The 142,786-nt window shown below is 39.4% G+C and overlaps 4 protein-coding genes and 1 long non-coding RNA gene across 8 annotated transcripts; 4 read left to right on the top strand and 1 right to left on the bottom strand.

The window, feature by feature from the left end:
* Positions 1–20,267: 20,267 nt before the first annotated feature.
* LOC145437772 (uncharacterized) lies at positions 20,268–23,604 on the top strand. 2 transcript variants are annotated; one of them, XR_013914733.1, is made up of 7 exons: positions 20,268–21,061; positions 21,127–21,356; positions 21,418–21,492; positions 21,550–21,733; positions 22,048–22,190; positions 22,546–22,640; positions 23,458–23,604. It is a non-coding gene; the product is annotated as an uncharacterized LOC145437772 (long non-coding RNA). The 2 variants fall into 2 exon arrangements; XR_013914732.1 differs by having other exon boundaries at positions 20,276–21,067.
* Positions 23,605–30,788: 7,184 nt separating this feature from the next.
* LOC145437769 (polyamine-transporter SLC45A4-like) lies at positions 30,789–46,912 on the top strand. Its single transcript, XM_080315067.1, has 13 exons — positions 30,789–32,188; positions 32,776–32,925; positions 33,397–33,585; positions 34,772–34,954; positions 36,361–36,512; positions 37,238–37,283; positions 38,547–38,636; positions 39,536–39,748; positions 42,158–42,553; positions 42,865–43,034; positions 43,409–43,508; positions 44,721–44,932; positions 45,300–46,912. Exons 1-13 carry the CDS (start codon positions 32,125–32,127, stop codon positions 45,573–45,575), a joined length of 2,241 nt encoding a protein of 746 aa, XP_080171193.1. The 5' UTR covers positions 30,789–32,124; the 3' UTR covers positions 45,576–46,912.
* A 968-nt stretch (positions 46,913–47,880) lies between these two features.
* Positions 47,881–60,738, top strand: LOC145437771 (Golgi resident protein GCP60-like). The gene is made up of 11 exons (XM_080315068.1): positions 47,881–48,270; positions 49,294–49,441; positions 50,150–50,290; positions 50,884–51,021; positions 52,966–53,053; positions 53,899–53,982; positions 54,388–54,472; positions 54,531–54,677; positions 55,593–55,745; positions 58,187–58,293; positions 59,124–60,738. The coding sequence occupies exons 1-11, from the start codon at positions 48,066–48,068 to the stop codon at positions 59,238–59,240; spliced, it is 1,413 nt and encodes a 470-aa protein (XP_080171194.1). The 5' UTR covers positions 47,881–48,065; the 3' UTR covers positions 59,241–60,738.
* A 20,871-nt stretch (positions 60,739–81,609) lies between these two features.
* On the top strand, positions 81,610–124,355 carry LOC145437768 (protein dead ringer homolog). Its single transcript, XM_080315066.1, has 15 exons — positions 81,610–81,787; positions 98,715–98,919; positions 99,226–99,362; positions 99,536–99,663; positions 100,747–100,996; positions 101,058–101,162; positions 101,719–101,874; positions 111,907–111,979; positions 119,734–120,031; positions 120,566–120,672; positions 120,951–121,093; positions 121,348–121,490; positions 122,395–122,486; positions 122,708–122,802; positions 123,112–124,355. The coding sequence occupies exons 1-15, from the start codon at positions 81,764–81,766 to the stop codon at positions 123,169–123,171; spliced, it is 2,016 nt and encodes a 671-aa protein (XP_080171192.1). The 5' UTR covers positions 81,610–81,763; the 3' UTR covers positions 123,172–124,355.
* Positions 124,356–127,136: 2,781 nt separating this feature from the next.
* On the bottom strand, positions 127,137–142,022 carry LOC145437767 (uncharacterized). Of its 3 annotated transcripts, none has more exons than XM_080315065.1 (11): positions 141,786–142,022; positions 138,963–139,075; positions 138,184–138,293; positions 137,857–137,919; positions 135,947–136,052; positions 134,800–134,930; positions 133,068–133,921; positions 132,078–132,131; positions 131,893–132,018; positions 131,423–131,524; positions 127,137–128,023 (listed from the first exon to the last, which is right to left on the bottom strand). In XM_080315065.1, the coding sequence occupies exons 1-11, from the start codon at positions 141,921–141,923 to the stop codon at positions 127,892–127,894; spliced, it is 1,929 nt and encodes a 642-aa protein (XP_080171191.1). In that variant the 5' UTR covers positions 141,924–142,022; the 3' UTR covers positions 127,137–127,891. The 3 variants fall into 3 exon arrangements, with proteins under 3 accessions (XP_080171191.1, XP_080171189.1, XP_080171190.1); XM_080315063.1 differs by having other exon boundaries at positions 134,800–134,970; positions 135,963–136,052; XM_080315064.1 differs by having other exon boundaries at positions 132,078–132,128; positions 134,800–134,970; positions 135,963–136,052.
* Positions 142,023–142,786: the final 764 nt, after the last annotated feature.

The following is a 142,786-nucleotide window of genomic DNA, read 5'->3' as shown; positions in this document are numbered from 1 at the left end:
ATCGAACCGAGTTTTAGCCAATTCTACCGTCTAGTTCGAGTCGAATTTCATCTCTACTTTTCAGAGAAATTGCGCGAGTATCATCACCTGGCAAACGTCTTTCGCAAAATTACACGTATAGCTCTCGGATTAAAGACGCCGATATTTCTATCATAGACAAGTGCTCCACTTTTAACCACGTTCAGGAGTCGAAGCTTGTCTCAAAGCATAATCGAACCGAATTTTAGCCAATTCTACCGTCTAGTTCGAGTCGAATTTCATCTCTACTTTTCAGAGAAATTGCGCGAGTATCATCACTCCGCCAATGTTTGTCGAAAATTAGCACATGGCCGTCTGATTCAAGATGTCACCATTTAAATTATCGATACGGCATCAAAACGTAGACACGTACACGAGTCGAAGCTTGTCCTGAATCATGTTCGAACTAAGTTTCATCGAATTCTACCGTCTTGTTCCGGTTGAAATTAGAGTGTAGTTTCAAAAGAATCCGTGCGATTATCACCTGGCCAACGTCTTTCGCAAAATTACACGTATAGCTCTTGGATTAAAGACGCCGATATTTCTATTATAGACAAGTGCTCCACTTTTAACCACGTACAGGAGTCGAGTCTTGTCCCAAAGCATAATCGAACCGAGTTTTAGCCAATTCTACCGTCTAGTTCGAGTCGAATTTCATCTCTACTTTTCAGAGAAATTGCGCGAGTATCATCACCTGGCAAACGTCTTTAGCAAAATTACACGTATAGCTCTCGGATTAAAGACGCCGATATTTCTATTATAGACAAGTGCTCCACTTTTAACCACGTACAGGAGTCGAGTCTTGTCCCAAAGCATAATCGAACCTAGTTTTAGCCAATTCTACCGTCTAGTTCGAGTCGAATTTCATCTCTACTTTTCAGAGAAATTGCGCGAGTATCATCACCTGGCCAACGTCTTTCGCAAAATTACACGTATAGCTCTCGGATTAAAGACGCCGATATTTCTATTATAGACAAGTGCTCCACTTTTAACCACGTACAGGAGTCGAGGCTTGTCCCAAAGCATAATCGAACCGAGTTTTAGCCAATTTTACCGTCTAGTTCGAGTCGAATTTCATCTCTACTTTTCAGATAAATTGCGCGAGTATCATCACCTGGCCAACGTCTTTCGCAAAATTACACGTATAGCTCTCGGATTAAAGACGCCGATATTTCTATCATAGACAAGTGCTCCACTTTTAACCACGTTCAGGAGTCGAGGCTTGTCCCAAAGCATAATCGAACCGAGTTTTAGCCAATTTTACTGTCTAGTTCGAGTCGAATTTCATCTCTACTTTTCAGAGAAATTGCGCGAGTATCATCACCTGGCCAACGTCTTTCGCAAAATTACACGTATAGCTCTCGGATTAAAGACGCCGATATTTCTATTATAGACAAGTGCTCCACTTTTAACCACGTACAGGAGTCGAGGCTTGTCCCAAAGCATAATCGAACCGAGTTTTAGCCAATTCTACCGTCTAGTTCGAGTCGAATTTCATCTCTACTTTTCAGAGAAATTGCGCGAGTATCATCACCTGGCAAACGTCTTTAGCAAAATTACACGTATAGCTCTCGGATTAAAGACGCCGATATTTCTATTATAGACAAGTGCTCCACTTTTAACCACGTACAGGAGTCGAGTCTTGTCCCAAAGCATAATCGAACCTAGTTTTAGCCAATTCTACCGTCTAGTTCGAGTCGAATTTCATCTCTACTTTTCAGAGAAATTGCGCGAGTATCATCACCTGGCCAACGTCTTTCGCAAAATTACACGTATAGCTCTCGGATTAAAGACGCCGATATTTCTATTATAGACAAGTGCTCCACTTTTAACCACGTACATGAGTCGAGGCTTGTCCCAAAGCATAATCGAACCGAGTTTTAGCCAATTCTACCGTCTAGTTCGAGTCGAATTTCATCTCTACTTTTCAGAGAAATTGCGCGAGTATCATCACCTGGCCAACGTCTTTCGCAAAATTACACGTATAGCTCTCGGATTAAAGACGCCGATATTTCTATCATATACAAGTGCTCCACTTTTAACCACGTTCAGGAGTCGAGGCTTGTCCCAAAGCATAACCGAACCGAGTTTTAGCCAATTCTAACGTCTAGTTCGAGTCGAATTTCATCTCTACTTTTCAGAGAAATTGCGCGAGTATCATCACCTGGCCAACGTCTTTCGCAAAGTTACACGTATAGCTCTCGGATTAAAGACGCCGATATTTCTATCATAGACAAGTGCTCCACTTTTAACCACGTTCAGGAGTCGAAGCTTGTCTCAAAGCATATTCGAACCGAATTTTAGCCAATTCTACCGTCTAGTTCGAGTCGAATTTCATCTCTACTTTTCAGAGAAATTGCGCGAGTATCATCACTCCGCCAATGTTTGTCGAAAATTAGCACATGGCCGTCTGATTCAAGATGTCACCATTTAAATTATCGATACGGCATCAAAACGTAGACACGTACACGAGTCGAAGCTTGTCCTGAATCATGTTCGAACTAAGTTTCATCGAATTCTACCGTCTTGTTCCGGTTGAAATTAGAGTGTAGTTTCAAAAGAATCCGTGCGATTATCACCTGGCCAACGTCTTTCGCAAAATTACACGTATAGCTCTTGGATTAAAGACGCCGATATTTCTATTATAGACAAGTGCTCCACTTTTAACCACGTACAGGAGTCGAGTCTTGTCCCAAAGCATAATCGAACCGAGTTTTAGCCAATTCTACCGTCTAGTTCGAGTCGAATTTCATCTCTACTTTTCAGAGAAATTGCGCGAGTATCATCACCTGGCAAACGTCTTTAGCAAAATTACACGTATAGCTCTCGGATTAAAGACGCCGATATTTCTATTATAGACAAGTGCTCCACTTTTAACCACGTACAGGAGTCGAGTCTTGTCCCAAAGCATAATCGAACCTAGTTTTAGCCAATTCTACCGTCTAGTTCGAGTCGAATTTCATCTCTACTTTTCAGAGAAATTGCGCGAGTATCATCACCTGGCCAACGTCTTTCGCAAAATTACACGTATAGCTCTCGGATTAAAGACGCCGATATTTCTATTATAGACAAGTGCTCCACTTTTAACCACGTACATGAGTCGAGGCTTGTCCCAAAGCATAATCGAACCGAGTTTTAGCCAATTCTACCGTCTAGTTCGAGTCGAATTTCATCTCTACTTTTCAGAGAAATTGCGCGAGTATCATCACCTGGCCAACGTCTTTCGCAAAATTACACGTATAGCTCTCGGATTAAAGACGCCGATATTTCTATCATATACAAGTGCTCCACTTTTAACCACGTTCAGGAGTCGAGGCTTGTCCCAAAGCATAACCGAACCGAGTTTTAGCCAATTCTAACGTCTAGTTCGAGTCGAATTTCATCTCTACTTTTCAGAGAAATTGCGCGAGTATCATCACCTGGCCAACGTCTTTCGCAAAGTTACACGTATAGCTCTCGGATTAAAGACGCCGATATTTCTATCATAGACAAGTGCTCCACTTTTAACCACGTTCAGGAGTCGAAGCTTGTCTCAAAGCATAATCGAACCGAGTTTTAGCCAATTCTACCGTCTAGTTCGAGTCGAATTTCATCTCTACTTTTCAGAGAAATTGCGCGAGTATCATCACTCCGCCAATGTTTGTCGAAAATTAGCACATGGCCGTCTGATTTAAGATGTCACCATTTAAATTATCGATACGGCATCAAAACGTAGACACGTACACGAGTCGAAGCTTGTCCTGAATCATGTTCGAACTAAGTTTCATCGAATTCTACCGTCTTGTTCCGGTTGAAATTAGAGTGTAGTTTCAAAAGAATCCGTGCGATTATCACCTGGCCAACGTCTTTCGCAAAATTACACGTATAGCTCTTGGATTAAAGACGCCGATATTTCTATTATAGACAAGTGCTCCACTTTTAACCACGTACAGGAGTCGAGTCTTGTCCCAAAGCATAATCGAACCGAGTTTTAGCCAATTCTACCGTCTAGTTCGAGTCGAATTTCATCTCTACTTTTCAGAGAAATTGCGCGAGTATCACCACTCCGCCAATGTTTGTCGAAAATTAGCACATGGCCGTCTGATTTAAGATGTCACCATTTAAATTATCGATACGGCATCAAAACGTAGACACGTACACGAGTCGAAGCTTGTCCTGAATCATGTTCGAACTAAGTTTCATCGAATTCTACCGTCTTGTTCCGGTTGAAATTAGAGTGTAGTTTCAAAAGAATCCGTGCGATTATCACCTGGCCAACGTCTTTCGCAAAATTACACGTATAGCTCTCGGATTAAAGACGCCGATATTTCTATTATATAAAAGTGCTCCACTTTTAACCACGTACTGGAGTCGAGGCTTGTCCCAAAGCATAACCGAACGAGTTTTAGCCAATTCTAACGTCTAGTTCGAGTAGAATTTCATCTCTACTTTTCAGAGAAATTGCGCGAGTATCATCACCTGACCAACGTCTTTCGCAAAATTACACGTATAGCTCTCGGATTAAAGACGCCGATATTTCTATCATAGACAAGTGCTCCACTTTTAACACGTTCAGGAGTCGAGGCCTGTCCCAAAGCATGATCGAACCGAGTTTTAGCCAATTCTACCGTCTAGTTCGAGTCGAATTTCATCTCTACTTTTCAGAGAAATTGCGCGAGTATCATCACCTGGCCAACGTCTTTCGCAAAATTACACGTATAGCTCTCGGATTAAAGACGCCGATATTTCTATTATAGACAAGTGCTCCAATTTTAACCACGTACAGGATTCGAGGCTTGTCCAAAAGCATAATCGAACCGAGTTTTAGCCAATTCTAACGTCTAGTTCGAGTCGAATTTCATCTCTATTTTTCAGAGAAATTGCGCGAGTATCATCACCTGGCCAACGTCTTTCGCAAAGTTACACGTATAGCTCTCGGATTAAAGACGCCGATATTTCTATCATAGACAAGTGCTACACTTTTAACCACGTTCAGGAGTCGAAGCTTGTCTCAAAGCATAATCGAACCGAGTTTTAGCCAATTCTACCGTCTAGTTCGAGTCGAATTTCATCTCTACTTTTCAGAGAAATTGCGCGAGTATCATCACTCCGCCAATGTTTGTCGAAAATTAGCACATGGCCGTCTGATTTAAGATGTCACCATTTAAATTATCGATACGGCATCAAAACGTAGACACGTACACGAGTCGAAGCTTGTCCTGAATCATGTTCGAACTAAGTTTCATCGAATTCTACCGTCTTGTTCCGGTTGAAATTAGAGTGTAGTTTCAAAAGAATCCGTGCGATTATCACCTGGCCAACGTCTTTCGCAAAATTACACGTATAGCTCTCGGAATAAAGACGCCGATATTTCTATTATAGACAAGTGCTCCACTTTTAACCACGTACAGGAGTCGAGTCTTGTCCCAAAGCATAATCGAACCGAGTTTTAGCCAATTCTACCGTCTAGTTCGAGTCGAATTTCATCTCTACTTTTCAGAGAAATTGCGCGAGTATTACCACTCCGCCAATGTTTGTCGAAAATTAGCACATGGCCGTCTGATTTAAGATGTCACCATTTAAATTATCGATACGGCATCAAAACGTAGACACGTACACGAGTCGAAGCTTGTCCTGAATCATGTTCGAACTAAGTTTCATCGAATTCTACCGTCTTGTTCCGGTTGAAATTAGAGTGTAGTTTCAAAAGAATCCGTGCGATTATCACCTGGCCAACGTCTTTCGCAAAACTACAAGTATAGCTCTTGGATTAAAGACGCCGATATTTCTATTATAGACAAGTGCTCCACTTTTAACCACGTACAGGAGTCGAGTCTTGTCCCAAAGCATAATCGAACCTAGTTTTAGCCAATTCTACCGTCTAGTTCGAGTCGAATTTCATCTCTACTTTTCAGAGAAATTGCGCGATTATCATCACCTGGCCAACGTCTTTCGCAAAATCACACGTATAGCTCTCGGATTAAAGACGCCGATATTTCTATTATAGACAAGTGCTCCACTTTTAACCACGTACAGGAGTCGAGGCTTGTCCCAAAGCATAATCGAACCAAGTTTTCGCCAATTCTACCGTCTGGTTCGAGTCGAATTTCATCTCTACTTTTCAGAGAAATAGCGCGAGTATCATCACCTGGCCAACGTCTTTCGCAAAATTACACGTATAGCTCTCGGAATAAAGACGCCGATATTTCTATTATATAGAAGTGCTCCACTTTTAACCACGTACAGGAGTCGAGTCTTGTCCCAAAGCATAATCGTACCTAGTTTTAGCCAATTCTACCGTCTAGTTCGAGTCGAATTTCATCTCTACTTTTCAGAGAAATTGCGCGAGTATCATCACCTGGCCAACGTCTTTCGCAAAATTACACGTATAGCTCTCGTATTAAAGACGCCGATATTTCTATCATAGACAAGTGCTCCACTTTTAACCACGTTCAGGAGTCGAGGCTTGTCCCAAAGCATAATCGAACCGAGTTTTAGCCAATTCTACCGTCTAGTTCGAGTCGAATTTCATCTCTACTTTTCAGAGAAAAAGCGCGAGTATCATCACCTGGCCAACGTCTTTCGCAAAATTACACGTATAGCTCTCGGAATAAAGACGCCGATATTTCTATTATATAGAAGTGCTCCACTTTTAACCACGTACAGGAGTCGAGTCTTGTCCCAAAGCATAATCGTACCTAGTTTTAGCCAATTCTACCGTCTAGTTCGAGTCGAATTTCATCTCTACTTTTCAGAGAAATTGCGCGAGTATCATCACCTGGCCAACGTCTTTCGCAAAATTACACGTATAGCTCTCGTATTAAAGACGCCGATATTTCTATTATAGACAAGTGCTCCACTTTTAACCACGTGCAGGAGTCGAGGCTTGTCCCAAAGCATAATCGAACCGAGTTTTCGCCAATTCTACCGTCTAGTTCGAGTCGAATTTCATCTCTACTTTTCAGAGAAAAAGCGCGAGTATCATCACCTGGCCAACGTCTTTCGCAAAATTACACGTATAGCTCTCGGATTAAAGACGCCGATATTTCTATCATAGACAAGTGCTCCACTTTTAACACGTTCAGGAGTCGAGGCCTGTCCCAAAGCATAATCGAACCGAGTTTTAGCCAATTCTACCGTCTAGTTCGAGTCGAATTTCATCTCTACTTTTCAGAGAAATTGCGCGAGTATCATCACCTGGCCAACGTCTTTCGCAAAATTACACGTATAGCTCTCGGATTAAAGACGCCGATATTTCTATTATAGACAAGTGCTCCACTTTTAACCACGTACAGGATTCGAGGCTTGTCCCAAAGCATAATCGAACCGAGTTTTAGCCAATTCTACCGTCTAGTTCGAGTCGAATTTCATCTCTACTTTTCAGAGAAATTGCGCGAGTATCATCCCCTGGCCAACGTCTTTCGCAAAATTACACGTATAGCTCTCGGATTAAAGACGCCGATATTTCTATTATAGACAAGTGCTCCACTTTTAACCACGTACAGGATTCGAGGCTTGTCCCAAAGCATAATCGAACTGAGTTTTAGCCAATTCTACCGTCTAGTTCGAGTCGAATTTCATCTCTACTTTTCAGAGAAATTGCGCGAGTATCATCACCTGGCCAACGTCTTTCGCAAAGTTACACGTATAGCTCTCGGATTAAAGACGCCGATATTTCTATCATAGACAAGTGCTCCACTTTTAACCACGTTCAGGAGTCGAAGTTTGTCTCAAAGCATAATCGAACCGAGTTTTAGCCAATTCTACCGTCTAGTTCGAGTCGAATTTCATCTCTACTTTTCAGAGAAATTGCGCGAGTATCATCACTCCGCCAATGTTTGTCGAAAATTAGCACATGGCCGTCTGATTTAAGATGTCACCATTTAAATTATCGATACGGCATCAAAACGTAGACACGTACACGAGTCGAAGCTTGTCCTGAATCATGTTCGAACTAAGTTTCATCGAATTCTACCGTCTTGTTCCGGTTGAAATTAGAGTGTAGTTTCAAAAGAATCCGTGCGATTATCACCTGGCCAACGTCTTTCGCAAAATTACACGTATAGCTCTCGGAATAAAGACGCCGATATTTCTATTATAGACAAGTGCTCCACTTTTAACCACGTACAGGAGTCGAGTCTTGTCCCAAAGCATAATCGAACCGAGTTTTAGCCAATTCTACCGTCTAGTTCGAGTCGAATTTCATCTCTACTTTTCAGAGAAATTGCGCGAGTATTACCACTCCGCCAATGTTTGTCGAAAATTAGCACATGGCCGTCTGATTTAAGATGTCACCATTTAAATTATCGATACGGCATCAAAACGTAGACACGTACACGAGTCGAAGCTTGTCCTGAATCATGTTCGAACTAAGTTTCATCGAATTCTACCGTCTTGTTCCGGTTGAAATTAGAGTGTAGTTTCAAAAGAATCCGTGCGATTATCACCTGGCCAACGTCTTTCGCAAAATTACACGTATAGCTCTCGGATTAAAGACGCCGATATTTCTATTATATAAAAGTGCTCCACTTTTAATCACGTACTGGAGTCGAGGCTTGTCCCAAAGCATAACCGAACGACTTTAGCCAATTCTAACGTCTAGTTCGAGTAGAATTTCATCTCTACTTTTCAGAGAAATTGCGCGAGTATCATCACCTGACCAACGTCTATCGCAAAATTACACGTATAGCTCTCGGATTAAAGACGCCGATATTTCTATCATAGACAAGTGCTCCACTTTTAACACGTTCAGGAGTCGAGGCCTGTCCCAAAGCATAATCGAACCGAGTTTTCGCCAATTCTACCGTCTAGTTCGAGTCGAATTTCATCTCTACTTTTCAGAGAAATTGCGCGAGTATTACCACTCCGCCAATGTTTGTCGAAAATTAGCACATGGCCGTCTGATTTAAGATGTCACCATTTAAATTATCGATACGGCATCAAAACGTAGACACGTACACGAGTCGAAGCTTGTCCTGAATCATGTTCGAACTAAGTTTCATCGAATTCTACCGTCTTGTTCCGGTTGAAATTAGAGTGTAGTTTCAAAAGAATCCGTGCGATTATCACCTGGCCAACGTCTTTCGCAAAATTACACGTATAGCTCTCGGATTAAAGACGCCGATATTTCTATTATATAAAAGTGCTCCACTTTTAATCACGTACTGGAGTCGAGACTTGTCCCAAAGCATAACCGAACGAGTTTTAGCCAATTCTAACGTCTAGTTCGAGTAGAATTTCATCTCTACTTTTCAGAGAAATAGCGCGAGTATCATCACCTGGCCAACGTCTTTCGCAAAATTACACGTATAGCTCTCGGATTAAAGACGCCGATATTTCTATTATATAGAAGTGCTCCACTTTTAACCACGTACAGGAGTCGAGTCTTGTCCCAAAGCATAATCGTACCTAGTTTTAGCCAATTCTACCGTCTAGTTCGAGTCGAATTTCATCTCTACTTTTCAGAGAAATTGCGCGAGTATCATCACCTGACCAACGTCTTTCGCAAAATTACACGTATAGCTCTCGGATTAAAGACGCCGATATTTCTATCATAGACAAGTGCTCCACTTTTAACCACGTTCAGGAGTCGAGGCTTGTCCCAAAGCATAATCGAACCGAGTTTTAGCCAATTCTACCGTATAGTTCGAGTCGAATTTCATCTCTACTTTTCAGAGAAATTGCGCGAGTATCATCACCTGGCCAACGTCTTTCGCAAAATTACACGTATAGCTCTCGGATTAAAGACGCTGATATTTCTATTATAGACAAGTGCTCCACTTTTAATCACGTACAGGATTCGAGGCTTGTCCCAAAGCATAATCGAACCGAGTTTTAGCCAATTCTACCGTCTAGTTCGAGTCGAATTTCATCTCTACTTTTCAGAGAAATTGCGCGAGTATCATCACCTGGCCAACGTCTTTCGCAAAATTACACGTATAGCTCTCGGATTAAAGACGCCGATATTTCTATTATAGACAAGTGCTCCACTTTTAACCACGTACAGGAGTCGAGGCTTGTCCCAAAGCATAATCGAACCGAGTTGCAGCCAATTCTACCGTCTAGTTCGAGTCGAATTTCATCTCTACTTTTCAGAGAAATTGCGCGAGTATCATCACTCCGCCAATGTTTGTCGAAAATTTGCACATGGCCGTCTAATTTAAGATGTCACCATTTAAATTATCGATACGGCATCAAAACGTAGACACGTACACGAGTCGAAGCTTGTCCTGAATCATGTTCCAACTAAGTTTCATCGATTTCTAATGTCTTGTTCCGGTTGAAATTAGAGTGTAGTTTCAAAAGAATCCGTGCGATTATCACCTGGCCAACGTCTTTCGCAAAATTACACGTATAGCTCTTGGATTAGAGACGCCGATATTTCTATTATAGACAAGTGCTCCACTTTTAACCACGTACAGGAGTCGAGTCTTGTCCCAAAGCATAATCGAACCTAGTTTTAGCCAATTCTACCGTCTAGTTCGAGTCGAATTTCATCTCTACTTTTCAGAGAAATTGCGCGAGTATCATCACCTGGCCAACGTCTTTCGCAAAATTACACGTATAGCTCTCGGATTAAAGACGCCGATATTTCTATTATAGACAAGTGCTCCACTTTTAACCACGTGCAGGAGTCGAGGCTTGTCCCAAAGCATAATCGAACCGAGTTTTCGCCAATTCTACCGTCTAGTTCGAGTCGAATTTCATCTCTACTTTTCAGAGAAATAGCGCGAGTATCATCACCTGGCCAACGTCTTTCGCAAAATTACACGTATAGCTCTCGGATTAAAGACGCCGATATTTCTATTATATACAAGTGCTCCACTTTTAACCACTTACAGGAGTCGAGTCTTGTCCCAAAGCATAATCGAACTTTGTTTTAGCCAATTCTACCGTCTAGTTCGAGTCGAATTTCATCTCTACTTTTCAGAGAAATTGCGCGAGTATCATCACCTGACCAACGTTTTTCGCAAAATTACACGTATAGTTCTCGGATTAAAGACGCCGATATTTCTATCATAGACAAGTGCTCCACTTTTAACCACGTTCAGGAGTCGAGGCTTGTCCCAAAGCATAATCGAACCGAGTTTTAGCCAATTCTACCGTCTAGTTCGAGTCGAATTTCATCTCTACTTTTCAGAGAAATTGCGCGAGTATCATTACCTGGCCAACGTCTTTCGCAAAATTACACGTATAGCTCTCGGATTAAAGACGCCGATATTACTATTATAGACAAGTGCTCCACTTTTAACCACGTACAGGAGTCGAGTCTTGTCCCAAAGCATAATCGAACCTAGTTTTAGCCAATTCTACCGTCTAGTTCGAGTCGAATTTCATCTCTACTTTTCAGAGAAATTGCGCGAGTATCATCACCTGGCCAACGTCTTTCGCAAAATTACACGTATAGCTCTCGGATTAAAGACGCCGATATTTCTATTATAGACAAGTGCTCCACTTTTAACCACGTGCAGGAGTCGAGGCTTGTCCCAAAGCATAATCGAACCGAGTTTTCGCCAATTCTACCGTCTAGTTCGAGTCGAATTTCATCTCTACTTTTCAGAGAAATTGCGCGAGTATCATCACCTGGCCAACGTCTTTCGCAAAATTACACGTATAGCTCTCGGATTAAAGACGCCGATATTTCTATTATATACAAGTGCTCCACTTTTAACCACGTACAGGAGTCGAGTCTTGTCCCAAAGCATAATCGAACTTAGTTTTAGCCAATTCTACCGTCTAGTTCGAGTCGAATTTCATCTCTACTTTTCAGAGAAATTGCGCGAGTATCATCACCTGACCAACGTCTTTCGCAAAATTACACGTATAGCTCTCGGATTAAAGACGCCGATATTTCTATCATAGACAACTGCTCCACTTTTAACCACGTTCAGGAGTCGAGGCTTGTCCCAAAGCATAATCGAACCGAGTTTTAGCCAATTCTACCGTCTAGTTCGAGTCGAATTTCATCTCTACTTTTCAGAGAAATTGCGCGAGTATCATTACCTGGCCAACGTCTTTCGCAAAATTACACGTATAGCTCTCGGATTAAAGACGCCGATATTACTATTATAGACAAGTGCTCCACTTTTAACCACGTACAGGAGTCGAGTCTTGTCCCAAAGCATAATCGAACCTAGTTTTAGCCAATTCTACCGTCTAGTTCGAGTCGAATTTCATCTCTACTTTTCAGAGAAATTGCGCGAGTATCATCATCTGGCCAACGTCTTTCGCAAAATTACACGTATAGCTCTCGGATTAAAGACGCCGATATTTCTATTATAGACAAGTGCTCCACTTTTAACCACGTACAGGAGTCGAGTCTTGTCCCAACGCATAATCGAACCTAGTTTTAGCCAATTCTACCGTCTAGTTCGAGTCGAATTTCATCTCTACTTTTCAGAGAAATTGCGCGAGTATCATCATCTGGCCAACGTCTTTCGCAAAATTACACGTATAGCTCTCGGATTAAAGACGCCGATATTTCTATTATAGACAAGTGCTCCACTTTTAACCACGTACAGGAGTCGAGTCTTGTCCCAAAGCATAATCCAACCGAGTTTTAGCCAATTCTACCGTCTAGTTCGAGTCGAATTTCATCTCTACTTTTCAGAGAAATTGCGCGAGTATCATCACTCCGCCAATGTTTGTCGAAAATTAGCACATGGCCGTCTGATTTAAGATGTCACCATTTAAATTATCGATACGGCATCAAAAGGTAGACACGTACACGAGTCGAAGCTTGTCCTGAATCATGTTCGAACTAAGTTTCATCGAATTCTACCGTCTTGTTCCGGTTGAAATTAGAGTGTAGTTTCAAAAGAATCCGTGCGATTATCACCTGGCCAACGTCTTTCGCAAAATTACACGTATAGCTCTCGGATTAAAGACGCCGATATTTCTATCATAGACAAGTGCTCCACTTTTAATCACATTCAGGAGTCGAGGCTTGTCCCGAAGCATAATAGAATTAAGTTTAGTCGAATTCTACCGTCTTTTTCAGGTCAAAATTCGGGTCTACTTATATATGAAATTGTTGCTGGTTCGAGTCTTGGCCCCGCCATGTTTCTATGTGTCGGATGTTTTTCTGGGCACCTTGTCGCCGAAACCGCTGTAAATACATCGCCTAGAAAATCCTAGAGGAAGAGAGAGCCGAACTCTAGAACGATGTCATTATCAAATACCAAAAAAAGGACGTAAAAAAGGCGGAAAGACCTTACAAAGATTATTGTGCGGGCCGCAAGTGACCCAAATGTTCATAATTGTTTATAGACAAACAATGTCTTTTGGAATATTACGCGTGTAGCTCTCCGATAAAAGACGCTGATATTTCTATCCTAGACAAATGGCGCGAGTTGGGGAGCCAGCTAGAAGACTCTTTTGTGTGTCTACCGTTCACTCATCAGATCTATTATGGACTCTGGATTGCCTGCATACTTCCTGGTGCCAGTAATATATCTTAAAAAGATTCAATCCATCCAGAGCCCTTCGAATCTGTTCTACTGCGATGACAAGAGGATAATTAGTGCATGATCCGCAATTTTTCTGAAAAGTAGAGATGAAATTCGACTCGAACTAGACGGTAGAATTGGCTAAAACTCGGTTCGATTATAACTTGGGACAAGCCTCGACTACTGAACGTCGTTAAAAGTGGAGCACTTGTCTATGATAGAAATATCGGCTTCTTTTATCCTGGAGCTATACATGTAATTTTGCCAAAGACGTAGGCCCGGTGATAATCGCACGGATTCTGTTGAAACTACACTTTAATTTCAACCGGAACAAGACGGTAAAATTCGATGAAACTTAGTTTGAACATGATTCAGGACAAGCTTCGACTGGTGAACGTGTCTACGTTTTGATGCCGTATCGATAATTGAAATGGTGACATCTTAAATCAGACGGCCATGTGCTATTTTTCGACAAACATTGGCGGAGTGATGATACTCGCGCAATTTCTCTAAAAAGTAGAGATAAAATTCGACTCGAATTAGACGATAGAATTGGCTAAAACTCGGTTCGATTATGCTTTTGGACAAGCCTCGACTCCTGAACGTGGTTAAAAGTGGAGCACTTGTCTATGATTGAAATATCGGCGTCTTTAATCCGAGAGCTATACGTGTAATTTTGCGAAAGACGTTGGCAACTGGCAAGGTGATAATCGCACGGATTCTTTTGAAACTACACTCTAATTTTAACCGGAACAAGACGGTAAAATTCGATGAAACTTAGTTCGAACATGCTTCAGGACAAGCTTCGACTCGTGAACGTGTCTACATTTTGATGCCGTATCGAGAATTGAAATGGTGACATCTTAAATCAGACGGCCATGTGCTATTTTTCGACAAATATTGGTTAGGTGATGATACTCGCGCAATGTCTCTTAAAAGTAGTGATGAAATTCGACTCGAACTTGACGGTAGAATTCGCTGAAATTCGGTTCCATTATAATTTGGGACAAGTTTCGACTACAGACCGTTTCTGCGTTTTGATGCGGTAGCGATAATTGAAATGGTATCATCGTCTTGCGTATTGTATTTGGTTGAAATGATACCTGCGATAAATCATAGTTGTCTGTTTTGGACACGTTTTCTGCGACAGATCTTCATAAAATTTGGTATTGACAGAGTTCTATATACGTTTTATCATGTGTCAGTGTCCAAATCCGGATACCATATCCGGATACGCCATTGTTTTATCAGTATGGTGATACAACCGTTCATGTTGTTACAAGTGACATTTAGTAGGTACCCTTCGATTTGTGGGATGGAATTTTGTGTGATAACTTCACTCTGGTTTTCGGCGCGCAGGTTTCAAATCGTCAGACAAAAGACAGAAGCGCTCTGATAATGGCGGCTTGTAGTGCAGATATCGTTGTCGTTTTGGTTTTAGTTGCGTTCAGGGAAATCGCAGTTAATTGAGGCTAATCCAAGCATAGAAGAATACCGAAAACTGCTCTGTGCAAGGTAATTTATATATACCAGAGTGAAGTTATCACACAAAATTCTATCACACAAATCGAAGACTACCTACTAAATGTGACATATAACAACATGAACGGTTGTATCACCAAAATGATGGAACAATGGCGTATCCGGATATTGTATCCGGATTTGGACACTGACACATAATAAAACGTATATACAACTCTGTCCATACCAAATTTTATGCGGATCTGTCGCGTAAAACATGTCCAAAACAGACAACTATGATTTATTGCAAGTATTATTTCAACCAAATACAATACGCAAGAAGACGTTCAGGAGTCGAGGCTTGTCCCAAAGCAGTTTTAGCCAATTCTACCGTCTAGTTCGAGTCGAATTTCATCTCTACTTTTCAGAGAAATTGCACGAGTATCATCACCTGGCCAACGTCTTTCGCAAAATTACACGTATAGCTCTCGGATTAAAGACGCCGATATTTCTATCATAGACAAGTGTTCCACTTTTAACCACGTTCAGGAGTCGAAGCTTGTCCCAAAGCATAATCGAACCGAGTTTTAGCCAATTCTACCGTCTAGTTCAAGTCGAATTTCATCTCTACTTTTCAGAGAAATTGCACGAGTATCATCACCTGGCCAACGTCTTTCGCAAAATTACACGTATAGCTCTCGGATTAAAGACGCCGATATTTCTATCATAGACAAGTGTTCCACTTTTAACCACGTTCAGGAGTCGAAGCTTGTCCCAAAGCATAATCGAACCGAGTTTTAGCCAATTCTACCGTCTAGTTCGAGTCGAATTTCATCTCTACTTTTCAGAGAAATTGCACGAGTATCATCACCTGGCCAACGTCTTTCGCAAAATTACACGTATAGCTCTCGGATTAAAGACGCCGATATTTCTATCATAGACAAGTGTTCCACTTTTAACCACGTTCAGGAGTCGAAGCTTGTCCCAAAGCATAATCGAACCTAGTTTTAGCCAATTCTACCGTCTAGTTCGAGTCGAATTTCATCTCTACTTTTCAGAGAAATTGCACGAGTATCATCACCTGGCCAACGTCTTTCGCAAAATTACACGTATAGCTCTCGGATTAAAGACGCCGATATTTCTATCATAGACAAGTGTTCCACTTTTAACCACGTTCAGGAGTCGAGGCTTGTCCCAAAGCATAATCGAACCGAGTTTTAGCCAATTCTACCGTCTAGTTCGAGTCGAATTTCCTAGACGAAGCTTGTATAGCACCTTCATCTTGCCAAATATTTAAGCTGTAGCAAATGTCTCGAGAGTCCAAAACAACGACCACTTATAGAAAACATTACCACATATTGACGGATCGCCAACAAATCGCGAACTCTCACATCGCTATTGACCTTGCTGTTCAGGTTGACATTACTGCTGTAGGCATACTGAAGAGCCGTTAGTAGTGAAAGAAATGAACGAGTTCTCGCACGAAGGAGTCAGACTACATGACAAAGAAATACTGATGTAGCCATCGCGCCAGGAATTCTACTATCTCCAGACCCACTCGATGTAAACATGACTTTTCGCTACCCTCCATCCTGGATATGACAATAATAAAATCTCACAAGGCATTATAAGGAAGACACAGACGTATATTGTTTTCTCAGACATAAAATGTTACAGAAATTGGCGATATAACTGATTATCTCCATTACTGCCAAGTAACACAATGTATCATATCAGTGAATATAAACATATAGCAGTCTCCCTTTGCAGGAAAGCAGAAGCAAACATATAGACTATTGTAACACTGTCAGTTATGGCAACATGCTTGTAATAGCAGCATATGGATTCAATGAACACTAACAGTGGCACAATATATCAATGCACTATTCCAACTGTACACATACGTACTGTACATGCAAGGCTGTGGCATCTGTATGTTTGTACCAGCATCATAAACAGGGGCAGACAGTGGTTGAGAGCCGCAATAGAATTTCAAAGAAAAGAACATGTGAACTCAGCAACAATAACCGGAATTACCAAAGGTCATGTAGTGGACACAGACTCTTCAACAGAAGAGAGCTAACAAAGGACATATTATCATGCACATGATTCCAGTTCAGCACAAAGTCCCAACAGGCTGTGAATACAGTGAATCGATACAACTCAAACATATGCTTCTGGGAGCTTCGGTGCAAATAGCTAGTCAACAAAACTGCAAAATATTATTCAAAGACATGGTGCGATTGGATGTTAAGTGAATAACGCTACTAGGTGATTTGGTGCAAAGAGTCAACAAAACTGCAAAATACTACTCAAATATGCCTGGCATCGAGGGGAGGCAGAGTTGTCAAAGACATGGTGCGATTGGATGTTGGGTGAATAACAGTACTAGATGACTCTGTGCAGAGGAGTATATATAAAGATATGGTGTGATTGGATGTTGGGTGAAAAACGCTACTAGGTGATTTGGTGTAAAGAGTCAACGAAACCGCAAAATATTATTCAAATATGATGAGGTGATTGGTGACGAGCCTGCTCCACCCCTTGCAAGCCGTTTTGAAATGATCCGGACCCGTGCGCCTAGATTATGCCGAATTGATCAATGCCGTAATATTCTGCTTTCTCCAACTGAGTGGCTAAATAGCGACACCATAGATCATTTCATGTCAATGATGAATACACAATTTCCCGAAGTAGATGGATTGACGTCTTGCGGGTATTATAGTCGGGACCGTGCGGGACCGGTTTACGCCCCAGCACAGGAATCAAAATTTATCCAAATAGTTAATATAAATAACAATCATTGGGTCACCGTTTCGAATATGTTTTGTGAAGATGGCCAGATATGCGTGTATGATTCCGCCTACAATTCTTCGGCATATAACGATGAAACTATATGTTCGATCGGAATGCTGTGTAGACCGCGTTCGAGCACTCTCAGCATACTATTTCCAAGGGTCCAACAGCAAAGTAATAGTAGTGATTGCGGTGTCTTCGCTATAGCCAATGCCATAAGCCTGTGTTTTGGGTTCAATCCAGAAACGGTGGTGTATGAGCAGCAACTTCGGCAGAAGTGCCTCACAATGATTGAAAGAGATCATGTCGATTTACTGGATTTCTTTGTCGTGGATCCAACACCAATCCCCTTCTCAGCTATAAACCTGCCAGTATTTTGTATATGCAAGTTGCCTTATGCCCATTCCCAACCTGAAATGGTAAAATGTGATGCATGTGACACATGGTATCATGGTGAATGCCATCCTCAACCGATTCCGAATGGTGTTTGGAGTGAACCATCTTTTCTATGGTTTTGTTCTGAATGTGAAAAATCCAGTACTTCCTAAATATAATGTTTCGGTATTGTTGACTGCTATTCATATTCGGAAAGCAATCCTTTCATTTTCTGTGCAATAAAAATACAATTTTCAATCGTCGTGTGCATTATGCTGTGCTATTTTTCGACAAACATTGGCGAGGTGATGATACTCGCGCTATTTCTCTGAAAAGTAGAGATGAAATTCGACTCAAACTAGACGGTAGAATTGGCTAAAACTCGGTTCGATTATGCTTTGGGACAAGCTTCGACTCCTGAACGTGGTTAAAAGTGGAACACTTGTCTATGATAGAAATATCGGCGTCTTTAATCCGAGAGCTATACGTGTAATTTTGCGAAAGACGTTGGCCAGGTGATGATACTCGTGCAATTTCTCTGAAAAGTAGAGATGAAATTCGACTCGAACTAGACGGTAGAATTGGCTAAAACTCGGTTCGATTATGCTTTGGGACAAGCTTCGACTCCTGAACGTGGTTAAAAGTGGAACACTTGTCTATGATAGAAATATCGGCGTCTTTAATCCGAGAGCTATACGTGTAATTTTGCGAAAGACGTTGGCCAGGTGATGATACTCGTGCAATTTCTCTGAAAAGTAGAGATGAAATTCGACTCGAACTAGACGGTAGAATTGGCTAAAACTCGGTTCGATTATGCTTTGGGACAAGCTTCGACTCCTGAAGGTGGTTAAAAGTGGAACACTTGTCTATGATAGAAATATCGGCGTCTTTAATCCGAGAGCTATACGTGTAATTTTGCGAAAGACGTTGGCCAGGTGATGATACTCGTGCAATTTCTCTGAAAAGTAGAGATGAAATTCGACTTGAACTAGACGGTAGAATTGGCTAAAACTCGGTTCGATTATGCTTTGGGACAAGCTTCGACTCCTGAACGTGGTTAAAAGTGGAACACTTGTCTATGATAGAAATATCGGCGTCTTTAATCCGAGAGCTATACGTGTAATTTTGCGAAAGACGTTGGCCAGGTGATGATACTCGTGCAATTTCTCTGAAAAGTAGAGATGAAATTCGACTCGAACTAGACGGTAGAATTGGCTAAAACTCGGTTCGATTATGCTTTGGGACAAGCTTCGACTCCTGAACGTGGTTAAAAGTGAAACACTTGTCTATGATAGAAATATCGGCGTCTTTAATCCGAGAGCTATACGTGTAATTTTGCGAAAGACGTTGGCCAGGTGATGATACTCGTGCAATTTCTCTGAAAAGTAGAGATGAAATTCGACTCGAATTAGACGGTAGAATTGGCTAAAACTCGGTTCGATTATGCTTTGGGACAAGCTTCGACTCCTGAACGTGGTTAAAAGTGGAACACTTGTCTATGATAGAAATATCGGCGTCTTTAATCCGAGAGCTATACGTGTAATTTTGCGAAAGACGTTGGCCAGGTGATGATACTCGTGCAATTTCTCTGAAAAGTAGAGATGAAATTCGACTCGAACTAGACGGTAGAATTGGCTAAAACTCGGTTCGATTATGCTTTGGGACAAGCTTCGACTCCTGAACGTGGTTAAAAGTGGAACACTTGTCTATGATAGAAATATCGGCGTCTTTAATCCGAGAGCTATACGTGTAATTTTGCGAAAGACGTTGGCCAGGTGATGATACTCGTGCAATTTCTCTGAAAAGTAGAGATGAAATTCGACTCGAACTAGACGGTAGAATTGGCTAAAACTGCTTTGGGACAAGCCTCGACTCCTGAACGTCTTCTTGCGTATTGTATTTGGATGAAATAATACTTGCAATAAATCATAGTTGTCTGTTTTGGACATGTTTTACGCGACAGATCCGCATAAAATTTGGTATGGACAGAGTTGTATATACGTTTTATCATGTGTCAGTGTCCAAATCCGGATACAATATCCGGATACGCCATTGTTTCATCATTTTGGTGATACAACCGTTCATGTTGTTATATGTCACATTTAGTAGGTACCCTTCGATTTGTGTGATAGAATTTTGTGTGATAACTTCACTCTGGTTTTATATATAGGCTATGCTTCTTATATAATCATAGTTAAGGACTTGTCTTGAGGTAATACGATATAACTTCATAGAACTAGTCTAGTCTTTCTGGTAATATGGTGTCCATATCATAACTGGGCGGCTATATCTGAATATAATTCTTTGATTCATATCAAACCAACTAATAAACTATAGAACTTGTGGGGCTAATCATGAGCACATTTCCTGGATATCAACTTACTCCAACCTTACTTTAAGGATTTGCTGTAAATGAATATAGGTCATTAGGTGGGTATTAGTCGATCAATAAATCGAGCAATCATTTGCTGTTGTGCTTTTTGTTGAACAAGAACAATCGGTTGCTGTTGCTGTAATACATAAAAGCTGGAAAACCGATGTAGAAGTGATCTCATTGATTCAGACTGTAGCTTATATCTTATGAATTGTGAATTGTGTGAAATTGTTTGTATCTATAATAGTATTGCATGGCTGGTGGTTGCGTAAGAATGCAAATTGCACGGTAAGGCTAAGAATAGAAAGCAACCATAATATGATGATCGCAATCGGTCTCTGTATAAAAGATACATATGAAATGCTCATCCAGTAAGTTATAAACTCAGAATTAGTATATTGTTTTCCAAGTGGGCCTACCTTTGCCATCTACATTATCCATATGTTTTAGATGTATTGAAGGTAGCTTTTAGTGATATAATAAACGCTGCGGAGACTATCGTGGCTTGCTCACGTCTTTGTCATTGTCTGGACTGAAAATGAAGCGCAGCGGCCAAAACGAAAACGTCAGCTGAACAAACAATTTTTGAATAATTCGGCGTCAACTGATGGTCAAGGTATACCCTTTTATTCCGTGAAATATGGTACATATATGTAAAACGTTTATAATTTGTAGATGATGTTTTTCCTGCACTGCAAGGAAGAAACATAATCCAAGTATTCAGATACAAGACATGCCAATTTCAAGAACGCGGTCATCTTATGATTCTAGCAATGAAAGTGTGGCAAGCAGGAGTGATATCAATGATGCTCGCAATGCAAGTTTGCCATCATTAAGCGAAAAGAGTGTTCAAGAATGGCATGATCCCAACATTGAATGTAACGGCCAGAGATCTAAGTCCTGCAGTAAGTTCCTAGCACTTTGATGCGTTCTGGAATTTGAGAATAAAGTCTCTCTGTTTTTCAGATGCTCCTTCATTTAAAATCATCGTTGAACTACAAAATTTTGACCATCAACAATGTGGCCTGTCATAAAGTAATGGTAAGTTTATCACATATGATGGTCAATCCAACTTTCTTGTAATCGAATCCTTTTTAGCTTGTGCATCAAAGACATAAAGTTGCAGAAAAACCAGATGATGGATTTCCTCAGACATCATATCGACAATGACTCCAAAAGACCTCAATCGAGTGCCCCAATTTTACTGGAAGATATAATTGAAGATCCCTGTGAAACCTTGTCACAGCTGGAACACCTTTGAACAACGGCAAAGTCTGAACTGGTATGTTTTTGTTTCTCATTCGAACAAAGCGATTGACAGTCTAAATCAGGGGTGTCCGCCGACACCAAGGAATCATTTTCAGACACAACAGGGGTCCTTTTCGAAATAAGTTCTATAATCAGAAATTGAATTGCCCATGTGATTTATTGCGAAATCGCAAAGTCAACCAAGCCTTTGATTAGCGTGACCATGAAATTTATGGTGTCGATGGTTTTATCTAGAATGCCCATAAATGTTATTGTTAATTCTGGTGCAAACCATTCATGCAAGGCAGTACCATCTGTATTGTGTACCACTAATATAATGTTTTACAGGTAGCCGCTTTAATGGGAATCCGGGGTGTACAATTGCCGGAAACTGTCGGAAATATGATGACCCGCATAGCTGTAAAGAAAGTAGGAAAAACCAGTCTTAAGGGTCAAAACAACAAGAGTGACACTTGAAAAGACTATTAGACGTAAGTTAACAACGGTTATTGACGGGAATTAAACGTAATCAACGTAAAAAAAAGTTGAGCCCTAGCCGCAATTTTTCAACATTTTAATCGTTTGACGTCATATTTGGTAATACGAATACTGATGTCGTGATTTGCTAAGTTACCTACTTTAGTACTCTAGTTGTTAATGAGTTTTAGCAGAAAATATTCAGCTGCAATTGAATATATTATTGCAATATGAATATATTATTCAATAGTATATTGGAATTCTTTACCTCCAAGAGTCTCTTATATCAATGAAACTTGTTCGTTGTCTGATGTATAATATACCATGACTGGACAGTGGACATCTTCATCTAGTTATATCTCTTTTTAGGAGCATGCAGATCGGCTCATCCTGACCTCGAGATCCCAGATAAAAGAACTAAAGATCAGGTTGCAAGATCTCTAACTGTTGCTGGATCTTGCAAGGTAATTTTGTTGTTAAGTTAAGCCTGTGTGGTGTGACAGTTGTGTCTTTGATAATATTATTGAACTCTAAGTGAATTGTTGTTACCGCTCTTCTTCAGAACATTGTATATCAGTGGTCCCCCAACTTTACAAGAAAATTTACGAGACAGACCTTTACAATTTCCCTCCGCGGGTCGCATTTGTCTCGCATGGGGAGATTAAAATTTAATTTGAATAACTCTACTTTGTGTTGATTTACAAAATAATTTTAAGCAACTTCGATTTTAGTTTAGACAATACCCTGTCTAAAGATTTTTATACTCAAGGAATTTAAATTTATGGATCGTGTGAATTTCTGGAAGGTACTACGCAGTCATAAAAATTGTCTCGCAGACCACAGTTTGGGAACCACTGCATATATTTGCTGTGTCGTGCATGGAAGGAGCGATCAATATCACATCAGCCTCTCACAGGCAACGATTACCATATTAACAATAAAATAATAATGTGGAGAACAATCTTCACCCCGTGCCCAAACTATAGGTTTTGAAATCCGTTTCCAGCAGCAGCCACTTCATGACGCCAATAGCATGAAAATCATCTCTATAATGACAGGCGTTATTGAACAGGTTCTGGTGTCTCATCTTGACAGCGTAACTGCGTTGATTATATTTTCAGTGTGAAAGTAAAGGTCATGTTGCTTTTGAAAGAGGACTTCAAGTCTTTTGGTGAATGTGACTTAGACCACCATCCCACTTTACTCACAACCAAACACAGAACAACTTTTATTCTACAGTGATAATAATCAATTGTACTAATCTACTCGTTTATGTTATAGGGTGGCGATAAAGAAGATAACAGGAACAAGGCTGTCATCACAGAGTCTGACAATTCCGACAACGATTTCGAACTCATGCTTAGGCAGCAATATTTGCTGAAGTGATTGCGCAGTTCTGTGCTGATTTAATACACGAACAAAGCCATGCATGATTTGTAAAATTATCAGTCAGTCTTCCTTGATAAGGGCATTGCAGGATGTGGCAGGTCCAGGTACCTAACTAGGGTCAGGGGTCACCTAGGGTCAGGGGTCATCTAGGGTCAAGCAAGATATGATGACAATGTCATACAGGTATCATTGAAGATATCCTATATATGTGCAAATGTGTCGACAGATTTATATAAACAATACATATGACTAGATATATTTTCAAGTAGTTGAGACATATACACAATATATATGCAATATATTCTGTGTTTGCTGGGAAGGCTGATTTTTTGATGAACAAGGAGTGTTTCGTTGCTATCAAAGCATTACGCTCCAACCCTGAAATTCATATCACGAGTTATATTGGTATGCAGCCTTGTCTTGTTAATGTTCAATTGTTCATGGTCGAAAATGTTTGCTCAAAAATATATATTTAACCCGAACAGAACAAGTCGTTTCATGACAGTCTCTGGTTGGAAAACTTGGATCCATGCTCTGGAGCATAATATTTGTCTATACGTTTAGATTAGGATTTCACTTTGACGGTAGAATCTCTCTGCGGGTCGATCAAAATGCCGTCACGGGCCGATTCCGACCCGCGGTCCGTATGTTGCCCGTCCCTGCGCTAGATGCTGGACGTGATATGTTCATTAAATATGTGTTTCTTCATTTTGGTGCCATAAATGTTGCGATCACACCAAAAGTATCGTCGGAAGCGTTATACGTAAATATTGCATTAGCTTCCATCTATCTTTGCGGAAATGGTTTTCGGCACTCCTCGTTCATATCAAAACGAAGACGCGGATTTTCAAGACACGACCACGTACTTCAAGAAGTACAGCAGCAAAATTAGCTTTGAAATAATAAAAGTCCACTAATTTCTACATAAATAGTATGATGTAATCTTCAAGAAAAATCACTATTTTGCTGTTTATCACAAGCCTACAGTTCATATTTGCACAAGACAGATGAAGGTTGCACCATAATAGAGCTACAATTGAGCTAAAACTTTAGGGGGTCCGCGCGGGTCCGTGACGGTCAAAAGGGGTCCACGAAGCCAAAAAGGTTGAGAACCACTGGCCTAGCAGGATAGCTGCGGACACCATTTTTCGAGTCTTTGGTATGACCCGGCCGGGGATCGAACCCACGACCTACCGCTCGAGAAGCCGGACGCATAACCATTACACTCTCTTAAAAGAGGAGGTATGGTAATCCCACTAAAATGTCAATGTCTCAATCCCAAGTTGGATGCTTATCGGTTAATTAAAGAAACAAAACATAAAATTTTAGATTTATTTAGAAGTTAGGAACGTATTTTTTTGCATAGTGTCGCGGAGAGAGTAAATTGTGTATTTTGGGCGTATGTCACAATGGTGCACGTGTTTTACGCAACTATTTAAAAGTAGCAACTCGTTTCGGACAAGTTGTATGCGAAAGCTACGGTGACTTACTTTTAATCAAACTTTCCGACAGTGTAATTAAGTGTCACATCGCAGTATAATAGAGGCTACAGCAAACAGCAAGGTAGCCTTGGTTTCAAAAGATATCGAATAATCACAACCTAAACAGGACTTCGCCAGCTTTGCCTTGCATAAACTTCATTAGGCTATAATTAACCAACCACATACAAATATCTTATATCAAAAAGACTTCATTAAATGAAGTTTCCAATATTACATTGAGTTGCATTGTATTGAATTTAGGGTTAAATTTCATTTTTGAAGGCTTACCTGTTCGCAACATTTGTTTTGAAGTTTAACCGGTCCGCGAGATCAAGTTGAAAACCACTATACTGTACTATACTATGTAGTTAAACAGCTTGGATTTGTCAAAACTACACATACTCTTTGCACTTTCAAAAGTAAAAACTATAGTTTTGGGACAAGTTTACATCACTTCAGAACAACAAGAAGAATACGATTTTCGCTGTGATTTCGGTATATATAGATTGGTGTGCGTCTATAAATGGTAAAGAATGAGTATTGAACAGAATTTTAGGTGGGGCAATGCCCCAGTTGCCCTATAGGACGAGCCGCCATTGACCGGGGACAATTGTAACACTTTTTGGATTTTCCAACATTACGTGTTGTTCTCATGGAAATTTCATTTCCAACGTTTTATATAAGGAAGCCAACAACTCGATAGTTTATATAGAAACTAAAATGGAACTCAATCAACACTCAATCGTGGAAATTTTGGGTTGCGAAAATCGCCGCTCAAATGTTACAATCGCCCCGTACCCAGGGGCAATTGTACCACCCAAGGTGGGCAATTATAACAGTGTTATTTATAAGTGAAAACAAACAAAATGAACAACGAAAACGGGACCACAACTTGTATTATTGCATCAAACTAAACAAATAGAAGTTTGAACGCTTCCAGACTACGCCCCATAGCATTTTGGCATTTAAATACAATATCACCCTTCGTGCCTTCTTCATGAGCTCAAAGTGTACAAGAACCAAATTCATTCAATCATCTCCCTACACATATTAGGCATCTTTTACCAAGGTGCTGTTGTTCAGCGTGCACAATGGGTTGGGTATTGGGTCACCTGCGAAGGGGCGAAACCGACCTGGCCAAAATATTTTGGTTGAATGCGTCAAAGAATGAGGATTCAGCCATGGGCAAGTTCTTAAGTGACCATTGAAGGTCGACACACCAAAAGTCGATCAACATGAGAAAGGGTGGTAGAATCACGGAAATAACCGAACCGCAAGATTCACATCACCACTGCTGTATGGCCATTCCGACAGATGATCATGTTAGAATTGGTATGAGAAGGTATTACCTGTTCTGGTATTGAACTTCTGACTGTTTCAAGATTCATCTGCAGTAGATAAATGGCTATACCAACATATGAACAAAGATATTCAGCATTGAAAAGATGTTGTAACGGGGCAAAAGTAACAGAGTGTTACGTTTGCCCCTGACACGCTCGACCATGATTAGTGTCTCAGTATGGTACCTATCCAGCGATGCAAGTCCTAGTTTTTGTATCATCAAGGTAGACTGTGGTAACATTGTTCCAGCTACATATATTACGATGTAACCACTTGAGGTATTATTCGTCTGAAAAAATTATTCCAGATCAGAAAATATTTACTCAAGTGTCCGAAATTTCGTTTTTTTTCAAATTATTTCGGAGTGTCGCGTCGTATCTCAACGTAACTTCACGTATGTTAGGAGAGATAACTACCACATGCGCAGTGCGCACACGAAATATCAAGGCGATTTATCCACCCTACTAGCGGTGAGGTCGATTGTTACATTTGCCCCTAGTTACATTTGTCCCCGGTCTCCCCTACACCTCTCATCCCCGCGGTTGTATAGAGATTAGAGAAACATAAATTCTCTACAATTAATGTACATGAGGCGAATAACGTTACACTGCATTATAAAAGCGCGGTGGTTGATAAACGCTGCATTTGGTAAGCATGCACGTTTTTCCATCATGACACATAAATATTAAAATTTGTGTTGCCGAACATTGCAACAGTACCAGTGCCAGAAAATTCTCACGCACCTCAGTCTGAAAATCCCTGCCATAATGATATTAGTTTGTTTAGCCTACCGATTGGGTACATCAACCATTTCAGGAAGTCAACTAGTAACTTCACTGAATGAAACTCCGAACAGCAATATTTCGTGAAAAGGTAATAACAAACACTGAATGACCGCTATTTTTGGTGAACTCCGTTAGTTTAATCATCGAGTATCATCGCGTAATACACGGAACCGATTTATATCCGAGAACATTGGCTGCAAAATATTCACACTTGGCTCAAATAATGAGATATAGAGCAACCGGACTTCTTTCAAACGGTATAGGTACATATTTGCACCTAAAATTACGCAGATAATGTGATATTCAAGTTATATTAGGGATAACCTATGTCCTCTTTTAAGAGGTTTGGTCATCCTTTTTCAAGAAATGTAAATGTCCTCCGAGGACGCCTAAATGTCCTCTTTTTCCGCAATTTGTCCTCTCTCTATAGCTTTGAGAGTTGAACGACTGCGTACAAAAACAACTAAACATGTCCTAATAGAGGAGAAAACTGGTTTTCGACGGGATTGCATGGAATTTACACAGTAAACAAGACGTATAAGAATATCATTGTTACCACATTTACAAAAGTACGATTTAAAACCATGTTTAGATTATGACTAGGGCGATTTTTTTTTTATCTAGAAAAAGGAAAATTTTAACCTAAACATCAAAATTTTGACTCTTTTTACTTAAACAAACTGAATTTTGACCAAATTTCGACCTAACGTATGCAAATTAGGTGTTTTCACACATTAATTGTACCACTTATCTTCATTTCTGGTTGGAACTGGCTGTCCTAACGAAGTAGTTTAGCCTGAAAAAACGTTTATGGCTTAGAAACAGGCAAATTTTTACACGAAAAAACTAATATTATAACAAAGTCTGGCCCTATGAAGAATCCAGTACTTACAATACGTATTATGGGTAAAATAATTAAAATTTGTTGTAGTAAAACGAGAAATACTTTCTTACATTCTCGGGTAGAGAGTGCATGTCCTTACTAAGAAGCTTGCCAAAAATGGAGAAAGAACGTTCAACAGCAGCAGTTGTTAACTGACAACACTCAAGTTGTGCGTACACTGCTGGTGAAACACCGTGTTTCTTCATTCTGACAATGTTGTCTACATCACAGGGCTGTAACCGAGTCACTAAGTTTCGAGTCACAAGTCAATCTCACTTTTATAGTTTTGTCTCGAGTCAAGTCGAGCCATTTTCAATTCACCACCGAGTCAAGTCCGAGTCCAAGTCATGGATTAGAGTATCGAGCCCGAGTCCAAGTCATTGTGTTGACTGTTCAGTTCCCAGTTAATGTCATGTCAAATCCACTTTTTGCAACGCTGATCGGCGATATCGAATGCTTCGCATTAATAATACACTAATTTTCCTCACTTTTAACAGTATCTGGTAGCATTGTCAAGTACCAGTACTGATAGACCTAATAATACCAGTGTGATAACCAGAGGTGGTCAAAGTAGTCACCGTCGCTACTCAAGTAGAAATAGAAGTAACTCCGGAATTTCTACTCAAGTAGAAGTAGGAGTGGTGGTTCACAAGTAAGGAAGTAGGTATTCTACGCTTATTTTTGCCTACAAAACTGAAAACTGTCAAGTATAAGTAGAAGTAGTCTAAAACCATAGCTACTTAAAAAGAAGTGTGAGTAGGCAAAATCTACTTCAATTACTTCAAAAAGTAGATGTACTTCGTTACTGACCACCTCTGGTGATAACTTTACTATTCTTCGAAATTACAATGAAATGCCTGTCTTGGTAGAACCAGTCTCGAGTCATATGACTTGGTCCGAGTCATGCGCAATGACTCGAGTACAAGTCGAGTCAATACACAACTTGGCTCGAGTCAAGTCGAGTCACCAAAAAAATCTCGACTCGAGTCATTACAACCCTGCTATATCACAGTTTTCATCATGCGCTTCGTAATGTAAGAATGATGCAATGCCCAAGAAGTCTTTCTTCAGTTAGGATATTGCGGTACGTTGACCATAACACCATGTCTACCTATTTGTTTTATTTGTCCGTTTATTAATCACAATAAATGAGCAGACAATTGGAAGTTTACAACGGTAAGCCTATTGTAGCCGTTCCCTCGCTCATCTAACACTGTAGCAGAAGAGGATGACTATTCCTTTCAGGTTCTTCCCTGGATACACAGACAGCACCGATTGGAGCGGATATATCATGTATTCACCAAAACGCACAGGGCACAAGCCCCTGCACGCGTCACGCTCTCGACAACACAACTCAGAAGGCCCTTTTCCCTTGCTGATTGCCTGAGTGGTCTTGCCGCGCCTATGTCATAGGTCAGGCTGTTACACTATAAAGCAGTGGTTCTCAACCTTTTTGTCTTCGCGGACCCCTTTCGGACCATCACAGACCCCCGCGGACCCCCAAAGTTTTAGTTCAAATATAGCTCAATTATCGTGCAATCGTCATGTGTCTTGTGCGAATGATAACTGCTAATAAACCAATGATGATGAACTGTAGGCTTAGTGATGAACAGCAAAAAAAATAGTTTTCTTGAAAATAAGATCATAGTATTAAAGTATGAATTGGTTTGACTTCTATCATTTCAAAGTGAATTCTGCAACTGCATTTCTTGAAATACGTGGCCGTGTCTCGGAAATCCACGCCTTCGATTTAATATAAACGAGCTAAGGGCCAAAATCTATTTCCACAAATATGGGTGGTTGGCGAATAAAATAATAACGCGTGATGCTGCCGACAACACGTTTGGGTATGATCGCAACAAATATGGCAGTAAAATTTGCAAACATGCCTGATCATTTCTATCAAGCAGCTTATCTTGAAGTTATTATAGAAAAATGGTTATGTATATATCACAGGAGAAAATGAATTTTTATATTCATTTCGCCGACACCGTGATTGACCTTTCTCATCCAACTTTCCCCCCCCACAATCCCCACCAAAACATCTCTAGACAGCAAGCTGTTTGTATCCGTAGGCTATTGGCAATTTAGAAATTAAAATGAGTCTGCACAGTAGAATATATCCTCTCAGACGGTCATTCTGTTGATATGAGCTCTGGAGTTTTACTATAGTAATGAAGCGAAACAGCCTCGTGATTTTTCGAATAAAAAAAAATACAAATTATGTTATCAACTATTTTGAGGCTTCTGGACCCCCGGCTGAGAACCACTGGCCTAGGCCAATGTGGTTGTCTGATCTCAAAGACTACTCATTTCGAATCCTTCATATCTTTTCAATGTATTGCAGTTTTGTGGTGTTTTGAAATGATTAAAATATTAATAGAGTGATACTGATGCAATTGCCACCCCATTTTTATCGCTTGCTTTTTCCATACTATCTGTTTTACTTTCACACTGTGCATGCCTCTTATTTACTTCGCCTAGGCTAAGGTGGGTTTCTGATCTTAAAGGCTACTTTAAGTTGTTTCGACACCTTCCTATCCTTTCATTGTATCGCAGTCTTGTGATGTTTTGAAACGATGAAAATATTAATAAACCTGATTGATTGATTGCAATAACTCCGGTTGACAGTGACCGGCAAGAGCTATTTCTTTGTTAGTATTCTTGTGAACTGAGGCGTGAAACCGGCTGATTACTATCATCAACAGCCACCATCAGTTAGGTTTAAGTTGAGTCGCTTTAGCAGATATTTGATCAATATTCTGATATGAGGCTGTTGATTATACCGAAACCAAGGATAAGTAGGTAATGCATGGTACCGGTACTTTCGGTACATGCCTGCAGCGCTGCGATCTCGCAAAATGTCTGTAAGCCCGGACCATTCTAGGTTAGGTTCTGTATTTTCATTTCTTTTATGGTATGGCAAATGCTCGAGTTCGACCTTACTAAACTTACAGGAAGGACTATTTAATTATTAGAAGGCTAAGTCCATTTAGGGCCGTGATTCTCAACCGGGGGAAGCATTTTCAGGAGGTCCGCGAAGCCTCTAAATAGTTGATAATCTAATTTGTATTTTTTGAATTATAAAAATCACGAGGCAGTTTCGCTTGATAACTAGTAAAACTCGAGAGCTCACATCAACAGAATGACCATATCTAGTGAAATATCCTACTTTGCAGGGGCAGACTCATTTTAATTGCTAAATTGCCAATAGCCCACTGCTACAATCATTTTGCTGTTTGGAGATGTTTTGTTGTGGATTGTAGAAAAAAAGTTGGATGAGTAACGTCAATCACGGTGACTTCGAAATGTTTACAAGAATCCATTTTCTCCTGTGATATGCACAACCATTTTTTCATAATAACTTCAAGATAAGCTGCTAGAAAGAAACGACCAGGCTCATGATGTTATGTTCATTAAACAATTTTGTTTGTCAATTCTTTGTGCCATATTTGTTAAGATCATACCTATAAATGTGTCGTCGGAAGCGTTACGCATTTTTATTACATTCACCACCACATATATTTGTGGAAATCGATTTCATATCAAATCGAAGGCACGTATTTTCAAGACGCAACCGCGTATTTCAAGAAATGCATTTGCAGGATTCGCTTTGAAAAAATAGAAATCAATCCAATTTCTACATTAAATAGTATGGTCTTATTATCAAGAAAAACCATTTTGTTGGCAGTTGTCATTTGCACAAGAAAGATGACAATTGCACGATAATTGAGCTAAATTTGAACTAAAACTCCGTGGGGGTCCGCGAAGACAAAAAGGTTGATAACCACTGATTTAGGGGATTGATGTATATCGCCGGTATATGATGTTAATCTCATTTGCTATACCGGTATGGTTTCGTATTGTACTGTGTCAGTTTTCCTCTCAGGCTCTTACATACTGTATGAACTATGGTGGTGTTTTGAATTGAAATGGGTGAAATCAGGGATATCTAGTATACTCTGAATACTAAGGCCATAGTTATCCGCATTTGTTATCGTTTTGTTTCTTTATTTTCAATTATTTCCAATATTTTCTGTTCTGCTTCAGATTGATATATTTTGTTAGCATGGAAAGTGAAGGTGATGAGGAGTCTAGTCCCGAATCATCACATGGAACCCAAAAAGTTACCGGTATGTCGATCCTCATATTTCATTCACTTTTATTGGTTCAGTGCACCTTAGCACATTCTTCGTCAATGGCTCTCTTTGACTATCATCTGTTAATGTGACCTGATCCATATAAAAGTCCTTAGTCATATGTTGCTTTGAACATTAGTACTATTTCTGTGTTTTGATATAGATGTGATTGTATCCATTTCTTACATAATGTGACTCGTCCTTTGCAATACACACTAGCCTATACTACCTAGGCCTTTACGTCTTTGTCTATTCACTATTCTTTGTTGTAGCATACATATTTGAGATTTTCACATCTTTTTGAATACTCGACTGAAAGCCTAATATTGGAGTCAAAGTCAAAACACTCAGTTACAGGGTTTTGCCCAGCCCACTATATTATTTGTAACATATTACGTACACAACATAAATTAACTGCATTTCAAGTAGCCTACTGCATCAAATCAATATATTCTGTGTCATGTAGGCCTATAATTTTAAGTCCATCTCTGATTACTTGCAATTATCAATAAACTCTATCTTTTAAGGAATTGACACTTCTTTCAAACTACGAACATGAAATGAGTCTTTTATTGTTTTAGTGACATCAGAAACAACGGTCAGTGTGAAGTCAAACGTGCCTCCTCGTCGTAGCGCAAAGCAATTGTGGCTCCATGCTGCCCTCATGTGTGGACGAGACTTTTTGTACGCTGTGGAAGTCGTTCTCGTGACCCCGATCATGCTTCAGCTAGGTATCTTTCAGTATACAGTTAAATAATATATTCATTGAAGTAATCCCGAATATTTTCGGCTGACACTCGTCAGTGGTGATCATCGGCTGCAACTAGTAAAGAATGGAAAAGAACATTGTATATTGACGTCGTGTCACCAAATATGACGTCACAGGCTTAAAAACTTGAATGTAATTGAGGCAAACAGATGCCATAAGCTCAATGTGCTATTTTTAGATTATACACTAGGTTTGTTCAAAAATAACTGTTTTCCAAATTTTACTGGTTAGTTCAGTGGTTCCCAACCTTTATGACCTCGCGGACCGATAAATTCTACGTTTGTTGATATACAAAGTTATTTTCAATTTACTACTAGTTATTTTTGAACGACACTATTATACACAACTTCTTTCTAATTGTCAAATATTCGGGTTTATTGCAATATCTGTTGGGTAGCTTTTTCATGAAAATTACAATTTTCTTTTGTTTCAGGAATGCCGGAATACCTGTACAGCTACATCTGGTTCATCAGCCCCACTTTTGGCCTTCTGCTGGGGCCGTTGATCGGAAATTGGAGTGACAAATGCAGCTCCCCTTGGGGAAGAAGAAGGCCCTTTATTCTCGGCTTTGTTGTCGGGACTCTTGTTGGATTGACGTTGATGATTTTCAGCAAAGATCTAGGTTTGCATACGAGGGGGTCAAAGTTGGCACTCATATAGAAGTAGTCACTGTGAATTTCTACTCGAGCACAAGGAGCAAGTGAATTTCAAAAATGTGCGTATACTCAATCAGAAGCTTAGCTTCTGCGGTTGGAATTGAGCCATATTTGACGTGCAGCGCTTTTGGCCAAAATAACAATTTTATCAAATAGCCTGTAAAATTGGAAGAAAAAATTTATTTTTGAACAATGCTAATGCACATACTCTCAACAGTAAATCGGGGTAGAGGTAGGCTAATGCCGTCAATGTCTACTCAATTACAATAGGAATAGTAGTTTCCAAGACAAGTCTAAACTACTTTGAGTGGAAGGTCTGACAAATACTCTTGAAAGTTGTTTCCAAAAGTCTATTTTGTCGAGGGTGCTCATTAGGGTTGTTTAAAAATGAGTTTTTTACTTCACATTTTACTGGTTAGTCGATAAAGTTGTTAGATTGGCCTAAAGAAACTTCACTTCTACTGCTTGGGATTAGGCCAAATTTGTCGTTTTTTGAGACAACTTAACAATTCCTTGGGTTTGACAGTAAAATTAACAAAATGTCAAAAATAATTTTTTTTTAATAGATTTAAAATTTACTCGCTCTGATAACTGAGCTTCTACGTGTTGGAATTAGTCAAATTTGTAGAGTTTCTTGGAGGTGCAGTACTTCAATACACATTTGCATACTATATTCATATTGAAATGAACCCGAATATTTTCGACAGGCACGTTCGTCAGGGGTATTCGTCAGCAACTAGTAGAGAATTGGTACAAACATTGTATATCAACAATCTTATCACAGAATATGACGATTGTTATTATATAAAATGTTCTTTCCGATTGTCGACTAGTTGCTGATGATTACGGTTATACGGTACCCCTGACGAGTGTCAGCCGAAAGTATTCGGGTTCATGTCAATATCAACATACTATTCAATAGCAAAATTTGAGCAACAAATTATTTTTCAGCGACCCCAATCCGCATGCTCTCAACAGTTAGTTGAAGTAGAAGCAGGTTAATGCTGTAAATTTTTTCTCAATATCAGGCAGAGTAGCATTTTATAAAGCACGTGAAAACTACTTCAGGAGAAAGTAAAAAATGAATGTGCGAAAAGTATTCCTCAAATAATATCACTTCTGCAAAACTGCCAATTCTCCCCGATTTCACAGCCGCGAGTTTGTCGGATATCTCGGTGAAGCAGCGAAATCTCGGTCTGGTTTTCGGAATCGCGGGCACTCAAATAATGGATTTTTGTCTCGACCAGCTCGAGGCACCGTTACGAGCTTACACACTGGACGTCTGCTCGCCGGCAGACCAACAGAGAGCATTCACGTTGCAGAGCTTAGCGATGGGTGAGCGTTTTGCATGATTCTTTTGGCTTACATAATATATTGAGTGAAGAGCTTCTGGCACTTCTTCGTTATTCCCCACACATCCAGAAGTGATCACCATGGAACCAATAAATGATTCCCATGAACATGTGAAAATTTAGAAACGTCAAAATAAATTGTTTTTCGCGTTGGGATTAGGGCTAGGGAAATATTAGGGTCGTGGACTCGTGGGAAGGGAATATCAGGGTCGGGGTTCTAGATATTAGGGTCGGGGAAGGGGGTATTAGGGTGGGTTAGGATCAAGGTATATCTCTAGATTAGGGTGGGTTAGGATATCCTAGGATTAGGGTTGCAGGACGATGTGCTAGGGTAGGTTAGGGTCAAGGTTGATTATGGGTCAGGGTATCCCAAGATTAGGGTTGGGAATATTGTAATCTTCACCCCCAACCGTAATCTTAGGATAACCCCATCCTTGACCCTAACATCCCCATCCCAACTCCTTATCTTAGGATATCCTAACCCACCCTAATCTTAGGATATCCCAACCCCGACCCTAATATCCCCTAACCCAAATCTTAGGATATTCTAACCCTAACCCACCCTAATATCCCCAACCCTAATCTTAGGATATCCTAACCCACCCCAATATCCCCCTCTCCATTCCTAATATCCCCATCCCAACTCCTTATCTTAGGATATCCTAACCCACCGTAATCTTAGGATATCCTAATCCCGACCCTAATATCCCCTTACCCTAATCTTAGGATATTCTAACCCTAACCCACCCTAATATTCCCAACCCTAATCTTAGGATATCCTAACCTAACCCACCCTAATATCCCCAACCCTAATCTTAGGCTATCCCAACCATAACGCACCCTAATATCCGTCTACCCCACCCCAACGTGAAAAACAATTCATTTTGATGTTTATAAATTTTTCATTTAATGTTCATGGGAAACATTTATTGGTGTTATGGGAATCATTTTTTCGATGTGTGGGGAATAACGAAGAAGTGCCGAGCTTCTTGGAGGTACAGGACTTCAATATTCAATTGAATAGTATATTGATATTGAAATGAACCCGAATATTTTCGGCTGACACTCGTCAGGGGTAATCGTCAGCAACTGGTAGGGAATTGTTCTATCACCAATCTTATCACAAAATATGACGTCCTGGTCTCGAGTCATATGGCTTGGCTCGAGTCACGCACAATGACTGGAGTACAAGTCGAGTCAATACAAAAATTGAGTCGCATCATTTTACGCATTAGAAAAAATCACTCAAGTCAACTCGAGTCAACAAAAAGTCGCAACCCAAGTCATTACAACCCTGACTCGAATACTTGACTCGAGTCGAAGCCTTTTTTGCCCAGGGCTCCCTAATCATAATATCTGTCCAATCAATGACATTCAAAACATTTTCAGGTACAGGGGCAGCACTCGGATACATTATCGACGGCGTCAAGTGGAATCTGGTTTTTGATGTTGAAATCCCTGGAGTTCAAATCCAGGTCGTCTATGCATTTGCCGTCGTCATTTATGTTTCCATGGCCATTATGACCCTCACAAGCATAAAGGTCAGTGATCAGTGCTACCATTAATCTCACTTCTATTCAGACTCAGGCAATTAATTAAATTCTAGTTGTGTCCATTAACTTGAAATCATAGGCAGCCAGTAACGAAGTACTTCTACTTTTCAGAGTGCTCCACTAGACTGTGCTTACTTGCGGTACTTGCTCAAGTGGATATGTCTTTAGACTACTTCCACTTCTACCTACCAGCTTTCCAGGCAATGCTACTTAGTTCATGTAGTGTAGAATAGAAATTAGCATGAAGAGAACTAGATAATTCTAGTTGTCTAATTCAACTAATTCAGTCGAAATACCTGTAGTCAAATTCCAATCTAATTGTGGTTTGTCAAATGTTGGTATGATCCCATATCTTAATTGTGATCCAATTTATGATTTTGCGGAAAATGCTACAGGAGAACCTTCTGATCTAATCTAATTTGTGAATACTGTCTTTGCTCTAATTCTAATCTAATTTGTGAAATGTTTCTACTGTCTCATTTTAATTTTAATCCAATTTCTGGTTTCCCTGAAATTGGTACAGGAAAGCTGTATCGAGCCAAGTTTGCTGTACAGAAAATTATTGATTTTATTCTGATTTGATGTGAACTGAGCTTCATTCAATGTCCAAGTTTTCGCAAATTCAATAATTCTAATTCTAATCTAATTCAGGAAAAATGAAAATGTTCCGCTTTGATTACGAGTTGACTTTTGAGAGTTTCGTGTCTTTTCAGGAAACTCGGTGGAAAAGACCCAGGAAGAATATCAAGTCTCGGAGAAGTATGAAAGGTTTTATCATGTCTGTAACGCCTATTCGCTTCCTATGTATTTTGCAAATTGTATAGTATATTTTAAGTCATTATATTGTGTGCAAGCAATAATATTCGGTTGTGTTTGCAATCCTTAATAACTATGGCGAGCTTTGACGTCTTCCGTTTTCAACCTCAAGACCTGACTGTTGTATGCATAGCCAACATACTTATTTAACACAACAGTAGAAGCTTTCATTAGCATTTGTGTCAGTCAAGTCGAGTCATTTTCAATTCACCACTGAGTCAAGTCCGAGTCAGCGAGCAGAAGGTCGAGTCCGAGTCACGGTATTATGACTCGAGTCCAAGTCATTGTGTTGACAGCTCAGTTTCCTGTTGAAGTCTTGTTAAGCCCATTTTTTATAACTCTGTTTGGTGATATTGAAGGGTTCGCATTTATAATATACTAATTTTCCTGACTGTTACCAGTTCCTAGTCGCATTTTCAAGCATCAGTTCAGTACCGATAGTCGAAATCCCAATAGTGTGGTTACTTCACTATTCTTCGAAATTACAATGAAATGTCGGATTTGGCCAGCTGAGTTTCAAGTATTAAGACTTGGTTCGAGTCATGCGCAATGACTTGAGTCCAAGTCGAGTCATTTCCATATTTTGAGAAAATGACTCGAGTCGAATCATCAGAAAATTGTGAGTCGAGTCATCACAACCCCCTTGTAATATAATTATGGCTGGGAAAAATCGAATACCTGAGTGATTTCATTCTGAATCGATTGTTAGTTTTCAAGCCGAGTATTCGAGTGTCACTGATTATCACGTCATAAAAGTATGTAAATTTCAAAAATGTATATTTCAAAAATGTAAATTTCATAAATTTCATATGACTTCAATAATGCCAGTTCTACACCATATAAAGGTAATTTGGTATTTTTTCGACCATACTTACTACATTGCACTTTGCGAGAATGTTGTGGCCTGATCATGACTTCACAGATATATCATTTCCAGTAAGCTTTGTGCTACGTATTTCGTATACTGCAATACGACAAATCGAGATTTGCAACATTCCATAGTGTAAAATTGTATCGAAGCTGTAATTTTCATCCATGACATAAGTCTTAGTGGTTAGGAGCGCATAAAAAATTGTCGTTCATTACTCGGATGTAATCATGACAATGACATTCAGATTCAAGCATATGAATCATTCAGCCCAGCCCTAGTAATAATAATGGGCAGAATATGAAAAATAGCGATGTCAAGATGACTTTGATCTGCAGAAAACTGGAAAGCTGAACGTCGCGTTGAAGCGAGAGAGGCTTCGTCAGAACCGGCAATTATTGATCGTCAGCACTTACAAACGCCATCAGGTGAGACAGAAACAAATCCAGTTTGAATTCAATCCGTTTAACCCTCGGAGGTAGTCAGTAGGGCTCTTCGCAATTGACCCACCTCATATCAGACTTGGACCATTGGAAAATTCTAGTTGTGTAATTAGACTAATTAGAATGAAATGCTGGTAATCTAATGCGAATCTAATTTGTGAAATGTTTCCTTGCTCTAATTCTCATCTTATCTAGGAAATGTTTCTGTGTTCTCATTTTAGTTCTAATCTAATTCCTACTTTTCCTGGAAATGCTACAGGAGAACTATATCGTGCGAAACAAGCCAAGCTCGATGTACAGACATTTGCCATTCTCGTACTTATCAGAGGAAGCTCTAATTTGATATGAACTAATCGTCATTCAATGTCCAAGTTTTCGGGTATGCAGTAATTCTAATCTAATTTGGAAAAAGCTGTAACTACAATTCTAATTGGGCTATAATCTTGTTTTGGAATGCTTCAAATTTTCGAAATTACAGTTACATAATTCGCTGAAACTTAAAAATTACGTTGAATTCTGAATCGAACGGAAATTCAACCAAAATCAATTTCAGGTCGTATCAAATAAGAACTCATACTCATAAGTACGAGAATGGCAAATGTCTGTACAGCGAGCTCGGCTCGTTTCGCACGATACAGTTTTCCTGTAGCATTTTCAGGAAAACCAAAAATTAGATTAGAATTAAAATGAGCGCATAGAAACCTGTCACAAATCGGATTAGAATTACATTACCGGCATTTCGCTCAAATTAGATTACTCAGACAACCAGACTCATCTAGTTGTCCAATGCTTCAAATTAACTCCGTTTTCTTTGCTACATATCTACAGTTTTCTTTTGCGGCAGTTAAAGACATACCAACAAAACGAATCTGTTGCTCTTTCAGACATCAACACGGCCCAGCATAATATCATCGAAGTTCGACCCTCAACCGCAGTACGAAGTATCACTGTCTTGCCTCGAATGGCTCTTTGCAAGAGTGTGTTTCTGGCCATGTCCTGTCCGGAGGGTCTCAACGATACTAATTCAAGCGAGTCAAATATAACTACAACGTCATTGACTTCAGTAGAGGAAAACGCATCGGCCGATGACGTGATGGGTGAGTTTTAGGTGTGGTTCAGCTCAATTAATTAAAAAAATTTCATTATTTCAATACTCCGGAAGACTACGATACAATGAAAAGATAGCAAGGTGTCGAAATGACTTGGAGTAGTCTTCGAAATTAGACACCGTCCTAGGCGATGTAAAGAGTAAAAACTTTTTTCCAGATTTTGGGGATTCACTGATTAAATTGTTAGGTTGCCTAAAAAAACGCTGCACACAAAATTTGGCTCAATTCCAACCAGTAAAACCAATTAAAATTATTGAATTTAATATAAAAAATATATTAAAAAATATTGACAAATTTTAGTGTCAACCGCATAAAATGGTTAAGTTGCCTCAAAGAAAGATGCACAACAATTTTTGCTTAATTGCAACCAGTATTGCAGTTGAAAGTTTTAAATTTGCAAAAATAGCATTGACGGTGGAAAAACCCAGAATTATTATTGACAAACTCAACAAAGTTTGCTTCTACGGCTTAGAATTGCGTCAAATTTGTTTTGCATCGTTTTTGACAGCACAACAAAAGTAAGTTGGCTATTCTTGACTTGGTTTTGTCTAAAATACTGAAAACTATAGGTAGAAGTGTCAAAGTGTCTTTGTTGGAACTCAAGTAGAAGTAATGCTGTAAAAACCTACTCGAGCACTATGAAAAAGTATAAGCACTTTGTTACTAGTAACCAAAAGCTTGGTGATTCCTCTGAAAAACAAAATTTGAAACTGACCACCAGGCTCATAACGGGCCCAGAGAAAAGGAGAGGTAAAGAAAAAGGGGTGGGGGGGAGGAGGGATATTTTGAAAACAGACAATCTTTTGAATCAGTGGGGGTCTGTGATTACCTTGATGAATATGAGGAAAAAACAAAAAGCGATCTTTTTACCTTCATTTTTCTCTTTAAATGGACATGTGTCAAGCTCAAGCAGGTGGGAATACACTGTACATATTTGCAGTGTACACTGTACAGGTATGCATTAAAATAAATCTATGCTGCTGCCTATAGTGCGTACGTACATTGACCTTATACCGCAGTACTACATCTACCACAACGCATTTCGATTACAGTTAAACCAGGATTGGCTCGTTTATTACGTAATACAAAAAGCATATGGTTTAGCTCAGGAAAGGAAACAATAGCCCTCTCGTTAAATTTGCTGACGTTGAAACAGCTTGGGGTCACCTCTTTTGGAATTTATAATACAGAGGAAAACCAATTGGCGAATGCCGGCTAATTCCTAACAGTGTAAAGCATAACTCCAGCTAAAATCCTCTGGCTCTCTTCCCCTGCTGTCGTCAGCCTATCTTGTCTTTATTTATATACTTTTCCGCACTTTTTCTACTTTCTTTACTTTAGTGTAATGTCAATTGTTTATTCAACTTAGTTCGTCAAAAACAACAATTTGACATAGTACAGTAGTTGAGTAGCATAATTATCACAATAGTCAAAGCCTCGAAGGTATGTTAATCGAGTTTCAGGCGAAATTTCGGCAGAGGTCCTCTGAATTCATATATAATTTGTCCAGAGTGGTCTGTGACTGTGACTACAAAAAGATTGGTAACCGCTATTCTAAATTCTAGCAGATTAATAGAGTTGAATCTACTTACAAATGTCAATGCAACAAGGATCAGATCACGTCTCTATATGCACAAACATATGCCAGTTACCGTATATTAAGATGTAGATGACGATAGATATATTATTCAAGTCAGTATGGATATGTGAATAATGACTTCCTCACAAAGACGGGCAAACGATTCACAACCAAATTTCAGTGAGCTATTGATGACTGAATGTGGGGGCATAATCTAGCATGACTAATGGCTCATTATAAAGATTTGGGTCGTTAAGAGGGTGTACGACAATGGCGTGAAGGAAAAATGCGAACAATATGCATTCATAATAGGGATAAGCCAGGGTTTTCTAGTAACTCGACTTGACTCGAGTCATTTTCTCAAAATTGACTCGACTTGGACTCAAGTCATTGCGCATGACTCAAGCCAAGTCACATGACTCGAGACTCAGACAGCCAAGACCTACATTTCATTGTAATTTCGAAGAACAGCAAAGTAACCACCCTGTTGGGATTTCGTCTATTGGTACTGGTACTTGAAAATGCGACCAGAAACTGCTAACAGTAATGAAAATGAGTATATTACAAATGCGAACCATTCGATATCATCAAACAGAGTTATAAAAAGTGGGTTTAGCAATACTTTAACTGGAAATTGAGCAGTCAACACAATGACTTGGACTCAGAGGTGAATTGAAACTGACTTGACTTGACTCAAAACTATAAAACTGAGATTGAGGTATTTTCCTATTTCTTCTTCCCTGTCAACACCACTGATGACCACCTCTGAGTTATTATTGTTAAGTATCTTATCAACGTCTGTGATATTCCGATTTCAGATTCCGACGTCTACGTTCACTCGTTGCCAAACCTTTCCGAAACTTCCCAAAAGCCTAGAAAACGATCAGTGTTGGATATTTTGAAAAGCAACTTTTCCACGAGCGCTGGAAATTTAATCGCCAACAGATCCGACCCACAGATCGCACAAACTGAAAAATATTCTACAGACACCGTCAAAGAATCCGATAAACAAACATTTGTGGACAGTTCCACTGAAAAGATGGGGAATTTGAAATTTGAAGATATACAAAACAGTCAACATAGAAAGAGTGAGGCTGTGATAGTAAATCGCAATCCAGTGGTTAGAAACCTTGAATTTGAGGAGAAACCCCTACTGGAGGGGACTTCCTCTGGAACAAAAAAGAGGAAAGCGGCGAGAGACAGAAACGATGAAGGTAAAGATTGAAATTTTTGAAATTAGAATTAAGAAATTAAATTTTCTCGTTTTCAAGATTTTTTAAACTTGAAATGAAAAATGAACTAATGACATTTGTGAAATTTCGAGATTGATGAAGTTTTGACATTTTTACATTTGAAATCTTGAAATTTTTCAAACTTGGATTGACATATTGAATTTATTGACATTTTGAAATATTTAAGTTTTGATATCTTCAAATTCTTCAAATTTGCATTGAATCATAAGATTGTAAATTACTAAATTTATGAAATTTTTCAAATTTTGACTTTAACATTTTGTAAATTTCAGGAGAGGCCAAGCCTGTTTCCACTCATTTGCTGTGGCTTTCCATCATTACCATGCCGGCCAAACTGAGATTCCTTTGCTTTTCTCTGCTGATCAGTTTCATGGGTATCGAAATCGAGATGCTCTGGTACACGAATATATTCGGGAGCGTCATTTATGGAGGGGACCCCGCCGTAAGTTGCTCTAGCAAAACAAATCATTTCAGAAGTGAGTGACGATCCATCCATATGTGATGTCCTGTGATCCCGGCCGGTAGCTAGCAACTTCCTCGATATATTCAGTCGATATTCAAAAGATATGACGTCTAGCTTAAGGCGCGTCACCACAAAAGCGTAGATCATTTATTTGAACAGCTTTGCATCCTTTGCTCTGCTAGGACATGAGATAAACTAGAAATGCTGCATCTGGACACCTGTAAGCTATAAGAAATAGTTCAATATTCCCAGTCTGGCACTCTCAGATTATAGTTCACTGACTCCCAACTATCACGCTGCGACGTCATTAAATTTGCAGATATTATTTACCTCTCATGATTATATATTCATAGGCTCCAAGTAATTCGACGGAGCTTCAACTATATAACGATGGCGTACATATGGCATGCTGGGGATTGACGATATACGCAGTGGCGGTGATGATCTTCTCAGGTAAGATTTTTGTTTTCATGTTTCCTGCTGTAACCCAGGACGTAAATTGTCCTTGTTTTGTTATTGCAACTGTGGCTTGGCGAAATGGTGTGGACGAGTGATTCAATGTCGAGTCGAGTATTCTAGTAATTCACGGATTTGGAAATTTCAAATACATACCTTTTAAGCAACCGCAAAGAAAATTATTGCCGCATAAAAATGATTAGGTCTTTTTTCAGCTACACCCATTTCATTGCACGATTCTTAATCACGACTTCACAGAAATGTCATTTTTACAAAAACGTGAGCTTTTTACCACATGTTTTGAAGGCTGTGATACAACGAATGGGGGTTTCAAGGCTCCCATTTAGGGGAAAGGTATAAAAACTATAATTGTTATTGATAATATACGTCTCAGTAAAAAGGAGCCAGTAATTTCAGTACTGGAAAGAATCATCTCTCATTTTTCAAGTCGAACCATTACAATTAATATTCGATTCGGCAGGGTTATAATGACTCGAGTCAATTTGTGTATTGACTCGACTTGTACTCAAGTCATTGCACATGATTCGATCAAGTCATACGACCCGACACGTTCTGTATGACATATTCAAGTCTCTTATATCAAGACTGATGATAGGTCTAGAGCAGTGGTTCTCAACCTTTTTTTAGACATGCCCCCCTTTTTGATAGTGAAAAATTTTGCGCCCCTCTTATCGTCATATCACAAAATCCAACTGGGATGCTAGCAACCCCAACAGATTGTTTGGTGGTATGGATGGTTATGAATGGTGATGAGGGAATAAAAATATATGAAATTGGGTCTATATAGAAGAAACAAGCGTGCATTGTAGGTAAATCGCGTGGAGCGCGAAACATTTTTTCAGGTGACTGCTTCTTCGCGCCCCCCAGGTTGAGAACCCCTGGTCTAAAGACTGTGTTCTATCTGTTTGAATAAACAAGTTCAGAGTGAGAAAAATGGGTATATTATGAATCCGAGACCTTCGATATCACCCAAGAGTTTCACAGAAGTGAGATGAACCTGACTTGAATGGGATTGTGAACAATAAATACTATGACTTGGACTCGGTCATGAATTTTAAATGACTCGAGTTAAAACTGGAAAAGTCAAATTAACTTGTGACTTGGTTACAATCCTACTAATTAGTCTTAAACACCCGAATCATTGTACGCAGCCATAGCAACCTTGTGACAAGATCGTATTTGCTTTAGTTGCGTTGGAACAATGCAATATCCTGACCAAAGTCTCACTCAGACTGCTGTACGGCGGGGGTCAGCTGGTCACCGCCCTGTCGACAATCGTCATGTTTTTGTTCCCCACTGAAATTGTGATGCTCATGCTGAGTTGGACGTTTGGAATCACCGTGACGACCACACTTATTATTCCGTATATTCTTGTGGGCAAATATCACCAGGATAAAGAGGTAAGATTTTTTAAACTATCGTTGCCAGTGTCCCAGTGTAGAATGGTGCGATTGCCATTCATTGTGTAACAATTTTTAGGGGTCAAATTCTGTTGTATTTGATCAGAAATCAAACTAAGTGTTCTTATATTTACTACATTTACCATTGTGATAAAATCATGTCGTTTGGCACTGATGTAGAAGTAGAAGTAGCATCGTAGATTTCTACTCCGGTACTAGAAGTCGATTGGCGAGTTTTGAAAATGACTATTTCTAGTTTCAGTTCTAGATGCGGATTCTAGAATTCCAGTAGTTTGTACGAGTCTGAAGAATGTTGTCTGCTGTTGTTATGAAAATCGATTCTCAAATGCTATTTTCCTTCATCCAGTTTGTCATGAAAAGCCCGGGCGCCACCAAGCGCGGTTTTGGTACCGATTGCGCGATACTCGCGTGTCAGATGTACGCCGGAAATTTGCTATATGCCGCAGTGAGCGGGCCGGTCATCTATTCATACGGAGGAGTGAAAATCATGCTACTGGTGGCATCTGCGTGCCACGCGTTGGCATTTGTTATTTGCGTTTGGTTCGTTTCTTATCCGGGGGAAAGGAATTTCAAATTTTGCAGCAGAAAATCGCGGACTAACAACGTAAATGCAGAAGCATGACATCATCTATGCAGTTTTATAGTATTGTATTATTTGAACTGTTCGAGAAACTAAACAACGGTTGAGTACGTCCGAAACTAGCTCCTGTATTATCTAGAGAGCGACAAATATCGGATTTTTGAACTGATCTGATACTGATCAAACCCCGATAGATTCAGCCGATATGCAAAAGACACAGCATCTAAATCAGTGGTTCCCAACTTGTTGAGAATTCAGGGGTTTTAGGCGGGGTCTGAGGGTCTCAACTTTACCATTATCAAGTCCTTACCAAACGAAGTCGAGCCAAAGCATTTTGGAGGGGACATTTTTAAGATTGTTGGGAATGAACACCTTGAATGCATTATTGAAGAAAAAAGGTCGGGAACCACTGATCCTGGGAGGATCGGGAGCGTGTCCGAAAATTCATTTATTAAAACAGCTTTGCAGCCATTGCTGTGGTCGGACATGAAATAAATTCTAAAGGCTGCTTCTGGACACTTGTGTGCAGAGGTAGTCAGTAACGAAGTACTCGTACTTTTTAAGAGTACTTGAGTAGATTTTGCCTACTTGCACTAATTACTCAAGTAGTTATGATTTTAGACTACTACTTTTTGAGGCAAAACCAGGCCTAAAATACTCAATTTGTTACTTGGAAATTCGTACTCTACTTGTACTTGAGTATCAATTTACGTGGTAGTTGATTCACGAGTGCCGACAATAATTACTTAGCCCACCACTAGCCAGTTTTCTAAGCAAAACTAGGCCTAGAATATTACTATTTTACTTTCTTTGAAATCACCACCTCTACACGAGTACCAACAGCAATAACTTGAACCACTTCTGCCTGTAAGCTACAATAAATAGATCATCATTCTCAGTTTAACAAAGTATAGTTCTCTGACTCCCTGCTACCACGCTGTGTCACGAAAATTGCCGATATTTACCTCTACTTGCCGATACCGATATTTGTTACAGAGTATCGGCTCTTGTCTTATTTTATTGCTATAACTCTGCCTGGCTAACCCTTATTCAGCAAAACAAATCTATTTGTCCGTTATTTCATGCTGATCTTTCCAGGATAGCCGTTGACATAGTACCTAGAATTCACGAATGTGTAGCCTACATTATTGCAGTAATGAAAATATATCGCTGTGCCTTGACTACTTGTGCTGTTTATATTGAACGGTACGTAATAAATATATCTGTTTTGTGACAATCGTACTGTGCTTGAAGCTCTTGTTGCTTCATTTGTTCGTGTAATTATCGAGGAATAGTTGATCCATATTGCCAGCATATTTATTCAAGGTGATTGTTTTCGTTTTGTCCATTGTGAGAGATTACATTTTATGTACATGAAACGTGTCTGCCTGTCTGGTGACGCAGTTGCGTCTTATCCTCGTTGCAGCATTACTTTTGAGGCTGCAGTGCAGAATTTAACTGACAACGGCTGTGGTACAGTAGAATACAGAATTCTTGGCAAGCGTAATATACATTGGCTTTGTGCGCAGCTTACTAAGGTGGTCTTTGACAATATCCCTATCACGGAGAGCTTACTGAGCGATGGAAGATTATCCCTTACTCACGCTGTAATCGATGCAATGAATGGCGTATCTGCTTTATAATCACAGGCTATAAGATATTGGTCTGAAATCCAGATGAGGAAATGAATGTTGCGAAACCGCTTCACTAGTCAGTCCTTTTATTGAAATTTCCGTCAGATCAAAACGCCACAAGGTCGCGATATAGTGGATAAGTAATCTTTTATGAAGACATTACCTTGGCCTAAAGAGCATGTAAATAAGAGGCATGCACACTGGATGAAAAGGAAATAGGGATATCATGAAAGGACTAGTAATGGAAATGAAGTCGCATGTGACGGTAGGCGAGGTCGATATGTCCGATCGTGGTCCGGTAATTTGGAGTGATTAGCAGTCACTACTAATTGATGCATTACGAAAGTCGTTTTTCAAGTCACCCGAAATGCATGTGGAATAATTAAATCTGGTTTCAGTAACCAATTCGGTCTCCTTAGGCCTTCGGGACACATGGACAGTGGGGAGCTGAACACCTGCTTCAAGAACCCCGCATAATAGACTACGAATCTGTAGTATTCGTGCTTCCTATTTCCATGCTCTTGCTCAAGTCCAGTTCGTTTCGACATCCTCCTATCTTTTCAGTACATCGCAATCTTACGGTGTTATGATAAATTGTAAATTTCAATAAAACGACAGACTCACTTGCAATCACTGAGCTATAATACATTAGCAATCGAAATTTACGGGGGGTATAGGTCAAATAACCGTAACGACTAAATGGTACGTGTCTAGCTGGTATTCAACTCTGGTTTTGCATCTGCCGGCCTATCCTGCTTCGTTGTTTATTGAGACAATTTGTCAATATTGTAGATAAGTAACTACTCGCCTACTGCTCATCGCGGTAGCAGCGTCGACTGCATCGTGCAAGAGTGAGAACAGGTTTTTCATAGCGCCTGAAAGTATACGCAGGCGAGAAATGACGGATATCTCAGAAACAGGGCCTGTGGACTCTCTAGCCGAAAAGTTAGGCGATACATCGCTCGCTAACGAATCTGCGACGCAAGAAGTAACGCCCAGTGGCAGTGAAACAGCCAGCTATGCGATTTCTAACGCTACCGAGGAGTCGTACTGGGGTTTTCCGTTGCACGAAGCTTACAAAATGGCAGTCAAATTTTACAAAGGTGAATGCATGTTCTCACTGTCTTCTAGTCAAAAACATACTATGCTACCGTAATACTGATCCTTAAGTTAGAAATTTAAGTTTGCATTCCTGTTCTATTGACAGACGAGTGCTACACTTGAATATGTTTTGAATCGAACTATCGAACAGATATGTATAGTTTAAACCAGTGGTTCCCCCAGGGCCCAGAGACCCTGGTTCCCAATCTTTTTCGACTCATCACCCCCAATCAAGCTCGATACAGATGTTAACCCCCCCCTCATATTCAGGGACCCGAAAATAAGGACATCTAAACGGGAAATTTATTAACCTACCTAACCCAGATCGCCGGTGAATTGACTGAAAAAAGTCACTTTTCCGAGTAGGTAACTGTCAACCGGCCTGTGTGGAATCTGCGTGTCCTGTGCTCACACAATTCTTTATTTTAATTTTTGTTTTATTAAATTACTTCAACTTGGAAAATCATCGCTGCTCAACTGTTATATTAGGCAAAACCTACCAAGATTTGTAGGACCGGTTTCCTAGTATAGTCTATACTTTTCGTTGAGTTGACCTTTTTTTGCGTCATGCAGAATAAGTCGTATGCAAGTGCCGTGTTATTTAAATATATCTCCCAGGACGTTCCAACATTTCCGCCCCCCCCCCCCCCCCCCCAGTCTTCCCATTTGGTATTTTCATCCCCTTGGTTTCTCAAATTTGTCCACTGAGGGCCATATTGCACACTTTGTCAAAATATGGAACGACTCTATAGGACTATAGGCCCGGGACTATACTGACTCGAATGTAGCGGCTTGTTTAAGACTGCATTCATATATGATGATACAATAGTTGACATACAATGTTCTTTCCAATTCTCTACTAGCTGCTGATGATTATACCCCTGACCCTGACGAGTGTCAGCCGAAAATATTCGGCACATTTCAATATGAATATATTTTTTAATTCTGTACTGAAGTTCTGTACCTTTGAAAATCTCATTGAATACGGTACCTATATACTATCTCATATCTCAATCTGTTAACAGAAAATGAGGGGAAGCGAACATTTGACTTGAGTTACGAAGATAAGGTTTATTTTGCGGCTTTAACGAAGCAAGTATCGCACGGACCATACGCGCAACAAACTCAATTACCGGAAATTGGATACCTGGACATGTTCGGCAATGACAGAAGGTCGGGACAGTTTTTAATTAGTCCATATCAATCCCTAAAATGGATGAATTTGCTTAAAATTAGAGCCCGACAAATAATATCGAGCTGATATCACAATTTGAAAGAAATATCTGTATGATGCAGTATTTCTAGTTTATTTTATGTCAACCGTAGCAATGGCCGAAAAGCTGTTCAAAAATGGTCCAAAGTTTTGGTAATTCACCTTAAACTTGAGCACAACTATAATAAATAAACAAAGAATCGGTCACTGTAAATACTATTTTATTCAAATCAACATTTTTCGACGGCAATAACTCCGCTTCCACTGGTTGGAATTGAACCAAATTTGGTGAGCATCGTTTCTATAGACAGCCTAACAATTTCATGAGGTGAACAGAAAATTTTCAAATTTTTTAATATATAATTTTATATAATAAATAGAAACTTTCTTCTCCTGTAGCAAAGCGGTTACTGGCAGGAATTGAACCAAATTTTGTGTGTAGGCTTAAATTAGGTAACCTAACAATTTAATCAAGTAGCCAGTACGATTTGAGAAAAAAGTCATTTTTGAAGAGCCCTACTGAATATATTGCGATTATTGGTTTTATCGGTATCAGCTCGAAAATCGTGCTTGAAACAAGTTACTCTTACATTGTATCTAAGTGACGAATTCTTGATTTGAAGTTTGCCCATATCTTAGACTAATATTGCTTAGTCTACTTTTAACAGCCGAGTCTGGGAATCTCTCGAAGATATTTCGTCAAACGACGCTCGCAGAAGCTTTATCAAACATCTAAAGAGCGTGGCTCTGGTTTTTGAACCTTTCATGGTCGCTCATCAGGCACAGAAGCAGGAGGAAGAAAGAAAAAGGTATTTCGGTCACTTGTCCGCAGATGTGGACAGCTAGAAAACTACGTCAAGTGTAATTAGGCAAATTAGAGTGAAATGCTGGTAATCTTATTCTAATCTAATTTATGAAATGTTTCTGTGCTCGTATTTTAATTTAATTTCCAGTTTTCCCGAAAATACGACAGGAGAACTGTATAGTGCGAAACAAGCCAAGCTCAGTGTACAGATGTTTTCCATACCCATGCTTATGATAATGAACTCTGATTTGATATGTGCCATAGTTCGTTCACCTTTTAATTCGGAATTGGCTTTTGTTCAGTCATTGTTTAATCCTGATCTGATTTGAAAAAAAAACTGTAGCTACCAAATTTAATTTTAAAAAATAAATATTTTTTTAGTTTCTACCTCTTTCGCTCCACAATCAGATATCGTTAATCGCCCTTTCCTTTTAAGTGGAGGCAAATTTCGGTCACGATTACTACTCATGCTTCATTATTTTTGAGACTTATCACGAGACAAGTCTGTTTTTTCGGGAAACCATGACAATTAGAGCAACCAATTTATCCCGTGATCTGTGGTTTTCCCGTTTTATCAAGTGCAATAATATTTTACAGGCTAGAGGCGGAAAAACTGGCACGAGAAGAGGAAGAGAGAAAACGGAAGGAGGAAGAGGAGAGAGTAAAAAGAGAGGAAGAAATGAGAGAGCAGGAGAGAGTGAGACAAGAACAGGAGAGAATACAAATGGAACAAAAGTGAGTACTATGGATCAAATTGCTTTGTGTGGTTTTACCAGTTTTGTGATGACTCGAGTCACTTTGTAAATTGACTTCACTTGACTCGATATGTCATAAATTTGGAATGACTCGAAGCAAAATTTTCAAGTCAATTTTAAGTTTCAGGTAACATCAACTAATTACTGTTTTTTTGAGTAGTTCTAGTTCTAGTTACAGATTTTGAAAAGTGAGTAGTTCTAGTCATAGATCTAGTCCTAGATTTTGAAAAGTTTTAGCTCTGGTTGCAAGTTTTGAAAAGTGAGTAGTTCTATTTCTAATTGTAGTTTTGTAAAGTGAGTAGTTCTAGTTGACAGTTTCGTTGAACAACTAGAACACTAGGATGGAGTGGAAAATGGAAAATTTTGAATTTCAGAACGGAAACTTGATAGCCTATGTTGTGCCAAATATGAAAAAAAATAATTTCTATAATAATTTTAATCTCGTGCACCCTCTAGTGGTCGTGCAATTTCACCGAACGAGACAAAAATAGCTAATTTCGCTCTATATTGATGACTGCTTTCGCTTGAAAGCTGATTTTGGGCTTAAAAGATGCGGAAGCAACAAGTTTCTATCTCACTTCCACAGAACTTTGTCTTAAAAATGAACAGAAAAAAAGTTACGAGAAAATTATTGATTTTTAGGCCGTTTTTAGGTACAATTAAGCACTGAAGCGGTGGGTACGATGCCAAAAGCGTGTAGTGATTGATCTTATGACCGACAACTCCATATTCAAAGCACATAAATTGCAAATCCATTTTGAAAACACAAAAACATCAATTATATATTGAAAAAAGATTTTCAAAGATGGTTTCGCTACCAGAGTATCCGTCTGAACAAACTTTAAAATCTTGTTTCGAATTTCATCTGCTTTCAAGACTTTAAGAGTTTTTGTCTGATGAGGCCATCTTTACGTTTAAATCCTGACACATGGGCAGATGCTTTGGTCACCACTTTAACGTCTCTTTCCACTGCCTGGCTGTGCTAAGGATGATTGAGCCTTAATGGTGGCGACCGTGGATTTTCCAGCTCAAGACATGACGAGTTTTTGATTGCTGGTGGCTGTTCCAGATCTTTTAGATTAAGTTGGCAATTTAGTGGTATGATTTGGCCTTGATGTTTATAATTGGGATTTTAAACAATCTGATTCTAGTGTCAACGTTGTTTTTAGGTTTCGCTTCATTAACATATCCTTCTTCAAAGCCGCCAATTGGAACCTGGTATTCTGTTTGATCTGCTCATAGTTGTAATTTTATTATCTGCAAGTCTTCTGAGGCCTTCAACATCATCACCGAGCATTCCCAGAAAAACATTTTCCGGGTGTGCAAAATATGCCTTGCGTTGTAGCAAAGATAGTGCAAGGTTACGAATTTGTGTATCAGAAAGCTTTGTATTTTGTAACATGGGGAAACTATATTGTAGAAGATTTTAGCACCATCAACAATGGAATTGTGCGTTTTTATTTCAAGCCTCGACCGAAAATAAACCTCCATTCAGAATTGAGTATGATATTTCAGATTGCTCAATGGGTGACTCTGTCGGACATAGAACCTCAAAATTCGGCATGTTCTTTTTTTCCATTTTTCACTCCACCCTACGAGAAAACAGATGTCGTCATTTGGCGTAAATCATGAATCACGCTACCGATGTTCTGTTGTGTGATGTTCTTGCTGCCATTGCTAACTCAGAGTCATCGCTACTAACAGTGACGGGGTTAGGGGGCGGGTTTTGGGATCGAAACCTTGTCCTTTCAAAATGTCAATAATATCTGCAGATTCTAGTTGGCCAGTTGTGGATTTTTAAAGCTCGTTAGTTCTAGTTGTAAGTTTTGAAATGCGAGTTCTAGTTCTACTAGTATGTTATGAAATTCAAGTGGTGACCCTATTTGAATGTGTTGGTTCCATTTCCTTGTTTTCCTCTCTCCAGACGTCAGATCATGGCGGCCCTGAACAAACAGACAGCGCAGCAATTCCAGCAATACGCCGCACAGCAGTTTCCCGGCAACGCTGAACAGGTTTGAGACTCTTGTTCGTATCACGATCTGCGTGTCGTCACCAGGGCAAAATTGAGTACCCGACTGATTGGGTATTGATATGAATGACGCGGGAAGTTGAAATATGTACCTGTTGTGCGACCACAAAGAACATTATGCCAGTTTTACATCATATTAATGATTGTTTGGCATTAGTTATCACGCCTATTCACTCTTTAGTGAGTGTATCAAGTAACTATTGCAGGTCTGACCATAGTTGGTGCTGGAGCACTAGTGTAGGCCTAAGTCATAAATTTCTACTAAAGTGCAGGTAAAAGTATCTATCCCAAGTAGGCGAAAAGGAATTACTCCAAGTCTAGCTTTACTTAAAACACCGGAAACTGTCGAGTAGGAGTGGAAATAGCCTAAAATCGTAAATTACGGTAGGTGAGGATTGCAATTAGGCAAAACCTACATGGAAATGCTGAATAAAGTAGAAGTAGGCTACTTCACAAACTTTATGTGATACTTCTGACTACTTTGACTAGGAAGCCCTGCTGAATGAAAAAAAAATCGGTAAGAGAATTTGATAGCAAATTTTGATTATATGTGGACCAACCGAAAATAGTAATTAAGCGTATGTTCTCTCTTTTTATGACACGATTATTGATGTACAAAGTTCTTTCCGATTGTCGACTAGTTGCTGACGATTGCCCCTGACGAGTGTCAGCCGAAGATATGCTGGTTCATTTCAATATCAATATAGGCCTACCATTCTAAGCACATTGATATGTGTAAGAAACATTGGTCAGAACTCCGAAATTTCAATTCTGTCTGTAAAATGTTTTTGGTAATGTAAATGAAATGTAACGTCAAATTCTTTTCAGCAAACGATACTTATCGCGCAGCTCCAAGAGCAACACTACCAACAATACATGCAGTTATATCAACAACAATCACAGCAAAACCAGGTGGGTGCATCCCTATTACGGCTTGAATCAATTTATAAGTTTTTGCGAATTCAGTGTAAAGCCGCATTTTCAAGTACCAGTACCAATTGGCGAAATCATACTAGTGTGGTTGCTTTACTATTCTTCGAAATTACCATGAAATGTCGGTCTTGGCCGTCTGAGTCTCGAGTCATATGATTTGGTTCGAGTCATGCACAATGACCCGAGTCCAAGTCGAGTCATTACACGGATTTAATATGAACTGAACTTTATTTTTGGTGTGTTTCTTACAAGTTTGTGGATTAAGTAAATCTAATCTAATTTGGAAATGCGGAACATTTTCTAGTTGACCAACGTTGGCTGATAGCGTGCCAAAACCCCTTTTTAAAGATATTTAATTCAATCTTATTTTTAATTATTATCCAGATTCCGCAGGTAGGTCAGGATGGGGCGGGGGAACCTCCACAGACCGACGGCACGGGTGAATCAGAAGAGTCGGACGCGTCTCAAGGTTGTCACCCACGAATTTACCCCCAATAACAAAATCAGGCATTATTGCGTCATTATAGAATCTACGCCGAGAATCGCGGAGCCGTCGATTTGGACGAGGCCTCAAATTGAGGAGTTTAAAGAACAGATCAAACGCGACCCAGAATCTGTGCTGACTGTGGGGCGTGGGGAGGTGATCACGGTCCGTGTCCCGACACATGAAGAGGGTGAGTTGTTAATTTTTATTTCGATTTTGAATTTTTTCAAGTAGAAGTAGACGGGAGGGAGCAAGTACGAAAAAAAATAGAAGGCCGTCGTTAATGCTTGACTTTTAGCGCTGCGTTATAATGTCACAACACTTTGTTTTTGAATGAAAAACTTACGTTGTAGGGTTGCTCAAAAATAACTTCTCTTTTTAATGTTACTGAAATATTACACGTTTGGCTCAATTGGATTTACGGTGACAAATTCTATCAATTAGCTATGCTACTCCAATAACTTCATTCATTCCTACTGGTTGGAAATGAATCAAATTTGATGTGCATCGTTTTTTAGACAACCTAACACTTTTATCAAATGCCTAGTAGAATTTTGAAAAAAAAAAGTTATATTTGAACAGCTCTAATGCATAGCCGCATCCCCGCATGCTACATATTTCCGATGTTGTGATAAATCCTGGTGATAAAATAGTTCTTGGTCACAAGGGTCGTATATTTCTTGAATTTACTAGAAAAATCAGACTTGTAGGCTGCTACCCGACTCGGGTCATTGCTATCATTACTTTGCTTATAAGTATTGCAAGTTTTTGCAACTTCTTTTTAAAGCCTCCGAGAGCTTCCTAGATAACTATGAATGATGTTTTACGGTGTTTGGAGGGATTTTATTTGAGTTGTTTGTTGGGAGGTTGTTATCGCTATGCTGTTTGGCTTTTTTGGGGAAAATTATTCCCATATTGTGTAATTTTCTTGCTGTGTGCCGGGAAACTGCAGGAACTAGGCTATACAACGGAACCTTTCGAGTATCTCCACCCTAATAATTTGACAAAAATACTGCAACTTTTGTTAAAATTGAATGCAACTTTCTCGCGATTTTAGTGCGACAAAAACTGGCCCTACTTATGAGTATTCCCGACTTGTTATCAGGGGCGTACGTGTTCTGGGAATTTGCAACAGACGGATACGACCTGGGGTTCGGGGTCTACTTTGAATGGAGCGACTCTCCGGCACAGCAAGTCTCCGTTCATGTCAACGAAACCTCGGACGAAGAAGGCAGTGGTGAGGAAGACGAACCGGCAGGTATTTGGACGCGCTTTTTGAAAACTTCTCCCTACACATAGCAAGGGACATTCATCATACAGATTGTGCAGATTGAAAGGGCTGACTGGAAATCTGAAAATATCGTGGGGAGCCAAAATTGTTGATTGTATTTCTGAGGCGTAGGCTATTGATTTTATTTCTGAATGAAAGCAGCAAATCACATTGCCTACACGGGCTGCCAAGTTACTATCAAGTCATGAGAAAGTGCGTATTTATTACAAAGAAAATTGGAATCAAAATCACATGCCGTGTAATTTGTAATGTAACAATGGCAACAAGGAAGGTTTGAATTACCCGATACGACAACGGTAGCGATGAAGATGTAAGTTCGAATAGACAAGTTCATCAGTCCAATTTCTGTCAAATGTTTATACAATGTTCTTTCCAATTCTCTACTCAGCCGAACATATTCGGAGTTATATCACAGGGTTGTAACCAAGTCGCAAAGTCCCGAGTCACAAGTCGATTGTACTTCCATAGTTTTGACTCGAGTCATATTCAATTCACCACCGACTCAAGTCTGAGTCCAAGTCAATATTTAAAGGTTCGAGTCCGAATCACAATGTTGTGACTTGAGTCATTTGTTCACTGTTCATTTTTGAGTTCAATTCTGCTCAACTCATTATTTCACAACTCTGTTTGGGCAATATTGAATGTCAAATTGCTTCGAGTCGTTATAGGGATGGTGTGAACCTGAGGTTCACGTTCGCGTTCTGTGTGTGAACCTCGGAAATCTAGAGGTTCGCGTTCACAACAGAACCTTGGTAGGTTCTGCACTGTGAACCTTTTGGTAAATTGTAATTTTCACTCCATTATAAGATCTTTGGCTCAGATTATTGCGTTTCAACTGCGGGCCACTCCATGCATGGTGATGGCAGCATAAAAAATCAACGCTAAACGAGCATGCAGCATGCACCTCACCTCGACAACCTTAAAAGTTTTACTTGCTTTGTTGCAAAAATTTTCTCGGAGAAACCAGCTTTCCGTTTGTGAATATTTATTTAGTGACTCTCTGCTGTGAGCTTGACCTGCAATCACACAACATCACGAGCGAATGATGCTTTTTCAACCAATCAATGACATTGATATCGTCTTCTGATGTAAAAAATCGAACGGGCGTACGGAGTCAATCTTGACTTCATATCTTTGCTGGATCATTAAAACCAAATCAGTGCGATTAAGGTGCTTGCTACTGCTGCATAACTTGTTGCTGTTTGTGGTATCGGTATAGCGAGTATAGAGACCCGTTGTACACTCTGCTCAATATAAATGTAGCAATACTCAGACTCCGAACACATTGTCCGGTCTGGCTAAGACCGTTAAGGCGTAAGCTTATATTCCTTGGTAAGTTCTTGTCGAAATTGTTGGAAAAGCGACGGAATGTATTGATTTTATGCAATTATCATATTCTTTGATTACCGCGGTTGATACATTTAGCGACGTTTAAAACGCCAATTTGTACTTCAGCATTGTGGCATTATGTGGACCGAGTCTTCGCTAGGTATCGTGTACATTAATATAGGCAATCACTTCATTGGAAGATAGGGTTGGAATTAGCAATATGACGTCACGTGACGTCACGAGGTTCACGTTCGTGTTCACACAGAACCTTTCAAAAAGGTTCGCTTTCACACGAACCTGAACCTTTCAGAGGTTCACACCATCCCTACTTAGAACCCTGTTATGTAAATATGAATATATTGTTTAATTCTATATTGAAGTTCTGCACCTCCAAGAAACTCTTTAACATTTTTGTCTTCTTCAACTACAGCGTTACTATGTTCATATAGCAAACCAGGTTTGTTGCCATTGTCACATCGAGAATCGCATGGTCTGTGACTTTGTTTGCAACGGCATACTTAGCTCTATCGGTATATAAACTGCTATAATATACCATTGCCATCGCCTCGGGTCTCAACCCCGATCTATCTCCGATACGACTTATAAGTCTCAGTAACTACACTTGTAATCTTAACTGATATCGCTGGTTATGAAGTTTTGTGGAGAACACAGTTGATCATCTGAAACACGTTGAATTTCGATGTTCTCATAAGAGGATACTGACGTGTAATGGTCACCGGGAACACTTCTCTGTGTGGTGTGATACACTAAACTAGAGATCAATAGCAAGAAAATTTTCAGCTTATCCAAATCAGATTAGAATTATTGAATTCCCAAAAAAGTGAAGAAATTGGATTTAATTTGAAATTGAAGAAAAATACAACAAAAATCATGTTGGCTCATCAAATCAGAGCTCAATCTCATACACGAGAGAATAGCAAATGTCTGCACAACAAGCTTGGCTCGTTTCACACGATACGATACAGTTCTGTAGCATTTTCAGGAAAATGAGAAATTATAATGAAACATTTAACAGATTAGATTAGAATTAGATTACTGACATTTCGTTTCTCGTTCAGAATCTGCGGGAGACATCGAGTCCGGCTCTACGGCCAGGGCACAATCTCATAATCGACCCAAGACGGATGAAATAGTCCCGGTCTTCAGAAGAGAGTCCCACACCACTGTGAGTGCGCCAGTTGTTGGCCTCAAATATGTTCACTGGTTATTAGGGTGCTTTTTTACCTGAAAATTCAAAATTTTGACATTTTTCACCTTAAAAAACTTGATTTTGACAAAATTTTGCCCGCACGTATGTAAATTAGGTGTTTTCACACGTAGTGTTAGAATTGTGGCCTACTATTATCTTCATTTCTGGTTATACTGTCTGTCCTTACGAAGTAGTTTGTTCTAAAAAAAACTTTTGACTTGAAAACTAAAAAAACTTGATTTTAACGAAATCTGGACCTATGTAGAACTCCAGTAGTCATCATGTATCATGGTAGAAATAAATGAAATTTATCGTAGTACAACAAAAGACACTTTCCTACATTCTCGGGTTCAAAGTGTCTGTCCTTACTAAGAATGGAGAAAGACCGTTCACCAGCAGCAGTTGTTGGCTGGCAACACTGAAGTTGTGCGTACACTGCTGGTGACAAACCGTGTCGCCTCATTCTGACAATGTTGTCTATATCACAATCTTTCATCATGCACTCCTGTCTATAAGAACCAATGCCCGCGCAGTCTCGCTGCAGTTAGGATATTGCGGTACGTTGAGCATAAAACCATGTCAACCTATTTGTTTCATTTGACCGTTTATGATTCACAATAGGCAGACAATGGGTTGTCTACAACCATATGCCTATAAAGTAGGCTACAAGCTGTAAAATCTCACTCAATAAGTTCAACGACAGTGCAAACATCTAAGATACAAACGAAACGCAGGTAGTGAAAAAAAATTGACCTAATGCTACAATTTTGATAATATTTTTATAATAATAATACTTTTTTTCACAGGTCCATGCCGGGTCACATCGCTACCCTGGCCGGGGCGTTTACCTTCTCAAGTTTGACAACAGTTATTCGCTATGGCGCTCAAAGACTTTATACTACAGAGTTTACTACACTCGGTGAAAAACGTCATCGTCTATGTTGTCGCTGGGCTGGGCGAAGTCGAGAATCTCATTGATTTGATCCTGAATCGAGTATTAGGCTTTGGTCTGAGTATCACTCATTATGTCGTCACAAGAGTATGCAACATGTGTAATCTTAGAGCATGTACCTTTTATGCGACTATAGAGAATACAATAGCAGTTCTGCATTACATGGAATTGAATTTGGTAATTTTTGGACCGCACCCAATCGTGTCATTTTCTGGAAACATGAAAAATGACTCGACTTGAATCACATTGTGTATTGACTCGACTTGTACTCGAGTCATTGCACGTGACTCGACGCGTTATATACGACTTCATTCAAATCTCATGTATCATGTACCGATGATTGTAAAATAGGAACAGAACAGGGTTGTAATCAAGTCAACAGGTTCCGAGTCGCAAGTCAATCTCACTTTTATAGTTACTTGAGCAAAGTCATTTTCAATTCACCACCGAGTCAAAGTCTGTGAGAGGAGGGTCGAGTCCAAGTTATTATGTCCGCTGTTCAGTTTTGAGTGCAATCTGGTTCAACCCACCTTTTCAACTTTGCTCCAGTGGCTCGCATTCATAATCTCGTAATTTTCCTCAGTCCCAACAGTTTCTGACCCTATTTTCCAAGTATCAGTACTTATAGACGAAATACCAATCGTGCGGTGACTTCACTATTCTTCGAAGTTGCAATGAAATGTCTTGTGTTGGCCGTCCTAATCTCGAGTCATATGAGTCGAGTCATTTTACGCATTCAAAAAAATGACTCGAGTCAAGTCAAATCACCAAAAATCGCCAGTCGAGTCATTGCAACCCTGGATCAGTAACTGTTTGAATGAACGTGTTAACAATGAGAAAAATGATTATAATATTGCGAGGCATTCAATATTTGGAAAGGGTTTAAAAAGAACGGTTGAGCCTGACTTGAACTCGACTTCCCCCCCCCCCCTCGACTCGAGTCAAAATTACAACAGTACTATTTGTGACTCGGAACCTTATGACTTGGCTTAAACCCTGGTTAGTGACAAGGTTTGCAAATACTATCGATACTATAAATATCGACTATAAAACTACTGTTAGCAACGATTGCATAATGTCAGTACTTGAAAAAATCATCTCAAGTAACACTCGATTCAGATTGGAGTCCCCATTGCCCAGCCCTAATTCCGGCGTCACATAACAAACGTACTTCAAATGTACAGCCTGTACAGTTGGTGCGAAAAAGTCCTTTGTGGCATCACCGGATGCGCCCCGACGACGACTCTCTTGCCTTGGGGTGCTTCTGAAATGCGATGTAGCGTTTTAGCCGGTATGAAACTGCTGAATAGAAAAATATTTATCCGCTATTGCTATGAGCTCGCGGCTCCGCTCTATGACGTCGCGTTAGACCATTTTCTGTTTTGTAGTTACGTGACATTTATCCTTAAGTCGTCTGTTTCTATATTCGTTCATGTTAATCATTCATAAATGCAGAAGATGTGTCGGAATTGCGTTTGTTTGTCTGCGTCTGGACTGGGCTTACTCAGGGAGGGTCAGTTTGAAGGTACTCCACGTAGATTTGGCCTAATTCCTCAAGTTATGAGTTTGGACTGCTACCAGTTCTATCGACTAGGACTGGTCAGTAACTGAAATAGGTTCTACGTACCAGTACTGCTTTCTCGAGTGGTTATGTTTCTTCAATCTTACTTCCCACCTCTGCCAGGACAATTTTTCGACATATTTTCAATGCGCCGCAGTGAACAGTCGGAAGTATGTTACCAAGTAAGCTCTTTCAATCTAGCATCCATTTCAGCCTAATGCCCTGAAGTAGGGTTACCACTTACCATATTTTGTAATCGGAAAAGGAGGTCACTTTCAAACGTAGAATACCGGAGGAAAATCGTGAAAAAATGGTAAATTTGTCGGTTGACTAAAAAAAAGAAAGGTAAACTTTCTCGCTCAGTTCCCGAAATACAATTTTTTCTTTCACATCAGGTCGTTGACTAAAAAAAAGGTTGACTTTCCGGCCCAGCTCCCGAAATAGCCGCAGGAGCGTTATACTTCAGTGATAATTTACTGTATCTCAGTCGAATCTGACCTGCAGTTAAAAGACGACATTTAGGTGTCCTCGGAGGAGCAGTAAACATATACGAGCTTTTAAAACGAATGCAATGTATTTAATCTTCAACAGCAGAATCACAGTCACGCACAAAAATACCATCACTATCCAGAGTGCAGATAAACATGGGTAAGTAGATCACAGATATCGATATAAAGCAAGGCACACAATGAAATAATGAGTGACTGACACTAATGACTTTTCCTATACAAATAATATTCAACAAGGGATATCTAGAACTCTGCATCTGAGCTATGGTTATCCCTTGATTCAACGTAAATGCACGACCGTAACAGTGTTTGGTGTTGACCTCTCGGCTGCTTTTCATTAGAGTTTAGACGCTTTCTCTGGTTTATTTTTTAGCAGATACAAAAATGCAACTTGTGATATATAGATAAGCACGGGAGAGACGGAAGGCTCGATATAACAGCCATCGAAGCCGAGCGGTCCATGTGAACAGTAGCGTCTCATTAGCAAACGTTGCCAGACCCAAAATTTTCAGTTGCAACTGACAAAAATGAAAAAATGAATCCTGGCCCGGCTGGGAAATGATAAGAAATTAGAGTATAAAAATAAGGTCTATGGTCACTGTAATTTAAGCGTTGCAGATCAATCTTCGATGCTTCGAAACGCGCAAAGAATATAAAATATCGTGAATTTGTGATTATAATCTTAACATCGAGTATTATACATGGATCATAGCCTTTACAAAGGCTATGCATGGATGAAGGAAGACGCATATCTCGTTAGTTCTACTTACGTATTTTTGTACCGCATGAGAGCGCTGTGATTCTTCCATCAGATCTGTTCTTGAGCTCGACGGTCAACGCCAACGTCTCAAGGGCGATTTTAATTTTGAAAGGTCGGATATGCGGCTGGGGGATATGGAGGGCGCTGAAGAAAAATGGTGCAGCAGTATTACAATATCGAATAAATTGGGCCACGAATGCGATGTGTGATTGGAGCAAATTCGAGGCTGATTTGACCTCGAAAATCAGAACAAATTTCACAATGTTGAGATGATGATAGGTCGGGTGGCCATTTGTACCTAAGCCGACTCGGCTCGCACCTCTGCTCTGCTGAATCACTTTATACAAATAATTAATAGCCCCAATATTGACTCACGTCTTCTGAAGTAAGATTCTTGTGACCTGAGTGGCTTTGCTTTGTTGACTGTCATATCTTCAAAATTCGCTCAGTTTTATTGGTGTCAATGTTTGGAACAAGCTGCCACCTAATCTTCGCAATTTAGACTCTTGTGCATTTAAAAAACAATGTTTTCATTCCCTTAACTACGGCTAAATTGTATTTGCATTGTATTTCGAATAGGTCCATGATACTGTGTCTTATTTTTCTTTTCGTTCGTTAGTTGACTTTTTTGTTTGTTTATTAGTTATCAACTGTGAAAATTGCTCCTGTCCTGGGTGGCTCGGCTCTGAAGACTTTGTCATATCAAGCCTCCCGTCTACCTTGCAAGATTCTCTCTCTCTCTCTCTCTCTCTCTCTCTCTCTCTCTCTCTCTCTCTCTCTCTCTCTCTCTCTCTCTCTCTCTCTCTCTCTCTCTCTCTCTCTCTCTCTCTCTCTCTAGCGTCCCGTCTGAACATGACACTGAAGTCACATTCAGCCAAATTGCAGTTTTGTTATGAATGCTGTTCCCGCCCGCGACAGGATATTGAGCGGGCTGCAGACGGTTTCAGGTCTTACGTGATAATGTGGCCCGCGGCCACTGACCGCCGCAATCCCCCACTGCTTGCTTACCACGTCAATTTATAGTGACCGTAGGTTGCTGTTTAGTTCCTTGTTTTCTTTGAGAGAGAGAGAGAGAGAAAGAGAGATATTGAAATATTTATTGATTCGTACAACCGTGAAAAAATAACATTGACACATGAAACAATAACAAGAAACTTAACGGTGTAGGACAGGGTGCAATCGATATGACTCTGATTAGGTCAACTGGTCTGATCACACCCTGCATTCGACAATTACAGATATTGCAGTTGTTTGGGATTATTAAATTCACCTTAGCATAAAATAAATAATAATAATTAAGGTGGGACAAGTCGAGTCAGTAATAGGAGACGAGGTGTCTGAATAATTCTTTTTTTCTTTGTATTGTGCGTCACTGAATGAATCCAACTTTTGCCAACCCGAGATGGTCATGACGCTACTTGTTCTGCTCGGGTGTACAATAGGGGTCTTCAAAAATGACTTTTTTTCTCAAATCGTACTGGCTACTTGATAAAATTATTACGTTACCTAATTTAGGCCTACACACCAAATTTGGTTCAATTCCAACCACTAGCCGCATTGCTACAGGAGAAGAAAGTTTATATTTATTATATAAAAATAAATAACAAATAATTTCAAAATTTTCTGTTCACCACATGAAAGTGTTAGGTTGTCCATAGAAACGTTGTTCACCAAATTTGGTTCAATTCCAAGTAGCGGAAGCGGAGTTATTGCCGTCGAAAAATTTGGATTTGAATAAAATAGTATTTACGGTGACCAATTCCTAAATTATTTATTATAGTGGTGGCTGGTGCCCACCGTACATACTATTTTATTTAGATCCAAATTTTTCGACGGCAATAACTCCGCTTCCACTGGTTGGAATTGAACCAAATTGGTGAATAACGTTTCTATAGACAACCTAACGCTTTCATGGGGTGAACAGAAAATTTTCAAATTTTTGGTTATTTATTTTTATATAATAAATAGAAACTTTACCATATCAGGACCGCCAACTGGAGAAGTTATCCGTCCCTGCGCGATACCGTTATATCTCGTGGAAACTATAGCATCGCGCACGTGATAAATGATTTTTCAACTGCCATAGTACCCGCAGTCGAGTGGTTGCAGTATACGTCAGAAGTATATAGCAAGTGGTTGAATCGTGACAATTTGTACGGCAGTTTGACGCAATCGAGTGTAATGGGGAGAAATTGATTGTAAATCGTCAATAATTCCAATTTAGTTCGTGGAAAAGTTTACACAAACATATTTATGCTGTGTTAAACACTTTCACGAAATAACCTCACGTGCCACCTAGACCCAGGTTGGTGTTTGATTTCAGAGACTACTCCTAGCTGTTTCGGCGCCTTCCTATCTTTTCATTGTATCGCAGTCTTGTGGTGTACTGAAATGATGAAAATACGAATAAACTGATACTGATACCGCATGAAAGATGTTTGCCATATGGGCCACAGGTTCGCCATACTACTGCTTTCACGTGTGGTCATTAGCGAAGCACTTGTACTTTCCCATAGTACAAACGCAAGACGTTGCTTTTATACTTGAGTATCAGCGACGCCTACTTTGGTCACATCTGCCAGCTTTGAACGAACCCGCGGATTTTGCGGTTTCATGCCACTCCAAGGCAATACAAACAGTTGTTAAGGCAAAGTAGGCGTATTATACATGCCCTGCCCCTTGGGTGACCAACCTTTTTGCTAATCGCACGATCGCATTTCGATTACTTATGTAACCCACGGCCGCATCCCAGGGCAGTGAACTAACTGGTCACCAAATACGCATGTTAAACTGCCCATCGGCTTACTATACTCGCGAGTGGTCATGTTATGAACAGTTGCTGGGAATCGCTATATTCGCGCCATGCGCACAAATGAGTTTAGTCATTAATACCAGTTGTTTCACATATTATTGTCAAATATTTATCCTTTCTTAGACACATGTGATCAGATTCCCCGTCAGAATTGATAGAGGGGGTGTTTTCGAAAATTAAAGGCAAGTTATAATAAATGATGATGCATTTCGGGCAGGTCAATTGTTATTAGTCATTTTGTTGAATGCTGTAATTTCTCGACCTCCCATCAGGATTGTTGGCATAGTGGGAATAAATCGCCTCAACGTACCAGAAGCAAATTACTTTCGTGTGGACCACACAGTTACAAATGGATTTTTGTTTTAAATGTAACCCTAGTCACCTCTGTTCTACCCATACTTGAGTATCAACGATGACTACATTACTACCACATACCACCCTATACTTATTTTAAACTAACCCCTCGGTTTTGTGATTTCTCTACAATTAACGTGGCAGCGTCTGTATTTTGCAGTGTATGCATTGCATGGCTGTCCGCCCGCCATTTGTCGTCGATTAGCAACTGTTCCCGTCGATTTACGATGAATATTTGATATCACCGGCAATCTCAATCGTTTTAAGTGTGCCACATGTTACGACGCGCCAGCGGAATAAACTATTTAATATTCATCGGACGATCGTCACGCCCAACCCCTATAGCGCACTAGTATTTTTGAGACGTGAACTTGGCAAGAATTAGCTTTATGCTACCTTATTCCTTTCCATGCAGTGTACTACTGTACAGTTCACATGCCTCTTATTTACATCGCCTAACTCAGTTGCGTGTTTGATTTAAAAGACGACTCCAAGACGTTTCGACACTTTCCAATCTTTTCATTGTATCGCAGTCTTGTGGTGTTTTGGAATGATGAAATTATTATTAAACCGATACTTATACTGCAGTGTTGGGATGACTCGAGTCATGACTTGACTCGAGTCAGACTCGAGTCATCGTTCTCGAATGACTTGACTTGACTCGAGTCACTTTGCTAAAATGACTTGACTTGACTTGACTCGGCGTATCAGAAATATGGATTGACTCGTGACTCAGAGCAAAATTCACGAGTCAATTTCAAGTCATCAAGTAATCGATGTCGATAAAAATCACTGAATCCTGCATATGCTCGGATTGTTCGTGAAACGCTGGTGTAATCGTGAGAGCGACCAATCATTTAATGATCGTGCGTGTTACTGAGCCTCCATTGCTCCCTCACAAATAAATTGATCGCAAACGAAGTGATCGAAGCTTACAGCTTACGTTGTCGTAAACTAGTATAGTAAAGTAATTATTCTCAGTTTTTACCTTAACCAAACTTCTTGTTTTATTGAAATTGAGTTCGAATATAGTTCATATTGCCCTCAGCCATTGGCGCAGCGTCGAATCGTATCATATCGATTTGCAAATGGGTAATGTTTTGCTTCCTATCAATTCGTATCTATTCTCTATTTTGTCTGTCAACTTTAAACTGCGGTTTAATAGTTCTATATATATGTGAGCGATACAGCGCCTTCTTACGTGCATATTTAAATCTATATTCGTTCATCGGTTCAAAATCAATGACCACCCAATCTGTACTTCAGACAGCTAGCAAAATGTAATGACGTTATCATGCCCCATACTTCGAAAAGGCAACTTGCCTTTAATTGTGACTTGACTCGTGACTTGACTTGACTTGACTCGACTTGACTCGAGTCACCTCCAAAAATCGAGTGACTTGACTTGACTCGAGTCACCTTTGGAAATCCATTGACTTGACTTGACTCGAGTCAAAATGTGCAATGACTCGAAATGACTCGTGACTCGAAGGTAGTGACTTGATCCCAACACTGTATACTGCAGTCAGCCTATGATATATACCCACCGAGTTTGAGCCCCAAAACTAGATAATTCTAGTAGCCTAATGAGACTAATTAGAAAGAAATGCCAGTAATCTAATTCTAATCTAATTTGTAAAATGTTTCTATTTTCTCATTTTAATTCTAAAGTAATTTCTGTTTTTTGCTGAAAATTATACAGCAGAACTGTATCGCACGAAACGAGCTGCGACGGTGTACAGACGTTTGTCGTTCTCATACTTATGAGTATATGCACTCTGATTTTTGTTGTGTTTCTTTATAATTCGGATTTGCATTCGTTTTCTGATTGTTGCGGATTACGTGATTCTAATTATAATCTAATTCGTAAAAGCTTTAGATTTCCTAGCTGCCAATGTTCAATTCCAAATCTACATTCAATTCGCTTTCATGGGCGCGGTTCACACGCTCAATTATGTATGCAGATCTATCGGTAATTGGCGCTTGTAACTTATAAAAGGATTTACTCTCCGGATTGTGGAACTATAGTTTGGTAACATCCATCAAGCACCCTTTTAAACATTTATACGCGCCAGATAAATTCCAGCAGTGTTGGCGCCTCGGAAAATATCTGTGGATGTTACTCCATGATCTACTGAGAACTGCACAACAAAGTTTGATCAACTAGGAATTTCAGCACAGTTAGAAAATCATATTGTTAGAAATAATTTATTAATTAAATATTATTATTTAAAATTCATGTAGATAACGCCATATTTTTGTTGGTTGGTTGCTGACGATTATATATTCGGTTTTATTTCAATACGAATATATTATGCACTTGTATATTGAAGTTGTTTCTGTACCCCCGCAAGAGCAGCTTGAAATCAGCCGCGATTCGAGATAATAGGAATATCTGCATATGCTTGCATCCATTTTGCGAAAAATCACTCGAGATTCGAAATAATACGAGCTTCTGCATATGGTTGAAATCCATTTTTCGTAAAAATCATTCGAGATTCGAAATAACAATTTCTGCATCCAGCTGTAATCTATTTGCGAAAAATCAGAGAGATTCGAGGCAATAAGAAGTTTTGCTGCCCGAAATTTATTTTGGGAAAATTCAGCCGATATTCGAAATAATGAGAATTTCTTTATTGAAAATCAGTGTATGAAAAATCAGCCAAGATTTGAAATAATAAGAATTTCTTCATGTTTGAAAATCATTTTTTGAGAAATCAGTCGAGATTCGAAATTATAAGAATTTCTGCATGGTTGAAAATATTTGGATGGGAAATCAGTCAATATTGGGAATAATACAAACTTCTGCATTCAATTGAAATATATTTGCGATAAATCGGTTGAGATTCGAAATTATAAGAATTTTTGTTGAAAATAATTTCCCGACAAATCAGTCATGATTCCAAATTATCATTCTTTATCGTCCTATCGTGACGCAAAATAAATCAAGCACATGATGCCATGACGCGCGACAAATTTAGCAAACTTACAATCTCCCTAAAAAGTCGAACGTAAAAACTCCACGCACGTCACCAAAACACGTTAAAATACGAAACGAAATCAGTCAAAGCTACGAATCGTAACATTTTGGCCATGAATCGTGTTTTGATCCATAAAACATCAGGCATAACGCTCTCTGTAGGTGGGAAGTAATTAAACCTTAAGCGTGCGACTCACCAATTATATCGCGCACATTTTTCGCATCAACTCGATAACGCACTTTCTATAACGAAACATATGTGTTAAATCATAAAGTGTTCCATCTGACCATTGTTCAAACAATACAAGGCTCTTGTCACGTTTATTATAAAAACAATACCAAAGAAAAACCGAGCGCATCCATTATCAAGATCGGGAGTAAACACTCGGTAATGAAATGAAATGGCAACAGTGCATCAGTAAGGATACAGACCATTGGCAAGGCTTGCAATTATTAACAATCAGCGCGTAACAAAGATTCTAGTCGTTATTCCGCACTGTGTTTAATACGCCGCGCTTCGTCAATCCAGTTTGATCAAATCATTAAAGTCAGAAGCTTGTGATAGCAAAGTTGCAGTCCAATTCGTAGTCAAGCCAGCTTTATATGAATTTAATAGTATATTCATATTGAAATGAAAAGAACCCGAATGGTTCCGCAGACACTCGCCAGGGGTCATCGTCAGCAACTATACTATGTAATATTCAGGTTTCATTTTAATATGAATACACTATTCAATCGTATATTGAAGTTATGTGCGTATGAGAAGCTCTTTATATGAATTGAGAACAAACAGATTGATGTCATGACAACGAGTGAGACATTTACAGGCTCGTGCTGGATATTCCAGATATGGATTATTACTCTATATGCATGCACTTGTACAAAATACCAGGAGATTACAAAGTTCATTAGTGTTGTTAACATTGGAAGTTTAAAATGTCACTACAGAGCAATGGTACTCGACCGGAGTTCACTCGACACTGCGATTGAATGAATTTGTGCGCCGCCCTCTGCGTTGTATTTTTGCTATGCTCTTCAATTTCGAGGGGGTTCTGAGGAATCTTAGCTGGTGTTTCCTAACCCAGAGGTTCAAGACACACACCCAACTCATAAATACACACCGGACTGCTGAAATTCCGATTCTATCTCCAATAAGGATAAGCTGATTTGTAATTAAGCAATCGGTATCACGCTGTTGCGTTTCAACCGAACAATACGTGACACTTTCCTGGGTTAAACCACGCATTTCTGAATTGGTATACGAAAGGATACAGCAGAACTTTGCAGTTATATTCATTACGGTGTTTTCGTTTTGTGTTAAAATCATGTTCGATGGCTTTTGTTCTTTTAACATTCGTTTCGCGCACCAGTGAAGTGTATAAGATGTGTATTGTGATATAATTTTTGTTTTTGTAACTATGGCGAATACTTGGGGTTTGCGAGAAGAGTAATTGTTCCCCAGGTTGGCATAGGTAGGAACTACTGCTGTAGAGTCCTAACTAGAAAAATATTCGTATTCCTAGCATGAATACAAGCTCAGTCGCTATATAACAATGAAATATATGCATGGTAGTCAAATTAAAAACGCCGACTTAACCTGTTATGGTGGTAATCAACTATGTCGGCAAATGGACATTTTTCAAGTTTGCGCTAAAAGAGTTGTACGAGACACACGTGCGCGTACATCTCGATCCGAAAAACGTGCTCCGAATTGTTTGTTATGATCGAAAAATCGAAACTGATAACAAGGTAACGATTTTATCGACACAATAGAAAACCCGATTTTGTTTGATTTCACGAAACTTCTTTCCTCTCTTTTGGAATCGAAATCGCGCTGTTTTTAGCGTCTCAAAATATTCAACTGTTTCGCCAGTCGTCATACGAGTATGCGAAACTTGGACATGTGAGTTCAAGTTATAACAGTAGGATTAAATTTTGGGTTACTACTACATGCTCAAAAATCGGCCAATGTAGCTTTTCAAACTGATTACTTTATCCTTAGCTTAAGTTCTAGTGGCGATGTCGATGTTCTAGTTTCATGTTGCCAATAAGAGTTGATATCAAGACCAAATATCGGCCAATGTAACTTTTCAAACTGATTATTTTATCCTTAGCTTAAGTTCTAGTGGAAATGTCGATGTCCTAGTTTCATGATGCCAATAAGAGTTGATATCAAGCCCAAATATCGACCAATGTAACTTTTCAAACTGATTACTTTATCCTTAGCTTAAGTTCTAGTGGAAATGTCGATGTCCTAGTTTCGTGTTGCCAATAAGAGTTGATATCAAGCATTCAAGCCCAAATATCGGACAATGTAACTTTTCAAACTGATTACTTTATCCTTAGCTTAAGTTCTAGTGGCGATGTCCTACTTTCATATCTAAGTGTTGATATCAAGCAGTTAATTGCGAGCTATTCTTGTCATTTGAACTTTGTCATTCTCGCGAATCCACGTCGCCAGCAATTCCCTTTTCCACTTCGCTCAAGTTGATTGTGACGCATCATAAAGTAAATCGTCGTAATGGGGATTACGGTATTTGTATTATCATGTCATAATCGGCTCTCCCACGCCCTGTCCCTTCAAAGGCAGAAATCTGCTGTCACGCTCCAGTAATCTCTTTTCATAATATTTACATAATTCGCTTTCAAACAGTTGCTGGTCGAGTTGGTTTCACACAGAACAAACTAGAGCTTCTGTGTTAATGCAAATATATAATCAATACATGAGCAGATGTAGTTAAGTTACCATTGTTGGTACTAAAGTTGAAGTAGAAGTAACGTTTTACCAGTACCAGTACCCACTGGCGTAGCAGCATGTGCTGCCGCCCCTGGCTCTCGCTTAAAATGCCGCCCCCTAAGTAGACCGCAGCAAATTTCGACATAGATTCATGTTCAAGCAATATTGTCAATAAAAATAATTACAAATAATATGCAGCGTCTCAGCCTCACCGTCTCAACGTTAATAAGGCCAAAAATAATAAAGACGAATGTATTGTGCAAATAGAAAATCAAAGCAAAATCAGCGATGATATCCTCAAATCCCAGATTTTGCACGTAGTCTCTTTCTATAGACAGAATGGATAGAGCTGATAGCCGATCATCATTCATGGTGGAACGTAAATAAGTCTTAATCAGTTTCAGCTATGAGAAGCTCCTCACACAGCTCGCAATTGAAACACCACCAATGGTGAGATAAAGTTTTAGACACGAGCATAAATATGGTGTCGACCGAATCAAGTATATGTTCTGTTTATATGATCACTAATTCGAAGGTATAAGGCAGTGGTTCTCAACCTGGGGGGCGTTTAAGCATCTGAAGGGGGGCGCGAAGAAGCGGTCAACTGAATTTTTTTCGCGTTCTGCGCGATTTACCTCCGATTCACGCGTGTTTCTCTATTAATAGACCAAATTTCATTATTTTGAATTCTCTCATCAACAGTCATGACCTTCCGTGCCATCAAACAATCTGTTGGGGTTAGCAGCATCCAGAGCTGTGGAGTCGGGGTAATTTTCGCTTGATGGAGTCGGAGTCGTGAAAACTATAATAGCTGGAGTCGGAGTCGGTGGGAAAATACTGACTGGAGTCGGAGTCGGAGTTTGTGAGAATGACTATGACTTCGACTCCGACTCCAACTTCTCTATCATGAAAACATTTGCTTTCAAAGAATTTTCAATAGAATTTTTATGTACCACCAATCACATTAACCATACAGATCAGGTGCGGCCAGCCCGTGGCACGCAGGCCAAATTTGGCACACGAGGAGCTTAGGTGTGGCCTGCGAGGTAATTCTCGAAATTATTTATGACATCAGGTAGAATTGCAAGGCCAACCAAAATTTGATTAGCGTGACCGCGAAATTTGATGATGACTAAAACAACAGTTCTGACGCATTGACGTATCCAGGGGTCAGCCACATTTATCCCAGATCTTTGTATATGACCATGAAGTAGAATATTTCATAGCAGATTTATTTTACTTGAAATTTTTCTCGGTACTTCGCATGATTCATTGTCACTAGATTTCTTGCATTCAGTATTTGAGCCCCCTTCTGAAAATTATTAATACATATTATTCACAGAATTGAGTCTAACTATATTCGCAATTAGGAGATACGGCTTCGCTTGTGCACTCGCAGCGAGATCGTCGACAAAACATTTGCACAAAATGATAGAGGCATGTTCACTGATACCGTCGATTTTGCTATGTCTAAACGTCGAATAATCCTGTCCTTGCCAAATGAGCCGAGTGGTATACAGATGCGACCCCCAATAGCGACATATTTATTGATATACCTATAGCCTAATTCAGTCGTTATTTTGCAAAAAAATTTTGCGCTTCGCGCGACCAGGGCCTGATTGCGCACTGCACAGTTGCATGACACATTGTTATCAATTTTAGAGCGTATTAATATAAGTCTTGTTTGCAATGTTACCTAATTTGGTTCGCTCCTATCGACGACTGAAAAAAGGTTATCAACATTCCAGTTGCCCGCGCAATGGTTCGTAAATCTCAGGTCTCCCTTTCGCCGAAAAAGTTGCCCACCCCTGATATTGATAAAATTAGACATTACTTGCAAATCACAACTCAGTTGCAGAGGGGAAGAAAATCGCATGATGCATTTTCGCGATGCATTCAAAATTGATGCAATTTTTGGAATTATACCATGATACTGTGACAGAGAAAATGCATCGGCTGGTTTTGTAAAATTGTAAAAATTATGTAAATATGACCAAACGATGCTTCCCACTTGACAAAATTAAAAATATTTGTAGTGTAGCTTAGCTGTTCGGGTCGAACAAATGATTAAGAAAGACTGCAAGTCCCAATCCTTGAATACTTGAGTAAGTACATGTAGACTAGACATAGGCTATGGTCTTTGACTTAACTAAATTCCATTCATGACCATGAATGTCTGCTATTAGTAGTAAGAGTGTTTGTGCTTGTAATCAGGATAGTGTGCAATGACAAAATTAGTAAGTTCAATTTCTTTATTAGTTGCTGAGTCATACACAAGAGCTACACTTGGATTTTTTATCTACATTTTTATTATACAGGATTTGATATCTGCCATATTTGAATGATTCATACATTTCAGGATGTTATAAAAACTTGAATAAGGAAGGATATTTAGCAAATCTTTATTTCATGTTAATTGCATAGTGGGTAATTCGAGCTGTGCCACAATGAGACAATTTAGCATGCCACAGTTAATCATATGTTTGCATATGTTTAATGGTTGTATGATAGTCATTCAACCGACAATGTGGCATATAATTTTCGAAGTAAATTGGTAATAATGCTGGAGTCGGAGTCGGGAGTCGGAGTCGGAGTCGGTACGTTTAATGACCCAGGAGTCGGAGTCGGAGTCGGTACGTTTAAAGACTCAGGAGTCGGAGTCGGTATATTGAAAATGTGTGGAGTCGGAGTCGGAGCCGGAGTCGGTGGTAAAATTTACCGACTCCCCAGCCCTGGCAGCATCCCGGTTGGATTTGTGATATGACTATAAGGGGGCGCAAAATTTTTCACTATCATAAAGAAGGCGTGTCTGAAAAAAGTTTGAGAACCACTGGTATAAGGCAGGTAACGCAGGTAACTGCAGAAAAGTCCACCCCGTATTCATAAGTGCTTCTAAAAGCGCTGGTGAATAAATTGCGACTTTCGCTTTGCAGCAGTGCATGGAAATTAGAAAATCCAAATATATCATTTAAGTGGTGTATGCCGGTAAACCTAGTTTCAACTTCAAGTTTAAATCTGACCAAAGCTTGAACATGCATCGTCTAACTTCTTCGACAACACTGAGGCCAGTATCTTCTGATTGTTCAGCAGGCTTTCTCTTTTTTCTGCGAGCTCTCCGAACAATCGGCCTTTACGGCTATTTAGGAGTGGTTTCATCGCCATGTTAACATATTAATTCGTGTTTTCGGAATCAGCGCGGTCGTGGGCTCGATCCCCAGCCGGGTCAGACCGAGTACTCGAAAACTGGTATCCGCGGTTATCCCGCTAGGCGCTCAGCAAACACGGAGGAGGAAAAATCGGGGGTGCAGACTAGATGACCTTATAGTCCGTCTCGCATCTCCGTCGTCAAAGCATCTCGATGGTGCAGTCGAAAAAGAATACCGTATCTCTCTCTCTCTCTCAATGTGCAGCCTCATTTTGCCGCCCCCTTGGAGCCTGCCGCCCCTGGCGCAGAGCCAAAACCGCCAAGTGGCTGCTACGCCACTGCCAGTACCTTTTTACCAGTAGAGCTTCTTGGAGGTACAGAACTTCAATATACAATTAAATAGTATATTCATATTGAAATGAACCCGAATATTTTCGGCTGACGAGTGTATTCATTTCAATATGAATATACTATTTAATTTTTACCAGTAGGCCTAGTACCAGTCAGACTTGTACAGCTAGATCATTCTAACCGTTTTAATTAGACTAATTAAAGCAAAATTCCAGTATTTGGAATCTAATCTAATTTGTGAAATGTTTCTACGCTCTCATTTTAATTGTAATCTAATTTCTATTTTCCTTTAATCTAATTTGGAAAAAGCTGTGAAGCTATAATTCCAATTTTTCATCGAATTTGGAAATAACTGCGTAGCTATAATTATTACTCCATACCAGTAGTGAAAGTAATCGGTAAAAATCTACTTGAGTACTCCTAAAGTGTGGAAGTACTTCTTTACTGACCACTTCGAGTCTAAATCTACTTTAATAATCCGAAAAAGTAAAAGTACTCTAGAAGTCGACAACGAAACTTGTATAATTGCTCGCGGAATCAAAAACAAAAATTTGCAATGTTTCGGTCTCTCGATTAAAGCTATGATTACAGAATAATGACCGGTGTGAATGACCACCAGACTGTTCTATTCTTGAATTTTGTTAACAATAGTCGAAAATGCGGAAGAAAACTGCGTCAGATTTAATGGAGATAAAAATCAGAAATTTTCGTAAACTTAGTATCGAGTCAAATGACCGTAAAAACATTGCGATTTCAAGTACGACGTTTTGATATTGAAATTCACTTCGATTGGAACAGAGGTTGTTATCTCTCGATGAGCCTACGTCTACTTGATTGTATTGAGTTATTTAGGCAAAACCAAGTCAATAAAACCTCTTACTTACTTTGGATTCGTTATTTGTGCGTGTGCGTGAGTAGAAATATGCGGGGTTACTTCTACTTCTACTTGAGTACGAACGCGACTACTTCGAATACTTCTGGACGGAGGATTGATACTTCACTATTTCACCGTACTCGGCAGATATCATTTTAAAATTCATGCAGCAAGGATTGGTGATTTTGGTCATCGGTTTGGACCAGCGCTTCTTATCCGGGGTCGCACAAACCCCGGGCGTTCGCACAATCAGTCATATTTATTGGTCTTGTTCTTTTAACACTACTGGAGAGGAACAGGTCATATTATGCACCAGTGTTTTATAGTGATGTACTTGTGTGTAATGTCATAGATTTTGGGTTTTGTACCAAGGCGAAAATTAGGGGCTCTCCTTCAAGACTTGCATATTAGCGGAAGGGTTCTCCAGGTTAGTACAGGTCAAAAAGTGCTGGCATGGAATTAAATGCTACCCTAAATCTAACCCTAACTTAAGCCCCAAGGCCTGGTTTCAAGTTGTGTAAATATGTGCAATTCTGCATCTATGAGACAATTTCAAATCTTAGTGTATTATTCCCCGTTTGATGAAAGCGGTAATTATGGGAAGCTTAACGATAGCGCAATTTACACGTGGCAATGATTCTGACTTGCCCCGATTCCTCGAAAACAATACGATTAAACCTCCTGCGGGCGACAAGTTCGAATACGTGGATTTTAATTATCGCGACATAAACATCCCGGCGACTGTGTATTGTTTGCGGATCAAGAGAATGCTTTTATTTCCTGTGTGACCACAATTCGGCTAATCGACAATCGCTCAGCTCAGAACGAAAGTCGTTGTCAAGCTCAATTATTAGTAGAGTTTGCCATTTCAAAGTCACGTCAAAGCGATTACTAGAAAATGAATAGTCAGTGCTGAAGTCAGTATAGTTTTGAAAACGTGTATACAAGTATTCCATGAGGAATTATCAAAGGTATACAACTATACATATTTTAACTTTTCACATCTTTTATACTGGTGGCACTCAAAATAGCTACGATCTTCAAATATATGCTAAGTTACCGCGATACTAAGACTATTTCACTCTGGTTTTATCACAATTTCACCCATAAACGGGACGCAAACTTATCCCAATGTTATTGTCTACCTCAAAATGCATGTTTTACAATTCAAATCAATTTATTCTTACCAATTTTATCATTTCAAAACACCACGAAGAATGCGATGCAATGAAAGATTTGAAAATGTCGAAACGACTCGGAGTAGTCTTCGAAATCAGACACTGGCCTATAGGCGATGTAAAAAGGTGGTATGTGCAGTGCATACTGAATAAAAATAAAAAGAAGATAATAAAAAAGGACAACCGACAAAAAGAGGTGGCATGTGCCGGAAGGCGAGATCGATATGGCAGGTCGTGCTCAGGTAAACTTGAGGGCTGACTAGTATTCATTGTTTCATTAAAAAATTAGGCAGAAGTGGATTAAGTCTTTAAAAAAAACAATTTGTGTAAGTATATAGTACAAGCATGGTGAATCTTGCGTGAGTACTGACCACCACGGCTAAAAACTAATTGAAGACGCCCTCCCATTTATGGTTGGTGATATCAGAAGCAATCTCAATGATCCTATAGTTGCGAGAAGTCATAAAACTTGAATCGCCAATTCCAAGTTGAAGTCAATTCGTTACGAGCGATCTCTCTCCATCCGGAGCGTGATTGATGACTCCCCTTTCTCGGAGCGAGCGGTTTATTATCTTGCATAATTCATCGTGTTGCCACTTCGGCCACTTAACAGCGTCCAATACCGCGGTCATAAACGCATTGGATGTGATTTGACTTGTAATATCGACCACAAATTGCGGGATTTACTGCGAAAATTGCGAGTTAAGCTGGGCAGATGTTTATTGAATGCGGAGCAGCCGATCTATCTTTACAATAAGCGGTAATGGAATTGGCGAAGTTAGCTTTGGATGGTGTAGCAACAGCGATTCGCTGGATTATTCTCTCAAAGCAAGAGATATTTTAGAGACTCTCTCGATGGTGATATGCTTCAATTTCTAGTTCAAAATGTGCAGGTGTTTAAAAAAGCGTTCGAGATTATATTTGTCTCAGCTCAGCAGACTAGTGCAGACTACTAATCTAGGCAGTTGTCGGTCGACTAACTCCTAGTTTTTTTGAGTAGCTCTAGTTCTAGTTCTAGTTGCGAACTTTGAATAGAGTAGTTCTAGTTCTAGTTCTGATTGCGCATTATTGAAAAAAATAGTTGCCTCACAACTAGAAACTGGAAAGTAGGGTTTTGGTGGTCGAAACCACTCCCATTTTAAACGTGTACTGATTTTCACGTGGTATAAGCCGATCCGATTCCGAGTAAATAAAAAGGAATGAGATCCGTCGATATTGAATCTTGTTAGTTGTGTTTTAGTTAGTTGCGGATTTTTCAATGTCATTAGCTCCAGTTCTATCAGCTAGTTTTGAAAAGGGAGTAGTTCTAGTTCTATGTGTAGTGGCGAGCTTGGAAAAGTGAGCAGTACTAGTTCTAGTCTAGAATTTTGAAAAGTGAGTAGTTCTGGTTCTAGTTCTAGATTCTAGATACTGTGCATGCATATTTTCTGTACCACCACCACTGCCGTGTGTTATGTATTTTGGTTTGATGAAAATAAAGACTCTCTCTCTCTCTAGTTTTGAAGCACTACTTCTTTGCGAGTTTTGAACAGTGGGTACAATTCCATTCAGTAAATTCAGCATTTTGAAAACCAAGTAGTTTGTACAAGTGTCAGACTCGGTCTTTGTGTGTTTGTTTGTCAACAATTTCGGACGATCCTTACGACATTTGGACAGCGGGTCTCTCGAATCCGAGAGACTGCTAAACGCTCAGGGCGGTGAACGTTCGTCAACCCGATATTAAGGGGCCATGGTGTTAGTTCAAGTTATCAAGTTCACCAGAGAAGCAAGCTATTAGTGTTGGATACCTCATAGAGCTGATGTTGTTGCAAGCTTTTGATGGGAGTCCGTTGAAATTTAGTCTCTGCGTTAGTTCAGAATGTGAGGGAGTTCAGAATGTGCGTATGATTCATTTTTTTTAAATTCCGTTAGATGGCAGCCTGTACAGGTGCGTAGGATTGAACCTTTGCGGTTTATCCCATGTGTTCGTCTTTATTACTCGGATTTTCATGGCGGTGACTTCATATTTGGTTATACGACTATTAATATATAAGGTTCTTTTCAATTCTCTGCTAGCTGCTGACGATTACCACTGAGGAGTGTCACCCAAGAATATTCGCGCTTATTTCAATATGAATATACTTTTTTATTGTGTCTTGAAGTTTGCATATCAATAAAGTTCTTTTCATTTCTCCACCGGTCTCTGACGATTACCCCTGACGAGTGTCAGCCGATCATTTACGGATTTAGTTCAATAGGGTTATTCAATTGTATATTGAAGTTCTGCATCTCCAAGAGTATCTTAAAATATGGCATAGCGCCTAAATTTTTGACATGGGGATAAACGAAATATGCATGCAGCAAATACGGACCGGTCCCGTATCGCTAAATTTATTCGGAAACATTTTTTTTGCCTTGAATGTGAATTTCTGTTTTCATACTTTGAAGCAGTAAAAATCAGTGAGCTATAATCACAGTCTCAAAACAGACTTTGATATTAATAATATCTACTACTGATTTTCGCTTCAGTCATTTCGTCAATTCGAAGTTATTATTTATAAAAGTATCAATATCATCAAATTCTAAACGAGCGAGTTGAATTAGATCAATATCACATTGCGATGGTCTGATTCAATGATTATCCCAAGTGGTTTCGACGCCTTCCTATCTTTTCATTGTATCGCAGTCTTGCTGTGTTTTATGCTATTCCTTCCTTATTTCCTTCCATCCAGTGTAGGCCTACATGTCTCTCATTTGCATCGACTAGGCCCAGGTGGGTGTCTGAATTCAAAGACTACTCCCAGTCGTTTCGATACCTACCTTTTCATTGTATCGCAATCTTGTGTTGATTTGAAATGATAAATTAAGTATAAAATGATACTGATACTGGTTCACGATATCTGTGCCGCACGCGACGATTTAGAACAGCCTACCATCAATCTCCCGCCTCGCTGTATGTAACCTATCTTTTAACAATGTAGTTATCAAGATTTGGGGGATTACGTTGACTCAGCCCCCAAATGCGGTCGAAATTTCGCCCCTCTTAATGGTATCGTCACCCTCGGGTAGATACAAGTAGCTAGGCGCATTATTTCGGCCATATTTGCAGCCCCTTGTCTTACGGGTAGTGAACCTTGTTATACGTTTCGCTATTAGCGCCAGCATTAGTCACTTGATTCGCCAGTGATTAGAAGCGAGCCTACATCGGCTGAATAGACAAGATTAAAGCAGCCAAGGACGGCTGGTGATACACTGACTCCACTACTAGCGGTGTGTTTAGATTGCGAGTCAGCCTCAAGTATATGGTCAGAAATGAACAGTTTGTCTCAGATAAAAGACAAAATGTTTCATGTATGACCGCGTATTTATTGACATTGATTAGAATATCGTACAGTGAGATGTTAAAAATAACTGCATCGTATCGAAAAATCGGTATTTACAGGCTTTAGTGGGATCATCTTCAAAATAAGGCGCGTTATGATATTAAGATATTTTGCATCATTTCCGCATGTTTGCGATCATTTTACACCTAATAAGATAACTGAAGACAGTCTTAGAGGTTCAGAGCATCACTATACGATCGAATGACTATCAAATTGAAATCAACTGGAATATTTTCGGCTGACATTCGTCGGGGGTTATCGTCAGCGATTAGTATAGAGAATTGTAAAGAACTTTATGGACATACGAACTTAAATATACGATTGAATAATATATTGATATTGAAATATACCCAGATATGTCTGTTGACATTCGTCAGGGGTAATCGCCAGCTACTAGTAAAGAATTGAAAAGAACATTGTGCATAAACAATCGCCAAATAGTTAACTGTTTCAGCTGTAACAAACTATTCGCCTGCTATCTGGGGTAAAAATCTCGGAGACTTTAATGGAACATTTGACGGCAGAAAGCGTTTCGATCTTGATTTTGCGCTCTCGCGATTTATGCGAGTTAATTTTCCGCCATTTTCATCGATAGCCTCTGTGATCAGCGGACGACATTTGTTGCTCGTTCGTGCACGCCGATTGTTTGCGTAACACAGCGGGAATTATTGCGGATTTGCACCGGACAATGGTCGCGTGTTACAGGCTATTAGCGATGTTTGTGTCGAGAGTCGATTGCTTGGTTTTGAACACGCTGGAATGAAACATTTGGATATACTTGTAGGCCAGGTGTAAATCAACAATAAGTTTGTATACAGTTAAATAATATATTCATATTGTTACATTCAGGCGAATATTTTAGGCTGACAGTATTCAGGGGCAATCGTCAGCAACTAGAAGAGATTTGAAAAGAACTTTGCATATCAGCAGTCGTATGACCAATACAGCGTTCTTTTCAATTCTCTACTAGTTATTGAAGATTACCCCTGACGAGTGTCAGTCGAAAATTAAGGTTTTATTCAATATGTATATATTATTCAATTGTGAAGTTTTTTTGTCGTGAATGTATCACTTTTTGTTAGCAGTTAGTATATGGTAGTAAAATGAACGTGCGCGTGCTCTAAAAGCACCCCTGAGTTAGAACTTGATAGGTCAGATCTTATGTTCAGCAGGCCACGCTTACCCCAACCCCAAACCTAGCGCATGGAATGCTTTCTGGTGGATTAAATTTCGCATAAGTGTAGCTTGAAGAGCTTACTGTAGCTACAGAACTTTATTATACAATTGAATGATATATTGATATTGCAATAAATCCGATTATTTTCGGCTACACTCGTCAGGGGCAATCGTCAGCAACTAGTAGAGAATCTGAATTATAAAATATCAACATTTCTATAAGAATATATGATCCAAGTGTAATTTGAAAAGGTAATCGGACTTATCGGGACTTTAATATTTGTGCTGCTAGAAAAAATTGCATTCTCAGAAAGGGCAAGTGATGATAGCTATTATCGGGTAGGTTCCAGTAAAATTTCAGTAAAATTTCGGCGAATTTCGCTGATTTGTTGTTGGCGAAATATGTTAGCTATCACCTTATTAAACATGATTTATTAACAGGAATATCAAAGATGATAATTAAACACGAGTTTCGGTGTTACAGCTTAAAAATTCAATCGAACCTTGTCGATTAAATATAGAGTTAGTTCTAATCTTGGAATGTTTCTATATTTATTGTCCAGATTTTGTTAGTTTTCTGAAAAATATCTTTCGAATCCAAGTTCTCCTGAAATACGGAACGAAAGGCGAAAGGAAACTACGCGATTGCGACAACACTGTGTCGCGTCACAATTCATCGAACGAAAGACTGAAAAATGATGCTCGGAAATCTCGCTCAGGTCAGAAAGATTCTTTCCTATGTTCACGAATGTTGATATTACGTAAAATACGATTGGTTCGTGTGATTCGACTCGGATTCTACCGGATTCGAGTTTTTTTCCCCAACAATACGTCTATTTCCTGTTTTTCTACAACGTCATCTTTATTTCCTGCATTTTCCCGCTTATTCCGGAACAGAAATTCCAAGAATAGCACAGACGTTTTATATTATAGCTTATTTTTTAATTTGCTTTCCCATATTGCAGGCAATATGTAGTGGTCGATATCAAATAATGAAAAAAGGGCAATAAAACATCTGAAACATTTATCTACTTGTATTGATGATAGCTCATTTAATATTAGCAGTTAACCCCTTGCTTATCATAATGTGAACGGTACGCAAATGCCATGTTTCGGGCAATAAAGAGTCAATATCTGATTATTGCGCTTCGATTTGAAAGTCAGAGTTGAAAATGTCATCTGTCCGAAAAATAAAATATCCAGTTTCTAGGTTGAGACAAATCAATTTCTATTGGAAAGTCAATTTTGATATTTATTAGAGCGCGCATTGATTGATTTCATCCATTATGACAATGTTATTATCACTCTAAATGACCCGATACAGAAAAGTCGAATTTAGCAAAATTTTAGGATGATTCATTTTTAGAATCAAATCTACGAATTTTGACGATCTGTTATTTTGTCTGATGTCAGAAAAACACGGTGCGTCAAGGTATTGACAAAGTTTTAATATGTATCATATCATTTGTGCGTAAAAGATGACTTCACCAACGTAATAGGGATATTCATTATGTTGTCGATGATTCTTAGTCTAGTTTGGAGTTCTTGGAAAATTTTTGAACACCGCGCTGTTCTCTTTTTATGATGTAACCATCATGTGAACAATATCGTTCTTCTCCCCAATCGTTCCAACATCATTTTAATTCAGTTCATTATGCGGATAATGAATCTCGCTCCATTGATTGGTCCCATTGGGACACGGTCTGAAGATTTATTTATTCATGGATTGTCACGATCGCTCAAATCCGAATTACCGGGCTTGTTATAAAACGAGATTTGCAACGGGGCTTGATGGCGTTGTGTTAATTAGAATTTGAATTTATTAAAGAAAATGGCTTTTTATGAATCCAATCGTGGTGTAATGAGCTCGATAGTAACCCGCGTCATTAAGAACGGTCTCGTGTGAATTGAAATCCAAGTATATTGTATCCTTGATAGTGAGGGTGCTTTGAGATTTCACAGACGTGCGTAGAATATAATTCGCTACCTCGATGGTGATGAACACAATCGAATAATATATTAATATTGAAATAAAATCAGATGTTACCGTCTGATTCTGTTGCTCAGGCCAGTTCTATTTTGTTAATAATTTCATCATATCAAAACATCAAAAGATTGCAATAAAGTGACAAGAAATGAAGGTGTCGAAACGACTTGGAGTATAGCCTTTCAATCGGACATGCTACTTAAATAAATCTTGGGTATATATGCGTTATCTGTGATTGAAATCGTAACAGGGAATCGCATGCAATTAGGCGTTCGATTGTAAATCCAGATGCAGTCGATGTGGCGTCTTTGAATTGTCAAATGTCAAGCGCGTGACACGAACCACAAGACGCGACGCAATTAATGGATCACGGCATCTCACTGGTAAAGCCAGCACTCGATAATATCCATTTGATACCGCGCCGGTGTAAGTGGCGAATTAAAAGCGGTTACAATTCTTGTTCCGTTGGTGAGACTCTTGGAGATACAGCACTTCAGTATACCATTGAATAACATATTGATACTGAAATAAACCTGCATATTTTCGGCTGATACTCGTCAGGGGTAATCGTCGGCGACTAGCAGAGAATTGGAAGGAACTTTGTATATCAACAATCGTATCACTAAATATGACGAGTGAATATCATTTGTTACGGCTTCACAACAGTATCAACGGGATGTAAAGTTCAAATTTGTACCTTTTTCGCGACCACGTGAAGATGATTTGGTATTTTTCCGACCTTTTCTAGTTACCCACATTGAATTGCACTACAATCCTGTGGTTTGATCACGACTAAACAGATATGTCGTTTCCACTAACGCGTGTAGCTTTGTTGTTCATATTTCGCATGCTGTGATATGACCAATCGAGGTTTACGGCCTTCCGCAGTGGAAAATACCATCACAACTATAATTCTCGTTGATATACTATTCAATTGTATATTGATGTTCTGTAGCTATACAAGAGACCACTAGATTCGACCGTCAGCCAACGTATTAAGAGATTACGACGTCACGACAAATCTCGAACCCAATTCTTTTGATCACAGGTGGGATGCGTGATCATAATCCACATTTGAATAAACAATGGCTGTCTTTATTGCATGAATAATGCAGCTGATGCACGGCATTGAAATGTCCGACTGCTGCTTCTAACTATCCATATCGCGCGAAATGCGATAAATATTGCAAGATATTGACATTAATTTTTCAGAGTCATTTTGATTTTCGATGATTGCGCCACTATATAGAGGTGTTATTTTGGCGAGATTCGAAATATCCGTATTTCGGGTGCGGACACGTATCGCTTATCGCCTGAATAATTGATGCCGCATTCAGATATGCGGGCCTTGGATATAAAGTGGGCCGGGGTTGAAAATAGAGGATTGTAAAATGAGAATTGTCGAAATATCTAGGATTTAAGGGGTCGGTTTGATATGTTACGTCATCAATGGTCTGTCGATTCGCGAAGATTCGGTTCGCGAGATCAATAATTAATTTACTTCTTATTGGAATCCTTGCTATTCCGAGACTCTGCGAGTTTCATTGGCGACTGTGCAAATTGCAAACAAGGACTTGAAATCACGATTGATGTGGTTTTTCGCGCTTAGCGCGGCTCTATACGGACAGCGTATTTTTGTGGGAATCGCACTTTCGAAAATTGCACAAACTATTTGTAATCGACAATAAACTAGGAATTAACTTAATGAATTTCTTTGGCAACCTTCGGCTTTTGCACCTCGCGCGGCTAATTAAGGAACGCGGGCTTCGGGGGGAATCGAGCTCTCGAAAACTATTTGAAAATGGTAATAAATAGTAATTGACTTCATGAAATCCGTTGACAAAATTAGAAAGAAGTGTTTGATGTCGCGAGCAAAATGGGTTTTCGCACATCGCGTGGCTCTATACGAACAGCGTCTTTTGGGGGTAATTGTACTGTCGGAAATTGTATTTGTGAAAGAGAAAAGACGACGAGCGATAAGAGGGAGAGAGAGAGAGAAGAAGAATGAAAAATGAGAGAGAATAAAGCGAGAGAGAGAAGGAGAAAGATACAGAGAGGATAGAGAGAGAAGAGAGATGTTACTTTGAGAAACTCAAACTTCGAAAGAAATTTCGGTATTGGCGGTAAACATTATCGGTAATTTTCGCGACTTATAAACTGGAAATATTGATATATCTCTTATAGCTTACATGTGTCCAGATGAAGCTTTTCTAGTTCATTTCATGTTAAAGTTAGCAATGGCTGTGAAGCTGTTCAAATAAATGCTCTGAACTTTTGGGAATGCGCCTCAAGCTAGATGCCATATCTTCTGAATATCGGCCGAGTATATCGTAGTTATTGCTGAAGGTGCTACTTATCGGTTTTATCGGCATCGGCCGGATTTCGAGCGCTGCTCTTAGATTTCTGAAAAGGGTCGAAAATCGAAATCACAAGTCGGGATCGTCTGTTTCAACTTCAATTACCGCGAGCTATATGATTCATGATCCTGACTTTATTTCGAAACGATGATTAGAAAATATGTTATCGTGATCGATCGGGTGTTACCGCCATTTTGAATTTAACTATACTACCTGATACTGAAATATGTCCAAATTTACCCCCAGCCCCTAATTTGAAGATAATTTGCGTCAATATCGCGCAATTAGATATAGAAATTTAATAGTAAGTAGAAATCAAGCATTCTAGGCCTAGTTTTGTTTGGAAAAACGTGGAGTAGAAATGCAAGCAAGCTAAAGACATCAGGACTTGAGTAAGTGTCAAAATTTGTCGTGAAACACTTGAGAACTCATAAAAAGTAGAAGTATACTTCATAACCGACCACCAGAAAGTTAATCTATAGGCTTCAAAGATCCGAGAGAACACTCGGTGATACGATTGTTGGTATACAAATTTATAGACCAGTGGTTCCCAACGTGTGCGATTTTGAGGAACAAGGAGGCAAAAATACCGAAGGGGAGATTTAAGGGGATGAAAAATGTTAGAAACTCCGGTGAGATATGTTTAATTGAAACGTCCAAAAATATGCACGAGAATATGGCTTATTCATCATATGATGCGTTAGTTGACTAACAAAGGTAAACCCAACGGAAAGTAGTCACGGAAGCCGCTTGTCCGAAAAAATGACCTTGTTTTTCAGTCAGACCGATCAGAGTTAGATGAATGACTAAATTTCCCGCTTAGATGTCCTCTTTTTAGGCTTCGTAAATATGGGGGGGGGAGAGATTTTGTGTCGAGCTTGGTAAGGGGGCGATAAGTCGAAAAAGGTTGGGAACCACTGATCCGGTCCTAGTTTTGCCGATCAAATCAAAGATTGTCAAGCAGATGTGGAAGAATTTTTTTCATCGTAACCGTTAGAGTTAGTATAGTGCAAGTAGACATAAACTACTTGAGTGCTTCGAAAAGTAGAAGTAATTCGTTACTGACACCCGATATTCCCTCTAAGCTGCTCACGTGCTCGAATCCCCAAATACCCGCTATGCCATCAATGGCATGGAAATCCTGGCCTGGCCTGGCTGTCAACGCCATAAAGTAGGACGAATTGCCAGAAAGGTGGACATTTAGGCGTCCTAGGGGGACATTTTCGATTTCTTGAAAAAGGAGGGAAAATCCTCCTAAAAGAGGGCGTATGGTAACCAATGTTCCCTTTAAGCTGCGCGCGTGCACAAATGCGCAGTGCTGGCACGGTCCATGACCAGAGAAAATTTAAGTTGCGCACAAAATATCCGAAGTGTTGGTGAGTGCGCGCAGATTAGTCAAAAATTAGAGGGAACATTGATGGTAACTCTATAGGAAGTCAACTTGATGATTTTTTTGTTGTTTCTCTTTTGTGAATTCGGTAATTCTAATTCTAATCTAATTTTGATGAACTAAAAATATGCTATATGGTTTTCCGACTCTCAGTTCCAGTATAGAAATCGTAACGTGTGGCCTTTGGCGATCGCGGCCTTTCAGCAATGCAATAAAACGCGGTTTCGTTGCCATGGCGATTGCTGAAAGCTGATACAATTTTAATTGTGGAACCAAATCAAATTCTTTCCGTAAATCCGCTTCGGTTTCGGTCACGATACCTTGTTTTGCACCAGACACGGGACGCGTCTATGTTGCAAGCGCACCGCACGATGCGCATCAATCAGCACGCATGCATGAGATCTGAAATTGATCCGTTTGTCATATCACATCAGCAAAGTAGTCATGAATGGTTCCCAAGTAGAAGTAACGTTATATATTTATACGAAAGTACAAGAATTGAAGTACCTATTTCCAAGTAACTAAAAATGAGCGTTCCAGGCTGGTTTTCCCCAGAAACCGAAAACTGACTGTGTAAGTCATCCAAAGCTACAACTATTTGAGCGAGTACAGCAAAGAATCCAAACCTATTCGAGTACTGGGAAAAATAACGACAGAATCGACCTTGTATGCGTCCCTGTACCCAGCTCGGGATTATCGAATCGAATTCAAAATCTAAATTCGGGGTATTCTTTCGAAACGAAGTGAGATTTAAAATTCTATTTTTGATTCGATTTCGAATCTCGGCAATCGAAATATGCAACCGGGCGTATTGAAATTACAATCTCGAGCAGCCTATTTTAAGCTTTATACAGGCTTTTTATTAGATAAGACTTAAAATTATAGCAGCACAGTTTTTTCAAAGTTAGACTAGAATTAGAATTATAGCTACACATTTTTCCAAATTACATTAGAATTGGAATTATAGCTACACAGGTTATTTTCAAATTAGATTACAAGTAGAATGATAGCTACACATTTTTTTCAAAATAGACTAGAATTAGAATTATAGCTACACTGTTTTCTTCCAAATAGACTAGAATTAGAATTATAGCTACACATTGGCGCAAAGCCCCAATCGAAGCAATAATTCGATGGACCCAAAACTGCCGAAACTAAACCTAAAAACATGTAATCTATTTCGAACTCGATCTGCTTTGTTCGTAACAGAGAGCGCCGTCTCTCGCGATTGTGATGAAACAAATTAAATCTAATCGTCACTGATCGCGGATACCCGCCTTCCATTCATCTTTTTGTTTCTGTTTTACGAATTGGATTTTTTGATCGAAACCTGCAACTCGTTATTAAAGATTTAATCGTCGCCCGGGATCGGCTACTTGACGAAAGTCGGCATTGGAAGCGGGCGGAATTCAAGGCATTAATTTAACGTTCATTTCTACCTCGAAACATACGATTTATAAGTGTTTTGTTATTTTCCATCAAATATCACTCAATTCCAGCTTTCCTGCAAAACTTTGCGATTCGCAAAATAGGACGAATATACGACGATAGTTCAAGACATCGTTTGGAAACAAATGTACTTCGTTACAGCGATTATGAGATAACATTACTATAACGTAACATTTAAGATAACACTTCTTGAACTTTCTGAGAAATTTTGAAGAATTTCGATATACAATTGATTATTATATTGATATTGAAATAAACCAGAATATTTTTGGCTTACACTCGTCAGGGATAATCGTCAGCAACTAGCAGAGAATTGGTAAGAACATTGTATATCAGCAATCAAATATATTTGGTGATACTATTGTTGATATGCAATGTTCTTTCCAATTCTCTACAAGTTGCTGGCGATTACCCCTAACGAGTGTCAGCCGAGAATATTTAAGTGTATTTCAATAGCAATATACCATTCAATTGTATATCGAAGTTCTGTACCTCCAAGAAGATCTCTACGTAACATTTATGATAATATTTTTTGAATATGTTGTTGCATTTTGAAGAATACATTATATGTCATTGGTTCCTAACTCCCCATAACTAATGTGGGTCAAATTTTAACAACAACATAAGAGAGGATCCAAAAAAACGTGATTATTATGTATTTACTAGTCCTACCCTGATGTTGAATTCATTTTATACATTCTAAAACATGAATGACGACGTTCGTAATAATTGCACAGTCGCAACACCTTCCAATAGGAGAATTATACTAAACAGCGATGTTTGTTCAATTATCGCAGCATAAAAAGGGAGTAGGATTGTTGATTTGTTCTCAACGAGAGTCATGAGTCAGAATTCTGTACCCAAATACTTAAAATCTAGTTGCAGCTCAGCAGTAGGACTGCGATATAGAATTGAATAGTATATCGATATTGAAATAAACCCGAATATTTTCGGCTGACATCAGTGGTAATCGTCAACAGCTAGTAGAGAATTGAAGAGAACTCTGTACGCATATATAAACGTTTGATGTAAATTTCCAAATGCTTGTTAGTTATACAGGACCGATTTCCACATTCCTATGAAAGAGAAGTATAGGTTTCACATAAAGATATACATCCAAAGAAGAATTTAATGAACGCACAAAATAAATGCAGGCTATAAATTCTTCGGCAGTTACGATATCCAGAAGGCCACATCAACGAATTCGAAGTATCAATAACACTATTTCAATTCGAGCATAGGGCTGGAAGTTTCCCGTTGACAAATACACTATATGTTGCGTGTCACACGTTGGGTGTGACGATTCACCAAACCTAATATTTTATGCAAAAATGTGGACACTCCTAGTATTCATGATTATAGTTCCTTCATGTCCAAGCCCACGAACCTCTCAAAATCGTCTCACAAACAGGAAAACACGATTTCAGGAGAAAACGCTGCGATTTTCTAATCGAAAAGTGCCACGGTTAGATTGTTCCAATTTCCATCGCTTTTGAAGTGTTTTGATTGATAACCTCTCTGTGTAGAGTTGTATTCCACAGTCTGGAAATGGTAGTAAGTAAGCAGGATTGGTTTAATCGTGGCTTTGTAAATTTCTTTTCAATTTCGGAAAATAAGTCTGTGCGTCAACAGTTTGCTATTTACGGCGGCTCTCGAGAGGATGTCGAATTTAGTAGAATATTTATTTCAACTACCAGGATTATTATATACAAATCATCGAGAATGTTGGTTTTATATCTGAATTTAAGTAACGCAGGAAATGTCATCGAATTGAGAATGTGAGTCTGTAAATTTTTCTGAGAAATAATATCGATGGAAATCAGTTGATTTTTAATTTACAACTAGCGATAGAAAATGATTTCTCGATAGCTTGAATATCGGCAGAATATATCGGGGTTATCGGTGAAATTGCCGTATCGGTTTTATCGATATCGGCTCAAAAATCGGATTTCGGTTTGGCTCCAGTTAAGATCCGACGTGGCGAAGGATTTACAGGCCAGCCCACGTCATTTTCAATAAATTGAGTGTCTAAAGTCTGTGCAAGATGCTATCGATTTTGTGTTCATCCACAGAACATGCGTCTGTTTTTATAAACAGTTTCACATGTACTATCGTTTCGCCACTATTGCATACCTCGATTGTAAGCGTCCTCTCTTATACAGTGATGTATAAAGCTGCAACTAAACTTGCGCTAATGGCACAAACTCACTTACGATTAATGATGTAATTTGGCGTCTGTGGCGTAGTAAGTTGGCTGTAATAATATCAAATTGTTTCATGATTGTCGACTGCTCGCAAATTGTGTCCATGCATATGAATAATGCCTACACCGCAGGCCTTTGTATTCAGTAAATTTGCGAGCACGGTATGTACAATGCAGGCTACGACTCATTATCAAAGTACCACGCAACTTATCTGGGATTGATAGACCTTGGCTAAAGTCGTGTAGCTGAGTGCTTCGATTGTGAATTGAGTGTTAGACTTCGAGTGGAGCATTACTCATAATGAAATCACAACAGTATATGTTAGATTTGGACAGCTCGAATATGCACCTACAAATAGTAACATAAGTTGTACACCGGGTTAATGATATTTTAGTATTTTTGGACCATAGAAATTTCATTTCGCTTTGATACGATGTTGTACCAGTGTTGGGATCAAGTCACTACCTTCGAGTCACGAGTCATCTCGAGTCATTGCAGATTTTGACTCGAGTCAAGTCAAGTCAATCGATTTTCAAATGTGACTCGAGTCAAGTCAAGTCACTCGTTTTTTGGAGGTGACTCGAGTCAAGTCGAGTCAAGTCAAGTCAAGTCACGAGTCAAGTCACAATTCAAGTCAATTTGAATTTTAGATGTATGAATGATGATTCAAAGTCATCACATTTTGCTAGATGTGTGAAAGACAGATAAATTGATCATTTATCTTGGATCAAATAACGAATATCTAGTTAAATATACATGCAAAAAGACATTGTATCCCTCACGCACACGTAAAACTGCTAATAAAATACGTGAGTATCTGTACAGCTACATGCTACAGTCAGTTATTATCGTCCAAACTGTAGGTCGTGTAGGACCTATTACGAAGCTTCGAGAAGTTGAAACAAATTTATATGGTACAATAACCAACAACACCCATTTACACATCCACGAGAATATAAACGCACAAAGTATATTTGTTCGATTTAAATCATACAAGAGGGTTGGTAAATGTGAGCAATGCGCATCGCTAAGCATAAGCATTGAGCCATCTAAGGAACAGAAACACATTGCTATTTAGATCAATCTTCTACTACTACTACTACTACTTCGACAACGTAGGCTGTGCTTGTTTAGTTTGCGGTCAATTTATTTGTGATCCAACAATGGAGGATCACTGTAACGTAGAATCATGAATGACTGGCTGGTCTCGCAAGTAACACTGGCATACCTAGAACAGTCCGAACATACACAAAATACAGTGATATATTCGACACCGTTTACTAGATGACTTGAAATTGACTCGAAAATTTTGGTCCGAGTCACGAGTCAATGCACATTTTTGAAGCTCCGAGTCAAGTCAAGTCAAGTCATTTTTCTAAAGTGACTCGAGTCAAGTCAAGTCATATGAAAAGTTGACTCGAGTCTGACTCGAGTCAAGTCATGACTCGAGTCATCCCAACACTGTGTTGTACGTGGGTCAGTGAAGTGCTCTGTTCCTATACTTACGTGCGTAGCTTGTAGGATACTGTTAAGGTCGAGGTTTCAAGGCCTCCACATTACTGTCAAAACTATAATTCTCATGAATTCATTAACTCTTATTGACAATGAGCGTGCAATTCTGGTAGCTTGCTTCAAAATATCATCTTTCACTATTCGACTCGAATCATACGAATTAGTACTACACTCGAATCTTTTTAACGAGCTCTAGTGATTAAGACAGTGGTTCTAGTCAGATATAACTTGGTATGTACGCTAACACTATACGAACGCTTACGTGGTAGGAAAAAGTTTGGTTATCACTGGTTGGTTATTCAGTATGCAGATTCTCAAATGCGTTCTGGCTTTCTCATATCGCGGACCAGTAACAACAGGTCCTAGCATGGATCTATATTTGAGGATTCAAACGTAATTTAATCACGCTCTCCGATATTGGACCGCCACTATTGCTCATAACGAAGTAATAACGCTGGTTTACAGTAAATATTCATTATCATTGAGTGTTTGCGTGAAATCGTGTTTTAACGCTGTTTTTGATGCACAGATTATTTTGCGCAACTGTATTCTGTAGCAATGTAGGAGGATTTGTACTCTGTCAAGAAACATGAATGGATGCTCAAAATTCCCAAATGTCCTCTTTTTTTCGCATTTTCAGTTAATTTCTGATACTTTCAAAAAGATCTTAAGCGAGACGTTGTATTTATACCCAAAAATTACTGGAGCCATAAAACACGCGGAATTGTTGGTTTGAAAATGGATTTCCAATAAATTGCCCTAGCAACCTTCTTGGTTGCTATTGCATACATTGTTCGACGTTCTCTGGACCTTCTGCGCCTGTTCACGTGCGAGGATCTGCCGCAATTGCTCTGGCACGCACATTGTTCTGAATCAGTTTCGAGCATCCTGACGGTTGTATGTAATTTCAACGATATTTTGTGTATACAATTTCACGAACCCTAGGAAAAAGGTTAATTCCTATTTCTTTGCTCTGTTTTTGTAACTTTGGCCAGCACAAAAAAGTCCTCTTTTTGGGTGCTCAAAATATGGTAGGCCATGGCCTACTAAAAACAGTTTTTAGTAGGCCTTGGGTAGGCATATTCTATATAATGTAGCCTATTGGATTTTTGTTTATGGAATTATAGGCGAAGAATTGCGGTTCGCCAAAGTCTCGCAGATTAGCGTATGCAGTTACCCGTGTTACTGCAGGTTACGAATCACTGTTCTGTGGACTAGGTAGAGATTAATTTAGTTGAAGTTCAAACCAAGAGGTTCAACAAAATGGATGCCGTCTCAAATATCACATTCCCGCCATTTTTAAACTTTGATAATAGTCCCGACAAATTTTATTTTGAACTTGATCGCCAGACGGGCGATGTTTTTCGAGAGAACCGTTCGACCGTGTCGCTTCTCTCGTTTTCGGTATTTCGATCCAAATGTGCTCAGACAGACATGAAATGTAAGATATCAGATTTTTAAGTTCATACCGATAAAATCGATAACTAGCATCGATAAATGCATCCGATATTCAAAAGATTCGGAATCTGGCTGTAAGCTATGAGAAATAGATCAATATTCCAAGTATAGAATTCGCAGGTTATAGTTCTCTGATGTCTAATGGCCGATACCGATATTTCTTTCAAAATGTGATATCCACTCGATATTATCGGAGACTTTAGTTTTCCTGGAAATTCGAGAAATGCGGTTTTCGATTAAAATTTGATTGAAAACTGTGCTGAATATGAATTTTGTCTGTCGTCTCAGAATGTTTAAGTGTCGAATTTGATTATAAGTGGGACATGTCGAAATAAAAATTTCTGTTACTTATTATTACGTTTTTCGATACGAGATTACGATCAGATAATCCTTTTGTTTAAATTTGATCGAATTTGCTGGATGTCTGGTTTCAGTCCGTATACGATAGCCGAGCACGATTTTATAATTAAACACGTAAATAAACATTGTGTAACTTAAATAGCGGCGCTTTATTCGAAAGAATACCAGCCGTAAACCTCGAATTGGGTCGAAACTATGCGGTTTTCTGTTTGGAGGCCGTGTTACGTTGTGTGGTATCGCTATGCGTACACTGATCGTACCCGACTGCGGAACATCAATATGGAAATGCGGGTCAGCCACCAGCGGTCGATAACAGGTAGCTAGAAAATTTTCAATCATTCCAATTTAGATTAGAATTAAAATTATCGAATTTGCAGAAACTTGGAATTTAACTCCTCATGAGAGAGAAATCCCACACAAATCAGATTCATTTCAGATAAAATTAGGGTTCATTCTCATAAGCATGAGAATGTCAAGTGTCTGTACGAGTGCATCGAAACATTTCAAAAATTACATTAGAATTAGATTTCCGACATTTCACTCTAACTACTTTAATAATCTAAAATAATCTAGTAGTCCAAGTTTAGTCAATACCTTTCCGTACGCCTTCTTTGCGTGTTAATTCATGCCCCTCTCCCCACCTACTGCAGTTTACTCGAGTTCAAACCGCGTGGTATTACCACTACTGGATAATTAGTCATAAAATCAACAGCATTTTCCGGATCAAATCCATAAACACATATCTTATAAGCGTCGTCATATTTGGATTAATGGAATGTTTAGGTTACGTTGGATTCCATTGTTGTAATCAAATTTCTCGTCTGGTGTCTGAGATAATATCGCGACCGCGAATTGCTAAATATTTGCGCAGCGCCATTTGCGAGCAAAACACGAAACTCGACCGAGTTTAAAGCGATCGTGAAGTGTCGTAGACGACTCCATTGTTAATGTCACACGCCCACTCTGTCACGTTTTTCTGGCGGTTAACAAATTTCGGAATTGAATCGGTTTGAATGTTACAAATGTTTAAGTTACAAATGCGGCCCATGGCAATGGAAAGGACTTTTAAATCAAGATTAAACATGTACTCAAGGTATTTATTGTTGGTACTCAAGTATAACTAGGATTGAAGTAGTAAATTTCTACTTTATTGTATGTGTTGTGTAGAAATAGTGGTTTTGTAGTAAGTAAAAATTAAGTATTTTAAGCCCAATTTTGCCTAAAAACCTGTTCATATGGAAGTAGGGTTTGTCTATCAACATAAGGACTTGAGTAATTAGTGCAACCTTACTCCCAAGAAAATAGAATTACTTCGTTACAAGCCTTTTCTGATTGGATCTCAAGTGCAAGTACAAACAAGTCAAATAAGTCAAAAGTAAATATTTTAGTCCAGGTTTTGCATAAAAGCCTTTTCAAATGGAATTGGGGGTCTCTAAAACTTCAACTATATTTCGTTACTGACCACATCCAGTCGGGTCTCAAGTACAAGTAGAAGTAAGATTCTCCAAGTAAGGATATTCTAAGCCTAGTTTTGCCTGAAAAACTTCAAATAGACGTGGATATCGATTTAAAACATTACCACTTGAGTAAGGTGTAAACATACTCCGAAAAAGTAAAAGTACTTCGTTTGTACTCACGCACAAGGACGTGTAACATCGTAAATTTCTACTTTTTGTATAAGCAGAGATTTCCAAGTAAACAGTAAGTATTAGAGACGTAATTTTGTCTCTAAAATGAAAAATTTCAAACCCTTACCCTAACATTTGGCCGGGACAATACTAGTTAGCCCTTTAGTTTACCGGACCACGACCTGTCATATCGATCTCGCCTTCCGATGCATGTCACCTTTTTTGTCACCTGTCCTTTTATATTATCTTCCCTTACTCTTCATTCAGTGTGCTTGCCTCCTTTTTTACATCACCTAGGCTAGGTGGGTGTCTGATTTCGAAGACTACTCCCAGTCGTTTCGACACCTTCGTATCTTTTCTTTGTATCGCAGTCTTGTGGTGTTTTGAAATGATGAAATTGAATTGAATTGACATTTAACACAGCATTGACGCTGTAAGTATGCAACGCTACGCCTAGTCGGCTCGAGCTACACGCTGACATTGCGAATTAACCTGATGATGCAGAAATCGGGAAAACTAGCTTCTCAATCAACGAGATCATTCTTTTATTCATGGGCTTGAACCCGCGCGACTCTGCGCCTTTTTTTAATCGTCTCGCGACTCAGCGATACGACTGACGAATGATGACGTCGGCAATATGTTCCAGGGTTTGGCGACTGGAAAATTTTCAGCATTTACAAATCAGATTATCATCGGGATGATAGCTACACAATTTTTTCCAAATTAGATAAGTTTTTAGATAAGATTTACTGAATTCGCAAAAGAAATACAATAAAAATCAACTTCACTACATATCAAATTTGACTCATTCTCATAAGCGCGAGAAAGGCAAATGTCTTTACATTAAGTTTTGCTGATTTGCGCCATAAAGTTCTTCTATTGCATTTTCAGAAAAAGTATATTATAGATTAGAAATGAGACCTTAACAACATTTCGAAAGTTAGCTTAATATCAGATTACCGGCATTAATTTGTCCATTTAAACCATTTAAATTATGTAGTTTTACAAGTCTAAAATGTCCGAGTAACGAAAATATACCTCCTCACACCAAGACTAATATTTCAACAACTAAAAACACTGTATTACCACCATTTGAGCCTATCGAGTATAATCCATATCGGATATAATCCGAAGTTCAGCATCGAGAAACGTGTTGAATAGATAACGATATGTCTGACAAATAGTGGTTCACCCTCACAAAGCTCCACGAAATAGTCACGGTACAGAAGTACCAGATTAATTTGAATGACTAGCCTTTATATACATGTTTGAATGCATATTTCAATCCATAATACAACCTTTCGAATCACTATCACCGTTATGACGCCATGAACTCATAATAGAACTCGAATGCCCGACTCCCATCCAAGCTTAATGCTCGAATCGTAATTGAATCGCCCAGATATTCGATTTTGCCTCGATCAGCATCGCGCATGCGCTGATACGTCTTTGATTTTGACATCTTCGATTTTTGCAATTTTTGCAATCGCTACTGTTCAAATATTTATATTATTTATTCTCCTAATTCGCCCGACGCGTTTCTTTCCGACGATTTGACTTGATCTGCTGAGTTTTAGTAATTCGAGGCTGCCATTTGGGAGAGGTGTCGCATTTCCGAATATAAAGCAACTGCCTTGTATCAATCGCGGATATTTAAAGCAAAGTATTGCCAGTGAGGGTTAGTACCAAGACACAGGTCTTGACGAATCTAGTTGTAAAACTAAATTTATCAATGCGAAAAGGCTCGATTATAATCTAATTCGTTAAATGTTTGTATGTTCTCATTTTAATTCTATCTAGGCCTAATGTATGGTTTTCCTGAAAATGCTACAGGGTAACTGTATCGTGCGACACGAGCTAAGCTTGATATATTGACATTTGCCATCCTCGTGCTTAAGAGGATGAAGTCTGATTTGCTATGAAGTGACCTTGATTTTTTTTTGTCTTTCTAAAACGGAATTTCGTCCAATTCCCAAGTTTTTGCAAGTTCAGGAACTCTATTTCGAATCTAATTTGAAAACACAAGTGTAGATATAATCCTTATTCTAATCTACATTGGAAACTCTCAAAATTTTCCAGTTTTTCAACCGTGATCTAGTCATCCCGAATCAATCCCAAAACGCGCCTCGTTGTGGCGCGATGTTTTCTTAATGAGCACACTTTTCACGCCCAATCGCCCTTCTAAATTGTGAGTTAATTCAAGTATCATCCCGACGCAACAATCACTACATCGAGACGTAATAATGCCTCTCGAGTAGTGTTATCAGTCAGTACGAAAAGAGGCATCGAGTGTTCTCTGCTCTACATTATTTTGATGGCTTAATAATCTAAAGTACGCTGTAGCAACATTGTTCGTGTCATCAGCTTTACCTGAACGGTAACCAGATTTATACAAACTATACCGATGTAGTTAGTTGACGGTCTACTAACTACAGGATATTTTTGTAGTTCTTGTTTTAGTTCACAAGCGAGTAATTCTAGTTCTAGTTCTAGTTGCGCATTTTAAAAATAATTTACTTGACGAACAGCTACGACTAGTCGTTTGGCGTGAATCGTGATACAGTCGTTCCTTTGTGTGATGGTTCTTGTAGCCATTGCTATCTCAGAGACATCGCCACAAACAGTGGCTTAGCCAGGGTTTGGTTTGGGGGGTCGAAACCCTTCCCGTGTCTAAATCTAACCCCCGTCGTTTCGAATTGCCGATTCCATCTACCATATTTCTTAGCTCATTCGTAATTAGGTAGTGTATCAGTAAATTAATGAGATCTTTCGAATTGAATTCAGTTAGCCCTGTTTTAGTTAGTCAGTTGCGAGTTCTAGGTTCAGTTGCGAGTTTTGAAAAGTAAGTAGTTCAAATTTTAGTTTTAGTTGCGTATTTTGAAAATCCGGTAGTTCGCACAATATGATTCCGATTAAATAAAAATTAATGAGTTGCTTCGGAATAGTCTTTGGTTAATTTTGTTTTAGTCGGTTATGGTTGGGAATTCTTAAAGGTCGTTAGTTCTAGATCCAGCTCCATATTTTAAAAATCTAGCAGTTCATAAAATCGAATTCCAATATAATAAAAATGAATGACTTGCTTTTGAATTGAAGTTAGTTAATTTTGTTTTATTTAGTTAATTACGGAGTTTTACAAGTAGTTTGTTCTAGTTCTAGTTCTTGCTGTGAATTTTGTAATGTGACTAGTTCTAGTTGTGATTTTAGGAAATTGAATAGCTCTAGTTCTACGTGCGCATTTTGAAAATCCAGTTACTTGTACAAGTATGAACGCAGCAACTAAACTACTTGTGTCTTATTGCAGGCTCAACAAGAACTGCTGTCTGGCATAGCCGCGTCTCGCGCCAACCCTTCCACGATGAAACTGGAAGCCGTCATGGAGAATATTCAGCGACAGAGAATGCGCGACCAGCAGAGACTCAAGTCTCCTATGTCCGATGATGCCAGCAAGCACGATGACGGAAATCACGACGAGAATGGACATGATGAAGCGGACAACAGAAATGGCGGTGAGTTCATTTTAACAGTATTGCCAAACTACTTGAGTGGAGACTTGGAAAACTGGACAGTTCTAGTTGTCTCTTTAGATTAATTAGAGATCAATGTCGGCAATCTACTGCTAATCTAATTTGTGAAATGCTTCTATGCTCTGATTTTATTTCTCATCTAATTTCTGCTTTTCCTGAAAACGCGACAGGACAGCTTTATCGTGCGAAGTGAGGCAAGTTCGCTGTACAGATACTTGTCATTTTTTTGCTTACGAGAAGGAACTCTGACTTGCTATGAACTGAACTTGGTTTCGGTTCTGTTACCAGATGCGTTCACATCACAAAGGCAGATTGGGTCACCGCCGTGCTCCGGTTCGCCCAAATCCGGCAGCATATCCGGAAGCCACCGAGGTGCGAATAGCGACGACGGAGCGATATCTCCTGATGGTCGTCGCCATGATACCGTAAGCATTTATTTTATTTTTCGTCGTTTCGCGATATTTTACAAGATTTCATGGATTCTGATTTGGAGAGTTTGTAAAAACGGATTGTATGATTTTGACTGGATTTGGATAAGATTTGGCTCACATATGACATGACTTCACGAGCGCCATATCTCTATGTTACTTTGTGTCAGCTGGAAGATGGAGACAGCGAGATGAATTATCCGATGAGCAGCCCGCGTGAAAATGATTCCTCATTCGCCAGGAGGAGGAGAGACTCTCACTCCCCACGCGTGGACCAATCCGCGATCAAAGCCAACGGGTGAGCATTAAGAATATGCATAATGGTTTGAGTGTTCGAATATAGTATTGATTGTAGGGGTCCCAGATGGGTAGTGAGATTTGTGACTATTTCGAGTATTTTATCAACATGAATTATAATAGGCTTACCATATTTTGGAAATCTAAAAAGAGGACACTTTTTTCAGAAATTTGAGACTTGCAAAACCGGAGAAGAATTCTCAAAAACCGGTGAATTTTTTCCACTTTGTGATCGGTTGACTAAAAAAAAGGTCATCTTTCCGCTCAGAGCTAAAATCACCGTTTTTCGCTCCGAAATACCCACCGGAGCGTCACTTCTGTGCTAATTTACGGCATATCACTCGCAATTTGCTCTAAATCTTACCTAAATTTTCAAAAAAGAGGACAAAATCTCAAAAATGAGGACAAAAGGGCGTCCTCCGAGGACACTTTCAAAAAAGTCAAAAAAGAGGACAAATCCTCTTAAAAGAGGACGCACGGTAACCCTAAATTATAACAGTGACATTGAGCATAAAGGTTTGAGTATTCGATTACGAATATAGTATTGACTGTAATGATTCACGTCAAGGATAGGATATGTTTGTTTGTTAAATATCAAGATTTGTGACGAATAACTATTTAATCAGCTATATTTAATCTAAAAACTACAAAAGAATAAGATATAAAATACAACTATATTTAATCTGTACGAATAGTCGTTTTGACACTTTCTTATCCCCTCCCAAACTGTGTAGCTATAGTTCTAATCTAATGTGAAAAAATGTGTAGCTATACCTCAAGTCTAATCAAATTTGAAAAAATTACTCCGATTCTAATCTAATCTGGACAAAAAATGTGTGGCTATTATTCTAATTCTAATCTAACTTGGATAAACTGTGTAGCTATAATTCTTATTCTAATGTAATATGGAAAAACTGTGTGGCAGCTATAATTCTAATTCTAATCTAACTTGAAAAACACTGTAGCTATCATTCTAATTAATTAATCTAATCTGAAAAGCTGAACATTTTCTAGTTCCAATGCACACTAGCGTAATTAGCGACAACAACGCGACTACAGGTAAAATCGCAACTTCGTATGACAGAAACGCCACAGCCCTGGCAGCCGCTCACCAAGCCGCCTTGGCCGCTGCCTTCGCCGCCGCCAACCGAGGAGGCTCTCCCAATTCGAACAACGTGGCCGCCAGCGTAGCCCAATTCTTTCCCGGAGCGATAGCGGCCGCGGCTAGCGGTCATTCGTCTCTGGCCGGAATGCAGTCGGCGGCAAATTCACTAGTCCAGCAGTTCGGACAATTTCCACCCGGGATGTCGATCGACCCGGCTCAACTGCCACAGGTATTCGTTGCTTGTCACGTTTTGTGGATACGTTTTTGTCCTAATAAATCTATTTTGACAGGGAGTTCGTGAATTAGCCCTGTTACAGCAAAGACATGCGGTGGCCGCTCACATGGCCGAGGCACAAAAGCGGTTACAAGAGCACCAGGCCATGGTCGGACATCAGGTGATATTAGCTTCTGAGACTAGTGCTGGGCAGAATGATTCGTATATCGACGAAAACTATAATTTCAATACTATTTTCCACTGTGGAAGCCAACATACGGAACAAGAGGATTTGTCCTCATTTTTCAGGAAATTGAAAATGTCATCCGAGGATGCCTAAATGCCCTACATTTTGGCAATACGTATACTCCTTTACAGCTTTTACAGCTAGGATAATGGACAGGGCCAACTGAAAATCGGCATAAGTGACGTGAAATAGGTAATATGGATGTTCGAGCGAGTCGATCCGAAGTCGAATGAAAACGAAGACCTTTTTATTTTATTTCTTAGTCAACTCAAAAATTTCCAGTAAATATACAATGTAATGGGTATGGTCAAAAAATACAAAATTATCTTTATGTGATGAAGAACTGGCATTTTATTCCTTACAGTCGCATAAAAGGTACATATTTGAACTTTCCGCATTTCTCATTCTGTTATAATGTTATAGTGGATTTTGTCAAGCCCTGACTTGTCCAACGACACGACCCGTTATTAAACCATCTATGTCATTCTAGAATTCTAGCAGTTCATTATCGAACACCATCTTCGGCTCAGGAGCGAACAGCCAAGGCTCATCCACATCGTCAAACACGTCATCGCCCACGAACCCGCATCAGCCAGAGAGGAGAGGAAGTCAACAAGAATGGACTTTTGAAGAACAGTTTAAGCAGGTATGAATTTAAAACTAGACGTGGTTTTATTATAGATCATATCAGTGGTAATCTACTTCTAATATAATTTGTGAAATGTGTCTATTCTCTCATTTTTATTCTAATCTATTCTGCTTTTCCTGAAAAAGTTACTGAAGAGCCGTATAGTGCCAACCGTACCAATCGTGTACATACATTTTCCATTCTCTCATGCTTGTGGGAACGGACTCTAATTTGATATGAAGTAAATATGATTTTTGTTATATTTCTTTTCAATTCGCAATCTCACTCAATTTTCAAATAATTTCCAAAGTAATTAGAAATTAAGCGTATAAATGAAGACGATTGGCTGTTGCAGGTTGCAGCTGTATGCATCAAGGCATCAACGCGAACTTGCGCGCTTTCATTTTCTAGAGGTCACGTATAATATGATCGAGCTGCATTTTCCTAGAAACATGGTTAGTCAGTCAGTCATTTTGCCCAACTTTTTATCAGATGAATACGCCACACGATTACGATCTCATGGCAAGATAGGAGGGTGTCGAAATGACTTGGAGTTGTCTTTTAATCAGACACCCACGTTGACCGACAGCATGTAAATAACAGGCACGTTAACTGAATAAAAAGTAATAAATAATTAGCGATATTCAATTGAATCATAAATTCATATAGAAATAAACCCGAATACTTTCGACTGTCAGAGTTAATCGTCAGAAACTAGTAAAGAATTGGAAAGAACTTTATCTATATAGTTTTTCAAATTCTGCGCTCCGGCTTTAAGCAACATTTCAGCAAAAATCCGCTTTTAACGAGCTTTCGAAGCTTCTATTCTAACACAAAAATTGACCTCGCATCAAAAGTAATCCGAACGCGTATTAAAGATGTTTGTAGGCTACATTACCCGATATGTTAGCAACAGAAAGGGATTTTCGAAAATATAATAGTTTTCGGCGCGATTTTTGCGATTAAGCAGCCGCGGTGAAATTCTGGTCAAATTAACCCGAAATCCGTCAGATTACGCGACTTATGTTGCTTCACTCTCTCGTCACTCTACAGACGCATATCAACCCAAAACCGTTTTTTTACGTACAGATCTCTCAATCTGGCGCCAAACTGTCTAAATACCGACTCGGTAGATAATCTTAAACACGAAAATGGGTAAATAAAATTCAAGTGGGGTCGTTTTTTACGATTTTATGCCCCTCGATTTCTGTGTTTCTGAAGCACTCTAATCTGATGGCGGAGCGAGCTATAAAATGGGTCAGCTTTTCGCTAAATTCCAACTCGGATCAAAGCGAACCGGGGGCTTAATCTCGAGTTTATATCTAAAATTTTCTGCCCCGTTTCACTCAGACAGTGTGCAACTGCGTGTGCGATTCCAAACTCTTATGATAACACTCGGCTCTAGATTATTGCCCTTTTAATCAAACCAGTATCAGTCTCTGCCAACAAACCTTTGGAAGGTATCACCAAATACGATGCCCGCGATTTAATGCGATTTGCTCGCATGCATGATATACGAGCGAGTAACCTTACGTGTTTCACACGGGGTTTACTTGATAAGGTTCAGTCAATTCGGTTTGTTTATGGTATAATTTCTTTATTTATAATTTCATCATTTCAAAACATCATTACCTTAAAATATAAAGATATGTGCAGTTGTTTAGTCGTTCAATAAGATACCCCCACATTACACTATAAATTGTAAATAAGAGGCAGGTAGACTGAATGAAATGTAACCGAACATAAGATAACATGACAGGTACAATTCAATTCTCTACTAGTTACTGGCGATTATCCCTGACGAAAAAATTCTGGTTCATTTCAATATGAATATATTATAAAATTGTATATTGACGTTCGGTACCTCGAAAAAATAGGAAGATGTCGTACTTCTAGTGCCGTGGTTCCCAACGTGTGCGATTTTGAGAGACAAGGGGGCGATGGGGGCGAAAATGTTAAAACTTCCAATGAAATATATTTAATTAACACGGTCAAAATGCATGTGAAGGCGGCTTATTCTGCGTATGACGGAAAATTTTACCGTGAAAACGGTCAATTCAACGGAAAGTAGACGCGGAAACCGGTTTTCCAGGCGCCTACAAGGAAAAATTACCTTTTTTCTGATTTAGGTGAATAAATTTCCCGGTTATATGTTTGTTTTTTTTGGATCCGTAAATAAGGGGGGGGGCGAAAATTTTAATCGAGTTTGATAAGGGGGACGATGAAATGAGAAAGGTTGGGAACCACTGCTAGTGCGTAAGTACTTATACTGTTTCGGAGTACCTAATTAGCTTTCGCCTATTAGCACTATAGTTCAAGGTTGGAGGTGACGACACACACCCGACTCATAGACCATCGATCACACTGTTTCTTTTTAATATATATTCGTTGTGCTCTTTTATTTTGCGTGAAAATCATATTTATTGGTTTTATTCTTTTAGCTCTGACGTTGATGCAGAGTTTTTTGCGCAACGATATTCTATAATAACGTATTAGATGGGTAATACGGTAGATTTTTGTTTTTGTGAGTATATAGTCGAAAATTTGGGGTGAGATGAAGGCTCGTACATTAACGTAAGGGTTCGGTCTCGGCAAAATCGACTATATGAGTGATTAGAAGTGGAGTCGAACATGAAATATATGGAAAATTCACATGTATAACTTTTATGTTACCGAAAAGAATAAAATGCTAGTCATACATATCATTAAATATTATTTGGTATTTTTTCTACCATGCTTATTTAGTGTACTTCACGGCAATGCTATGGCTTAATCACGGCTTCACAGATATGTCATTACCATTAACGTACGTTGCTTTGAACCACAAGTTTCGTATTATGTGATACGCCAAATTCAAGAATTCCATATTGAAAAATCATATCGAAAATATCGAATCATTGTGCTCATCCCTACGCCCCTGTACCGCATTTACCTTTACGCCGTAATAGGCGTTATGGGCGGCATTACATAGCACCCATCGACATCAAACGCGATTTGATCTTGAATTCCATCGAATTTTCGGTGTCGTATTTTGGCCACTGACACTTTTAATGAGCTTGTTTTGATGTCTGAACAACCGTGAGCCATGTTGTGGTTTTATTCCCGTCTCCGACCTTTGGCCCGCGCTTTGAAATTTCGCCGACGCGCGATTCGCCCGCCGCCCAATGAATTGTCAACAAAATGTCTGAGTCGTTCAGGTCGCTTGCAATGCGTGTGAATAGCATCGCTTGAGATGAATATTTATTTTGCACCCGTTATCTTTTTGGCGAATTAATCGTCAAAACATACCAACCGCGGTGTCCGTTACGTCAGGCGATAAAAAATGGGGTACGCCATATACGAAAATCGCGTGTTTCATCGATTTTTACTGAGAATGGCTGATGCCTGAACGCCAAGCTTGGCTCATTTCGCTCGATACAGTTTTCCTGTGGCATTTCCAGGAAAACCAGAAATGAGATCAAAGAAACATTTCACGAACTAGATTAGAATTGGATTGATTACCGTAATTTCGCTCTAATTACTTTAATCACGTAACTAGAATTTTCCAATTGTTCCATTTCTGAGTCAAGTTTCTGTTTTGCACCCCAAGAAATCCCCCCAGGATTTAGCTCCATAATGATTGGTGCATTGGTGTATCACCCATTGCAAGTGTGTTCAAGCAAAGATATAGGTACAAGAAGGCGATTTTTTTCAACACGCTACCCCCCCCCCCCCCCCGCCTTTTATCATAGTGAAAATTTTCTCAACCCGTTATATTCATATGATAGCAATCCCAATGGATACTTTCATGGCATGGAAGGTTATGACTGTTGATGAGAAAATTCTCAAATGTGGAATTCTGACTATACACAGAGCAATAACACAAGTCTTGAAGTGGCAGATCCGGAATCAAAATGCAGAAAATCGGCCTGGTGTAAATGACCATTGGATCCGACAAACGCCATGAATAGCCTACTACAAACAAACAACTATTAATTGGAGATAAATCGCGCCGAGCGGAGATTTTTCACTTGACCGCAGCTTCGACCCCCCCCCCCCCCAGTTTGAGAATCACTGTCATACTCTATGGAATAAATCTGATAAATATACAGCTCTTTTCCACTCGAGAATGCACAGTGTACATTTGCAGATCGCTACGTAGAGAATCAAAATAGCAATGGCGCGTCGACAGACATTGCGGTTGATTAAGTGCAGCTTCTTTATTCGCGCGCCAGCGTATCGCGTTACCACGATTTCTCTTTTGATACCTTCCACTTATCTGAGCCCCAATCGCTACCATCAATGTCCCATGACTGCGGGTCAACATATGTGTTGACACAAGACGCTAGAATGTTTGGGGTGCTGTACAATTGAATTCCGACGCGACATGCAATTCGTGCCTGTGCAAACAAGGGTCGGGGTGGATTTCAAATTGGATTTAAACGTGTTTGATTCTTGTCTCCGTGATTTATTGACATGATGGTATTTAATCAGCTATAAAATTACACCTATTTGTAGTGGTATGAGTCATTTTGCGTCGTGAATACACATCTTGCGATTTCCAAAGTATAACCAACAATGATTACTCGCTAAAAGCATACGACTAGGGCTGAGCACAATGATTCCAGTACTCGAATCTGAATAGAGCATTAATACTAACGATTCGAGGCGAGTGGTGAGATGTGAGTATTGCAATTATACTCTTTTTGCGACTATGGTTAGGGTCAGGGTTAAGGTTAGGGCTGGAACTTTTTCATTTTCATTTCAAAACCATTTTCCACTGTGTGCACCTTGAAACGTCGATTGTTCATGTATCGTAGAGCAAGAAACATGAGGTAAAGCTACGCACGTTAGCAGAAATGACCTATCCTTGAAGTTGTGATCAACCGACAGCATTGTCACAGCGTTCAATGAAATGGGTATGGTCGAAAAATACCAGGTTATATTTAATGTGATGTAGAACTGCTACTATAGTCGTATAAAAGGTACGTATTTGAACTCTCCACATCAGTCCTACGTACTACTGACTTGAGTACTTTTCAAATCCTTCTATTTCTCTTTGGAGGTAATTTGTACGTGTCTGCAAAATTGCTTGTGGAGTACCTTTCAGAAATTCGTTTTCAAGTTGAAGTTCTTTGACAAGTCTGTGAAATACCTACTTCTACTTGTAATCGAGTAGAATTTAATCATGTTACTTCTACTTCTACTTGAGCAGCAACCCTGACTACTTTGACAACCTCTGGGGATTACGAATTCGATCAAATTCCCCCTCTTAATAGAAAGCATAAAGTCGTGTTTGTTCCGAAAACACAGCCGTCTAGCAATCTCCTGATAAGATCACTCGCATCACTTGACCATTGATCTTTTAGCTGCGGCTAACCTTGCCCGAAAGGTGGTCGTCACGCTCCGTCGCATACGACTCGTCTGGTTGACTGAAACCGTTTGTGCATCTGTGTTTGAACTCCATTAATGTTAAGTCTATTTTCGTAATGATAAAATGTAACGTAATACAGAGAGTCGACATCAAACCGGGTGGATAATCTCAGTGTAACAGCTATTTGTCACGAACGCTGTTTGATCAGTCACGGTACGCATTTTCAAGGCGGATTTCACAGCGATTGTTTCAAGGAAGTCAATTAATGGATTCGTACAAACTACTCGGTTTTCAAAATGCGCAGTTAGAACTAGGACTAGAACTCTAACTAGCGATCTTTAAAAATCTACAACTAGCTAATAACTGATAACACGAACTACTAATTTGCTAATGAGCTAAGAAATATTATAGAAAGAATCGACATTTTAAAAGGACTCTATTTCGAGTGTGAAACGGGATGGGCTTAGACCTCCAAAAACTCACCCCTGGCTACGCCACTGTTAGTAGAGATGACTCAGAGCCAGCAATGGCAAGAACATCACACAACAGAACACCGGTACCACGATTCACGCCGAACGACTAGTTGTAGCTGTAAGCGAGTAAATTTTTTTAATGCGCAACTAGAGCTACAACTACAACCAGTAGTTTGTTGACCGTCAACTAAGTGGATTGGTGGTTTGTACAAGTCTGCGGACGACGTATTGAACGGAATTGTTTCTTCACTATTCCCTGTTCAATTCCATACCTTCTCGAATTTTCCTTGTCGAAAAAAAACGTTTTTACATATCTTCACCGCAGTTGAACATAAATACAAGCTTGGGATCATTTGCGGTCAAAATAGTGTTCATTATCCAATTAATTTCGGTCGCCATGACCTTTGCCTTGAAACTGAGTAACCGCCTTTCGAGCAAGCTTTACAAAATTCAAATGTTGGAAATCATAAACTTGAGTTTCGGTACGATATTATGGAAAAATGGATGTGATTTTTTTTAAATTTCGTGACCCGTTTTTGGCTTTGGTTGTATCGTCAAATGATTGTGGGTTTATGGTCTCCATTTTTGACCGAATTACTGATTTTGCCTATACTTGCGTCCACTAGGACTAGGAAATTGTCAGGTTTTCCAAAATATATTATAATTTGAATTGTAGCAACCTAGCAGCACGGTTTCTTTTCAAATTGGAAAAACTGAATTCGTGAAAACTTGGAAATTAATACAATTCCTAATCAGAACGAAATACATAAAAAATCAGTTCGTATCAAATCAGAGTTCATCCTGATAAGCAGGAGAACGGAAAATGCCTATGCACCAAACTTGGCTCGTTTCGCACTATACAGTTCTCCTGTAGTATTTTCAGGAAACCCAATGAGAGCGTAGAAACATTTCACAAGTTAGATTAAAATTAGTCTTGTCTGACCACTAGAGTTATCTAGTTACCCAAGTTTAGTTGAAATGCCCGTTGGCACTTTTGTAACACCCCTCACCCACATCGTTTACGATGTCAATCATTGTCGCATCGCGTCGCCAAATCAATTTTTGTAACGATTCAAAACGAAAGGAGACCTTTTGTTCATTAATATTTAATCACAATCGCTTTTTGTACCTCATCACCGCGAGCGAGCAATCAAGTTCGAAAGGTTGAAATAGTAAGACATATATATCGCTGCGACAGACAATATCAATGACAGGCAATTCGGAAATAAGGTCGAGAATGGAAATTTGAGTTTCTCTAATAAAAAGCCTCTCAATAATTTAGATTTAGGTGCTTTTAATGCACCATAAAAGCTCTCGTATTCTTAAGCCTAAAATGTCGAAAATAGATGAAATTCGTCGGAAATATGTTTTCGTAGAGGTAAAAAATGTCGGCAATTTTCGTGATGTCACATCATGTAGTAGTGGTCAGAGAATTATAATCTGCCACTGTTAAACTAGGAACATTGATCTATTTATTCTAGCTTCCAGCTGTCCAGATGCAACCTTTCTAGTTTATTTCATGCCCAAGCATAGCGATGGCTGTAAAGTTGTTTGTATAAATGCTGCGAAGTTTTGGAAATACGTCTTGGCTGTGTTATATCTTTTGAATATCGGACGAATATATCGGGGTTATCGCTGAATGTCCAAGTTATCGGTTTTATCGGTATCTGCTCAAAAATCCGATTATGTTAGTTATGGTTTTAGCACTTCACATTTAATGAACAGACAGATCGAACTTTCGTCCGGATATACATTGAATTTCCGCGAAAATCATCACGGTCGAATAATATTTTTACATCCAGACATTGTTTCGTTCATGATTTGAAAAACACACACTTGGGATATCGTAAACAATCGCTTTTTTATATTTTGTTTTGTTTGGTGATAAAACAGCGGATTATCTAACGTCGCTTGTAGGCTTGTAGGTCGCAGTTTCGAATGTGTGACTCGCGTCACCGCTCTGTGGTCAATTGTTTTGTCATTCGCTCGATAATGGGGTAACTCTACATGTCAGCGTAGTACAACAGTCTCCGAATCATCAGTGAGCACAATGATTTGAGTACTCAGATATGAGTCCAGACGAATAGAGAGATATGATACTTTCGAGTATTGATATTATATTCTCCTTGCGCTAAGAATTATTTTACCAACTAAAATTATTGTTTCGATACTCTTTTCCACTGTGGAAGATTGTAAACCTCGATTGGTCATATCGCGGTGTACGAAACATGTACAACAAAGCTATACCCGATATATTGGAAATGACATATCCGTGAAGTGCAATGAAATGAGGCATGATCGAAGAATCGCTGTCTAGTAATCAGTGATTAGACAGTGAAATGTTACTTCTGGAGCTTTTAAACCCAAAACTAACGTTTTAGTATAGGCCAGTGGTTCCCAACGTGGGCGATTTGGCGGTCTAGGGGGGCGAAAATGACGAATGGGGCGATAGGGGGGCGAAGATGGACAAATGGGGCCACAGGGGGCGAAAATAGCGAAGGGGGCAATAGGATGGCGATGACGCGTCAAAACGGCTGACCTTTTTTTTTAGTCAACCCACGGAAATTTAGCTGCAGTAGTCAACCCGCCGGTGATTACAGTTTGTATGCCCATTTTTCGGTACACAAAATTTTGGGGGCGATGATCGGTGTTCAGTTTGAAAAGGGGGCGATGGGTCGAAAAAGGTTGGGAACCACTGGTATGGGCGGTTATCGAGATTTCGGGAAATGAGTTGTTTAGGCTGTATTCTGGTGAAATTGCGCGGATATAGAGGGTGCGAGAACCCATAATCATGATACAAGTATATCATTCGATATTTTGGGTTTTAAATCGATAAATTCAATTTTGTATTTCTCACTCGATCCTGCTAATCAGTGATGAGGACGTCCTTGATTCTGCGTAGAACCGCAATCGAAACACAAATATTTTCGCGGTATTACTCGGAATCGTAGTAAGAGTCGCACGGTTCCGGGATTAAGATGAAATGTCTGATATCCGCGAAAACATGTCATCGAATTTATGTTCGACTTTTCATTTCACACGAAATTGAGAACCGTGATATTTTCGGATCGTATCACACTTTGATAGAAATATCGGTGTCGGCCATTAGAGGACAAATATCATCAAATTTCGTGACGTCACAACTCGGTAGCAGGGAGTCTGAGACATATAATCTTCTACTACTAGACTGGGAATATTGATCTATTTCTTACAGCTTACAAGTGCCGAGATGCTGCTTTTCTAGTATATTTCATATCCAAGTTACCAATGGCTGTAAAGTTGCCATATCTTTTGAATATCGGCTGAATATATCGGGCTCTAGTCGTTCTCGGCTTAGAAGCAAAGCTTTATAGCCCTAGATTTGAAATCGTAGCCAAGATGTCTCGTTCCCGAGTTGGTCATTAATTATACAGATTTGAATTGAAATAATTGTGATGTCACGCAGCTGGACTCGTAACAAATCCATTATGCATCGACAATCACGTAAACAAAGCCAGCACACAAAAGAAAAGTCGTAGGTCACTCAGTCGAGGGTGCTTGACGGAATAGTTCGCGTTGAATAAAAACCGAATTCATTTCACTGCTCAATTACGGTCACTTGTGTTCCAATATTACTTTTCCTAGCCACTCAAACGATTCGATATTAACCTCTCGTATTCAAGTGCGGCACTACACTCGACACAATGCCGGATTCAAATTCATTATAACACTTTTAACGTTAACCCTTTGCTAACTACTCCCGATTGGAGGACACGGCCGCGCTGTCGCGTCAGATGAAAGCGTGTCAGATCGGTGTTTGAGTATTTGCTCAGCGATCGCACGAAATTTCGACTCTTTAATCCTGGCGTGTTAGCGGATAAGTGAAGTGGGGGTGTCCTGCAACGCATCTGGGTGCTGGAAATGAGATTTGACGGCGATCCGGAAATTGATTTGTAGCTATTTCTCAGCTATACGAATCGACGAAAATATACCCTAGCCTTGCCTTTTACACGTTGAAAGTATAGTTTTGGGGCAGGTTTGCGTGACGTTTACGGGTAGAATAATCGTAACGATAAACTAGTCATTGTTAAAGGATATTGGTTTTGCAAATTATAATGTAGTTTTGGGCTAGTTTGCGTCACTTTGCGTCACTTCTATGAGTGGAAGTATTATAACGACTGGTAATGGAGCAACATTTATTTATTATTTATTTTACTTATTTATTCATTTCTCTTTCTTTTTCAGCTGTACGAAATCGACACGAACCCGGGAAGGAAAAAGTTTCTGGACGAACTTTTTATGTTCATGCAAAAAAGAGGTGATTTTCATTTATCCTGAAATAAGCATATAATTGATTATTGTATTCATATTGAAATAAACTCGAATATCAGGGTATTCTTCAGCAACTAGTAGAGAATTCAAAAGAACTCTATCGACCTACAAACTTCAATATACAGTTAAAAATTTTATTCATTGGAATGAACCCGAAAATTTTTGGCTGGCACTTGTCAGGGGTAATCGTCAGCAACTAGTAGAGCATTGGAAAGAACATATATCAACAATATTCGGGTTTCTTTCAATATGATTGTATCATTCAGTTATATCCTGAAGTTCGGTACCTAAACGAATCTCTTCGAATAACTACATAGTACATACGATATACATAGGACTCTAGATTTCAGAAATGTGACACTGAAATGAAAACCCTATAAATTCTGGGCCTCCGGTGATGCCACCCATCTCATCGCGCATGTAACCGCGATTCATTTACCCAGAAACACCCGAAATTATATTATTTTATGCACGATGTAAAAAAAAGTGTTTCCTTGTGTTAACCGACATTCCGTTTGGTCGACGAATTTGACTTAACGAGATTTCGGGTCAAATGGAATAAACTCAAATTTCCGAAAGAGTGCTTCTCGATCAGATATCGCTATTTTTGCAACAAGAGCCCATGTTTGAAATAATAATAGAGCTTTTGAGGTAATTAAAATATCGGGGGGCATCCGAATTTGTGAGAGTGGATCGATGTGAGAGATTTAGAGCCTGCGATATAGCGACAACCTGTGGCACAATGATTTGAGTCGGGTAGCGAGAGATGACTCTTGTAACACACACATACACACACACACACACACTTATATTTTAATATGAATATATTATTCAATTGTATATTTTTTATTTCTGTACATTCAAGAGTAGGCTATCTTTAAACACACTTTCACAGCTCAACACAGAGAAAACTCCTAATTAAAGTTGACGAATCGCTTCAAAAACTGGTTCCTCTGAAGTTTCAAATCATTAGCCCTCGGAGTATATTTTCCGACATTGTTCATGAAATATTCACGTCATAATAAACTGCATCTATACGCGCCTTGTTGCGTATACAATATAACAAGCGTGTCATCTGGAAAGTTTAAGTGATGACCGGCGTGAGACTTTGTATATAATTTCCCATCCAGGATATTATCTTTAAAACAAAATCGCGTGGGTGAAATGTATTTATTTGACTGTTACTAAAACAAATATAAATAATTTAGAAAAAGGATGCGTAAATTCTTTTGATTATTTCCGCATCCAAATTGCCTCGTTTTAAATAAAACAGAGTCACGACTTCTCAAGCTGTACCGGTGATTAGGAGGGTTATAAATGGGTATTTTACGACAATCAACCAGTTAAAAAAAGCCCCACAGTACTATGGGAAAATATTCAACCAGAAAGTTTCGAAATAGCTGATCAATACAGTCCGAAAAAAGATTGACAAGCATTCGCAACATTTGAATCCACTTAAATCATCTGAAAGGGATTAAGTCATCAATATTGATATCAAACTTTGCGCAGTTAATGTAAGAGGCTCGAATTTCGGCTCTTTAAATTTTAATGCGGACAGACTTCATAAAACGCGGCGTTTTGCAGATTAAATTGAGCCGGGGCTTCGGGAAAATGGTAATTTCCGACGGAGGATTATTACTTCGGGATTGTTTCGTCGGCAAAAGTCGAAATCTTTTTTTTCCGCACACGGCGCAAAAACGCGACTACATACCGCGCGTTGATGTTTCACTTGACAATATTAAGTATGCGAAAGTTAGTATTTCGGTATCAAAAAACTGTTGACGTAGAAGTAGCATACAAAAAGAATCCTTGAATACGAAAAATCTGCTTAAGTAAAGCAAGTAGATAGAATATACTTGTTTACAACAGAAAAGTAGAAGTGCTTCATTACTAATAACCTCTAGCAAAGCTTAAGCTGAAGAAAATCTGAAGTGCGCCCAAAAACTCTGTTTCTCTTGATGATATCGGGTATGCAAAACTAGTATTTCAGCATCAAAAACTGTCCCGGTGAGTGTTCACACCGTATTTGGATACGATTGTTGATATACAATTATCTTTCAAATTCTCTGACGATTACCCCTGACGTGTATCAGCCGAAAATATCCGGGTTTATTTCAATATCAATATATTATCCAATTGTATATTGAAGTTCTTTACCTCCAAGAGTGTCTTTAAATCAGAACAAATCTATCCGCGCAACACGATACGCGATGTGATGACCCCGAAAAATGAGAGCGTATCAACCAACAGACTTTACGCTACGTTGCATGCCCCCCATCTCATCGTAAAAACAAAGGAACATCATTTTCCGTGAAATGACTTGAATAATATACCGACGGATCAAATGATGGTATCGGAGTGTGTCGACATTTCACCGGACCGCCCGATAGAATTTTATACCTCCTATATTTGCGCGTTTAGATATAGTTAATCGTGTTTTGCCTTCACAAAGCATTAACATAACACGTTCATGTTTAGCAGGGTCGCCCCAAAATAACTTTTTTCCAAATTTCACTGGCCGGTTGAAATAATTGCTAAGGTTACCTAAAAATGCTGCACACAAAATATGGTTCAATTAGAGCCAACACAAGTGAAGTTATTAGAGTATCAGTACCTAATTTTGGATTTATTTCTAAAATCACAATTACTGTAGGTATGACTAGAACCCGACCGAATCTATATGAGACTTTAATGGAAATATCGGTATCGGCCATCAGAGGGAAAAATTATCGGCAATTTTCGTAACACACTAGCTTAGTAAGGACTAAGAAGTCAGAGAACTATAATCTTTGACCGATAGAATGGGAATATTGATATATTTCTTATAGCTCACAGGCAGGGGTGATCAAGAGCATTGATCGTTTGTACTCAAGTAGAATCACCGTCGTTAATAATAAAGTAGAAGTAGCAATTTTCAAGCATGTCAACAGTAGTTATTCCTGGTTCAAATTTGCCGAAAAAACTCGAATACTCAACTCGATTCGAGGCTCAATATTCGGCTCGGTATCGAACCCAATTATTCCAATTTACCAAATCCGAGCCGTTGGTGTCATGCTTAACCATTGATATTTCCAATTTCCTCGCCCTCTTACTTTCCGAATCAGAATTTACCGATACTATCGCTAGTTTATTGTACTTGTACCAGTTTGCTTGATATTGAAAACAGAATGGCGGGTAAATCGCAATTCGGGCAGCTAGAATATTACGATGTACTTAACATTATCACCACCAATTTTAACAGCTACCGAAACTTTAATTATGACAAGGACTAGTCGTAACTGCGCTACATTGACTATATAAACACGCCCCGGCATCTCACGTATTTCAACATTCAGACTTCCAACAGAAACCGTGATCAGTCATTCAATCTCGTCTGATCTTCCCAAACATAATACGAAATCCTTCAGATTATCAAGCGACCCGAAACTTCTATAATTCGGGTCTGGTACAATAAAAGCGGGTGTTCGTTACGCCGCGGCTTGCAGGTGACCCGCGAAATATCAAGTTTAAGGTAGAACACATAAAATATTTGTCGGGATGGACCCCACGCATCACGCAAACATAATTCTGTGTCGTTGACTTTTTCCAAAATTCAGACATCACAAGCAAAAAACTACACCTAAGCACAGTTCGATAACTCGAAAATATTCAGCTTTTTAAAATTAGATTACAATTAGGACGATAAATGCGGTTTTTTCAAATTAGAATTAGTGAGTTCGTAAAAACTTGGAAATTGAATGAAATTCCGAACTGGAAATAAATATAACAAAATCAAATTCATTTCATGTCAAATCATAATTGATTCTTAGAGCATAAAGCCTTGCATAAATTAGGTTAGAATTAGATTTCGCTGTAATCGGTCTGTGATTAATCAACTAGAATTATCTAATTGTCCAAATCTGGGTGAGGATGCTGATGAAATGCGTCGTTAATGAGAGACACTGTCTTAAAACCCCGTACTTTACGCGATAACATGGAAACAAATATCCCTCTCTCTCCGTCTCTAACAGGGTTTAATGCAAGAAGAAGTCTGTATACTGAGTTAATGACGCGCTCGTAATGGCAGATAATTAAGATCTATACGACCAGGGTTCCGAAAGCTCAAAACAAGAGTATATCCTCTCGGTATTTGTAATTTTTTGAGATAATATAAAAAGAAGATTTATGCATCGCCGAATCACGGTATCAGAATCATAAACAGCACGCCCGGACGGTTTTTAGATAAGTTTTATAAACACGAGGATCTTCGGGATAATTTCTGCGGCGTTTTAAGAACGTTGAGATCTTAGATAAAAGGAAATTACCTCAGTTTTCACATCAAGCCCGCATTCTTAAAAGGAATCTTTTATATTACGGGTGCCATCCATCTTTCTTAAAAGCATTTCGAAGGAAATAATACCCCGGCCATCTTATGATAATTTAATTTTCATTTGCCGATTCGGTTTGCCCTGCGAGTAATTGGAATTGGAGGTGTAGTCATTAGAACACTGTGTTTTGGTAACACATCAAACCCGCCGGTAGTTACATTTTTCTTGTTTTTGAAGCACTAACGCGTATCGCATGTCCTCTTATGCGCGATTTATCATTCTACAGCGCGCGATTTTAATTGCTCGTTGTGGAGTTTGCTAATCCCAAACCACAGATTTGAGAATATGTTAGCTCGCTACTTAACGCTGTCGGATTTCTGTTAACAAGTCCGGATCTGCCGTCTCTGGTTCGGTGTGGTTGAGTCACTATCAATTCGACGGATGATCCCCGGTCAACTTGAACAAACTACTGCGGTGTTTTCAAAACTAGCAAATACAACTAGAACTACTAACTTTTCAAAACTGCCAACTGAAAATAAAACGAAAACGAAAACTACTCACTTTTCAATACTCGCAGCTAGAACTAGAATTAGATTTAGATCTACTCATTTTTCTAAACTAGCTACTGGAATTAGAACTAGAACTACTCACTTTTCAAACTAGCAATCAGAAATAGAAATAGAACTACTCACTTTTCAAAACTAGCCACTAGAACTACTAATTTTTCAAAACTAGCATCTAGAAATAGAACTAAAACTACTCACTTTTTAAAATTCGCAACTATATAACTAGAACTACAACTACAACGAGAACTAAACGCTTTTCAAAACTGGCAACTAGAACTATACCTGTAACTAACGACCTTCAAAAATACGCAACCAACCGACTAAAACACGACTAAGTAGATTAAGCTCCAAAGCAACTCAGCTCTGAAGTACGAATTACTGAATTGCGAATGAGGTATGAAATATTGGAGATTGAGATTTGCACAAAAAAAACTATTGAAACTGCAAATAGGCTTATGTGTCATCTCTTCCCAACACGGGCTGGTGGATGACGGACTGACACACTGATCCGTGCTGGTTTCGGCTGTTCACATTGTAGATCGGCCCTACTACCTGCACATATCCAAGTATACCTAAGCGTGTGTGTCTCCTTAAATTTTAATTATTTCTATCCCGCCGAGCAAATTGCCGCTGATTGATTCGCTCGCGCCAGGCAATGTCGCCCTTATCGGATGATTCACGATTTCTAAATCTTTTAAAAGCGCGTGACTTTTCTTCATTTGCGAAGGCCCGAGTCTCAGTATCAATCTGCGCTTTATACAACATAATTCAAGGAGATATGTTCTCTAAAAGTTATTCCCTCGTTCCAATGGCGCCCGTGCTCTGAGATGATATTTCGTTAAACCTAGACCGATTACATTGGTTGACCGATATATTACCACGTCGGTATCACACTTTCAAAGAAATATCGGTATCGGCCATTAGAGGTAAAAACTAAAAAGTTACCGGTAAATTTGTGGCGTCACAACACGGTATCAGGAAGCCAGAGAACTATCACCTGCGACGTCGTATAAACGATGTCCATTTATCATCCTCCTGAATGTCGGCAGTGAGACGGAATTTTGGCCTTAAATTCAGATTTAATTTCACATTCGCGATGGCATAATCTGATGCAGACGATATAATCCGACTCCACTCATAATGGCAACAAAATTATTAAATTGACTTATACGAAGGCTTCTATCTTCAGCAAACCTGACCATCGGATTTGTACCAACTATTTATAGTTGACGGCCGACCAACTGCCGATTTTTGAGCAGTAGTAGTTCTAGTTCTAGTTGCTGGTTTTGAAAAGTCAGTAGTTCTAGTTGTAGTTGTGAGTTTTGAAAAGTGTGCGGGTCGGGTTTTAGTTCTAGTTCTTGGTGCGTTTTTGAAAAGTGATTAAATAAGGTTATTTAGCCTAGTTGAGGGTTTTAAAAAGTGATTAGGTTCTAGTTCTAAGTCTTATTTAAGGTGTGATTTTTGAAGAGCGCGTAGTTCTTGTTCTAGTTGCGGGTTTTGGAAGGTTCCAATTCTAGTTCAAGTGCTGGTGGGTTTAATTTTAGCTCTAGCTGCGCATTTTAAACATGCAGTAGTTCTGCCGACCACAAGTTAAGACACGCCGGATGTTCAGCGATTATCGCGCAATACCAAAATCTAAATAATCTAAATCTGAATAATGACTCGGAGTATTTTTAACAGCGTGTCGGGCTACTAAGGTCAACTTTGTTGAAATGTCAAAAAGTAACGGCGAGATTGTAAATTGCATTCTACGATCTTACTCGAGCACGTAAAGGATAGACAGCGGGCCACACGTAGTATTTACCGCCACTGTTTACGACAGAGGATAGTTGTTATCGCATAATAGTGATCCAAAAGTTATTGTTATGGATCAATCCCTAATCTGCGACCGCTCGCTCAGCTGATCCGGGATTTGAAGTTTTACTGACGCGAGGAAATTAAAGTCGCGATTTCGAAGAATAGCTGTCGGGAGAAGTTGACCGGGGATCAAATCCGATTCACGTGCACCGAAATTGATGTATTTCAAAGAGGTGGTCAATAGGATTGTTTTAACATAACTTTTTTTTATTAGTTCAGTGGTTCTCAACCGGGGTCCGCGAAGCAACCAGTAAGTTTGCAAAATGGTTGATAACCTAATGTTTATTTTATTTTATAATTGTGAAAATTACGAGGCAGTTTCGCTTCATTACTGCTAAAACTTCATGACTAACATCAACAGAATGACCGTCTGAGATAAAATATTCAAATATCCGATAGCCCACTGAAACAAATATGTTGCTTTGATACCAACAAATTGTTAAGTAGCCTGAAGAAACGATGCATAAAAAATTTGTCTCGACTCCAACCGATATTAACTTAGTTACTTTGGATTTGCAAAAAAAAACTATATTTACGGTGGGTAATCCTAGAATTTATCAATGAAAAACTCTAATAACTTCACTTCTACGGGTTGGAATTGAGCAACAAAATGTTATGCATCGTTATTTTACGCAACTTACCAATGACATGGGGTTAACAGTAAAATTTGAACAAAATATTGATTATTTTTAAAATAAATTCAAAATTTCTTACTCAAATAGTTCCACGTCTGGTAATTGGAATCGGGCCAAATTTTCCGTTCAACATTTTTGTAGCCAACCAAGCCATTTTATTGAATTACCGCAAAAATCATGCGTCCGCCGAAAATACTCTGGTTCATTTCAGTATGAACATACTATTTTATTGTATATTGCAATTCTGTGCCTCCAAGAAGCTCTATAAAAAAGTTATTTATGTACAACCCTAATGCATATAATGAATAATATATAATGTACATAATATATCATGATTTTCATTGTACCAATCGTGAATTCATTTTTGTCCAACAGGTACCCCCGTGAACCGTATCCCGATCATGGCCAAACAAGTGCTCGACCTCTACCAACTGTACCAGCTGGTGGTCGAAAAAGGCGGCCTCGTGGAAGTGATCAACAAGAAGATCTGGCGAGAAATCACGAAAGGCCTCAGCCTCCCTTCGTCTATCACGAGCGCCGCTTTCACTCTGAGAACGCAGTACATGAAATATCTCTATCCTTTCGAGTGTGAGAAAGAGAATTTGTCATCGCCGAGCGACCTGCAAGTCGCCATTGAAGGGAATAGGCGCGAAGGCCGCCGGCCTAGTTACAGGTGAGGCTTGCTGCCGATGCTAATGTCGCGTGATTTCGTCTAAATGTTCATTTGCCGCTGTTTTTATTATATACTAGAACTGTGCGAAATCGAGTACCTGATTGATTCGATTATGAATAGAGTATAAGCTTCGAGCACAGTCGAATATCACTCATTATGTATACGGGTGGTGTTCAGCTCATATATGCAGGCCTTGCCTTGCGATCGCTAACATAACAATGTCAGTTACACATTACGTTGAAGAAAATTAGGAATTTATCACCTTACCTATTTCGTTGCACTTTTGGTCATTTGCACGAACGAGCTTAGCTTTGTAATAAATGTTTTAGATTTAGCTGTTTCAACTTGGGAAAAATGTATCGTACCTATAATTCTCGTTGATGCATTGCCTAGTGGTCAGAAACGTACAGTTTCAGTACTCGAAACCATCGTCTCTCACTAGAATCGGTGCTGAATTCGGATTCTAGTGACAGTACCCGGCGGTTCTGCCTTCACGAATGTATAGCGCGCTTTAATCGAAATGTTCATTTGCAGCGCCGCCCACATGTTCGCCTACTCTCCTAATTCAGCCGCAGGCCTGACGCCACCTAAGCTGTCCTACCACGGTCACAACGGAATGCCGCAATTTCCAAAATATGGAAGTGAGTGATCGCGTCATCTCTGTTGAACAACTGAAACATTTGCAGCTCAGATAAGTATCAGAATTCTGGCTAAATGACAAAAACAAAAACAACAAAAGCCAAGTTCACTTCATATCAAATCACAGTTCGCTCTCCTGTAGCATTTTCGGGAAAACCGGTAATTAGATTGGAATTGGAGCATAGAAACAATTCACAAATTAGTTTCGAATTAGATTACCAGCATTTAACTCTAATTCGTCCAATTAAATAACTAGAATTATCTAGTGTATTTTTCTCAGTGGTAGCCGGCCAATGTGACGTCCCCACCTCGCCCTCCCAGCAAATCGTGGCTCAGCAACAACAGCTGATCCAAGCAGCCAACGCGCAACATGCCGCTGCAATGGCGGCTATAGAAGCGATACAGCATCAGGCCAAAGCCCGGGTGAGTAAATTTATATTCAAGACAGGTTGTAATTTCATTGTCAAAAAGTAGTATATATTGCAGGCCTACTCTTTTAAATCTGAAAATTGTCACACATTTGAGCATATGACACTGGCTATACATAGTTTCTTCGCAAGTAGAAGTAATTTAATAAATCTTTACTCGATTCTAATTAGAACAAGTAGATTTATGATATCTGATTCCGATTTTTGCTTTCTGATCTGGCGATATCTGACGCTGTGACCTCACTTCAGGCCGCGCAAGCAGCTCACCAAGCCGCGCAACACGCCGCCCAGCAAGCCTCGCGCCATCAATCCATGGTGAAGCACGAGAGAACTCCGGATTCGGAAGACGAACCGGAGCCGCAGAAACGGAGGCTTTCCGATGAGATTATGAAGTGAGCGGACTTGTACAAGCTACTGGAATTTTAAAATACGCAACCAGAACTAGAACTAGAGCTAAATACCATTCCAAACTCACAACTAGAATTAGAACTACCCACTATTCAAAATCCATAACTAGAATTAGAACTACTCACTATTTTAAAATTCGCAACTAGAACTAGAAGCATTCACTTTTCAAGATTACGAATTAGAACTAGAACTACTCAATTTTCAAGATTTGCAACTAGACCTAAAACTAGAGCTAATCGGTATTCAAAACTCGCAACTAGAACTAGAACGGCTCACTTTTCAAAATCCGCGATTAGAACTGGAACTGCTCACTTTTCAAAGCTCACTAGAACTATAGAGCTAACGACCTTTAAATATCCATTACTAACTATCTAAAACACAACTAACGAGATTCAATACTGAAGCAACTCATTAATTTACTGATACAATATTGAATTGTAAGTGAGCTAAGAAATATAACAAATACTCCCTGGCTACGCCACTGTTCGCGGTGATGACTCTGCGCTAGTAATGACTCCAAGAACATCACACAACAGAACACCGGTATCGCGACTCATGCCAAACGATGAGAAAGAGAGAGAGAGTCTTTATTTTCATCGAACCAAAATACATAACAAACGGCAGTGGTGGTGGTACAGAAAATATGCATGCACAGTATTCGGTATTAGATAGGAATGATCGATAAGACCGTGAAGGTCTAGTCTGATCACACCAGCATCAAACAGGTACACTTGACTCTAAACTGTCTGGCTGATACGTGTTTTCTAGCGGTTTGGCAACAATGTTTTTGAAATGTCCAACTAGATCTAGAGCAGTAATTAGTTGACGTCAAATAACTGTATATTTGTATCATGCGCAATCGATGAAAAATCGTTTTTGTTTCTCAAGGAGACATATCGACGAAGACCGCGAACGCCACCTATCTGATGGTTCGTCGCGAGAAAACGTGGCAGAAATCAAGATGTCGATGTCGAATAAAGGTGATTTTCAAACCAGAACATCTCGATTATTCTTGTTGTCAAATTGCGCTAATCAGAGCTACCTGTCGATAATCGTATTCTAATTTGTGAAATGTTTCTATGCCGTCATGTTAATTCTAATCTAATTTCTGGTTTTCCTGTGTAGTGCGAAACGAGTTGTCCAACTTTTGTGACTTCTCACTTACGAATGTTCGGTGACATCATCATGGCTTTATTTTCAGATGTAAGAAATTCGATGACTTCAATGTCGATGGAAAGCGTGGCCGAGAGCAATTGCATCAACATGAGCATACAAGTCAACGGAGTGACGTATGAGGTATGGCGTCTTGACCCGTCGCAATTGTCGTGAAATTTGAGGCAATTCCAGCCAGTAGAACCGAAGTTCGTACAGGAGAAAATAAAAAATTGGAACTAGAAGCAATCTTGAGTACTTGAGTAAAATAAATGCAAGGCAAACCCTACTCGCGTATATCGTTCATGCGAATGAAGCTCTGATTTGATACGAACTGAACTTAATTTATGTTGTATTTCTTTTGCGGATTCAGTAATTCAAATTCTAGTCCAATTCGGAAAACGTGAAAATATTATGGTTGCTCAACTCTGAATACAATGCCTTATTCGACAGGGTGTTCTGTTCGCGCGGGGTAAAACTGCCAACCGGGCGGGCTCCCCCCACTCCACGTAACACACGACGTTACCAAACATCAGCAATCTGAAATCTTCAACCCGACCGCACGCCGACGCAGAAGCCAAACGTGTAATGGATGATTATGATGCACGAGAACCTCAAAAAGCAAACTTTTCTTCAAGCTATTTTCGTCGATACCGTTTCGTCACAGTACCTTTTCGTTTGCCGTGGATTCGTCGCGATGCCGCTCGAAAGAGGCCGCCGCCATAGACCAAAGACATAGTTTATTATTTTCACAAAATATTTTGCATTCATATTGCTGAAAATCAGCGAGTTTCTGGGCTGGTCTTTTATGCACAAATGCGGAATTTGGCGCCAAGCGCCAGCTCTTCTAATCATATATATCTGGTGATGTCGCGATTAGGGCTGGGCTAAATCGTGTACCTGAGTGATTCGATTTTGGATCGATGGCTTTGAGTAATAATCATTATCAATCATGGAAGATTGAAATATGTATTTTTTATGCGACCACATAAAGAATATAACGACAGTTCTACATCATATTAAAGATTTGGTATTTTTCAATCATAACTGTTTCATTGCACTTTGTGACAATGCTGTGTGTTGATCAGGACTTTACAGACATGTCAATTCCAGTAATTTGTGTGGCTTTGTATTACATGTCTCGTACACTGCGACACGAATAATCGATATTTACAGCGTTCCACAGTGGAAATAGTTTCGAAGCTAGAATTTTCGTTGAATAAATAACTCTTAGTGGCAAAGAGAGTATAATTTCAGTACTTTAAAAACTCACCTATCAATACTCGTCTCAAATCATTAGAATTAATACTCGATTCACATTTGAGAACTCGGATCATTGCACTCAGCCCCAGAGTCAAAATGCATTTAGCCTCTCAGCTATTATTTCCAGTTTTCGCGTCGAACTTTTTGACGATGGTATTCGTCGAACTTGTGAATTCGATTCGACCGAGACATTGCTTCGTCAACGTTACCATTGCTCTTTCGTAAGAATGTGCGTCGTATTTTTTACTATGTTATATCTCAACGACAAGTATTGCATTCGATATTAGTCTATGTTACCTGAAGTCGTCTGTGAGTTTAAGAGGATGACTGAAAAGTTTCGTGAACTGGACGACGTCACAGTGTTACGTCATATTTCGTTTACTTCGTTTTTTTTTATCCGATGAAGGTTTACGGAAATAAATCATCTCAAGTTAGTTTCTTCTTCTGTCGTCAAAAGAACACTCTACCTAAAAAATTGCGCTGGTTCTCAATGATTCAGGGCAAAAATACCCGAACATTGATTTGGTGGCCACTGTAACACGCTAGCATAAGTTACGGGCCATAAAATGAGCAAGACTGACTTGGAGACCACAGAGAGACATTCACGTCTACCTACGAAAATCAGCTGAGATTGATTTGGAAGCAACAGCAACAGGTTGAGATCTCTTCGAGGCTATGAAAATGAGCTGAGACTGACTTTGGGCAACGGAAATGAACTGAGATTTATTCAGAGGCCACAGAAACGCTGTGAGATCGCTTCGAAGTCACTAAAATGAGTTGAAGCTGAGTGGGAGGCCACAAAAACTCAATGAGATCGCTTCGCGGCCACCAGAGTGGGTTGAGATTGATGCTGAGACCACAGAAACGCAATGAAATCGCTTCAAGGCCACCAACATGGGCTGAGATCGCTTCGCGGCCACCAAAATGGGTTGAGATTGATTCGGAGGCCACAGAAACGCGCTGAGATCGCTTCGAGGCCATGAAAAAGAGCTGACACTGAGAAGGAGGCCACGGAAACGCAATGAAATCGCTTCGCGGCCACCAAAATGGGTTGAGATTGATTCGGAGGCCACAGAAACGCGCTGAGATCGCTTCGAGGCCACCAAAATGGGCTGAGATCGATTCAGAGGCCACAGAAACGATCCGAGATCGCTTCGAGGCCATGAAAATGAGCTGACACTGAGTTGGAGGCCACAGAAACGCCGTGAGATCGATTCGAGGCCACGAAATGAGCTGAGATTGATTCGGACGCCACAGAAACACTCTGAGTTAGTTTCGAGGCCATGAAAAATAGATGAGACTGAGTTCGAGGCGACAGAAACGCATCGAGATCGCTTCGAGGCCATGCAAATGAGCTGAGATCGCTTCGCGGCCACCAAAATGGGCTGAGATCGATTTGGAGGCCACAGAAACGCCCCGAGATCGCTTTGAGGCCATGAAAATTAGCTGATACTGAGTTGGAGGCCACAGAAACGCTCTGAGATCATTGGCTGAGATTGATTCGGAGGCCACAGCGACGCTTTGAGGCCACGAAAAAGAGTTGAGATTGAGTTGGAGGCTACAGAAACGTGTTGGCTTCGATCCAGGGACACATAACATGATCCGAGTTCGACTTGGACGCCACGAAAATCATTTCACATTGGCTTGGAGGCCACCGAAACACGATGCCGCGTTGACTTGAAGGCGACAGAAACAGGCTGATATCAATATGGGGCGACGAAACTGCAGCCAGTAAGGCAAGGCACTGAAGGCAGACATGCCACTCCTGAGTTTTCCACCCAGATCTGGGTTTTTCGAGGATCACCTGGGTTTCTGGGATTTTGTCGTTGAAATCCGGGTTTTTTCAAAATCATGTTTGCCAGGTTAATTTTATGTTCGAAAATCAATTATATTAGATTATAATGTCGAAAAATGCACGAGCTTCAGTTGTCGATTGACAGCTTGATTGCTGCATGGTCGAGGAATTTTGTAATATTGTAACGACAGAGTCTTGAGAAACGGTTTCACTCACTACTAAAATGAAAGGCCTTGATGTGATGAAGCTTTATTGCATACCAACTTCCAGCTCGCAGAAAGTCATGTTCATAGGGCAACGCATTGGAATTCGTAACAGTTTTCTTACACTCCAAGTCGATTCAGTACTTGCTGACTGCTAGTATCAATAAATAAAACAAGATCTTGGTTGTTTTCACAGCTTATTTATCGTCCATATGCAAAGTAATAATTTAATTTATCACAAGAGCTTTTGGGGCAATACGCACCAAGTATTTTCTTAGCAATGCGTCGAAAGGGAAACAGCATCTATTTTTTTATATGTCATTGTTAACCGAGCAAAATGTATTGTATGAACTATTGTAGTTTCAATATCATTAAGTGAAACATAGGATCTGGGTTTATTTAGCGTCCACATCTGGGGTTTTCCGAAAAATCCCAGTGGCATCTCTGAGGCAAGGGGCTACGAGCCGCCTGTAAATACAACCTGAGACTGATACTTCGTCGGTTCAGACTCGAAAGTAAAACTCGTAACCGCTAGCAGACATGCAGGAAGACTAAATACTTCTGACTGTCCAGAGTCAAATGCCCGTAACCCAATTTATGAATTGTTTCTATGCTTTCATTTTAATTCTAATTTGATACCTGAAAACGCTACAGAATTGCATCGCGGCACACGAGCCCAGCATGATGTACATGTACAAGTACAAGTACTTAGTACATACATTTGCCATTCTGGCAGTTATGAGAAAGAACTTACTCAATTTCCATGGCTTTGCTAATTCAATAATCTTTTAATTGTCCAGCTACGGTGCAACAGCAAACCTGAAGTCCCCCAAACCCCACACAGAACAACCGTGGCAGTACATAGTTACTATTGCATGAATAAGTGCGATCAAGTGAAAGTGAGAAGCCGCAAAGCGTACACGAGAAGAATAAATATTGAAGTCGAACTGCACGGTTGGGTTAGTCATCAGTGACGTCACTAATAGGATTGGCTAAATTGAGTACCATGACGACATGTGAGGTTTTTCACCCACGCGTAATTTCTTTTCTATAATATACAATCGCTTGCAGAGTTCGAATAGGGCTGGACAAAATCCAGCACCTCAGTGATGCTGAAAGTCCGAATATATTCTTTTTATGTTACCACGATTTTTTAATGACTCGACTTGAGTCATTTTTTGTATTGCGTAAACTGACTTGACTCGAGTCAATTCGTGTATTGACTGGACTTGTATTCAAGTCAATGTGCATGACTTGAACCAAGTCATATGACTCGAGACTAGGACGGCCATGACAGACGTTTCATCGTGACTTCAAATAGTGAAGTCACCACATTATTGATATTGTGTCTATCAGTCCTGATACTTGGAAAATAGGGCCAGAAATTGTTAGGAATGAGGAAAAATACGATATTATGAATGTGGACAGTTTTATATAACAGGAGCAGAGTTGAAAAAGGTGGGATGAAAATACAATATTTTCTTTCACATCATCAGGTGGTCGACTAGAAAAAAAATGAAAAGGTCAACTTAGTGTTACTTCAGTGCTGATTTTCAGTCGAAGTCGAATTTTAAGCTATATCTAACCAAGATTTTCAAAAAAGAGGACATTTGGGTAAAAAAAGACGACTAATACTCTTTAAAAGAGGACGTATGGTGGCCCTACTACTCACCGACTCAGACTTGACTCGGTGGTGAATTGAAAATGACTCGACTTCTATAGCTTTGACTCGGCTTGTGACTACGAACCTTGTGACGTCAGAGGCAAGAGTATTGTTATTTCAATACTTGAAAAAATCATCAATCACTGCCTGACTCGACCGCTACAATTAATGGTTGACTAGGATTTGAGTACTCGAAGCATTATGCCCAGCCCTAGTAGCCATAAGAGCGAATTCCAAGGAGATTTGAGCACAGCTCAGGCAAGCTCTCTCAGGGCAGTGCAATTCAAACTGCGTACAGGCGTGTTTAGGTCAAGTCGCGGCCATCAGTTGATCCAACGCTTTCGCCTGGTCGTTATCGTGACGTTTTAATGCTTCCCTGACGTCATCCTCTGGAAATCCCATTTCTGTGAGTTGGCTGGTTTGCTGTAGGTAAGTGGCGACCTGAAATGGAAATCGCTATTGACATCGGACTTGGGCATCTACATAATTTTAGTCGTGTAATTAACAGGGCAAGTTTTTGTCGCACTAAAATCGCGAAACAGTAATTTTGACGAAAGTTGCAGTAAAAAGTTAATTTTTGTTGAAGTAGTAGGGTATGAGACACTTAACCCTCGCTACGCGGTTGGCTCATGCATGAGCCCGGATTGTATTTTCACGAACACGCTTCACTTAATCCCGAATATCTTGCGTTATACTGGTCGCAGAAAGTTACATCTATTTCAGATGGATAGCTAGTATCAATACGCATACGTCGAGCCATAAATAACCTATTAGACTATGAAATAACCTCATCAAAATACCGATTGAATACACAAAAACGTTTTGCGCAAAATACAACTTGCGGCGGCGCTCGAGTGCATGTGCGCGCGCGAGATAAACCAGCGCCCGTGACCAGCGCATCTCCGTTACAGACGTCATATTCATATGCAGCTCTTTTCTCCAAACAGCTGTTGACTATGTCATCGCCCATCTATTGTAATGCTTATATCTAACATTGGTCGCAGGACAGATTATTCGAATTGGAAGTAAACATATGTTACGAAATAACATGCGTGGGTTTTAGCAATATATTCCATGTTGTGATTAGCGCGGACTTGCTGTTGCAGATTACGCATATGGATTATTCGTACTTTTCATACCAATACATCAACACTACCATCTTCAGTGAGTTACATGATCTCCGCTCTTGATATGACAGCAAATTTACGACATTTCTGGTGAAAATGTTGCGCATCTTTCCCGTGGTAGCGCACGAAACGCACCGCTCGATAATATGTGATAAACTGATTTCAAACGCCCATAAAATATCAGTGAAGCACTGTATTCACATTGCAGGTATGACTCTGTCAATTCAACCAATTCAGTCCTAGTTGTTTTACAACGGCAAAGTTCGTTTCAACACATAACACTATCTCGTACAAAGAATGGAAAAAAGCGAGTACATATACCGACATTGTGAAATGAATCATTTCAACGTCAGGGATCCTATGTTATTACCAAAACAATAACACGCCGCAATTTATTTGCTGTTGTGCTTGGCGCAGATTTCATGTTGCAGATTACGCATAACAAGGTATATCTTTATAATAAGTTGAGTCGCCAATGCTATATAGGCCACTACGTCATCTACATTGTTTCATACGAAGCCATCATTGTACCCATGACATGGTTTTCCATTTGTTGGTGCTAGATTTGGTTTGTTACCATTTCAATTTGCGGTTGTATTCCACGCGTGATGCATTATTTCATATGTTGTATCATGCAATATACTATAATCTTTTACCAAAATATGGCTGCACTTCGAAGCAAACTGATTGCTGCGATGCGAGTTTGGTACAGAAACCACTATTCTTCTGCGATAGCTGAGGTGGTTTTGGATGCCTATTATCTGTTCAATACATAGGCCTTGTCTCAAAGCGTTTGTCTACACCACCACCGTCGATGGCTTGCATAATATTTGATAAACTGATTTGAAATGCCAACTAAAATATCAGTAAAGAATGTGTATTCATATTGCAGGTATGACTACCTGTCAATTCAACCAATTCAGTTATAGTTGTTTTACAACGGCAAATTCGTTTCAACACATAACACTATCTCGTACAAAGAATTGATAAACGATTACCATATAACGGCGTTGTGAAATGAATAATTTCAACGTCCGCGATACTACGTCATTTTCGAACAATAACACGCGGCGCGTGTATGTGCGCTGAATGCGAGACGCCTGGCGTCGAACACACAGTAGCCAGCTGTAGCCATCGGTACATCAGCACTCGTTACAATCGACTGTATTATCGTAAGAACCTCACTCAGGTCGTTTTGGAATCCTGATATTGCTGTGAAATCAGTCAGGCGATGACTCTATCCCGAGCAGCTCCGTGTATGACGTAGCAGCAAATTCAAAAGTCGAATTCTCTTTTATTTTCAAAAAGTTGAGAACACTTCCCGGTACAGGGGCATCACCTGTTACTCTCTCGCTTTCAGAGTAGCTCAGTTGGTTAGGCGCCTGTTTCCTGATTACAGCGATATATTAGGCGTCGGTTCAAGTCCCGTGGTTCAGATTTTATGAATCTTTTTCTAAATGCATTAAAATTCGGTCCTGAGGCCGACCGCGGGAGGAGGGTTAAAAGGTTCCGTTGTATAACCTAGTTTCTGCAGCGCTCTAAAATCTGTTATTTTGTCATTTCACGGACATTCTGGCGGGACCGCCAAAAATTAGAATTTTTTTCCCGCTACCCAGCAAGAAAATTATGCGATGCGGGTATAATTTCCCCAAAAGAGCCAAACAGCATAGCGACAAACCTCTCCCGTAAAACAAGTCAAATAACACACCCCAAGCCCCCTAGGTCTGCAAACTTGAACCAAGGCGTTGCAGAAAAACTCACTCTTGGCTACCTTAACAAAATCTATAGCCTGAATAAGGTGACCCAGTGAAAATGGGCGTTCGTGAAATGGGAAGCTATCTCAAATTTAAACGACAGAATTAATAAAGCGATCTATTTACACATTGTTCGGACACGGTCGCTCTTGGCAGGGGTAGTTGCACTTTTTGCTTGCAAGCCATAGGAAAATCAGTGAGATGCAGCTAGCCCATCATATGGCTCATTGTGATGCGAATCAAAGAGAATAGAACCATTACCATACTAGAAATAGTTTAGAGCATGTTATATAGCATGTAAAAAACTCTTCACATTTTGACGCAATATGTGATAAAAGTTGGTATGAAAAATAGAGAAAAGTTGCACTATAAAATCCCTCCAAACAGCTTAAAACCTCATAGTACATCGATTCCGAGCATCTAGGAAGCTGTCGGAAGCTGTAAAAATTCTGGCCACCTAATTCTAATGCCATTTGTGAAATGTTTCAATGCTCTCTTGTACTTGTAATTGAGCAATGTACTTCTACTTGCAATTGAGTACAAACATAAGGCGTTATTCAATTTCTGCTTGAGCAACAACACTGAAAAAGAGGTCATCATCATCATCATTGGTACTCAAGTACGAGTTACAAGTAACGATTTCCGAGCAAGTAAAAAAGTAAAAACTCTAGGACTGGTTTTGTCTCAAAAACTGAAAACTGTCAGGTAGAAGTTGAAGTAGTCTAATTATATGAATAATTGGAAAAAAGTGGTAAAGTCTAGTAAGAGAGCTTCTACTTCTTCTAGAAATAACGTAATTTATATTTAGTAATTCAATTCAATTTACAAGTTTTTACGAATTCATTAACTGAATTCCCAATCTAATTGGGAAAAAATGTGTATCTCAAAAATGTGTAGCTCAAAAATTGTCGGGTTGATTGTGAGCGGGAAAAACATTCGTCGATCAAAAATCTTCTCACCGATTTTGCGTCATCGGGATAAAAATCGAGGGCGTCTTGTACGACCGCAGTCGTGTACCCCTGTTCCGTCAGTTGTTGAACTTTGATCAGATGGTCCACCACCTGAGAAAAGAAAGAATTTGTTTTCTTTGTCAAAAATTATCGTAAATTTAAATGGGGATGGCCTACAGAGGTTTGAAGCTTCAATATCTAATTGAATAATATGTTGACATTGAAACAAAGATAACTATTTTCGGCTGACACTCATCAGAGGTAAATGTCAGTAGGGAATTGTAGTAGAGAATTGAAAACAATATTGTTTATCAGCAATCAGAATTTTACAGACTAATGCATTCTCAAAATGCGCTACCGGAACTAGAACTAGAACCAGAACTATTCGCTTTTCAAAACTTACAACTGGCAGTAGTGATGGCTAAATTTGTTCGGTAGCCTAGTCTATACAAGCGCAATCATATAACTGCTCTAAACACCTCTTTTTCATCGAGACCATATTTCTGCATGGCCCGTACGCTAGCGCCTTGGTCAAAACCCATTGAAGTCATAGAGGTCACAAAGGTCCGTTCCTCCAGCGATAAGCCAGCGATTAACGATGATCTCTGAACAAGAGATATCACGAATTAGCTGTAACTAGACCGCGTCGTCCGAAATTACTCACCAAAGAAAGTGATCTGGACATCGGAGGAGATGGTTTAGGTTCGGAATTGGTCTGCTAAACAAAAAGAAATGGCTATGAATATACCAAAAAAATAGATAAAAAATAAATAAATATGTTCATACTTCTATCTCTATTACACTAGTTAGACTAGTAACTCTCATTAGCAGTTAACGCCAGTGACTGGGTAAATCAAATTTGAAATATAACAAAACTTCATCGCATTCATTTTAACAGTTTTAAAGACATCGCTATGCTTGAACAATGAACATCAAATAAACTAGAAAGGCCACATCTGGACATTTGTAAGGTAAAAGAAATGATCAATATTCCTAGTCTAACAGATTGCTTGTCGATGCAAGGTTGTAATGGCTCGAGGTTATTGCGTAAAATGACTCGACGTGCACTCGAGGCATTGTGCAAGTGCACGAGTCGAACAAAGTCAAGACTCGAGACTGGGACTTGGAAAATAGGGTCAGAAACTGTCAGGACTAAGAAAAATCACAATATTATGGACGCGAGCCATTCTATATCACTTCAACTGAAAAAAGTGGGTTGCATCAGATTGAAATCAAAACTGAACAGTGAGCACAACGACTTGGGACTCGAGTCACAGCACTATGACTCTGACTCGACCGTCTACTCACCGACTTGACTCGGTGGTGAATTGGAATTGACTTTTTCTGGACTCGAGTCAAAACTATAAAAGTGAGATGTACTTGTGACTCGGAACCTTTGTGACTCGGTTACAACCCTGGTTCTAGGACCCCAAATGACAGCTAGAGTGACACAGTACAAGTATTAGTAGACGTAGTGGCGTTGCTAATCAAGTATTACAAAATGTAACATTATAAAATTTTATTCAATTATATGTAGAAGTAGCAATTTCCAACAAATGTTACAACTACTTGAAGTGGAAGTGAACAACGAAAGGCAGGACACACGCAAGCCTTCCAGTTAATACACTATACTGCATTTCTCAAAATATCTCACCGGAGAATTTTTTTCTTTCTTCACAGGTTTCGGATTTTGCGGCAAACTCCCCAAAGCCTTGTTTACGGTTTCCGTGAATTTAGCCCGATCCTGCTTAGACTTGTGAATATATCCGGCACCCACAGAGGGCGCTTGTGTCTCTTCCTTTTGTGGCAAGGAATACGGGGGTGACAGATGACTATGTCCATTGTGTGCGGGGGCCACAGTGACCGGGATGACCCCCTGTATTGGTCGCCTAGGGGGTATCGCTGGTTTCCTCGGGGCTGGGACAGGGGGCTTCCCGATGGGTCGAATATTTTGAGTTTGACTGACTGCAGTCTGATGTGGGTTCCCCGATGATTTAGGTGTTATTTGGGGATTAGGGACATTTATGACCCCGTTCGGGGTCCCAAAACTGACGGGTAGAATTTTTGAAGGGGCTTGAGTTTGGGTCTGCGATTTTGGGACTGTGGGCCCCGCGTTCGGATCAAACCCTCCTGACAAGGGGTCTACCATGTTCGCTAAAATACTCGACTGGCTAATCACGTGGTTATCTTTTACTTCACGATTTTCGTATTTGCCCAAAAACGGATTGTTCGAGTTGAAACCTGTTGCGACCGAATCGGAATGATCAAAATTTGTGCAAGATTTTTCGGGGCGCTTTTTCTGAACTTTGGAATATAAAGGTTCAGTCGTCTCGGGCCGGTCGGTTTGTACCGATGACGTATGACTCGATTTTGGGGGTGTTTCCGTCTTCTGCGATTCTAATTTTGAGGCGATCTCCTTGATTTCGGCGAGAGACACGTTTTCGTACAAAATTCCGCCGATATTCTGACTGTTTTCGGGCTGGCTTTTGTCGGACGATTCCTTAAGTCCTGAAAAAAAAAATTCGAAAATACTTCTAAAAAGCCTCTTGCAGGTACAGAACTTCAATATACATTAGGGCTCTTCAAAAATGACTTTTTTCTCAAATCGTACTGGCTACTTGATAAAATTGTTAGGTTACCTAATTTAAGCCTGCAGACCAAATTTGGTTCAACTCCAACCAAAAGCCGTATTGCTACAGGAGAAGAAGTTTCTATTTACTACATAAAAATACATACCAAAAAATTTGAAAATTTTCTGTTCACCCCATGAAAGTGTTAGGTTGTCTATAGAAACGATGTTCACCAAATTTGGTTCAATTTCAACCAGTGGAAGCGGAGTAATTGCCAGAGTAATAGTATTTACGGTGGGCACCACTATAACAAGTAATTAAAGAATTGGTCACCGTAAATACTATTTTATTCATAATCCAAATTTTTCGACGGCAAAAACGCCGCTGCCACTGGTTGAAATTGAACCAAATTTGGTGAACATCGTTTCTATAGACAACCTAACACTTTCATGGGGTGAACGGAAAATTTTCATATTTTGTGCTATTTATTTTTATATAATAAATAGAAACTGTCTTTTGCTGTAGCAGTGCGGCTACTGGTTGGAATTGAACCCAATTTGGTGTGTAGGCTTACATTAGGTAACCTAACAATTCTATCAAGTAGCCAGTACGATTTGAGAAAAAAGGTCATTTTTGAAGACCCCTACTGTACAGCAAGCTTGGCTTATTTCGCACGATACAGCTCTCCTGCAGCATTTTCATGAAAACCAGGAATTAGATTACAATGAAAATGATAGCGTAGAAACATTTCACAAATTAGATTAGTGTTATAAATTATTAGCATTTTCGCTCTAATTATGAGTCTCTAATCGTCACCTCGTCCGATTTCAGCGTTTTGTAAAACCGTCTTTAATTCCGCCATGTCGTCGATGGTTTTCAGCTCTGCGTTCGTGAACGGGTCCAGCTCTTTCTCTTCGAAATCCTCCCAGATCTGATTTTGCCCCGACGTTAACGGCTGCGACTGGTTCGACAGGCCAGAAGAACCGTCTGCAGAATTTCACCAAACTGAGCATCAGAGGCGGATTACTTCTAGTCTTTCAAAGCATTCAAGTAGATATTTCCTATGGCACCGCTTTCTCAGTTTTCGTTATTTCAAACAAAGCAAGGCCTAGAATATTTACTTTTTAATTACTTTGAAATCGTTACTTGAAATATATGACGTTACTGAACTGCTTCTGCTCTAGTAGCGATGATGTGTATGTTAACCACTTCCGGATGGAGGTTCGATACCTCACTATTTCACAATCAGCTCCGTAGATAATATTTGAAAATTTATGCTGCAAGGATTGGTTTAGATCAGTGGCCACTAGGGCAGGTTTTTGGAACTTTTGCAACTTTAATTTACACTTTCCGGCAGCTTCCTAAATACTCGGAAGTGGTGTATAATGCTGTTTTAATCTGTTTGAAGGAATCTTATAGTGCAAATTTTTGCAGCTTTTCTCCATTTTTTCATGCAAAGTTTTGCAATTTTTTCGATTTTTCATGAAACTTTTTGCAATTTTTTCGATTTTTCATGAAAATTTTTGCAAGTTTTTTCGATTTTTCAGGCAGACAACTTTTTTACTGGAAATATCTGGCGTTATATGTTAATAGATCGCTCGATTATTTCACTGTCGTTTGAATTTGAGGTCCTTTCCGATTTGAAGTACATTCAGGCTAGACCGAGGAAAATTATATTTTCAGGCTCTTGATTTTGTTGAAGTCGCCAACACTGAGTTTTGCTACAGCGCCTTGGACACGGGTCAGTTCGAGTGTCTCATGCCCTAATCATTTCAAGGAACCTGTCCACAAGCGTAACTTTTTAGTGCAACTTTGTGAAAAATAAGTACAACTTTCAACGAGTTTGACTGCAACAAAAACTTGCCCTAGCGATCACATAAACCTGTAGGCGACTGGAAAAATGATTGTAGGAATAAGCAACAAGGATTCTTTAATAACTATTTGCCTGTGGTTCGGAAAAAAGACATCCAAAAACAAACCTGGTACGTTTCTGACTGCTGGCTGTGGAGTCAAAATTGAATCTTGCGCCAGAGAAAACGGGTTGGTAATGGCAGGTAACACGCGAACATCTGAACGGAAAATGTTGTCAGGCGAGAACATACTCGTTAGAACTGAGCAAAATCGAGTATCTGAGTGATTCAGGCCTGAATCGAGTATAAAGGGGCACTCTAAAAACGATGTGGTCTCAAATTGAAGGGCAAAACGAATAAAATTTTTGGCCGCGGCCGTTTTCTTCTGAACGCCACCGTAATGGAGCTGCAATTTATTGAAATTTCCGCAAGAACTTCACGCTCCAGCGGTCACACGGAGATCGAACTTTATATAGTTGTCAGCCGATGTTATGAAGGAAATACCGTTATGTTGTACACGGCAAGGTGGTTTAGATGCCGCGTTCAACGGAAGATGTTAAGTTAGGAGATTTATGTCAAAATCGGGCCTACTGTATTCTATTTCTGCCGTGTACGACATATTTCCTTCGTAACATCGGCCGACAACGATATAAAGTTCGATCTCCGCGTGACTGCTGGAGCGTGAAGCGGCCGAAAAATCTTTCGTTTTGCCCTTCAATTTAAGACCACATCGTTTTTAGAGCGCAGTCCTTTTAAGCTTTGAGCTGAGTACTCTATCAATGCTTAAAGTTCAAATACGGCATGTACCTTTTATGCTGTCACAAAATCTAGTTAGCCAGTACATCTCAACAAAGATAATTTGAAATATTTCGATTTCGACCATACCTATTTTATTGCTGTGGGTTGATCGCAACTTCACAGCTAAGTCATTTCCACCAACACACGTCACATAGCGTTGAACTACATGTTTCGTGTACTGCGACACAAGCAATCGATGCTGACAGCCTTCCACAGTGGAAAATATATCATATATCAACTATAAGTGGCAATGAGGCATAGACGCTGAACTCAGGTATGCTAGGTAGGCTATAACGAGCATACATAGGAATTTTTTGGGGTATGCGACTATGCGGCATATCCAGAATTCTGTTAGGCATGTAGCTGCCTGACTAGCTGGTGAATTGTGCGACTTACATGAGCGAATCAGCAGCAATACATCGATCCAACGCGAGTAATTAGATGGCAACAGGACTGAGGCCTCGATACTTGAGATGTCAATTTCTACAGGCGCGAAATGTACTGCTTGTCAATTGTCATCTCCCGCTGTGTAGAAATATGATATCTGGCGCGGCCGGCCGGATTTTCGCGTTAGCTGGGATTGAGATTTAATACCGGCTTAAGACGTTGAACATGGATGGAATTGATCAAAATACATACTGGCGTTGGGTTGGTTTTGATGCGCGTTAATACCACAACACAAGATGTGTTGCAGGCTCTTGATATCGAAAGTTCTGACTACTCTGAAATGAGTGACAGTACTGAACAGAGTCCAGAACGAATGTGGCATTCGTGAAAATAACACCTGCGACTTTAGCTTATTAGCCATCGGCGAAGATGCTATGTTATGTTGTGGTGATGTAATGTCATGGCGCTTGAGATGTCGAGTATGTATATCATACGTGCGGGTTCGTCAACACAGGAAGCTGATTCCATCGATGTATTATCGGCATTGGTGTATTAGCGTAAACCTAATAAATTGACGCTACCTTGGTAAATTTGAAATCATTTCAGCACGCTACCGACCGTAATTTTGTCACCGCATACAATTCAATTCTGACATCACCGATTTGTGAGATCATCGATCCCGCATACCTACAGAAAATTAGAGTTTAGCACCTGTGCAAGGAGCGTATCATTTCAGTTCTCGGAAAACATCTCTCACTGTTCGACTCAATTCAGATTTGAGTGCTCAAATCACTATGCCCATTGCTCAGCCCTGCTTGTTCGAAAGAAAGCCACTTACTTTCATATGTTAACGACTCTCGTAGATCAGCTGTGGGAGACGTACTTTCTGGAGAGCTTCCCTCTGAGAAATAGATAAAATTATAATTTTATTAAGAGCACATAAACAATGACCATATTCAATGAAACATTGAATAGCATATCGATATTGAAATGAACCCAAATATTTTCGGCTGACACTCGTCAGGGGTAATCGTCAGCAACTACAAGGGCAACTACAAACAATACAAGGGAACACTGTGTATCAACAATCGCATCACAATATATGACGTCACTGGCATGAAACTTCGCCTTCTTCGAACGAGCAAGTATTTTCGAGATCAAATACCTTTTTCTTGCTGTTTTTTCCGCTTTTGCTCCGAAAATTCCTCCTTCTTTTTCTGCAGAACTTTCTTCAATTCCGCCATTTCTTCCTGGTTTCGTTTCTCGTTTTCAGCTCTGAATCAGAATTATAGAAACGTTAAGCTATAAATCCGGGGTTTTTAATATTTTCTATATCGCGGCCCCTTTGAAAATTTTGAAAAATCAATGCCCACAAATGTTAAAATAATATGATATAAATACAAAACACATTTAATATGACAGTAGTAATTAGTTATTACTAGGGCAAGTTTTTGCAACTTTTGCAACTCTTTTTTACAGCTTCCGGCAGCTTCCTAAATACTCGGAAGTTATGTAGTATGGTGTTTTAAGCTGCTTGGAGGAATCCTATAGTGCAACTCTTTTCAACTTTCTCCAGTTTTTCAGACAATTTTTTTAAACTTTATCGATACGGTATTTCATATAACTTTTTTTGATTCTTCATGTAAGTTTTTGCAAGATTTTTTTCAATTTTTCATGCTTTCGTGAGATTTGACTGCAACAAAAACTTGCCCTAGTTGTTAAAAGTTGAGGTAATGTGACGGTTGAGCTCGTTTTTGCTCTGATAATGTCTTAACCGCTGGTGGGGACTGCGGAGGAAGTGAACCCCTGCTGTAGATCAACAATCAAGATGACTAGTTTATCACAACAGAGCAATCTACGGCTGTAAAACAAACACATGAAACGAAACAGAATCTCAATATATTTGCACTAATCTTATCATGAGCGAGTAAAATCAATTCTCACTTTCTCCTCATCGAGAGCTGTTTCCTTCTCTCTTCTTGCTCGGCCATTTTTCGCTCGGACTCGCGAGTCACAGATATTTTCGCGAGCACTTCGGTCTCCATGGAAAAATCAAACTGAAAAAAGAGAATCTTGCCAATATCTATCCATAGTCAGAGTTGGAGAACGAGAAATATTTTTCATCTCTTCTAGATTAGATTAGAGTTAGCATTAATTTTTCCAAATTAAATTAGAATTAGAATGACTGAATTAGCAAAATCTCTGAAATTGAATTAAAGTTTAAATCGAAACGAAATACAACAAAAATCAAATCCAATTCAAATCAAATCAGAGTTTGTTTCCATAAGCAGGAGAATAAAAAATGTTGGTACAGCAAGCTTGAATCATTTCGCACTATACAGTTTTCCTGTAGCATTTTCTGAAAAACCTGAAATGAGGGTGGAATTAAAATTGGAGCATATAAACTATTCACAAATTAGGTCGAGTATCCGACAATACATATATTGGACATCACAGCGAGCACATCAATGTCCTGGTACAATCCAGTTGGCCATTGTTATTTCCAACAATTGTTGACACAGAATCAGCATGAATAAGAATTTTATTTGACAATTATGTAGATTTTTTTTCTATCTTTGTTTACAGTTGAAATGCAATGTAATGCAACATTCAAAGTCATTCTTTGTCAGAGTTGAACAATATTTACCTTAAAGAATAAAGGGATAAGGTCACCATCAATCCATTTTGTCAATAACAGTGATTGAAGTTGAAATAGGTTTATGATATTGATTACTGGTAGCCTACATTGGTAAATTCCATAGAAAGCAACTTGGAAATACAACTAGGATGAGAACTCGACGAGTTTTCTGCCAACAAAACATTGTTTAGTCACAGAGACCGCATGAGGATTGTGAGCATAACGAGACACTAATATAAAACTTTGGGCCTGCAGGGTATTGTGCATTTCTTTGGCCTACAAGTTTAGCTCGTGTGATATGGCAGAGCATTTGCTAACTAAAAATGATCAAAAAGTATTTGTAAATGTGCCCCCCTAGACACATTTTCCACAATTGAATGCAAACAACAATTCAATTCCGCACATGACGGTTTTCAAAATGTCACTACCGTAAACCGGGGTAACATTGGACAATTTTCAACAATTCCGCTCTGTATCTTGGAAATGCTGGGGTGTAGGGGAGGCAAGTTTTGTGTTTTTCATGGGTCATGGAGCAAAGATTAGAATCACCTAATCCAACATCTTCATGGTCATAAATAAGTACCTTATTTTCGTAAATTATCCGTGTCTAAAGTTACCCCTGCATGTGGGCCTGTGGGGTAACTTTGGACAATGTAGTTTTCTGTATGCCTTTACACTCTATTGTTTATGAAACCTCGCAAATAAGGCTTATTTGGCAAGAGTTGATGAGAGCAGTGGCTAAAACTGAAACAAAATAGTTTAAGTCTGGACTATTGCATGATTTTTACCTAATCCACCCCCCCCCCAAAAAAAAATTAGGTAGTTTATGAAGGGTAATGCTCCCTTATTCATCCCTTATCTCAATTTTCCCTCATGCCTTCGCCAATTGGGACTTATAAATAACATATATATGGTGATGAGGGGTATCCCACTGGCAGTGTCAGCAACCGACAGCAAACATTAAGCATGTTACCGTGAATTATTGCCGATTTCAAATATGTTACTGTTCTTTAAAAGAATCACTTTCCCTTTATCATGTCCTCTGATGGATATATTTGTCATGATTTACGATATCCCATATTCAGCAGGCACATCTTTAGGAGTATGTGATAAGTTTTTGAAGTAGCTTACGCCCGATTACAATCTCTCAACTCATTGCCTACCCATTTTTCATATTTTGGCAAACTCTTAATTTGTTGACCGTCTCATTCCATTTTAAAAAGTCATCAGGCCGGTCATAATGACTAGGCCTATAGTTGACGATACACCTTGACACAGATGAAGCAGCCACTTTCCAGAGCTCTCAATATCACATTTTCCACTGTCCAAAGTTGCCCCGTTCTGATGAAATTTTACGGGGCAACTTTGGACATCACATTTTCTTGTATTGATATAAGGGTGAGCCCACTGAGATTTTTGCCATGGATTAAGACTACTTAGAGGTACCTGCTGCCAAGTTTTGAATCTATGAATCACATGCTATCTATGTTTGGTTGTAAGAAGTTTAATGGCCATCAATTTTGATGAAATTGACCCCCGCCATTAACTTATCAATGTTGGGTCAAGTTTAACTTGTAGTGAAATGAATCCATCTTGTATTGAGACTACTTGTGGTACTCTTGCCTCATGAAAAAGAATTGGACATCCAACGGCAACCATTTTCCATCAATAACCATTTAAATCTTTTACTGCTTAGTGTCCAAAGTTACCCTTAAGTCCAAAGTTACCCCGGTTTACGGTACCGTAGTTTACTTTCATAAATGATAGGCTACATGTTGTTGATGCACGATGCTATAGCACCGATGAATACCATCATAAGCAATCAAGCTCTACATGATGCACAAAAAATCATCATGAAAATTTCGGTGACCTAGATCATAACCTTTTGGAATTTTCAGTCAGCTTGTCTAGTTTACGAAGCAGAGTTGGAAAACTGGAATATTTTAAGCTTTTCCAAATTAGATTACAATTATCATTACTGCTACACAGTTTTTCGAAATTACATTAGAATCAGAATGAGAGCCCAGAAACATTCCACAAATTAAGACTAGAAATAAATTACCAACATTTCGTTCCAATTAGTCTAGTTTAGATTTCAACCAAGTCACGAGCAGAGAGAAATCACTCACCACACTTTCCTCCAGCAATTTGGAGATATCTTTCATCTTGAAGTTATGTGGTAGCGTCGGAAGTTCTGGTGGATTAACGGCGTCAGAAATCTTAAATTCCACTCCGTCCAGTTGTAGATACGAAGAGGAGAACGTCATTTTAGCTCCACAGGAAATCGGCGCTCTATGTTATAAATACTCTCGATAAGCTAAAGCTAGATATTACTCTGTAAATAAGTAATAATATTGCAGAGGTTAATTCAATTCCACTATACAGTAGGGCTTACGGATCTAGTCTACTTGCGCACTATACAACACGACAATAAAAAATCAGTTTTCTCCATGAACATGCCAATAGGCCTATGTATGGCTTTTATAACAGTTTTAGCATTATGGTTTGTGTCGGACAGTAGCATGCATAAACCCCCATTTCGAAGCCCGACTCTAACCCATTTTAAAATCCCTAATTGTATGGCCAAAATTTAAACTTGACATCAAGTCAGTAAGCGACGATATACACTTGTATATGTTTAACTGCCATTTTATCATAGTTTACATATGTGTCTTGGTTGGAAAGTAGTCGCTTGGTATAGTCCTGGTACATTCGCTGGATAAGAATGTACGAAACTATACACATGTTATACTCGCTGGGCAAAGCGAGTGTTGAATTAATTTAATTATGTACACTCAAAGCCTTCAGTCTTGGATTATAGTTGCGCAAACCGAGCCAATTTGCATCATCATAACTTCCAGCAGGGAGGTGATGACGCCATATTTGGTGCGAGGTCACATGATGACATTATCATCACTTATACCAGGTTTAATAAGAATAGGTGGCATAATAAGGGAGATATTCGGCTGGACATGAAATTAAGCTCCAGCATTAGTATAAAATCCATAATATTCTGTGCTCTGCAGTTGTTATTCAGTAATAAATATACCTCTGACTTGCCAGGTTGGAATCCCGGTACGTTTAGCGCAATATCTTTGGTGTACCAAGACGGTTCTCGGCGTCACACCTG

The sequence above is a fragment of the Botryllus schlosseri genome, chromosome 4 (genome assembly GCF_051294905.1).
Source record: "Botryllus schlosseri isolate E-star chromosome 4, Bs_hap1, whole genome shotgun sequence".
In the NCBI taxonomy this organism is placed as follows: Eukaryota; Metazoa; Chordata; class Ascidiacea; order Stolidobranchia; family Styelidae; genus Botryllus; species Botryllus schlosseri.
The sequence above is the reverse complement of the archived record's forward strand: the minus strand, read 5'-3'. Positions and strand labels throughout refer to the sequence as shown.

Bases quoted from the DNA above. Each gene is read 5' to 3' on its own strand.
- LOC145437771 (XM_080315068.1), top strand. From the start codon at position 48,066: ATGACGGATATCTCAGAAACAGGGCCTGTGGACTCTCTAGCCGAAAAG. The intron at 49,442-50,149 runs GTCGGGACAGTT...TACTTTTAACAG, and splicing joins ATGTTCGGCAATGACAGAAG to CCGAGTCTGGGAATCTCTCG. The intron at 54,678-55,592 runs GTGAGTTGTTAA...ACTTGTTATCAG, and splicing joins TGTCCCGACACATGAAGAGG to GGGCGTACGTGTTCTGGGAA.
- LOC145437769 (XM_080315067.1), top strand. From the start codon at position 32,125: ATGGAAAGTGAAGGTGATGAGGAGTCTAGTCCCGAATCATCACATGGA. The intron at 36,513-37,237 runs GTCAGTGATCAG...GTGTCTTTTCAG, and splicing joins TGACCCTCACAAGCATAAAG to GAAACTCGGTGGAAAAGACC. The intron at 38,637-39,535 runs GTGAGACAGAAA...TTGCTCTTTCAG, and splicing joins GCACTTACAAACGCCATCAG to ACATCAACACGGCCCAGCAT.
- LOC145437767 (XM_080315063.1), bottom strand. From the start codon at position 141,923: ATGACGTTCTCCTCTTCGTATCTACAACTGGACGGAGTGGAATTTAAG. The intron at 132,132-133,067 runs GTGAGATATTTT...CTTTTTGTTTAG, and splicing joins AGAAAGAAAAAAATTCTCCG to CAGACCAATTCCGAACCTAA. The intron at 131,525-131,892 runs GTGTTTAGAGCA...TTCTTTTCTCAG, and splicing joins ATGGTCTCGATGAAAAAGAG to GTGGTGGACCATCTGATCAA.
- LOC145437768 (XM_080315066.1), top strand. From the start codon at position 81,764: ATGATGCTCGGAAATCTCGCTCAG. The intron at 121,491-122,394 runs GTGAGCGGACTT...TTGTTTCTCAAG, and splicing joins CTTTCCGATGAGATTATGAA to GAGACATATCGACGAAGACC. The intron at 122,803-123,111 runs GTATGGCGTCTT...CTTATTCGACAG, and splicing joins TCAACGGAGTGACGTATGAG to GGTGTTCTGTTCGCGCGGGG.